General features: G+C 36.0%; 11 protein-coding genes across 24 annotated transcripts in view; 8 read left to right on the top strand and 3 right to left on the bottom strand.

Moving 5' to 3' along the window:
* LOC135596261 (ribonuclease H2 subunit A-like) overlaps positions 1-12,306 on the bottom strand; it is a 16,075-nt gene extending 3,769 nt beyond the window's left edge. The window contains exons 1-2 of one of the 2 annotated variants that reach the window (XM_065088312.1): positions 12,153-12,306; positions 11,832-11,961 (exon numbers count right to left, since the gene is read on the bottom strand). The gene's annotated coding sequence lies outside the window, so the exon portion shown is untranslated. Of the gene's footprint in view, positions 1-86; positions 197-11,831; positions 11,962-12,152 lie in introns of those variants that run through there. The other variant, XM_065088315.1, reaches the window with a different exon arrangement.
* An 8,666-nt stretch (positions 12,307-20,972) lies between these two features.
* On the bottom strand, positions 20,973-24,470 carry LOC104000241 (large ribosomal subunit protein uL1). Its single transcript, XM_009422238.3, has 6 exons — positions 24,370-24,470; positions 24,171-24,208; positions 23,116-23,335; positions 22,358-22,523; positions 21,549-21,754; positions 20,973-21,243 (listed from the first exon to the last, which is right to left on the bottom strand). The coding sequence occupies exons 2-6, from the start codon at positions 24,173-24,175 to the stop codon at positions 21,190-21,192; spliced, it is 651 nt and encodes a 216-aa protein (XP_009420513.1). The 5' UTR covers positions 24,176-24,208; positions 24,370-24,470; the 3' UTR covers positions 20,973-21,189.
* A 12,794-nt stretch (positions 24,471-37,264) lies between these two features.
* On the top strand, positions 37,265-42,649 carry LOC135582711 (transcription factor TGAL5-like). Of its 2 annotated transcripts, XM_065088324.1 has the most exons (13): positions 37,265-37,651; positions 37,751-37,944; positions 38,422-38,513; positions 38,708-38,781; positions 38,905-39,111; positions 39,591-39,644; positions 39,939-39,998; positions 40,090-40,167; positions 40,286-40,334; positions 40,441-40,712; positions 40,834-41,073; positions 41,919-42,061; positions 42,300-42,649. In XM_065088324.1, the coding sequence occupies exons 2-13, from the start codon at positions 37,805-37,807 to the stop codon at positions 42,388-42,390; spliced, it is 1,500 nt and encodes a 499-aa protein (XP_064944396.1). In that variant the 5' UTR covers positions 37,265-37,651; positions 37,751-37,804; the 3' UTR covers positions 42,391-42,649. The 2 variants fall into 2 exon arrangements, with proteins under 2 accessions (XP_064944396.1, XP_018674815.1); XM_018819270.2 differs by lacking the exons at positions 37,265-37,651; positions 37,751-37,944 and having other exon boundaries at positions 38,416-38,513; positions 38,708-38,786; positions 42,300-42,538.
* Positions 42,650-45,605: 2,956 nt separating this feature from the next.
* On the top strand, positions 45,606-46,627 carry LOC104000243 (CEN-like protein 2). The gene is made up of 4 exons (XM_009422241.3): positions 45,606-45,859; positions 45,946-46,007; positions 46,117-46,157; positions 46,233-46,627. The coding sequence occupies exons 1-4, from the start codon at positions 45,659-45,661 to the stop codon at positions 46,451-46,453; spliced, it is 525 nt and encodes a 174-aa protein (XP_009420516.2). The 5' UTR covers positions 45,606-45,658; the 3' UTR covers positions 46,454-46,627.
* Positions 46,628-47,087: 460 nt separating this feature from the next.
* Positions 47,088-53,816, top strand: LOC135596268 (transcription initiation factor TFIID subunit 12-like). Of its 2 annotated transcripts, none has more exons than XR_010480893.1 (8): positions 47,088-47,729; positions 48,208-48,372; positions 49,029-49,589; positions 49,799-49,873; positions 50,787-50,861; positions 50,975-51,039; positions 51,656-51,691; positions 53,323-53,424. XR_010480893.1 is itself a non-coding variant. In XM_065088342.1 (8 exons), exons 1-8 carry the CDS (start codon positions 47,127-47,129, stop codon positions 53,446-53,448), a joined length of 1,710 nt encoding a protein of 569 aa, XP_064944414.1. In that variant the 5' UTR covers positions 47,088-47,126; the 3' UTR covers positions 53,449-53,816. The 2 variants fall into 2 exon arrangements, 1 of the variants encoding a protein (XP_064944414.1); XM_065088342.1 differs by having other exon boundaries at positions 50,787-50,865; positions 53,323-53,816.
* A 901-nt stretch (positions 53,817-54,717) lies between these two features.
* Positions 54,718-60,460, top strand: LOC104000245 (histidine-containing phosphotransfer protein 2). Of its 2 annotated transcripts, XM_009422244.3 has the most exons (6): positions 54,718-55,008; positions 55,629-55,759; positions 55,828-55,896; positions 57,954-58,025; positions 58,268-58,340; positions 60,174-60,460. In XM_009422244.3, the coding sequence occupies exons 1-6, from the start codon at positions 54,949-54,951 to the stop codon at positions 60,216-60,218; spliced, it is 450 nt and encodes a 149-aa protein (XP_009420519.1). In that variant the 5' UTR covers positions 54,718-54,948; the 3' UTR covers positions 60,219-60,460. The 2 variants fall into 2 exon arrangements, with proteins under 2 accessions (XP_009420519.1, XP_009420520.1); XM_009422245.3 differs by lacking the exon at positions 57,954-58,025.
* A 374-nt stretch (positions 60,461-60,834) lies between these two features.
* Positions 60,835-65,901, top strand: LOC135596276 (probable glycosyltransferase 2). Of its 4 annotated transcripts, XR_010480906.1 has the most exons (4): positions 60,835-62,305; positions 64,690-64,840; positions 65,415-65,497; positions 65,846-65,901. XR_010480906.1 is itself a non-coding variant. In XM_065088366.1 (2 exons), the coding sequence occupies exon 1, from the start codon at positions 60,892-60,894 to the stop codon at positions 62,260-62,262; it is 1,371 nt and encodes a 456-aa protein (XP_064944438.1). In that variant the 5' UTR covers positions 60,835-60,891; the 3' UTR covers positions 62,263-62,305; positions 64,690-64,853. The 4 variants fall into 4 exon arrangements, 2 of the variants coding, with proteins under 2 accessions (XP_064944438.1, XP_064944446.1); XR_010480902.1 differs by lacking the exons at positions 65,415-65,497; positions 65,846-65,901 and adding an exon at positions 65,211-65,335; XM_065088366.1 differs by lacking the exons at positions 65,415-65,497; positions 65,846-65,901 and having other exon boundaries at positions 64,690-64,853.
* Positions 65,902-67,268: 1,367 nt separating this feature from the next.
* On the top strand, positions 67,269-70,428 carry LOC135596282 (uncharacterized). Its single transcript, XM_065088380.1, has 6 exons — positions 67,269-67,401; positions 67,478-67,590; positions 67,658-67,793; positions 67,889-67,956; positions 69,395-69,481; positions 69,894-70,428. The coding sequence occupies exons 1-6, from the start codon at positions 67,359-67,361 to the stop codon at positions 69,972-69,974; spliced, it is 528 nt and encodes a 175-aa protein (XP_064944452.1). The 5' UTR covers positions 67,269-67,358; the 3' UTR covers positions 69,975-70,428.
* Positions 70,429-71,887: 1,459 nt separating this feature from the next.
* LOC135594901 (ABC transporter G family member 43-like) lies at positions 71,888-77,221 on the top strand. The gene is made up of 4 exons (XM_065085411.1): positions 71,888-72,234; positions 75,348-75,519; positions 76,603-76,857; positions 76,952-77,221. The coding sequence occupies exons 1-4, from the start codon at positions 71,888-71,890 to the stop codon at positions 77,219-77,221; spliced, it is 1,044 nt and encodes a 347-aa protein (XP_064941483.1).
* A 1,331-nt stretch (positions 77,222-78,552) lies between these two features.
* On the top strand, positions 78,553-87,694 carry LOC104000249 (uncharacterized). 7 transcript variants are annotated; one of them, XM_065088392.1, is made up of 8 exons: positions 78,554-79,095; positions 81,011-81,112; positions 81,260-81,517; positions 82,513-82,638; positions 82,730-83,320; positions 83,779-85,903; positions 86,773-86,863; positions 87,179-87,694. In XM_065088392.1, the coding sequence occupies exons 1-6, from the start codon at positions 78,718-78,720 to the stop codon at positions 85,762-85,764; spliced, it is 3,441 nt and encodes a 1,146-aa protein (XP_064944464.1). In that variant the 5' UTR covers positions 78,554-78,717; the 3' UTR covers positions 85,765-85,903; positions 86,773-86,863; positions 87,179-87,694. The 7 variants fall into 7 exon arrangements, with proteins under 7 accessions (XP_064944485.1, XP_064944464.1, XP_064944483.1 ...); XM_065088411.1 differs by having other exon boundaries at positions 83,779-85,817; XM_065088415.1 differs by lacking the exon at positions 87,179-87,694 and having other exon boundaries at positions 82,730-82,910; positions 83,025-83,320; positions 86,773-87,000.
* Positions 87,695-88,465: 771 nt separating this feature from the next.
* LOC104000250 (nucleobase-ascorbate transporter 12) lies at positions 88,466-102,015 on the bottom strand. The gene is made up of 10 exons (XM_009422253.3): positions 101,187-102,015; positions 101,003-101,100; positions 100,741-100,911; positions 99,481-99,581; positions 98,059-98,194; positions 97,859-97,909; positions 97,458-97,745; positions 92,642-92,876; positions 92,163-92,449; positions 88,466-89,103 (listed from the first exon to the last, which is right to left on the bottom strand). The coding sequence occupies exons 1-10, from the start codon at positions 101,731-101,733 to the stop codon at positions 88,882-88,884; spliced, it is 2,136 nt and encodes a 711-aa protein (XP_009420528.1). The 5' UTR covers positions 101,734-102,015; the 3' UTR covers positions 88,466-88,881.
* Between the last annotated feature and the right edge of the window lie 12,257 nt (positions 102,016-114,272).

A 114,272-nucleotide genomic window follows, 5' to 3' on the forward strand; every position in this document is an offset into this window, starting at 1 on the left:
TTGAAATGTTGTCTAACATCACACCATCACACACCTACGAGATTTCAAAATCGAACGAAAATTTGGACCCAGAGACTAAACAGCACCTTATCAACTATGAAAACCCAATCGGACTACTTCCCCGCGATGATCTATGTGACCGAGACCTCCCTCGAATAGTCATTGCAGGTCACAACTTGCGACGCGTTGTTTCGCAACTCGTCCTCGTTGGACGACCTGCAAGCAAATCGGCACAACAAAAAGAAAGAAAACCACTAAATAAACAAAGAAAGAACTATAAAATCGGCCACAAACTGAAATCACACAGAACACACCACCCAGATCAGCTACCAAATCGTAAACCCTAACCCTTATCTAGCAGACAAGAGGGCAACAAAGGGTGTATCGTTGACGTTGACAACCTTTTCTTTCCCGTGACAATATCCCATCCCTAGAAGATCAGAGCGAGAGAGACAGAGATCAAAGTTTTGTTAATGGCGACGCAAAAAGGGGGAAAAGATGGGAGGGAGCGGCTCGCTTGCTCACTCGTGCTCTCTTAAGAATGGGCGTTCAAAATTTCATCACATGCGATGGAACCCCGAGAACTATCAGTCGTTGGATGCCGCAATCGAGTCAGATTTAACGACTGAGATCAGAGGAGCATCCCAGTTTCATCCTGCCGGTGCGAGCCTAGGATGCCGGGTTGGGCTCCTCTGATTCTATCTGGTAATTCATGACCGTCCGATTAGATATTGACGGTGATCACGAATAGCGAACCCTGTCTCGAGCCAAGTCCGCTCTGACTAGATCCGACCAGATAATGATTTTAGTCATCATTAAACCAACTAATCAAAGTGAGGGTTTGACATATATTTTTTATCCAACTAACTTATGTTAAAAATTTAAAATCTCATCTAATATACTTTTGAAGGTATCAGCTGACTTAGCTGATAAATATTTTAATAGAATATTATGATATCTTAAGCTTCAATCCCCTCTCCATCATTTATCTTTCATAAAATATATATATATATATATATATATATATATATATATATATATATATATTCATAAATTAAATATAAATATTTATTAAATTATTTAAATTAATATATATGAGACAAGCAAAATTAGAAAAGTAGATACTCAAACTAAAAATGATGGGTACTAATACTCAATAAATTAATCAGATTTATATACGAGTACTGTGCATGCGATCACATCTAATTTTATTAAATAATAAATTAAATTAAAATTATTAATTACTAAGTTAGGATTAAATCATGATAAAGCGAGTCAAGTGTATCAGTGACCAAATGATCGTATTATGTTTTTTTTAATTGAGCTTCTAAATAAGTTAAATCATGTTTTAATTATCAATTATTTTTAATAATATTTTGTTGAAGATTTTTTACCCAATTTCTTTTAAGACGAGTGTTTTGCTTATGTGAATGTATGTGTAAGTATACAAATCATGATTATGTTATTATTACATAAAAAAATTAATATTAAAAATTAAAATTAAATAATAATATATTAAATTTATAATATGTACCTTTTTATTCTACTCAGAGAGTCTTTATCTAATCTGCAAGTGTATCGTCATCGGATTCAAAAGTCAAAACAACACTGATTTGCAAGGAAAACTAAATTCGTCTTTTCTTTTCTTTTTTTATCCTTCGTAGGACCACTATCAATGATCGATTAGAGATAAAGGGAAATAAGAGAAGCTATACTAATTTTTTCATCTCTATAAGATTCTGACTTCTTATAGACGAGAACAAAGGGTCTAGGATGATAATTGAGATAGTCTCTCTCATCAAAGTCATATCCTAAATAATCCTATTATAATTAGATTTCCTTTTTAATGGACGATAACCATAATCACAATCCAATTATGTTTATAATATATCTTACATAATCAAATAAGGTTACATAATCTAACATCCTCACACTTCCATTAATTGGTAAGATATATAAAATTAAAATCAAAATGCATAAAATAAAATTTTATTATTTTCTATTTAATTAGATTTTGAAACTTTTAAAAAATATTTTATACATACATATGAATTTTATAAAATAAGCTAATAAATTAAATAAACATAATACTATATTAAGTTTGACTATCAATGTGAGTCATATGATTGTATATCATTAATATCATACTTTCTTCTGTATACCATAATATTGCTAACCCTTCCTAATGCAGTCTAAAATGACCTATATAATTTGTCTTGTCAAGATAATCTTGTTATACATATTTAATCATAATATGTACATACATAAATATGATCAAGATAGTAGAAACAAATAACTTTAATTATGCAATTAAGAATATCAAATATAATATCCACTTAAATATACATTACCATATCTTTTATGGGTTGCTTATGAATCCAATCATAAGAACATGTTTTTTTAAACATTTTAAGTTGTAAGTCATAAGTGAATGAATCATTAATCAATAGAGTGAAACTTAAGTTCTTAATTAGCATTAATTGTTTCTGAACTATTTATTTGACAATCAAGTACTTTATACTATAATATATAGAATAGCTAGGGTAATTATCATTCTTAGAAAAGAAAACTACTATAATATATCAAAAACAATCTTCATCGCCTTGGCAATTGAGTCTAACTATACCAGGCACTGAGATAAAATTTTATAATTATAAAGCTTAGCTTGATTAGTGACCACAAAGCATTTCATAAAATCAGCTTCTATTGTTGATAATGTAATAATATATTGATTTATATTTTTTCTATAAATTATCTAATATAAATATAAAACAAAAGGTGAACTTTATGCTATCGAGGTAATTAACAAAATCAATATATAAAAATACCACAATTTCAAGTTGATTAAATTTCATATATATGAGCATATAACCCTTAATTCATTTCAGATATCTTATTACATTCCTTGTAACCTTTTAGTATTTCATTCTTTGGTAACTCTAATATATACATAGTATTTCGATTATAAAATTTATATTTGGTATAGTATAAGCTTGAGCATATAATAGACTTCCAACTACGCATACATAATAAATATTTTTTTATTTGATTCTTTTCTAAGTTATTTTTAAAATATTTATTTTGATTAAAAAAATTTACTTATATTATTTACTAAATAAATTTTTATATTAAATCTTTTCAAAACTCAATCAATATTTTTTTTTTGAGATAATCCTAGCAATCCTTGAGATCTATCTCTAAATATCTCAATGCTAATAACATAGGATATCTCATTCATATCAATCATCTTAAAATTCTTGATGATAAATTTATTAGTTTCGTACAATAAATCAGGATCACTACTAGCAAGCAAAATAATATCTGAATACAAGACTAATATAACAAACTTACTTTTTCTAATCTTCAAATATAAATACTAATCAATAGTTATTTTTTTAAATATGAAGAAAGTAATTGTATCAAAAAACTTTATATATCATTATATAGATGCTTATTTATAGTCATAAATGGATTTTCTAAATTTGCATAGCAAATTTTATATTTCTTTCATTTTTTATAAATCATTTAAGTTAATCTATATATATATATATATATATATATATATATAAATCCTCATTCAAAAAACTTATTTTCACATCTATATGATATAACTCAAAATCATAATGAATCACTAATGTCATAACGATTCTTAAATAGTTTATTTAAAAAACTAAAAAATAACTCATTATGATTGATATATTTTTTTTAAGTAAAACCTTTGATCATATGTTTGGTCATTATATCAATCGATATTATCCTTTTAGTTACTCTTCGTTTTAAGATTCATTTGCAATTAACTTTTTAACAATTATTAGAAAATTTAATGATCCATTGATTTAAAATCTATTTTTATTATATTATATCATTTTTCAGAATTGTTACTTTCTATATCTTGTAAAAACAATAAGAGATCATTTTGATTCCTATATCATAATTTTATTCTTATATAAATACCACATAATAATCAGAAATGACAAGTCTCCTTTCTTTTTAAAATCTTCTAGAAACTATTAATTATGATTGTTCCATAAGTTTATTAATAATGATATCAATATCATGTGAGAGTTCATCAATATTATTTTGTTGTTCACCCTTATCAATTCTTTCAGTGATTTGAGGAATAATAATTTCTCAAAAATGATAAAAGAATTTTAACTTATATTTCCTCAATATGAAGATTAAACTTTTAGATCTTCACTCTCACTAGTTCACTATTTTCTAGGAATCTTGTATTATTAGATTCAATTATCTTCATACTATGATTAGAGCAATAAAATCTATATCCATTTAAAATTTTCTAGATAAATAATAAAATATCCAAAAAATTCTTAAATTTAATTTCTTTTCATGTGAATTGAAGACCCTTATCTCTATAGGACAATTTAATTTCTTTTCATGTGAATTGAAGGCCCTTATCTCTATAGGGCAATGCTAAATATGTAAATGTCTCAAGTTGTGTTTCTTATTTATCTATAATTTAAAAAAAAATGATGGAATTGAGTTACTAGAAATCCTATTCAAGATATACATAATCATCCTTAAAGATTTTCCTTACATTAATTTGGGTACAGAACAATAACTCATCATACTCCTAACTATATCTATAAAAGTACAATTTCATCTTTTAGTAATCTCATTCTGCTATAGCACACTTTGTAAGATATATTAAATACCATGTTTTAGGAATCCAATAAAAGACTCAAATTATGATTAGGCTCATCATAACCATCATAACATTTATCACCCTTATCAGATCTAATAAATTTAACTTTTCTATCTAATTATCTCTTGACTTCATTTATATATACCTAAAAGTGTTAATAACTTGAGACCTTGGATAATCATATCTCAACGGATAATCTATAAAAGTGATAAAACATCTCTCTCCACTAAGATAGGAAACATAGAGTGAGTCGTAAATGTAAGCATATATAATCTTCCTAAGTCTATGAAACTTTATCTCATTCCAATATTTGATTACAAGATTATTGCAAACTCAAGATTCACATTGATTATGTACAAACCATAATACATAATTTAAAAGTTAACATTTATAAAATCATAAATATACTAAGCTTAAAAGTACCAAAATAGAAACAATATCATGATAATTCTATATAAAGAACTCAAATTTCTAAAATTACATAAACATAACACTAGATGAATCATCTCTATAAACTACTATTATAATTTCTAAAATTATAAGTGACAAGTATAAACTACTATTTCTTTCGCTTTAAGATAATTCTCTATAACAGTAAATATTTCTTACTCTTTTGGTTCTCGTATTAAAATGAATCTTTATTGTTTATAACATGAGTTAAATCGTTAGTATCAACCTACCAAGTATTAGAAAAGAACTTCTATAACATTTGATTCGAAACATACAAATGTCATATTTATATTTTCCTTTCAAACCAAAACCTTGTAGTCCTTCTTCACATGACCTTTCTTGCCATAGAAATAGTATTGTTACTATAAATATTTTCCTTTTATAAGTATATATATAATATTTATAAACTCAATTTATTTATTTGATAAATTATGCTACAACCTTTTATTATTACCCACTGCTCAAGTAGTATCGAAAATATTATGAGTCTTTTTTTTATTTTTAATCTTAATTATTTATAAATATATATATATATATATTAGTCAACTCATTTAAGTTTTATTTATTCTTAATTTTATTATAGTGAATTTTAAATTAATCAAACTAAAAAAAATAAGATTAAGAATAAATTGTACGAGAAAAAACCTAATTATATTCATACGCAATATTCTTAAGCTTACAACCTTGTCAAACATATTGAGGATATAATATTGAATTTCTCAAATACTGTCATACAAAATTTTAGTCAGTATTTTCATTAATATGTTAACTAATGACTTATCAACAAATTTAAATTGATCTTTAAGTACTCTAGAGCACTAGTTGTACACTGTAATAAGGTCTAAATATTATTAGCAATTATCATAAAATTGAGTTTTTTAAACCTTTTTCAATCATTTATCTAAATTATTCGTTTCACAAAACTTTTAGTAGTTTTGTCTGTGTTCCTTTCAACTAGTCCAATCAAGGTTTAACACACTTAGTATAATTACATATGCTCAAGTTATTTATAATAATTTAATCCAAAAAATATAGTGATATTTATAAGAATATAATGAAGGAAGTACCACTATAGTAAAATAATATGATATTAATGCTTTGATTTTTTTTAGTAAATGTTGAACTAATGATATCATCTCTATTTCACCCTTGGGTGAAATATTGACACAACTATTAATATCATCTCTACTTCCACCTTTAAGTATCAAATGGGTCTTTTTGGGTACATGCCCAATTTAGTTTTGTTTTGCTGGGTTCTTATCGAACTCACTCATCTCTTGACATCAAGTTTGTGACAGACTCAGACTTGAACTAAGATTGGCTTCGAACCTCCGCTATGTGTTGGACAATCAAGTTTAGCTTTAATAGAATGTTGTGAAAGGAAGAGCTCAATAAAAGAATGTCACAAACTATATGAGCACAAGAGCTACCATTGGAGGTGATCAACAATATGGAGGGCTGCAATTGCATCATGCTACCCTATTGTCACGGACAAACTTCGGAACAGGGTGTTTGATGTAATGCTTATGTATGTCCGTGTCTTTTGGCATGTTCATGCCTTGTACAACATGTAGAGGGGCGGCCGAAGGCATAATAGTCTCATTTTAGTTGGGTTGATGGCCTCTTTAGGCTTGTAAATAAAGGTTATGTCATGTGGACACGTGCGAGAGCTTTTCGGTCTGTAATGGACCATTTTACCCTTGTTGTGCCACTGTTCAGAGCTTGTAAAGTCTGTTTGTAATTTGCATTGTCTATGAAGTGTTTTTCGGAGATGTTTGCTTGTGGATCCCGATTGAGGCGTTCTCTTTAACCCGTTCTCTCTTTTGGTGGTCCTAAGGGACAATGGGAGGCTTCGGGGAGGCTGACCTTTGCGGACGGACACGCAAGGGTGCCGCACGACTTAGGCAAAACCAGCTAAGTCCGTGTTATATGGTATCAGAGCGGGACAAGCACTCATAGAAACACTTGACATGCAAACGTGGGGGACCTAGCGGAGCTGCGTTGAGGGCAGTCAGCACACGCGCGATCGTTTGAGGGAAAACGGCCATGGAGATGTAGGGAAAAGAGTCGCTCAGAAGAGCGGGCATCTGAGATTGGCATTCAGAGGAATGGCCAACCCTTCGCGCAAGAGGCACCACGAGAACAGGCAAGCTTGGAAGAATTTGGAGCGCACAAAGGTTGGGATGGCTGAGTTTGAGCTACGGCTCAACGTTGACAACTATACTTGATGGTGCTCTACTTGATGGTGGTCTAGGCAAGCGAGGCGCTTGGCAAGAATGAGACCATGCAATGTGGAATGAGTTGCTCAACGACCAAAAAAGTTATGCAAAGCTCACAGAGGTGAGGGGAATTGCTAACTCAAAGAATTTGGTACTCATGCATGAGCTTGTATGCGGACGACGGAATGTTCGTGGCCATCCCAAGGCGACCGAAACTCGACGCCATGGAGCATTGAAACTTTCTCTTCGGCATGTAAAGGATACGTCCGTCGGAGGCTAAAGTGTGCAACGAGTTCAGCATGTTGCTAGGCCTTGAGGGGTGCAGTGGGGGCTGTATTGACATGGGGTCGCAATCTAGCAAGTGCGTTTGCAGGAGGCAGAACAGTGCACAGTTTGTTTAGCAGATCGGAGTAGTCCAAGGGGATGGTGGTCTCCGAAACGAAGAGAGATGTTGCTCCAACGGGATAGTTATCCAGGAGGGATAAGTCCCGGCTCTCCAGAGGGAGAATCATGTGAGACGGACCTCACAAGTTGAGGAGGAGTACCTCAACAAACAACAACTCCACGATGCTCGATGGACTGAGCAAGCGGCGAGGAGTCGTCGCATGATCTCGCTCGGAGAATGCATTGGTGGATGCATTGCGAGATCAAGTGGGGGAGCGACCTGAAGCAACTTAAATGAAGGCACACTTGGAGTCGATGTGGAGATCGGACTCAAGGGAGGGCTGACCCGTGGAATGGTGGGAGCGAGGGCCACCATCGACTCAATGCGAAAACGAGGAGCGGAGCAACTTGGGTGTAACTTGGCGAAGTTCCCAAGCCGCATGAAGGGAGCCAGTAGAGAAGTTGGAACATGGAGCAGAGGCACAGTGCTTTTCTTAGACAGAGGTCAAGGACATGAGCTCTTGCAGAGGCAAGAGCAGGATCATGTTGTTCCATGGGTCCTTCATTCTGACGGAGTGGACTCATCTTGCATGGTGCCAAAGACGAAGGGAGCTTCTGGGCACATGCACCTTATCTCGGAGGAGCATTTGATGGGGGAACTAAGGCGACTCAATTTGCGGAGGCGAAGTTGGGTTCAGAAGGCCTTAGCATGGGGCAAGAGGACGCAGAGGCGAGTACTCTTGAAGAATATGCCACAGTGTTGCCATTCGAGTTGCTAGGAAGGAAGCGGTGCGCAGCGGAGATTGTGCTGGTAGGGGCAGAGGCCCAGGATCCAGACAATGGTGCACAAATTACAGTGAAGTCGGTGGACTTCGGGAGCTACTAGGCGATGGACTGTCCTAGAGCGGTGCTTCATCTAGGTGTGACCCAAGAGTGGGTGGATGAAGGTCGATTGCCAAAGGAGCGAACAAAATCGAAGGTGGAGGAGTCCCTGCGATGTATTGGCAGAGGCCACACACATGGAGGGTTCACAATTCGAGTTTATTCCACAAGGATCAGAATGCAATGGAGATGTCACCAGGAGGCGACATGGTGCAGCGGATCGTGGTGGAACAGTTCGTGGCAATGCGATACACACAAGTTAGTCCCGTGAGGGATGAGATCATATGGAGGTATGATCGGGAGCTACTGGGAGCTCCGCTTTGGTGAACAACACGACGGCAAGAAGGGCTATGGATTCAAGGAGTGAAGGTCATGGTACCGCAAAGGCGGGTCTTCTGGGCGTGCACCGAATTTTGCATCGGATGAAAACCTTGGTCATCAGCATGTGGGGGCTGGGTTCCACCAAGAGAAAAGTTCGAATGCAAGTACCAGTGAGTTCCATGTGAGTGACTTGATCATGCAGAGGTATGATCGAAGCAGCTGGAGAGTTGGACTGCTCCAGAGCTCATATTCGCTTAAGGGAGCCCGACAAGTCAGAGGACAAGGTCGAGTAAGCGAACGTTGCTACCAAGGAAGCAAAGGAGAACAGAATTGGTGCAAACCCTACAACGCGATGGCAGAGGCCATGCATGGGAGTTGCAGTTTGTCTTTCCATCGACCAAACAGACTGCTTGGAGAACACAGAGGTGTTGAAACAGGGGGTCGAAAGGGGCGAGGAAGCGACGACGAGTCCAGAGGGACTTAGCTACCCAAAATCAAGCATCAGTTAGAATGGAGGTGGACTCAGAGGAGTGCCACGGAAACATATCTACTGATCGTGAAGAAAAGGAATGCAGATGCGAGGCGACGGATAGTAGTGCCATGGGCATGGCAGCGCCATGGTACCGCAGAGGCGGGACTTCCGTAAAAGTCATTGATCCCTTGCTCTCATGGAGGGAGAGCGCTTGGTCGTGAAAGGGGCCGAGGAGGTGGAGTATGCAGAGGCAATCTCCAAGTACCGAGACAAGGCTGAAGGGCAGAGGCCAAGAAACTTCGTAAGACCGGTGTCAACAAGTTTATCATCAAGATAGCCGTAAGTGAAGGACTTCGGGTCATGCAAGAGTGCATGACCAAGGAACGAAGCAAGCAATACGCGGTGCTGTACCTTTGCTACTCAGTGGAGTAGGCGGCAGGGTTGATGGAGAAGACGGTACAATCCCAGAGGCGACCTCATCTATCAGAGAATTACTCCAAGTTGGGGTAAAAACTTCTCGCATTCCAGAAGTTCGATGGCATTGAGAAGGTGAATCACAGTAGCTAACTCAACGCAAGGAGTGCAAACACTTCAAGTGCTTCAGAAGTGTGAGCAAAGAGCAGGCGAAGGCCAGTAACCAGCTCGATGCTTGAAGTACAACCTCGAGGAGGCGGGCGAAGTCAAGTAACATTTGCCTTCTCAACTCTTAAGAGAATGGGCGAAACCGAGTACCCCAATTCTCTTATCTATCCAGAAGAGGAGCTCTGCACAAGTTCAAAGACCCTTCGAAGATAATGGAAGACAATAGTTGTCAAATCCTCACCAACGGTGATCAGTGCTACTGAGAGTAGATTGTCCGCTTCATTTCCCAACGAAATGCCAATCGAAAGCGAAAGTGATGCGAACCTACTTGGATGTGACAACTAACTGAAAGAAGAGTCAATGAGCAGATTTTGTGGAGGAAGGACCCAAAACTTCAGAAGTTTGCGAGGCGATGCTCGTTAAAGCTCCAACAAGCATCCACCCAGTTCAAGCAGCATGTGGAAATTTTGAGAGACTGACGCAGTAAGGATGGACTTTTCCTTCATTTGGTGGATCCGCAGGAATCAACGAGGATCAACACAACTCAGCCAACCCCACACCAGAGTCAGAGTCATTGGCGAGTTGAAGCAGCATGGCGGATCAAAGGTTCGACTAATCAAAAACAGCAGCGGAGAGCAGCTGGGAGTCAGGAGGCGCATTGCAGCTGGAGCAGAAGATTGAAGACTCAGCAAAGGTGAAGAGTTGCAGTGTTCACAAAAGCTTCGACGAGGACGTCGAAGGAATAAGTGGGGGAGAATGTCACGGACAAACTTCGAAACAGGGTGTTTGATGTAATGCTTATGTATGTCCGTGTCTTTTGGCATGTTCATGCCTTGTACAACATGTAGAGGGGCGACCGAAGGCATAATAGTCCCATTTTAGTTGGGTCGGTGGCCTCTTTAGGCTTGTAAATAAAGGTTGTGTCATGTGGACACGTGCGAGAGCTTTTCGGTCTGTAATGGACCATTTTACCCTTTTTTGTGCCACTGTTCAGAGCTTGTAAAGTCTGTTTGTAATTTGCATTGTCTATGAAGTGTTTTTCGGAGATGTTTGCTTGTGGATCCCGATTGAGGCGTTCTCTCTAACACGTTCTCTCTTTTGGTGATCCTAAGGGACAATGGGAGGCTTCGGGGAGGCTGACCTTTGCGGACGGACACGCAAGGGTGCCGCACGACTTAGGCAAAACCAGCTAAGTCCGTGTCACTATGGTGGGATAGAGTGATGCTTTGGTATACGTGACCAACAATAACATAACGCCTATGAAGTGGTGATCACGACATCAATATAGTTAAACCCTCCAAAGATGTGGCTCCCTATACCAATATAGTTGAACCCCTTGAATAGATGGTTCCTAACACCAACATAGTCGAACCGCCGAAGAGGTGGCTCTCAACACCGACACGATCGAAGTTTGAACTAAAGAAGTACAATCGTTTTCACATAAAAATTGAAAGCCTTCAATCACCAGAATCACATGAAAAGCAATGGATGACCTATGTATCATGATAAAACTTGAAACAGAAAACAACTAACGGTCATAATTACCTGAGAATCAATTCATATGTGCAGTTAATGGGGCCAGTGAGGAAATGTTTGTCTTACAAGATGAACTTATGTCTATTGCTGATGTTATGATGACTCCAACTGAGGGATCATTTTAGACACCCAATTTGTGCACGATGTCAAATATTGTGACAAGAAATGAAAAAAATCTTAAAGAAAATACGAACAAACGAGCAGATCAACCAAGATTACTTGTGTCACTTCAGAAGTTGAAAGGTCCTCAAATATCACTCCATCACACACCTACGAGATTTCAATATCAGTTGAAAATTTGGAACCAGAGACTATATCGCACCTTATCAAATGTGAAAACGCGATCGAACTGCTTCCCCGCTATGGTCTGCGTGACGGAGACCTCTCGATGATAGTCGTTGCAGGTCACAACCTGCGGCGCGTTGTTCCACGGCTAGTCCTAGTTGAACGGCCTGCAGGCAGATCAGCACGACAAAAAGAACGAAAACCGCTAAACAACCAACGAAAGAACCCTAAAACCACCCACAAGTGAAATCATTCAAGCCATGCCGCCGATGCAGGCCCACAATGGTCACAGAAGCGTAAACCCTAACCCACATTTAGCAGATCGGAGGGCAAAAAAGGGGGGATGTCGCTGTCGTACCTGCAGCGGAGGAGGACCTGAACGTTGACGGCCTTCTATTTGTCGTGGCGAGATCCCATCTCCGGAAGACTACCGAGAGAGAGATCGAAGCGTCGTTAATGGCAACGCGAGATGGGGGAAAGGATGTGAGGGAGCCGCTCGCTCGCTCTCTTTATCGGGGATTAGTATAAGATGGCTTTTGTTATTTGGTTTGGGGGAAGGACGGGATTCAAAATGGCGTTCAAAATTTCATCACTCGATGGAACTCCGAGAAGCATCAGCCGTAGGATCCTGCGATTAAGACAGATCTAATGGCCGAGATCGTGAGAGGAGCGCCACTGTTTGGTCCGGGCGGTTCGAGCTTAACCCTACGCTTCGTGCGGTTTGCGACCTTGAGCAACTCTGGTTCCGTCTGGTTAATCATGACCGTCGGACTATACATGGACGGTGATCACAACTAGTGAATCCGCTCTCGACCCGGATCCGCTCGAACTCGATCCGAACCGATAAGATTTTATTTTGTTTCCCATTTTTCGTTATAAAATATTATTATTAGTTCGAGTAAGAACGACATGCGATTGAGTTTTTGTTCGAGCCAGATTTAACGACTGAGATCATGAGATGAGCATCCCGGTTTCATCCCGCTAGTGCTAGCTTGGGATGCAGGGTTGGGTTCCATTGGTTCTATCTGATAATTCATGACTATTCGATTAGATATTGATGATAATCATGAATAGTGAATCTTATCTCGAACCAAGTCTACTATCCGACCTAATAATGATTTTAGTCGTCATCAAACCAACTAACTAGGGTTTGAAATATACTAACTTATGTTAAAAATTTAAAATCTCATCTAATATACTTTTGAAGGTATCAGTTGACTTAGCTGATAAAGATTTTAATAGAATATTATGATATCTTGAGCTCCAATCCCCTCTCCAACATTTATATTTCACAAAAAAAAAATATTCATAAATTAAATATAAAATATATATTAATTTATTTAAATTAATATATATGAGACAAGCAAGATTAGAAAAGTAAATACTCAAACCAAATATAACGAGTACAAATACCCAAGGAATTAGTCAAATTTTATGTATGAGTACAGTGCACGAGATCACCTCTAATTTTATTAAATAATAAATTAAATTAAAAAAATATTGATTACTAAGTTAGGATTAAATCATGACAAATCTAGTCAACTATTTTATAATTATTAATAAATTTAATAAATTTTTAATTACTATTCGGATCTATTGATTTTAACTCTATTTTTATTATATCGTATCATTTTTTTCAGAATTATTATTTTCTATATCTTGTGAAAAAATAAGATATATTTTATTCCTATATCATAATCTGATTCTTATAGAAATGTCATATAAGAATTAGAAATGACAGGATTTTTTTCTCTTGAAGATCTTATCAAAACTATTTGTTATGGTTATTCTACAAGATTATTTTCGACCATATTAATATCACATGAGAGTTATTGTTTGTTATTCACACGTATCAATTCTTTCGTGATTTGAGGAATAATAATCTCTTGAAAATGATAAAAGAATATCAACTTATATTTTCTCAATTTGAAGATTATATTTTGATATTTTCACTCCCACTAGCTCGTTATTTTTTAAGAATCTTGGATTACTAGATTCAACTAATCTTATACTATAATTAAAATAATAAAATCTATATCCCTTTAAAAAATTTAAATAAATAATAAAATATCTAAAAATAGTCCTTAAATCTATTTTTTTTATGTGAATCGAAGACTCTTATCTTTATAGGACAATCCTAAATATCTCAAGTTAGATTTCTTATTTATTTATAAGTTAAAAAAAATTGATGAAATTGACTTACTAGGAACCCTATTCAAGATATACATAATTGTCTTTAAATATTTTTCTCATATTAATTTGGGTATAAAAAATAATTCAACATGCTTCTAACACTATCTATAAAACTACGATTTCATCTTATAATAATCTCATTCTACTATAATATACTTAGTAAGACATATTAAATACCCTATGTTTTAGGAATCTAACAAATATTCATAATTATGATCGCGCTCATCATAACTATTATAAAATTTATCACTCTTATTAGATCTAAAAAACCTAAATTTTTTTATCTAATTATTTTTTGACTTTATTCGTTTATATCTAAAGATGTCAATAACTTCAGACCTTAGATACTCATATCTCAACGAGTAATCTATCAAGATGTTAAAATGTCTCTTTCCACTAAGATAGAGAACATAGAGTAACCCATAGATCTAAGCATATATAATCTCAAGAAGTTTATAAAACTATATTCCATTCCAATATTTGATTGCAGTTACAAACTCAAGACTTATATTAATTCTATATAAACTATAATACATAATTTAAAATTTAACTTCTATGGTATCATAAATATATGGAGCTTACAACTAGAGAAATAATATCATGATAATTCCTGACAACGATAAATATTTCATACTCTTTTGGTTATCATATTAAAATAAATTTATATTATTAGTAACATGAGTTAAATCGTTAGTATCAACCTATCAAATATTAGAAAATGATTTTTTTTATTCAAAACATACAAAGGTCATATTTATATCTTTCCTTACAAACCAAAACCTTATAGTCCTTTTTAACACGATCTTTCTTGCTACAGAAATAGTAATTTACTATAAATATTTTTCCTTTTATGAGTTTATATAATATTTATAAACTTAATTAATTTATTTGATAAATTATGCTTCAACCTTTTGTTGTTACCCACTCCTTGAGTAGTACTCAAAATATTATAAATCTCAATTCTTTATATATATATATATTAGTTAGCTCATTTAAGCTTTATTTATTTTTAATTTTATTATAGTAAATTTTAAAGTAGCCAAACTAAAAAAAAAATATTAAGAATAAATTATATGAGAAAAAATTAATTACATTCATGCCCAATATTCTTAAACTTATAATCTTATCAAACATATTGAGAATATAATCTTATATTTCTTAAATACTATCATACTAACTTTCATAATTATTATAAAATTTATCACTCTTCTTATTAGATCTAAAAATAATAATTTTTCTATCTAATTATTTCTCGACTTCATTCATTTATAGCTAAAGATGTCAATAACTCCATACCTTAGATACTCATATCTCAACGAGTAATCTATAAAGATGTTAAAATATCTCTTTCAACTAAGATAGAGAACATAGAGTAATCCATAGATCTAAGCATATTTAATCTCAAGAAGTTTATAAAACTATATTAATATATCAACTAACTTTCAATCAGTGTTTTTATTAATATATCAACTAATGACTTAATAATAAATTTAAATTAATATTTAAATACTCTAGTACGCTAGTTATACACTCTAATAAAATCTAAATATTATTAGTAATTATCATAAAACTAAGTTTTTTAGACTTTTTTCGATCATTTATTTAAATTATTCGTTTCACAGAACTTTCAGTAGTTATGTCTGTGATCTTTTCAATTAGTCTAATCAAGATTTAACACACCTAGTATAAATTACATATGCTTAAGTTATTTATAATAATTTAATTCAAAAAATATATAGATATTTATAAGAATGCAATAAAGGAAGTATCATTGTAATAAAATAATATAATATTAATACTTTGAATTTTTTTTTTGTAAATATTGAACTATTGATATAATCTCTATTTCACCCTTGGTAAAATATTGATATAACTATTAATATTATCTTTATTTCACCTTAAAGCATCATATAGGTCTTTTGGGTACACCCCGAATTTAGTTTTGTTTTGCAGGATTCTTGTCAAATTCACTCAACTCTTGATATTAAGTTTATGACTGACGCATACTTGAATTAAGATTGGTTTTGAACCCTCTCAATATGTTGGACAATCAAGCTCTGCTTTAATAGAATGTTGCAAAAGAAAGAACTTAACAAAAGAATGTCACAAATTATCTTAGCACAAGAGCTACCATTGGGTTTGAGCAATAATACGAAGTGCACAATATCATAGGCTATATGAAGTGTTGGTCACGACATCAATATAATTAAACCCTCCAAAGATGTGGCTCCCTATACCAATATAGTTGAACCCCTCGAATAGATGGTTCCTAACATCAATATAGTTGAACCTCCAAAGAAGTAGCTCTTGACACCGATACGATCGAATCACTTGAGGGGAGAACTTCTGACAGCATAGTCGAACCTTCACAATAATGTGATTGAATCGATCAAGAAGCATTCTTCTATAATAATGCAATCGAACCATAGAGTGTGTCATACATCTCCAAACAATATTAATATTATATTATTTTAAAGCATACATGGATGATAACATAATCTACTTGGTCCAAATATATTTTCAAACAACAATGGATGTCAAATGACTCTAGAAGTATCTCTCAATAACAACACAAGCTAAATTGATCGAGAAGTGTTCCCTAAGAACAACAATACTGAATTTGTCAGAAGTCCTCCACTGAACAACAACGTGGTAGAAACGAACCAAAGCACTCCCTTTAATAACAACATGATTGAGCCGACCTAAAGTGCTCCCTTCGACCTAAATAGTCTAAAGCATTCCATTGTTGATAACATAATCAAATCGACCCAAGTGCTTCATTCGATGACAACAAGACCAAAAGCGATCCAAAGCACTCCTTGTGATGACAATTTGATCAAAAAGATCCAAAGCATTCCCTTTAATTGATTACACGATTGAAACAACCCAAATCGCTCCCTTCGATGATAGTATAATCAAAATGACCTAAATCGCTTCACTTAACGACGGTGTGGCTAAAATAGCTCAAAGTGCTTCCTTTGATGATAGCGACCGAAACTGCCCAAAACACTCCATTCGATGATAATATAAAAAAAAGGGAGCCCAAAGTACTTCCTTCGATAACAACATGATTGAAATGACCAAAAGTGTTGCTTACATTAATAACGCAATTGAAACAACTCAACGGCTCCCGTCAATGACAACAAGGTCGTAACGATCGAAAGCACTATGTTAAATGATTATGTAATAAAAATTATCCAAAATGCTCCTTTTGATAACATCGAAGTCGAAATGAACTGAAGCTCTCTATTCGATGATAGTGTATTCAAAATAGTCCAAAATACTTCCTTCGATGATAACATAATCAAAGTGTCATAAAGTGCTATCTTTGACAACATTGCAACTGAAGTAACATGAAGAACTCCATTTGATGATACCACAATCGAAATGACCTAAAACTTTGATGACAAATATGATTGAAATGACCCAAAGCATCACATTCAATGATTTTCCTTTATTGATAGCATGGTCAAAATGATTTAGAGTACTCCCTTCAACATCACGATCGAAACAACTAAAGTGCTCCCTTCGATGATAATGTGACTGAAAATGGTCAAAGCACTCCCTCCAACGTGCGATCAAAACAGCTTAAAGTGCTGCTTCAAGATAGCATGACTAAAATGGCCAACAATGCTTCCTTCAACGATAATATGATCAAAATGTCTTGAAGTGCTTCTATCAATAATAACATGTTGAAACAACTAAAATACTCCCTTCGATGATAACATGATTGAAATGATCCATGCTCTCTCTAATAACAGTGTAACCAAACTAACTCGAAGCACTCTCTTCGATGATGATGCAGTCGAAATAATCAAAAGTGCTCCTTTTGACGACAACGTGATTGAGATGACCTAAGTGCTCATGTTAATAACAATTTACTGAAACAACTCAAAGCACTCCTTTTTGTAATATGATTGTTAAATCATTTTTTTCATTATCAAATAATAAGCTGAAGTCTTATCATACCTCGATTCCACTACACTCAGTCGAGGCATGATGGGGACAATTGATGTGAAAATAATGACATAAAAAAGAATATCAATATCTTAATGTCATATGGTTGACACCTCAACATCATGTGATCGACACTCAATATCATATGACCAACACCTCATAGCTACATGGATGATATCTCATCACCGTATGGTTGATACCTTGATATAGATGGACAATATCATCGGGTGATGTGGCAACCAACTCAGCAGAAACTAGTAGATGGAAATTGACTCAACCATTTATTACCTTATGTCTTTTAGATTCGGTGTTACTTTAACCACAACCACAATCCAATTATCAAATGCTATATTATAAAAAGATCAAGGAGCTCCCCTTCTCTAGTGATTATATCTTTACTACTTTGGCACTTGATCAAATATTTTGAACTACTTACTAATTTAAACATTAGGAAGAGTCTTATTTGATATACCCCTGATATAATTATTTTTTACAAGATTTTTACCCAAACTACCGATCTCCTAATCTCGAGTTTGATAAACTCAGACTTTATTTACCCAAACATTAGTTGCTAAGTGGTACAAAGAGCACAATCTGATATCTGTAACGTGACCATGAGATCCATCTTAAAAATCAGATTGGTTCAACACCAATAATGGATTTACGAGTGTCAAAGTTTAGATACTAACCGGAGTTTACGAGCCTTGGAAGAACTTAACAGCGACCTTTACGTCTTCACTTTTCCTTTTATATCCGTAGTGCCCAACTTTAGAAGCATACAAGCCCAGAGGTACAAAAGCCCGAATCCCTTTCACCGGGAAGAGAGAGGCCGTGTTTCTTTTTCTCTCTCTGTGAAGAGGCATCCATCAAGAAAGAAGAAAGCATTATTATTATCTTTCGATGATCGGATGGTTAATTCGAACCAGACGTGGCTCTTTAGATTTCTAACTGCGTATTCTACGTGAAATTTTACTGCTGACCGGCATTTCATCTCTTTGGTGGCAGTCCTCATCTCATGTCTTTCTCAGTAAAGGGAGCAATTTTAATGAAAACAATTGCAACTTCTATAATGTTCGCCATAACAACTTATACTAATCAAAACTATAACCCACATACATTATTATGGGACATGGTATGAATCAAATATGAGATTATTTGACTTGACGGTCATGATTCGTGCAATGTGATTTCTAGGATTCTGACCTTGTGCTGAGGTCAAACAACTCCAACTCCTTGCAACGCATCCTTTGACTTGACAGAATCCCCTCAGCCCATCTATTGAGACTTTGTGCTTCTAATTCAGATTGCTAATTGATATACTTTATTTTAATTTTTTTATTTTTTCAAAAGATAATTGATAAAGACGAGAACTCTTCCAAAATTTAATAAAGATATACCTAAAAAATTTAAATTTTGCTTGAATTATGTAATTATAGCTCCTGAACTTACCATAAGTTTACTAGGATTATATTTTGTCGTGTTAAAAAAAATTAGGGTCATACGGTTTTTAAAGAATAAAAAGCTGTTTAATTATGCCAAATATTGAAATCATACACACACATATATATATATATATATATATATATATATATATATATATATATATATAATTTTATCAAACAAAAAGTAAAACTACTTTGACTTCTTTAAACCCCTATATCCATTGAATTTGACGGAGAGCGCACCTAATCAAATTAATGATTCCTTGAAGTGGTGCGTGATGCGTGTCCGAGAGGATACGGCCAACGAAGGAGAACGTACCGTGTACGTGCGATGAGTGCAATCTCTCGTCTCCTCTTTTAAGACTCCGTCCCTCCTCCTTCTCGACGACTCGACACCCTCCTCTCTCACTCCTCCCTATCTCGTGCGATGCGCCCAGTAGAGCTGGAGACCCTCCTCTGCGGCGGCGAAACCAAGGTCGCCTGCGGAACTCCACCCGATGGCGATAGAGAGGAGGTGGACGAGGTTTGTCCACTGCCGGCGATCGGTGGGGGTGGGCTCATCTACCACGACTATGGCCGCATGGATTCCACCAGGGGCCTTACAAACCCTAAGTCCGTCAAGGCCAAGCCCAAGTCCCGGTCCGGCTCCGAAAGCCTCTCCGGCGCCATGAACGCCCCATCGAAGCCGCCCATTATCGGCCTCCCCGCCAAGATCCAGACCTCGGGCTACGCCGGGCGGGGATACCGTCGGCCCGCACGAAGCCGGATCTTCCCCAGGAAGCGAAGAGGAGGGAGGAATCCGGTGGGGCCAGAGTCGAAGTCAGAGCCGGCGTCCCCGAAGGTGTCGTGGCTCGGCAAGGTCTTGTCGGATACAGGACCTGAGCGGGAGCAGCAGCGGAGGCCGGTGAAGGATCGGAAGGCAAGAGGTTTTTGGGCCGGCTTGACGGCCATCTTTAGGTGCGGCGGCTGTGGACCGGGGGCGTCCGAGGAGGAGCAGCAGCAGGTGCAAGGGGAGAGGAGATCAACCCCGCCGCCGAGGATGATCCCGGCGAAGACGGTGAGGGGGGTATCAGCCAGAGAGCAACCTCCCGTGGTGCCGGCGCCGGGAGCGATGGCGCGGTTATCGTCCAGGAGGCGAGCATCGTCGTGGGGAGAGGCAGCGGTGGCGGGACAGCTCTCGTTATTTCAGAGTAGATGAGGGGGCAATTTGTACAACAACAATAACAAACAGGTTTCCACTATCTGCGTCAGTTACATGAATCTCTTTAAAATTTTATTTTTAGTATTTATTATTTTTTTAATTTTCTTTTATCTCTTTTCATAACATTTATATGAACTAATTTATCATTCAATTTTTTCAGCACATATTCATATCATTTAATTATTCATAAATAAAAATATTTTTAATAATATAAATTATATTTGTTTTCTTAACTGTTCAACATTTAAATCCATAAAATATTATTGTTCTAACAACCATCTTATAATTTTATCATGAGAATTTGTAATCCCTATTATTTTCCGTATGGGAAAACTAAATAGATGTTATATTTATTATAAAGATATTTTTTATCATTTCATAACGATAAATAAAATCACTGAGGTCAGTCACAATTAACTGCAAAAAGGAAGAGAACAGACGCCACAAGAAGCTCACACCGATGCAATAAAAGCTAAGTATCTCATCGGTGGCTGCACCAAACATGCCTAACTTGATAACCTCAGTCCTTTAATACTGCAAAATAAACAAAAAAACTAGAAATTGGAAAAGAAAGTAGAATTTCCAATTCATCGATCAGCCGATTAGAACACTCGGTATGGCTTCCCCATGGTGCTCTTCAGGTACAAGCATCTCACCTGCAAGAACACACCAGAGTCAGCGATGGAACATGTAATGACACAATATTATTAGTTACGCTACAGTACAGATCAACAAATTCAACCATTAAACAACTCTACAAAATCTATATGCTAGAAATTCTACAAAATCATTGGCAAAATCTACAATGCAGCAGAAGTAATTTGAGTGATCAAAATTAAACAAGTCCACAAAATGCAGATTAAGTTCTATAAGCATCAATAAAAAAATATTTGATTATTTCTAATAACGAAAAAAGTTGCAGCTTTAAAAAATAGACTAACGAGGATGATAAGGAACCCACATTTTGCCAATTCTTCTTCAGCAAAGACACGAGGAAATTTACGCTGAGTTGAACGTTCTGAAAGATCTGCTTCTCCTCCATGGCACAGTTACCCACTGCCACGCCCATGCAAAGAACTTTCTTGAGTTGAAATTTCACCATTGCTTTTGTCTCGTTAACTTTAGCCTCTAGAGATTCTTGGTGAGTAACCAGTGTGGGAAATTTCCCTGCAAAACAAATTCAAATTTGTATTAGGAGACAAAAATAACAAAAAAGTACTCCACACAAGAGCATATATAGGAATAGATTGTCAATCCCAAATAAATTAACACGAGCATATATTTGAGATCATTACAATCAATCCCAAAAACAATCTCTCGGATGACAATGTCAGTCACAAGTCTGTTTTATTTTCACATGTAAACACAAACAAAAATTTCATTCCAACAAGCAACACAATCAAAGTGAATAAGACATCCAAAGGGCCAAAAAGTTATTTAGGGTTTCAACAAAATGAATAATTGCAGTATATCATATTTGCTTTTGTCTAACTTGCCAAATACAGATTATCCAACTAAAACAATGTAATAACTGTTTTTAACTGAGACTTATATTTGTTCTTTATTTAACATTCATTAGCCAGCTAACTCATGGGTGGATACCAATCGATTAGCATATTTAGCTGTGTTAGACGTGACAATAATATTTATTTCTCAAACCAAAATGCAACTAAAAAAATGAAAAAATGGTAAATGAACATTGTTATGATCATCTCATATTGTGCAGCATACACTGATCATGCAGTAAAAGTTAAAACAAATTGTACTTGCCTGCCTTGTTAAGACCAGGGCCAAGAAGACGAGGGATCTGTTTGATGATGGCCTCTGATGCTAGGAAAGCATGGTATTTCTTTGCAAGCTTTTTAACCAGCTTCTTGTTTTTGTTCATCTTTTTCAAACTTTCAACATCCATATAATCAAGGCCAATTTTCTCTGCCTGGAGGTCACAAAAGTAATCATTAATACAACTTACAGCAATCAAATGAGAACACAAGAATCAGAATCAGACAAGCATTTCAGTCTGAGTCCACGAGCTCATAAATGAACTTCTAAAAATTTGCAGGAGAATGAATTCACAAAGGGCCATGTTTCAGTGTCGAGATGATGTGAAAATGGATCTAAAATGTCCTGTTCATGTCATCATCATGTAGATTGTACTAATAGCAGCTACAATCAGACTGAAATACTTGTCCAAATTATTACATGCATATGGCACATAAATATGTAATCAAAATGAATAGTGAAGTAGACATAATACTCCAGATAACTGCCACCTATTTTATCAGCAGACCAGCATTACTAAATTGACAGTTGAACACGAGAGATAGTGGACATGCTCTTCCAGCATTTGAATCTAAGGTGAACTTGGAATTACCTAAATGATCTGTACATTTTTATAGACTCATTTGACGCTCACAGTAATACAAACACTAACTCCAATGGTCAGGACAACTTTACAACAGCACCTTCTGAACAATTCCTGTACCAAAGAAATTGATGAGGGTAACACAAAGTTCTATATGCTTTACCTCCTCAACATGTTGAGCATCTCCGAGCATGCAGACCTTCATTTTCGGACGTGGAATGTGAGGTAGTTTCACGGATCCACTGAATCGCTTGTCCTTTTGAGGATCATAGTTTTTCAGCCCAATTTGCAACTCAACTGTTTCAGTGAATTTTCGTTTCTTCTCCCGAGAATCACCAACAACCTGGGAGATTGCTTCCCTCAAAACATCACTCTGCAATTTGCTGTGCAGCAACAACATATTTGAAAAGGTGCGTTCAACATGATAGAAACATTAAGATGAACTTGTACTACAGAAACTGTAAAGTAATCAGTACATAAACAAATATGGTAATTCAAACCCACTGCCAAAATGAATATATAATTTCAAATAAAGTAACCAACAAATTACATTTCAACACAAATAGAAGGTAAGAAGACAACAAAAGATCATCTTGTTATGCAACACAACAGTATGATTTTATCCTAATATATACTGAAAGAACAACTGATGCAACAAAACAGAGGAGCTTCACATCGAATTTAAAAGATTCAAATAAATGAAAAAAAAGGCCCCTCTAAATAAGGATAAGCAAACATGCAAGGCCAAACTTGTCTTCCTCAATCACAATCAACAGAACATTGATATATGATGCAAACGTCAAGCACAAAGGACTTCTACCAGGCCAAGCATCAACCAACATAGTAAGATTTTATGCAACCATACCTGATAACAACAAACACATTTCTTGTCTCATAAATCAGAACAAACATTATGAACAGCTAGGAAACTACAACATGCAGATAGCCACAAAATGCTAAGAATGTGATAGATATGAACTAGAAAAACCCCATATTGGTTCTGTTCGTAGTTGTTGACACATCTTGATTACGGAATAAAATATTTCAGTGTGACGATCCGTTAAAAAACGCAGATGATTACTTCTCCTAAATTCTCCAGAACATAAACAATAGAATGAACAATTTGCACTACACGTAGAGTCCTTAGAACATCAACAACGACTACTCTTTCGTGCAACATGATATCAATAGAAAAACACTTATGAGAACCCACAATACCTCATTGTTCGGATGTGTATCGGTCCCCTCCTCCGATCCTTCAAGCAAAACACAAAGATAAATGAGCTACGCCATCAAAATCTAAACGGCATGCAAAACAATTCGAACAAAATAGATATGATCGAGGCGACATCAAAGGAAACACGCAGATCTTAATCACGAAGGCGATTTCGGGGGCGGAAAGCAGACGAAGACTCACCGAGACAGCGAGAGTGAGGGGAAGGGCAGACGCGGCGGCGGCTGAGACGGTATATATAAGGGGGAGCTTTTAAACCCTAGAATGCCGAGCGCTACTTTCTGTCCGTCGGATTTGGATCCAACGGACACGATATATGCTTTCAACAGTTTGCAGGAAGGTTTGGGTGGGTTGGTTCGGTTTGAAGTCTTTCAATTTCATAATAATGATTGTAATTTTGGTCGCATTATTTTTTTATAATTAAATTGATTATAAAATAGAAATTAAATTTGTTATAATTAATTAAGATAATTAAATTATTTAATATAATATTGAAATAAATTGCTAAGGAAGAGCTTATAAATTGGGATAGTTATCAAATTTATTGATGTAAATCTTTTCATTTTGATCTAATGATGTAAGAGCTAAGCTGACCAAGCTTCAATATAATTTATAGAGCTAATCTCAGTTCCACATGTCAACTTTTCATTAAATAGATTTATTTTATTGAAAATTACAATGGTTATTGGAATACTACAACATACATGGTTGAATTGTTTCAAATGTATTATTGTCATGATAATAATGATGATAGAAATTATATAACATTGATGATCAAATAATTTTTTAATCATAAAAGAAAATATTGATACATTAAGGTTATCTTAAAAGATAAAAGCATCAAGCATTTCATAATTATATTGAATTGAGTCCTTTGTCCATCCTTCGTAAGGGTATATGGCTACTCATCAAGGTATATAATATATATATATATATATATATATATATATATATATATATATATATATATATATATATATATATATATATATATATATATATATATATATATATATATATCTTTTAAGTTGTATAAGGTATAAACTAGATAGAATATATTATTATTTTTAGTGCATCATTCAAGGAATCAAATATTATTCTTCTAAATCTTATTTTTGAACAACTATGGCTAGAGTAACTTTTATATTTCACTACATATTCAATTTATGAATTATTTTATCAATATATATTTTTGTCTATGAATCTCATTTTAAAAAATAATACGATGATTAATAATATTATGACAATAGAAGAGAGAGAAACATAAGATAATATAATAAAGAATTCTATTGCAATCCACTAAAAATTAAAGAAAAATAAAACCAGAATTTATTAAAAATAAGATAATATAATAACACAAACATTCAAAAAATCTATCCATATATATCATAGTAACAAAAATCTCTGTATATTATTTTTTATGAGATGTTTGTACACTATATTTATATATTAGGACTCATACATGAGTATTTTTTTTTTATTCAAGTCATCCATATATCTAATACTAAATTGATTGATATCAATCTTCAAGTCTTTCATCATGTCTTAATATTATAGTAATTAATATTAATTATCATGATTCAATCTCATAAGACAATTGACAAGTGCATATCATTAACTAAAATATTTGAACCCATATTATTGACAATCTTCATAAATTAATCTTAGCCTTTATCCACCTAGGATACTAAATTTGATGTTACAATAAGGCCTCCAAAAACTAAACTACGTCCATTAGAGTATCAACATTAAAATAATATTATGATGGTGAATATAAATGAGTTGGAACTAACAAACTACAAAGATGATACTAGTGATAGAGAAGTATGGTGGAGAGAGATAGTGGGAAAGTAAAATGGAACCAACTAGAGAGAGAATTGAGTGAAAAAATATAACACATATATTTTTATTGGTTTTAGGGATGATATAAAGATTTTTTTTTTTTTTACACCATATACTTACTAGAGCATCATTTTTCATATTGGACTCACTTTAATTGGACTTGTAATACTATAATAGATCTAACTTGGACCATCATTTGTAATGTGCTAGATATATTTAAGCTCCTTCAGATCTAACTCCTAACTCCTCCCACAGTCCATGGCAACGATGGCAATAGATGATAGAGTACTTGTTGGGGACTTGGAACCGATAGAGATCTAGAAGGTATATTGCCGGTACCCCTTTGAGATTACTAGTAAAGGATTATAAGTATAAATTTAATATTAAGAACTGAAATTAAATAATCATAGATCAATATTATATATGTATATTTGAATGTTATTATGAATGTCTTAATTTGATTTGTAGAACGTACTTAGTAGTTCAGTATATAGAATATATTAACATAGATTTATTAAGAGAATTATAGTTGCATTCATCTCTATATATCATTGATAGGATTATTATAGATAATGAAATAAAAATTAAAGGGAAACAAGAATAGATTAGTAATCTCGATCATGTCATATTATACCATATGTAGTCCTAAAAGGTCTTGTATATTTATAGATGAGAGTAAAGGGTCTATGATTAGTGATTATGAGAGGCTTTTTTATAATCTTCTAAGAAATTCTACTATAAGTAAGCTTTCTTTTTAATAATCAATAATCATAATTAAAATCAAATATGAATTATAATATATCTTACATAATTAAATAGAGCCACATGATTTAACATTCTCATACATTATCAATTAATTAGTAAGATGTAAAATAAAATTAAAATTAAAATAAATATAATAAAATTTTATTTAAAAATTATTTTATCTAATTAGATTTTAAATTTTTTAAAAAATATTTTACACATGATAATAAATTTTAAAATAGACTAATAAGCCAATAAGTACAATAATACTTCATTCGACTACCAATACGAGTCATAACAGTTTTATATCATCAATATTATTTTTTTTTTATGTCTCACGATATTGTTAGTCTTTCTTAATATACTCTATAATTTATCTTGTCAAGATAATCTTATTATCACATTCTACTATTATATATATATATATATATAAGATAAAAAAAAAAGAACTTTAATTAAGTAAATAAAAAAAATATTAATAGTAATATTACTTAAGATTGCATCATCATATCTCTTATGAGTTGTTCACAAGTTCAATTCCAATGCGTACTTCAGACATTTATAGTTAGTATTATAAATGGATCAATAATCATCAAAATGATAATTATTATTTTTGGACTCTTTCTTTAATTACCAGTACTTTATCTCGATATGTTTGGAATCACTAGGGTGTTTGTTATTATTAGACAAAAAATATAATAGTATTATCATAAAAAAAATATTTTTAGTAGTCTAACAATTGAATTAATTACACAAAGACATGATATTAAATTTCGTAATCATAAAGCTTGAATTATAGTTTTATAGTACATCACAAATTTATTTTTGATTATTCATGATACAATAAATGATGACTTTGTATTTTTTCAAGAAATTGTCCATTTAACTAATATGAATATGAATCTTTTAGTGGAGTTCTTATGGTTGAGATAATTTATAGAATCAACATTAAAATATCTCATCACTTCAACTTAATCTAATCTCCTATATGCGAGTGTATAGTATTTCATCTCCTATAGATATCTTATCATTTTATTTATAATTTTCTATATTTTATTCTTGGGTTGCTCTAGTATCTATCCGATATTCAATAAAAAACTAATATTCAATCTCGTATTTAAGTATATAATAGATTTTTAACTATGCATGCATAAATTATAACCTTTATTTAATTCATTTCTGAGTCGTTCTTAGGGAACTAGCTTTGATTGAATTTTTTATCTCCAGTAGTAAGTGTATCATTAGTTGAACAAAGTCATATACTAAATCTCTTAAAGACTCGATCAATATACCTATTATAAAACAATCATAGTAATTTTTGAGATTTATCTCTAAATATCTCAATACCAATAATATAAGTTATTTCATTCATATCAATTATCTTAAAATTCTCATTAAAAAATATCTTAGTTTTATACAATAAACCAAAATCACTGTTGACAAGCAAAATATCATATATATATATATAACCAATATAATAAATTTGGTCTCACTAACTTTTAGATATATACATTGATCAATAATATTTTTTTGAAATATGAAGAAAGTAATGGTATCATGAAATTTTATATATTATTGTTTGAAAGTTTGTTTAAGGTCATAAATGGACTTTCTAAATTTGCAAGCCCAACTTTTTATTAATTTTTCTATGAATCATTTGAGTTATTATATATAGATTATTCCATCTAAATCTCCATTCAAAAATATTATTTTTATGTCTATTTAATGTAACTTAATATCGTAATACACTACTAATGTTACGACAATTCTCAACAAGTCTTTTTAGAAATTAGATAAATTATCATATTATAATCAATGTTTTATTTATAAGAAATTTGTTTTATCATAAGTTTGATTTTATATCATTTGATATTATTGTTTGACTTATATTTTATCTTAAAAGCCAATTTGCAACTGACTTTTTTTATAGTTATTAGACAATTCAATAAGTTCATGGATATCATTATGGTTTATTGATTTTAACTCTTCTTTTATTAGATTATATTATCTTTCAGAATTGTTGCTTTCTTGAAAATGATATAGGTCCTCTTTTAATTTTATATCATATTTTGATTTTTATAAATATATTATATAATCATTAGAAATGATATGTCTCTTTTTTTTAAGTTCTTTTTAAAATTATCGATTATAGTTGTTTAACAAGATTATCAATGATGACATTATATTGGATTCAGTAATGCTATTTTATTGCTCAGTGATTTGATGAACCACGACCACTCGAATAAAAAATAATAAAGGACCATCAACATATATCTCATCTATATCAAAATTAATCTTGAGATTTTTCACTTATATTGATATTTATATATATTTTTAAATCTTATATTATTATATTCTACTATCTTCAAACTATAATTAAGATAATAAAATTTATATCACTTGGATTTTTTTTAAATAACTAATAACATACCCAAAAATAGTTATTGGATTTTTTTTATGTGAATTGAAGACTCTTTATCTCTATAGAACAATCTCAAATATATAAATGTCTTAAATTGAGTTTTCTGTTAATCCATAACTCAAATAGAGTTGATGGAATTGACTTACTAGAAATCCTATTCAAGATATAGATAACTATTATAAGAGTTTCGTCTCACATTGACTCGGATATAAAGAAATAACTCATCATTCTTCTAATTATTTTTATAATAGTATGATTTTATTTTTTAGCAAAATTATTCTATCATGGTATATTGGGTAAGATATAATGAGCGTAAGTATGTCACTTTTCAAGGAATCTCATGATTAAGATTTTAACCTAACTTATTATATATACCATAAACCCTTGTTAGATTTGATAATTTTAATTTTTTTATCTAATTATCTATTGACTTCATTTATATACACATCTAGAGTATCAACTTTGAAACTTTTCATATATTAGATACACATAATCATATCTTAATATATTATCTATGAACATGATTAAATATCTTTTTCCACTGAAACAACGAATATGAAATGGTTTGTAAATATTAGTATGGATACCATCAAAGAGTTCTTTACTTCTTGTGATATTTTTATTTATATATTTACTTTACTTTTTTAATATAATTTATGTAAATATTAAAATCATTATAGTTTAAAACCTCTAAAGTATTATTCTTTACTAATCTTTTAATTCTTTTCTTAAAGATATATCTCGAATATTTGTCTACAAGATAGAAAGATTTCTCATTTTTGAAAGTATGTTTCAATCCAACATTTGATTATAGGGCCACTAATATTGTTGCAAACTTCAATTCAAATGAATTATGTATAAATCATTATATAGAATTCTAAAATAAACTTTTATTAAATCATAAATATACTGAGTTAACCATTACAAAAAGAAAGATAACATTTTAACTAATCAATTCTAGATAGAGAAATTAAATTTTTAGAAATAATATAAATATGATATATGTCCATAAGATCCATCGGAAAAGTTCTCACTATTATAAGTTCCTAAGTTCCTGTTGCTATTACCAATTATAAGTATAAGGTCATAATCATATTTCTATATAGAATAAATTTAATATTAAAATATAAAATCAAGTAACAATATATCAAGATTAGGATGCATAACTTAGGATGTCATTCTGAACTTTATTTGATTTGTAGAATGTACTTCATTGTTTAATCCAAAGAATATAACAATATTAATTTGTAAAGAGAACTAAATTAGTCTTCTCATCTCTTTCTATCATTCATATGATTATTATGAGCGATGAAATATAAATTAAAGGGAGATTAGAATATATGAATAATTTTGATCATGTCATGTCATATCGTATGGTATATAGTCTCTAGAAAATATTGTCTATTTATAGATGAGAGTAGAGGGTTTAGGATAAATAACTAGGAAAGTCCTCCTAGTTAATCTCTTAAGAAATTTTATCATAAGTAAATTTTTTTAATCGATAATTATAATCAAAATTTAATTTAAATTATAATATATCTTATCTAATTAAAGAAGGCACATAATCTAACATAATTTCTAGTTCTTGGGATCCCTTTTTATGCATGGCTCACTATATGATTTAGCTTCTTTCTTTTTATGCATGGTTCAAATTTAGTTAAATATTAATACTTAGATAATCCATATAATGTGAAGGTAATCAAGGTAAGTCCTTTATCGGTTCCACGCTTAAAATTTGTAATACAACTAGTTGAGATTAGCCTTATACTAAGTCAAGTCACTCGTATTATATATGATTTATTTATCATTATGAGCTCAAACAAAATGATGTGGATCATCACTAGTTGTATTACAAATTTTAAGCGTGGAACCGATAAAGGACTTACCTTGATTACCTTTCTGTGATCATGATTTTACATGGGTGCAGTCACATAGTTGTTAATCAAATATGTATCCTAGTAATTCATAGTCATATATGTTTGTTGTTAAATAAAGATTCGAGAATAATTCATGTGATCAAATTATAAGCTACAATTTCTTTTCTACTTATGTGTCTTAAGATCCTTAGAGAATATTTCATTTTATTGTCTTAGGATATAGTTTGATTGGCTAGTTTATACAATAGAAAATTAAAAATTAAAAAATTCTCAATGATTAAAGAATAAAATTTATTAATCATAATTTCAAAATCAAGGAAGATGTTCGATTTTGCTTAAACTAATGGGAGATTAAGCTAGTGAGCTATATTATGGACCTTTCAGAGAGGGTGAATGAACAAAGGCAAAATAGTTTCATGCAATTTTTATTATTATTAAAAAATAATTATACTCAAAGTTTTTATCCATATACAATGACATGGTATATGGATGATAGGTTGAATGAAGTTCTCATTTTAGAATAATAAAAGTTCCTATTAAAAGAGAATCTCTTATCGGAGATGAACTAAGCATAATTAGAATGAAATTTCTTAGTGATAATTGAGTTTTCCAAAGATTGAGTCTAATAATAATTTACTGAGATAAACCTTAAAAATAAAAGTTTTAAACTAAATAGGATCAGCATAGTTAAAATTAATGGATTAAGGGTTTCTGGAATTAAAAGTTCGAAAAAGTTTTGCTATGTTAAATATATAATTCATGGGAAGGGTGAATATACTATATATTTAATTAAAGTACTATGTAAAAAATGAAAAAGTAAGAAACATCACATATTTTATGTGATTATTGTGTGATAGGTTGTCTTGACTGTTATATTGTCAACTTTTCTATGTTCTTAAAACTTATTATAAAGATGATGATATTGAGAGATGCATAGAGTCACTAGAATAGATGAAATAAGAAATTTATATATTTATGAACAATTAGACATATGTACAATTGAAGATAACATAAAAGGATAGCCAATGCTAGGGAGGTTCTACGGTCACACCAATTAGATGAAATGAACAATTATGATTAGTAGAGTAAGATAGATGAAGACATAAGACAACTTTACAAGAGTAGTAAAGTGATTTAAAAAAGCTCTTTAGGTTGCCAAATGGTTTAGGCATATTATTGTCAGTGTTGTATCTCGTTGTATTGGCTCATGTTAGGGCATAGAAGATGGCTTAGAATAATCAATAAATTTTCTTATGCTGCCAATTATATTATATTACAAGGAAGCAAACTTTATGTGAATAAGAGGCACTAACATAAAATCACAATTATTATAAGAGAATTACTCTCGTTATCTTGTTTTATCAATTATAAAATTATAAGTAATAAACCTAATTTTCTAATACTAACCTTATCAAGGAATCTTGCTAATGTCGGTCTTAAGCTCATATGAAAAAAAATAAAGGATTGCGTTAGGTCACTAACAACTAGTGTAGAACTATGTTAGATCTCATGAACATGAATTTTAATTGATTTAAATATGAAGCTAGGTTATTATCTGGAAGTAAAACGAGACACTTTTACTATCTAAGTATCTCAAATTACAAATGATTAGCTAAAAGATTGCATGAAAGCTACTCATCACATCAACGTCCAAATGTGGTGCCTAAGTAGGCAAAAATTCTCTTATTGTTTTGGACCAATGAGAGTAAAAAAGTTAGTCATAGTGTTAGATTAGTAAAGAATACATATTATTTTCTTATCAGAAATTAAGTAGGTAGGGAAAAAGTTGAGAGAGATTGATAATATTGGATTTAAAATTTGATATATTAAAAAAGGTAAACACATAAATTATATAGAAATTATCATTTATAAGGATCTTAAGAATAATATTATAGATGTAAAAAGATTTAAAGATATAATTATAGTTCTATAATTTGTAAAATGATAAGATGCTTTGATTATCATTAATACTTATGTCCTTCAAGTTGAATTAGATGATCAAACAAATAAAAATTTTTATAAAGACTTAAATAATATAATTTAAGGAATGCTCATAATTAAAAAAACTTGTTGTAATACCTCATATTAGTCCCATATTGGAAGTAAAGAAAATTAAAATTAATTTATAAGGGTCTAATAGATATATAAAAATTAATTTTAAATTAAGGCATGATGAGCGGCATAGTAGAAAAATGATTACTTTTGGGTTATATAATTTTTATGATAAGTATGATAAGATATAAAGTTTATGATAATTTTTATAATAAATTAGGTTAGTGAAAAAATATATATCAAATTAATAAAATTAAAAAAAGAAAGTATAAGAATTTAGGTAATATTAAATGCATTAAAGACATAGATTAAATAATACTTGTTAATGATAATGAGATTAATAAAAATAAAAAATATTTTTATAAATTATTTAATGAATATTTCACACATGGCTTAGATTTAATGATAAATAATATTGATAGATTTAATAATTATATATTTATTCATAAAATTAGACCTAATGAAATAAAAGAAGTATTAAATAAGATAAAAATAGTTAAAAGTGTGGGATTGATAGTATCTCTATTGAGGTATGAAAATGTTTAGTTAACACAAGAGTAATTTAGTTAATAAAATTATTTAATAAAATTATAAGATTCAAAATGATACCCGATGAATAGATAAAGAGTTTTGTAGTATCAATCTACAAAAATAAGGATGACATACAAAATTATTCAAATTATAGAGGAATTAAAGTCATGAGTCATACCGTGGAACTTTAGAAAGAGTTATTGAAAGTAAGATAAAGTTTAAAATAAATATCTTTGAAAAAATAATTTGGTTTTGTGCTTGAAAGATGAAACATAAAAGCTATTTATTCATTAAGATAGTTAATAAAAATGTATAGGGAGAAAAAAATTATATATATATTTTTTACTTAAAGAAAGCCTATGTTAGGATTCCTAGAGATTTATTATGATAGGTTTTAGAGAAAAAAATGTATCAACTAATTATATTAATATTATTAAAGATATGTATGATAATATAGCTACTAGTGTTATAATTATGGAAGTTATATAATGAGTATGTTATTAACATAGAATTACACTAAGAATCAACATTACATCTCCATATTTTCATATTGATAATGGATAAATTTATTAGTCACTTATATAATAGATCTCCATAGTGTATGTTATTATAAGCTTGAGCTACAGAGACAAACTCCACAAACTAAAAGTTTTAGACTAAATAGGACTAAAATTGAATATATAAAATATAATTTTAGTGATTATAGAAATAGACAAGAGAATATAGTTAAATTGGATGAACAAAAAGTCTCATTAAATAAAAATAATAGATATCTTGAATCAATTATTCAACAAAATAAGAGATCCATAAAAATATTATTTAGAGTAAAAATATGATGGTTAAAATGCTGAGAGGTGTTAGGAATCTTGTATAATCATTGGATATCTTTGAGATTCAAAAAGATATATATAATACATTTGTGAGATTACCAATGCCTTGTGAATCTGATTGTTGGACAGTTAAGAAAAAATATATACAAAAAAATTATGTTGTCGAGATAAGAATATTGAGATGGATGTATAAAGTTATTAGAAAAAATAAGAAAAAAATACTTTTATTTGTAAATAACTATGTATCACTTAGATAGTGTATAAGATAAGAGAAAATCATTTAAGATGGTATAAACATATGCTAACGAGATATCTGGATGCAGTGATCAAAAGAGGTGAAATAATTAATGTTAGTGGTATGAGAAGAAATAGAGGAAGACTTAAAAAGACCTTAATGAAAACCATAAATAAAGATTTAAGTATCTTAAATGTAACTCAATATATGATTTTTTAATATGTCTATGATGATAAAAGATCCATATAACTGATGACGCTAAATAGTTAGGATTTGTGACTTTGTTGGTGTTGTTGTTGTTGTATCCTTATCAAACAATGATATTTCGCATATTGAACCCCATATTGAGTGTTGATTATATTAATATACACCGATCAATACCAATGCCTTAGAAGAAAGAAGAAGGAGAAAAGAAACTTAAGACAAAGGAAGAAGAAGCAGAAGAAGAAGAAGGAAGGAAGGAGGAAGAAGAAGAAGAGGTGGCGGTAGTGGAGGAAGAAAAAAGTAGGAGGAGAAAGTGAAGACAGTAGAGTTGTGAAGGAAGAAGAGGAGGCGGGAGGTGTACTCGAGAGATAAGAAATATTGAACGATAGCGGCAGGAAGGTAGGCAGCATCGAATGATAGTGGCTCGGGAGCGATTCCATGCTTCTCGCATACGGAGAACTATAATTTTTCTAATGGGTTGGACCAAGCCATCCGAAATAGGAGGTCCGATCCAGACCTAGATGGGTACCTACCGTCTATTTAGCACTTATATGAGTAAAAATAGAGAACCATGATTCATATTATTTTCCCAGTGTAACTTAAAACTAACCATGGTTCATATTATTATCCTTTGCATTATGTTTTGACTTGCCAGCACACTGCTTTGGTATCATCTATTGTTGTCTGAGCACCGACAACAAATTTTTTGCACGTAGTAATAGCCAAAACGTTTTTAAGGTTGTACAGAATTTTTAATAGATTTGTTCGTCATAAAATATAGCAATCGATAGCAACTCCGAATGTTAGAGAAAGACCTTACGCTATAGATCGAGTTGTCTTCTGTAATCAATGATCTGTTCAAGCAGCTTGCCTTTTTATATCATGAGCTCTTCTGTTACATTCCTGTTACTGCTTTGAGCTTTTACAGCTACTCGATCTTTCAAACTCGTTCACTTTTTGTTTAATTCTTTAGTTTGCTTCACTATTGGTTTAGGAACTTGGCAGATCTATTTTCGGATGTTTAATATCTTACATTGTTTCTTTACGTAGAACAGAAGCCTCTAAACCAAAGGATCATTGTCAATGGTAAGCACCATTCTTCTCGGGTTTTCATTAGTTTGTATTTCATTCTTTCTACATCAAACTCAATTTCTGTCAATGGCGTGAGTCATGATGTTATCTCGATTGGGCCACCGAGTTATCGTGCAGGTTTGGACCGAATCCAGTTAGAAAGAGAGAGAGAGAGATGATTTTATGAAGCCTCGGGATGACATAGAATGTGAATATATATATACCTCCCACTTCTCTCTCTCTCTCTCTCTCTCTCTCTCTCTCTGTGTTGGATCTGTTGGCCAGCAGCTTACTGAGGCCCAAATGCGAGGGCTCTATAAGCCTCCATGCAAATGATACACACGTAAAGCATCCGGCCGTGGCCGATTGGAGGTTCCTATTCTCTATAATGGCGTGGATGAATAATGCAATGCCGCCTTGGCGACCATTAGAACAGATAATATATTTACCCTGGCTGACTTCAAAGCTCGGGCCTTATCTTTATCGGAATGGGAGCAACTTAGAAGGATCAGAGATAGATAGATGTGTGCAGTTTCTTGCCCATAGTCGGTCTAATATTTAAGAAACTGATCATTTAATTATAGACGCCTTTAGAAGTCGATGGTCGGAGCGGGTTCAATTATTGGAGGACTATCATTGTGGATGGTGGTTCATCCTACATTTTGGCTTCTTGAACGAATTCCCTGTTTCTTTAATACGCCGTCTACTTGCTGGATATCTAATTAATGCCTGTTTGCCTTCTCGTTTCAGATTCTTTCTGTCCTCTTTCTGCTACAGACATGCTGGTGATGGCTGTCGCACCCATTTCTGCATGAGTTTGCTAATAGGTTTTAGCCGGAATGAATATTCATGCGCATGGAATGATTGCGAGCTCAAAAGGTGGACAGCCATTTGTCTTCTATAATTCGAGCGAGGTCTCCGATGAGTTGCGATGGCTACAGATTCGATTCCCAGCGCTTCGGTTCGAGGAGTCGATACCAAGCTTTCCGCGAAGGGAAAGGAGCAGCAGCGTATTCTGCAGCGCGAGGTGCGGAAAACATGGCGTGTCACCAACTTCAGCCCCTCGAGCTTGACGAGCAAAGACGGGGGGAAGCCCACGGCGTCTGTGTGCGTCCCGTAATGCATTCATAAGTGTTCATATTATTTTTCATGTAAGGAAAAAAAATCTAAAATGTGTTTTCTTGGTCAAAGTAAACTCTGCCTTTCGGAGACGGTATAATAGACGATAAGTTAGAGAACTCGCTGGCAATTATTTATTGGACGGAAGGCTGTCTGTCTCTCATCGATGCGAAATCGCAGACTCTATATTTCCGAAGGGCCAAATAGCGATACAAGGACTGGTGTGGAGACGGTGCCAGAATCCTACCATTATTTGCCCCCTCTCTCCCTCCTCTCTCCTTCTGTGTGCGGGCGCAGAAAATCCACAAGGACAAGATCTTCGAGGAGGTACCATGGATGAACTCGAGAGTCGGACATAATTGCCAGTCACCGGAGCGGAAAAAGAGAACCACACAGCGGCCGTGGTCCATCGGACGAGTCAGCTTCAGCTATATGAAAGCAGTACCACCATCCTGAGGCCATTTTGGAAGGGGAACTAACTCTCTTCTGTTTCTCCGCCTCCCTGCCTGGAAGAGCTCCTCTTATTTTCGAGTGCACGGTAACTTTGCTTCTGTTCAGATTTCTTCTCTCGGAGCCAGCTGCAATTTTCTGTTCCTGAAGCTGTGATCATCTTTTCTCCCGGTGGTGGTCGCTGCAGAAGCGCCGAGCAAGCTTGAGAGATCAGTATACGAAGCAGCTTTGAAGGTTCGGAATGGTGCAAGAGGGAGAAGAAGAAACTCGGATGGCAAATCATAGAGTCGGTGAAACTGGCCTTTCTGATTCTGGACCTTCAACTCGATCAGTCGCTGATGGAATTCATGGCACCACTCCTCAAGCTGCGACTAATTTCTTGTACTGTTCCTAAATTTTTCTTCTTGAAGTCTTTGCTCCTTCTCCTCATCATCATCTTCTTCTTCTTCGAGGCTTATTTTAATGATTTATGCTTATAGTTTCCGGCTGGATCTCATCCTTTGCCCCAATATCTTGCAAGCTTTACACATCGTCGCAGAGTTATCATATTTGCTTTGCTAATCGACCGCCTTTAATTGGAATAGCACCACCTTTTCCAAGCACCTATTTCCCAAGTGGGCTCTTTATTATGTTATATCCCATTCTTATTGTGCTACACCTCTGCACACCAATTTCACAAAGCTTTGGCCTGATCCATACATGTACGCTTCTCAGTTCCTCGTATCTCTACCTCCTCTTTCCTCCGCTCACTGTTTCCTCTTCCCCGTCTGCATAAAAAGTAGCAGCAGTTTCAGTTTGCTTTTCTTCCTGTTCTAAATCGTAATCGATGAGTTAGATGGACTTGTGTTGCCCGAACAGTGATCAGGAAGGAGCTGCCTACTTTGGGGAGTTGGAAAAGGCTCTCATGCAGGGAGTAGACGGCATAAGAGAAACCGAAGAAGACACAAAGGGTGGGCCTTCTTCTCTCTTTCCTTTCTCGTTTGGTTCTCTCCCAACTCTAACCACATCAACCACAGACACGTCTTGGTTGAAGCGTTCTATAACTCTTTGCATTTGCTACCTCTTCAAGAACTAATACCTGCTCCTCTATTTTCTCCTCATACTTGGAGCTTTCTTTAATCTGCCGCATCTCCCGTTCCTGCAGCCTTTTTCGCAACCAGGCCAGCGACACTTGAGATCTTCCCATCATGGCCAATGAGATCCCAGCAAACTCCCAGAGTAAGGTCTTGCCTTCTTGACTTGGGTTTACGGTGTAGAAATACCTTTAAGATAGACCAGAAGAAGAAGGAGCTGGTTGACTGCTCCGTTTAGGCTTTATGGCTCCTGCTTTGTACCCACCAGGGGAAGACACGATCGGCAAACAGCACCGATCTAGGCTCGGCTCAAGACACCACCACATCTCATCTAGGATCAGACTCTACAGCAAGCAGAAGGGCTTCTTCGGACCAGTCTGCTGACCAGGAGCAGGCGATGATGACGATGATGATCGCAGGCGACGGCTCCATCACAGGAACGACACCAACTTCTCAACTCGCATCCCAAGAGAAGGTACCGTTTGATTGCTTTATTAAGCAGTAGCAGTAGCTCGATTCCCGAGATAAGAAACGAACAACCTGGGCCTTTCACCTCCTCAACTGCATCGACTCTAGGTTCTTGCTGAAGCCTCAGATCATTGCATCCGGATGCTTGACCGACGACCATCCTATAACAACAGCATAATGTCAAAACGGATCCCAGCAAGACCTACCAAGCTTGACTTTTTTCACCTTCATAAACTCAGGTCTTCATCCGTTTTTCTCACGGATCATGCGGTTTGAGTTCTGACATGACCTGGCCCATCACCTATACTTCTAGCGTTTGCATCTTTATCAGCTCCAATCATAGAATTATTATATATGTATATATATATATATGTATTTGCCTTTTGAACTTGCACAATGATAAGTATGCTGGTCTCTGTTGTTATCTTATCTTCGCTGCTCTTTTGACTTCAAGCCAAACTACGAATTTTATATTGCATGTTGCAGAGAAAGATGACTGGTTCAGCTGCAGGAAAAGATGGAAAGAAACTTGATGCTAAGGTTCTCTCTCTCTCTCTCTCTCTTTCTCTCTCGCGTATGCGTGCCTGCGCTGATCATGATAACCTGGATTCATGTTCTTAAGAGTGCCAAACATGGAGTGGTTCCTTTAAAGATCATCAATCGAAGTAAAATAACCCTGCAAAGGAAAGAAGCTGTTCATATGTTTTCTTTCTCAAAAAGAAGAAAGAAACACTGTTACAAAAAAGCTGACTTAAATATATCTGAACTCGGAGATTTAAGTGCTTTTCTTTTCTTTAGAGGAATTCGTTTATTAATGATCGACTTGCATATCAGACGTTAAGACGCCTAGCTCAAAATCGAGAGGCAGCAAGAAAGAGCCGGCTGAGGAAAAAGGTGCACTCAAATCTCAAATCTCCCATAGGCGACAATGCCATATGTGTGTATTGTATCGATCTGATGCACCAAACTGCCCTGAATAAAACAGGCTTACGTGCAACAATTAGAGTCCAGTAGAATTAGACTTCAGCAGTTAGAGCACGATCTCCAGCGAGCAAGATCACAGGTTCAATTTTACTCTGATGATTAAAACTTTTAATTGATTCTTCTCTCCTTTGTTTTCCCTTTGTTATTATCTGCCTTTTTCAGACAGTGATTCCATTATGTTGTTTGTTCGGTGTCAGGGTCTCTTCTTAGGAGTGGCAGGCAGCGCAAATGGAGCTGTCACTTCAGGTAATAAGCTATTTGTTTCCTCGCTTGCTGGCTTTCAGAGGTGGTTTTTTGGTGGATCTTATCGTTCTTCTTGTCCTGGCCATAACCGGAGCTTTCCGCGCTGCAGGCGCAGCGATGTTTGACGTGGAATATGCTCGATGGCTGGACGAGAACTGCAAGCACATGTCCGACCTTCGAGGTGCAATGCAGGCTCACCTCCCCGACGGCAATCTTGGTGTAATCGTAGATCAATGCATCGCGAACTACGATGATCTCTTCCGTCTGAAAGAAATTGTTGCGAAATCCGACGTATTCCACCTCTTGAATGGTACATGGATGACTCCAGCGGAGCGCTGTTTCCTGTGGATGGGTGGGTTTAGGCCCTCTGAGCTCCTCGAGGTATGAGATCCACCATTACGTGTTGTGACAGATTTGTCATAGAGTCTTAATATGGAAATGGAGTAGGCTTATCTACGCAACTCTCATTCGACTCTTGTTTGGTTGTTGATGAGCTCGGCAGATACTGATGCCTCATCTTGATCCATTGACGGAGCAACAGCTACTGGTGATCGGCAACCTGCGGCTCTCGTCGCAGCAGGCGGAGGAGGCTCTCTCGCAGGGCCTCGAGCAGCTTCACCGGTCTTTGTCTGACACCGTCACCGGCGATTCTCTCAGCGACGGCGTCGATGTCGGAAATTACATGGGCCACATGGCTCTTGCACTGGGGAAGCTGGCCAACCTCGAAGGATTCGTCCGCCAGGTTTCTACTTCGCATTCTCCGAGTCTTCCTATAAGCAAAGCACATAGCCTACATAAACAACAGCCGAAACACACCGTTGTCTTTTAAGACTTTCTATAAGCACACCAATGAACCAAAATTTCCACCAAAAAAATTAAAATATAATTCTACTAAATCTAATCCAAATAAAAAAAAAAGGACTCATAAATACTCAAAACAAAATACTAAAAGAAGACCTCAACTAGACAAAAAGGTTGTCGTATAAGACTTGCCAAGTCAAGGAAGAATATTGGAGTCCTTAAAGATGTCCCTATCATATATCTTTCTTTTGTTCTCCTACCTCTTGACCCATTATTGTTCATACATCCCTTTTATTTTTATTTGAGCAATGAACAGATTCCCAAACCATCAAAAGAAAACCCTCATAGGAGCTGTTTCGATTACATAATGTGTTTTATGCCCGGCCAAGTATAGTAGTCAGAGAAAGACCAGGCCACAGCTAATTGCAATAGTTTATTCTTCATAGAAAAACCATGTTCTACATGCAAAAGAGTCCTGATCATAGCTCGATTCATTAGGGATGACCAGTTCATGTACCTCAAGCCCCACTTGTTCTTTAATATGACCATGTAGAGTTGTCCTCTAGCAAAAGAAATGGGAAAGTAAACCAAAGACATTAGGTATGAAAGAAGGCTTGAGGAGAAATAATAGTCTTTTCTAATCCGTTCCATTTCTAAAGTTCTGCCAGTTCTATTCCGCCAAGAAAGTAAGGTAGAACGATCGCCATCGTTGCTGGAATCCATGAACGAGAAAGAAATGGTCATTGGTTCCCACATAAAGTCATTCTGAAGTCTGTGATTCTGCAGGCTGATAACCTGAGACAACAAACGTTGCACCAGTTGCGTCGGAACTTGACGATCAAGCAAGCAGCAAGATGTTTCCTAGCGATCGGAGAGTATTATACTCGTCTGCGTGCTCTGAGCTCTCTGTGGGCTTCTCGCCCTCGGCAGTAAGTTCGTCATGCACCATCTGCTATTCATACTCGATACTTTCCCTTGGTTAAAGCAACGGTGTAAGCTTCTCCGGTATGCATGACTATAAACATACAACGCACCTTTCAATATGCATGCAGCTAAACAATCTCTTCCGCAATGCATAAATGCATCAATCAAGTTATGATCATGTTGTTGATTGGTAATATATCCTTTCGCATTTACATGACTATCGCCTGCTTGTCTTCCCCACAGGAGCTTAATCGTTCATGACAGTGTTGTCTCATCAGCGACAGACCTGCAGATTGTTCATCAACCACTGCAGAATCATTTTACTTCCTTCTGAAAAGATTCCCAATCAAGAAATATGCTGTGCATAGTTTCCATTTTGAGCTCATCCATGTTGTACCATGACTGTATTCTTATGGATTAGGAGATTTGTACTTGGCCCAAAAAAAAGAGCTCAAGGGTGCTAAAAGCAAGATTATTCTAATGCATTTCTTGTTGTGGTTGTTGAACAAGAGGAAGAAACTGTTAGTAAAATCTGAATACAAAAGGCTTGTTTCATATGTACCAATAAAAGCAACAGGGAAGCACTTTTCTAAGCCACAGTATGACCTTATCCAACCTAGACCTAACTTCAAATAATTTCCTAAGTTGCATTAGAATAAGACAAATTTGAGTGTATGATTTTAACAAATGCTGCTTTATATAACTAATTGTCTTTTACTGCAATTATATATATATATATATATATATATATATATATTCTTTTTATCAATGTTATAACACATCAAATAATATTGCAATTATTTTTCTATAACTAGTATCTTTAAATAGAATTTTGATATAATATGAGAGAGCTAATTATGTAATTATCTTTTGTAATTAGGTATCTTTAGTATCCCGGCTCCTATACTTTCAAAAGTTATATAGGGATCACTATACTTACGAAAGTGAAACATTTAACTTCGTTTATTCTCATATCATCAATTTTATTAACAAAAATATTGCATGTGTTCAATGGTAAATCAAAGTGAGGCAGAGTCAGCATATACTCAGTGGTAAACATTATAGTATTTTTATTAACAAAATTGACGATATGAAAAGAAATAATGTTAAATGTTTTACTTTCATATATATATATATATATATATATATAAGGATCTTAATATAATTTTTAAAAATATAAGGATCGAGATATTAAACGTAGGTAAAAGAACTGTTTGATATAGCCACATGTATAGCTATGAAGTTTCCAAGAAACTTCCCATGTGAAGAAATAAATTCTTATGTGTCCGCAAGCAAATATGAATGCAGGTTAATTATTGGGGAAAGTGTTTCTTGCTTCAAAACTTCCTTGTTGACAATCTCCAAGAACTCATTACTTTTTGCTTCCCATTCCTCAACAATTTGGTAAACATAAAGTCAATGGAAACAAGTATGCAAAAGCTCTGTGGTATTTTAATTCCCTCCTCCATCTTTACTATAGTAAAGAAAATCCATGTGTTTTGTTGGTAAACACAATCCATGTGTATTCTAAAAGGCCACTTTCCCTAATTTAAGACAGTCTGACAGTTACTGAAAGCTACAGATGACCTAATCCTGGTTACAGTGGTGGAGAGCATTAGAAGAATCAGATATAAAAGGAAGAATGAATAATAATATAAGACCACATAATCTCAAGATAGCTTCAGCCTTTTTATATTTCCAAAGCTAAGCTGACAAGAAATGTAATACCAATAAAAGATTACATTAGTGACAAGATCATGACAAGACCTAATCAACCAATATATGACAATCAAAGATAAGTTAAAGCATGCACGATGTGTCACAGCAAGAAGGAATTGATCATAAATTAGAAATGAAACCGGGTCCAAGATCAGACAAATAATTGCACAGCTGAGGAGATTGATCTACATGAAGCAAACTGGTTTCTGATGACAAGAAGAACTTTGAGACAAAGATGGGAATATGTGAGGAAAAAGTTAAAACTTAATATATCCCAGGTTCAGAAATCTTGCAGCTATTGTGGCCCAAGATCTGTGTCTGTGGACTGTAGACTTACCTTGATACCCATGTATCTCTTGGAAGAGCTGAATTGCCCCTGCTTGCTAGCTATTATACCTCCAAAATATTGCTTATATTGATATTTTTCTAATGAAATAAAATGAGGAGAAGAAGGGCAAAAACTTTACTGCTACAAAAGAAAAGCTTACTAAGTAAACTTCCTTTGCTTTGCACTGCTATGTTTTCTTTGGGTGGTGTGGATCATCATGCTTGAGACATACTTCTAACTGAGACAGACATACTTGACACACAAACCATAAAACTTATCTACATAGTTGATGTTAGTCTATAGGTTTTACTTGGATCCCTCAAGAACCATTTTAATTGATCCTGGTGGATTTGTAGTTGTTGTTCCTGCAGTGGCTTTTGGGATTGAAGTATAATCTGCTTTTGAGGAGCTCAAAGATAAGGCAAGCATCCACTTCATTACCCAATGAACAAAGTTAGCCACCTTCACATTATTCGTTTCTACAACTCGCTAAGATTGATTGAGTGGGCGCATATTATTGTCAGTAACCACAAAGCTCCAAAGTAGGTTTTCAACTTTTTCAAATGGAAACAAAATAATAACCTTTAAACCCTCACATCAATCTTAGGGGTCTATTTCAAACTATATATAATTTACTGAAAATTAGGACTATTGCATTAAGTTCTTATCAGGAGCATCAGTTCCTTATTATATGCCTTTAGTTCCTTTTTTTTGTCTCTCTGATACACAAATGCAAGGAAGAATGCAGAGGTGCAAATCTACAAATTTTAGGTTGAACACCATGAGATTCTGAAAATTTTTTTGGAACTCTAAACTTGTAAGAACAGAAGCTTATAAGTTCCCAAGATCCATGTTGGGTTGAAACCAGGGAACCTTTGACAAGACAGGCTAAGAATCAGAACCATGTTGGGTTGAAATGAGTAGAACGTACCCTCTCATCTCGACTAATAGACGTGATGGACAAATGCTTATTGAGATCTTGCCAGTAGCCATAGTGGACAGTCTGTGACCTGCACATCCTAATCTCTCCACCTCTGTGATCTGATCAACACAATGACAAGATATGCACAAGATATGCATCTTCAATATTCCCAGCCATTTATGTAAACTTATGCCTTCTTTTTCCTGATCAAGAACCATAGGATCTCTTTTTACATGATATGACATGTGAGCACTACCATTTCTTTGTGAAGAGGGAGAGCTTCGCTCTCTTTTTTATTTGTTCCAATTCCTCCAGAGAATATAGGCAATCATAGCAAGTTCCATCCATGGATGTGAAGTTTCAGAAGGTCTAAGCAGCATCCAATCTAAGCTGTTCCTTCTTCTTTGCCTCGAGAGAAAAAAGGTGAGCTCGGCTGCAACCATGGCCAAATCTCCAATCATGGGTATGGCGACTGAAGTAGAATAGCAAAAGGATTCCTTGGGACATCCACATGAGAAAAATGCAGCCCAAAGTATAACAAGTTGTCACTCACTTGAGCACTATAAATAGAGCCATCTCTACTTGCCCTCCCCATCACAGAACAAAGCATTCCCTTCGCTTCTCACGGACGACATGGCGAGGCTGTCGGATCCACTGGCCGTCGGGCGGGTGATCGGAGAAGTCATCGACTCGTTCCACCCGAGCGTGAGGATGACGGTGACCTACAACTCCAGAAAGCTGGTCTGCAATGGCCATGAGTTCTACCCCTCTGCAGTTGTGTCCGAACCCAGAGTGGAGGTCCAATGTGGTGACATGAGGTCCTTCTTTACCCTGGTATCTATGCTACAGCCTCCACAGCTCTCCTCTCCCCGACCCCACTGCTCCATGCATCTTAACCACGGCCGCTGCTGCTGTCGCAGGTGATGACGGACCCAGATGTGCCAGGCCCTAGTGATCCATACCTGAGGGAGCACGTCCACTGGTAAATCACGTGAATCATTGCTACCGTAGAGGAAGATAGAAGAAGTGATACTGATGATTCTGAGTTGCTTTCGACTAACCATTTGCCTTTACTGATCGACGTCATGCAGGATTGTGACGGACATACCCGGCACTCCCGATGCGTCCTTCGGTGGGCTTTCTTTCTCCTCTCTGTCGTGTTGACGTCTCTTGTCTTCGATCTCTTTATGTGACATTTGAGAAGCAGGGAAGGAGGTGGTGGGCTACGAGAGCCCCAGGCCCAACATCGGCATCCATCGCTTCGTCTTTGTACTCTTCCAGCAGAAGCGGAGACAGTCGGTGGTGGCGCCGCCGCCGTCGCGGGACCGCTTCAACACCCGCCGCTTCGCCCAGGAGAACGACCTCGGCCTCCCGGTCGCCGCCGTCTACTTCAACGCTCAGAGGGAGACGGCCGCCCGGCGGCGCTGATGGCCGTCGTCCTCTCTCTCCCAATCCGAAAGCATTGGTGCCCATTCCTCTTCGTCTCCTTTACGTGCTCTACTACGGCGATGACAGCGTCATCGCTTGTCATGAATAACCTGTCGTCGATGTACTGATGTTGTTGTCGTTGTAACTATCTGTCTATGAAGATGATTCTATTTAGTCGGATAGTTATTTTAGTATTGGAACACGCAATATATATAGAATAGATTAGAAAAAAGAAATATAAGCTTATTAAACTAATGAAATTATTCCCAAACTAACAACACCTTAAAAATCTTCATCAATGGTATAATTTATGAGTACATTATTCCCCAACTAAATGGAAAGTGGCTAATTGTACAGTTAATGATCAAAATAGCAATATAATGTGAGGGTAACACTTGCAACTGGATTCGGAGATTAGGGTTCACCTAATTGTACGAGGAAAGGATTCGAGCTCGGTCTAAAATTGAAGTGGATCCAATATAATTAGGGTTCAAGTGAAATAAAATTGAAATCGAATCGGATTTGGGCTTAAACTAATCGAGTGCAAATGGGAGCGAACATGACAACCAAAGAGGTCGAGTGAGACCATGTGCTCGAACCGGTCCATCAATAGACGTGTCCACGTATAAAAGCCCTCGAGCGGCCGAGAACCCGAGGGCACGAGCGGCGCGACATGGAGGCTCCGCCACCGCCACAGCCTGCCGCTTCCGCGGAGCAGCCGGCCCCCGCCGCGGCTTCCTCCCAGCCGCCGGAGCCGACGCAGACGCCATCTCCGTCTCCGTCTCCCTCGCCCGCCCCGGATCCCGCGCAGCCACCGCCCGTCTCAGCCCCTCCTCCCCCATCCGCCGCCCCTTCCGCCGCCCAAAACCCTCCCCAACTCCAGCCCCAGTCGCTTCCTCCGTCTCAGTCTCAGCCGCCACCGCCCCAGCAGCAGTCCCAGCCCCAGCAGCCGATCCAGCAACCGCGGCCGCCTCTCGTGCGGAACCGTCCCCCCGCCCCTTTCCCTCACTTCTCGCACCACCTTCCCTCTTCCGCTCCTCCCTCCTCCTCCGCCTCCGCCTCCGCCTCTTCCGCCGCGCCTGCTCCTTCTCCTTCTCCTACTGCCGCATCGCAGAGAGGAGGGCTCGCCATTGGGGTCCCGGCTCACAGCTCACACCTCCCGAGGGCCCAGCAGCCCGTGGCCACCTATTCCTCGATAGGCGCCTCCCCAGCCTTCAATCAGCCATTCACTCCGTTGCCTCGCATGACGGAGCAGTCCTCGGCGGCCAATGCCCAGGTATCGTTTGAGCTTTACCTGACAATCTAATCTAGGGATCTGCCTCTTTTTTTTGCCGCTACAGTGACATACTTCAATGGTTGTCTCGGTGTCAAAATGGAAGTTTGACGACTAAGTGTCTTGATCGGAAGCCCACTGTAGATACAAGTAGGATGTTGAAGGGAGATGACTTGAACTCATTATTGCATCCTGTTGTTACATAATACACATTCGATCTGAGTTGAGCATTCAAAGGGAAATAATTTGTTAGTTATCAACAGTGGCATTAAAACTTTAAGCTATAAGTTCGGCTTCCTACTTGCATTTTATGCTATTTAAGCTATATGTTTTGCTTTCTTTCCCTACTGATTCGGCTTAAAGAGATTCACTGGCAGTAGAAACTGAGTGATTGATTCCGGAGGATTGAATATAGATCTGGTCGAGTATATTCTATTCGTAGGATGTTAATGGAACTTATCCCTTTCGTCTAATGTTTCAGGTAAGGCAACCCATTCAAGGGATTCAGAATATTGGAATGATTGGCTCTCTTAGCACTACGACACAGATTCGACCAGGTGGGGTGACTGGGCCTCCGCAGCAGAGGTTGGTTCAGCCAACATCAAGAGCAGCATCTCCATCAACTAACCAAACTTTAGGTTCACAGGTAATTTGAGAATTTTTTTTTCATTTCTTGCATTTGGCAAACATTTTAATACATCTTGCACATGGTTGTCATCTCATTTAGAAGAATCAGATGTATACCAGTTTACCTTATAACAAAGAAATTTCTTCTTGATGTTTGAAACAGTAATTGTGTTGGCTGATTGTAGTCATGTCTTCTGCATTGATGATTTAATTAAGTAGGAAATAGAATTAGAAATTTTGTTTATGATCATGTTACTTTCTTTTGGAGGGAATAACTTTGATATTGCTTTTCAGAAAAATGGAGTCTCACCAATCAAATAGATGCAAATGTCCCTTCCTGTGACCACAGATTGGTGCATGTTAATCTAGATACATTTGCATAGTTCTATGCTCGTTTGGTTCCATAAAGTCACTGATTACATTGTCCTCAATTTTGCCAAATAAACAATGGAATTTTTGCTCTTGTCGTGCTGCGTATTGTGTTCTGTTTAGTCATTAGTGCATTCCTTTTGTACTGGCTTTTAGTTTCTTTAAATTTGCAGTTTGCATCAAATGGTGCTTAAATAATACTTTGTTTTACAATTTTCTTCTGGAGAAGAAAGCTTTGGTTTTTTTAATACAATTTTCTTCCTGTTGCCATGTGATATCCTGAGCTTGATTATTACTTTTCTGCAGAAATTCCCAAATTCTGGTTTGATAAGGGGCCCTTCCATGGTTTCATCTGGTTCCATATCGTCTGTGCCACAGCAGTCGTTAGTATCATCGCAAGGAAAGCAAATGCCTGCATCTTCATCATCATTTAGGCCCCAGGCGAAGCCAAATGTTCTGCAGCAAAGGCCACACAGTCTCCAACAAACTCAACAACCGCCTTCAGCAGCTTCTCATCAACAGCAAATACCAACATCCCAGCAGCAGCAACAACAAAAACAACAACAATTTCAGATGCAACTACAACAACAACAGCAACAGCCGCAGTTTCACCAACAACATTCTTCACCACGTCAAACACAAGAGTACTATAATCAACAAAACCTACAGCTAAGGAACCAGCCGCAATTGCTACAACAACAGCCTGCACGACCTCTTGGACCCGCAACTACTAAGCCAAATCCGCCTACATTAGTCCATACTAATGTTGCACAACCAGCAGTTACACATCCAGTTGTTGGTACAGATGCTGCAGAATCTGGAGACCATATTCTTGGCAAGAGAAGCCTTCGTGAGTTGGTTAGCCAGGTAAGTGAATTTGTATTTTAATCTTATTATATACTGTATCAGTGTGCTGAGATTGATGGACTATTTAGATCAAAAGTTGCAGCCTCTTTGATCCCTCATTTCTCATTTGCACTTATATCTAAAATTAGCTTTCACTTGCTTTTATGGAACATGCCTACTGAAAATTATGTGCTGTACAATCTTCATAATTTGGTAATAACTTATTGCAGATTGATCCATCTGAAAAGTTGGATTCTGAAGTTGAAGATGTTCTTGTTGAGATTGCTGAAGATTTTGTAGAATCTGTGAGTTCCTTTGCCCACATGAACATGGTGTATTTACTGCACAGACAATATGTACATTGGTTTGAGTTAGAACCTTCAAACAAAATTGCTTGCTTTTCTTTCTTAAGAATGCATATACTGTGGAGCCTCTTTATCATACCTATTCGGGATCGAATTGTAACTTAAGTTCACATTTATTTTGTTTTATAACCCAAGTTGTGTCCAGGTCAATCACATAAATTTCATAGACCAACTATTGGTTTCTTTGTCAGCTTTCCTGGATGGCCTTACTTTCTTTGAAATTTGCTATACCTAGCAGCAAAAGCACTAAAAGAAGAATATTTATGACAGATGATTAATGAAAGGATGAACCACATTGGTTTTGTTTGTTATTGGACAGTCCTTTTATTTCTAACCCAGATCGGTGTGAAGGATATTCCTTTAAACTATCAATTTTGTTTTTTTTTAATTTCAGTATTCTGGTATGAATCACCTTTTATCCTCTTCTATGACCCGTCAGATGTGAGCCTTTCTCAATTGTACGAGTCCATTATGCAAAGTTTATATTCTAATTTAGGACTTGACATTTTTCTTGGTCTGTATCTTTCCAAAATATTATATGCTTGAAAGATGATTTTAGAAGATGGTGCTCGATGAGCTTAGAAGATGATGCTCTCGTGGTACCTAAAAACATAATTTGTTTAAAATAAAAAGTATGAGTTTTATGTTAACCTATATGTGGTTGAAGTATATATATCTTCAATTTATTTCTACTTGAACCATTAAACTTGCCTGAATTTGACCTTGAGATGTTATGGCCCAAACTGTTGTGCATTTGTACATCAATTAAGTTGCGAACCAAGTTCGATCTTGTCAAACTTTATTGTTTTCCCTTTCAGTGTCAATTTGTTCGTGATATTTTTATCTTAAGCAGGTAGCAACTTTTGCTTGCTCCTTGGCTAAGCATCGAAAATCTACTACATTAGAGGCAAAGGACATACTCCTCCATGTAGGTGAGCAGTTTAATAATTTCTTGTTGTTTTGTTTTCTTTCAACTTTATTATTCTTTGTCCCTTGCATTTTTTTCTATGTTAAATGTTAAATTCAAAATTTCGTGTACAGAGAGAAACTGGAACATGATGCTACCTGGTTATGGTGGAGATGAGATCAAGTGTTATAAGAAGCAGGTACTTGAGAATATGTAATCGGAGAATCTTATATTTTTTGTATGCCATGTAAACAATTCAATCTTGGATATGGATGTGCCGTTATGTTCACAAATTCTTAGTGTTATACCCACAATTACCTGCTTAGGAGGACGAAATGACTGTACTGAGAGCATTTGACTTTCACCAGCTTTCCACCTTGCTACTGTCTGGTCTTCTCTCTACATTCTCTCTCTCCATCCTTATACAGAAACCTTTATGTGCCTAATGACTAATGAGAGACATTTCAAATGTGAGAGAAGGTAATGCTAGTGGTGTCTGAAAGAGGGCAACAAGGAGGTGAGGGAGACAACGTGACAGGAAAAAAATGTTTGGCTAGTCAGAGGTCTAATTCCAATGGTTGACCAAAAAGGGAACATAAGAAAGAATTCCATTGGCAGTTCATTAGGTTTGTAGGGTTATATATGATATTTGGCATATTAGTGTTTATCTATGGCTACTTGCAGGGGTAGCTCATCCAATTATTTTTGGATTGTGAATGAAATTCATGTTACATTTAAATTGCTGTTGCGTCATGTTGTTCCTTTTTCCTTAAGAAACTTATACAAAATATTTGGTTTTGATTTCTTTGGGACAGTTCACAAATGATATTCACAAAGAGAGGCTTGCTGTGGTATGTTTTCCATCTGTGCTTTCTTCTTGTTGCTCCTTATATTTGCAAACTTCATTCTCATGCTACATGTTTCAACTAATTTTCCATTTCCATTCACCGATCATATTTACTTTATGTATTGCACATAATGGACAAGAAAAGATCTGGCTTATTTAGCTGACTACGGTTGGCATCATTCTAAATGATCTTCCTGTTGCAACTTTGAACTGATTGATCTAGGTTTAAAAGCTAAAACAAAAGTTGGAGGATGCTTTTATGAGGGTCTGTATTTCAATGGAGAAACAACAAACTGACATATATGAGTGTTGTGGTGGAGTTTGTTCTAATTACTGCCCATGGTATGATCCATAAACGTGGGTTGCATGCTAAGTAAATTATTGGATTTGTATTTGGCAATATGGAGCATCTTGCCTTATTTGCATTCCATGCTAATGTCATTTTTCTGTCAAAAGCTACTGACTATGTTGACGAAGATAATAATTCCCATGACTTTGGATCCACAGAATGAAACAATAACGAACATGAACCATCATGTAGAATATTATTGTACATGAAATACATGTTTTAGTGTGGAGTTATATGATGACTATCATTCTTTTATTTAGTCTAATGTAAGGATGCCAATGTATAATGTAGAGTAAAATTTATATGTAATATGCAATAAGTATTAGTTGTGGTCTTAGAAGTTAATTCACAAATTATAAATGAATTTTAGATGCAGTGGAAATTTAGAATAATGGACAAAATGATAGGTTAAACAATCATTTGTTTTGGTCCAAATATGAAAATGTTGCATAATAATTGAAACTACAAACTAAAATAAATGTGACAGACTAGCACACGAGACTCTCACCAATGCAAAATCTGGGAAGAATTAGTTGCCAACAATGCAACTAGCCTAGTACATGAGACTCTCACCATTGCTAGCATATTATATTGTTACTTTTTCAAGCAAAGAGATTTTCTCCAAATCTTAGTCATCCAAGTTGCAAAGAAGCAACTTCATCATATGTCAGTGCTGAACCTCTGATTGAAGCTGCAATATGCTAGCATTAAACAGTAGCGGCTTGTCGCATTAGTCTCTTGCTTTGGTCGGGGTTGGGGGCAGTATTCCCTTTAAGCAGAGAGGTTATTTCTTTGACTAGAACATATAAAATCTAGATTAGAAAAAGATCATTCTTATACATATGCTAACTACTTATATATTTGGAATTCAAAAACACATTGGGTGAACTGTTTTTTGTGTTTTGTTCATCTCATTTAAGGGATTTACTTTCAGAGTATTGTAAAGTGAAATTTATCAATGATGACACAAGTATGTTTAAGAAAGAGGAACATACAGGCAGATTACATGACTAATCTGAAAATTCTACGGTTAGTAACCATATGTAATAAGGTCCTTGCTGGTAAAATGAAAAGGTAAGGAATTAAAGTGAAAACTTAGCACGATCTTGTTATATTTTGTGATCTCTGGCGGTAATAGTTGTGTGTCTGGTTGAGAGCAAGAAATAACTTGTAAATTTTGTCTTATAATGGACAATGAATTTGACCTAGTGATGCTTATGTTGTATTTCTTTTTGCAGAGTTCTTTATGCATGTCAAAAATTTAATGCATGTTTCTTTTATTTCAGATTAAGAAGTCAATGGCTGCAACAGGTGATGCAGCAAATCCAAAGAATGCCTCTGGTGGTCCAGCTGCAGCCAGTTCAAAATCTCATGCACAGAAAGCACCTCCCATTGGTTCTCCCAAGGCTTGAGGTACTTACTAGTTAAGGCAAGCCAGCAAGGAAAAAAAGATAGTTGCTGCCATGAGTAGATCTGTCATCTGTGTACATGTGGTTTTAGAGAGAGTCGAGAAGAAGAGTATACCTGATTGGAAATCTATCTTGTTGAATTTGTGGGGTCCAATTGTAATGCCTTTGGTAGGTGCAAATTGTTTTCACAAGCTGAGATGCATCAAATTGGGTATATTTTCTAGCAGAGTGATGTAGAAGAGGTTTTGTTTTCCTTATGCCTTATGAACTAAACTGTTTCCTCTTTGAAGTCCTCTGAATTCAGTATAGTCTTCTGAACTAAACTGTTTCTTTTAAGTGGAAGTGGATGAAACTGTGATATCTTAGGAACATATTTGAGCAGAATGGGGCCCATGGCCTATCCCTCAATCCTGAAATTATCATCAATATATTTTATTTTAGTCACGTGCTTAAGAATCAAGTTTGGGGTTTTAGTTACACTACCAAAAAGAAAAAAAAAAAGTTTGGAATTTGGTTTGAATTGTTGTTAGATTTATACAAAATTAAAATAAAGTATCATATTTCTACAACATCCCAAAACACCCGATGCTTGTTAGCTACATCGTCTTATTTCTAGATGAGTCGCAAAGGGTATAACGAACATACGAGGTGATCAAGAGCGGAATCAGAGGGATTAAAAAGCTGTCAAACCAATTAGGGTTGTATTGCAGAAAGCAATCGATCGGGATCAAAAAGCTATCGAGCCAATTAGGGTCGTAGGTAGAAAGGCAATCGATTGGAATCTTCAATATGATAGGTGATTAAGAGCGGGATCAAAAGAATTAGGGTTGTATGCAGAAAGCAATCGATGGAGATCTTCAACGTCAAGACTAAATTCATGAAAATTTGGAGAGCTTTGAAAACAAAATAGTTAAAAGATGAATGATATGCGATGTTGGCAAAGACAAGAAAGAGATAAAAATATATGCTATATTATATTGTTTGATATGGAGGACTAAATGATTAAAATCACTTTAATTCTTGGATTTCATGTGTGACGTTAACAATATTTAGCATTACTCACACTATAAAAGAAGAAAAGCTCCAACTCATTTTAATGAATATTCTCGTAAATCTGCCACGTCATCGATGGGCCCCAAGAACAAATTTGTCACAATAATTATCGAGGACTGTTAACAGACCGGTCTTTACCATTCTCCACTATTTGGTGGAGCCCCCACCACTACCAATGCCTACCAAATCTAAAAGCATCTTCTCATCCTCGTGTTGGTTGATGTAGGGCAACATTTTGTCAAAAAAGCAAGCAGTTGGTGGCATCAGAACCTTCCTTTTGTGAGCCCGCCACGCTCATTATCTTTTCCATCCGCGCATCAATATCGCTCAATCTATTTCCATTGCCTTCTCTGACGATTCTTGCGTCCTCGATGCTCTCTTCCTCCTCCTCTCGCTAGGGTTGGTTGTACTCCCTACTCTTTCCTGTCTCAGTCGCCCCTTCTGTTGTCGATGTCTCTGATGGCGCTGAGGGAGCAGCTCAACGTGTTGGTGAATTCCATGTTCCTCGAGGTACTCAATCGCTTCGGTAACTTCGATCCCTTTTTCTTGTCGAGGGACAAATGGATTAAACAAAAAAAAAAATCCTTTTTTGGTTGGCTTTTGTGTTTGTGATCGCTGATTTGTCGTAGTAGCGTCGTCTTTTCATCGTTAAGATCTCGTACAAGGGTTTTGTTTTACGACGTGTGTTTTAGGGGGTTTAACATAATCTTTACATTTGTCCTTTTTCTGCATTTATTTTGCGAATTTTTTTTGTTTTTTTTGTTTTTTGTGTGGTTGTAGTCGCTCTTCTGTCGTAAAGAACTCGTCTTTTCGTCGTTAAGATCTCTTATGAGGTTTTAGTTTCATGATGGATTTCAAACTGTTGTTTGAATTCTCTGAATCGAGATCTTGGTGTTCTTCTGGATCAATTTCTTGGTCTCCGCTATTTTAGATCCCCGAACTGACTTGAAGTTGACTTCCCTGTTTGATCAATTTGCTGCTCGTTGTTAAAGGCAAGGCCTTAATTTGGTAGATCGCGTTGCTCTTATGATTCGTGCTTTTACTGATGAATCTGCGAAGCAGATGGCGAATATCTATAATGGCATGGCTTGCGATATCGCTCTAATTTGGTCAACCCTTGTGGCTTGCAGGGTTTGTTGGACCAACAGTTCCGACAGCTTCAGATGCTACAAGATGCAAGTAGTCCTGGTTTCGTTGCTGAGGTGATCACCTTGTTCTGCGAAGATTCGGAGAGGATGCTGACAGAGCTGACAAAACTGCTGTATGTTCTAGCAACACTGTTGTTCAAGCTTCATGTGTATCTTGATCAATCTGACCTATGTTGTGCAGGGATCAAGCTGTTGTTGATTATCAAAAGGTGGATGCTTACGTTCACCAACTGAAAGGAAGCAGTTCAAGGTGTTTGTACATTCTTTTTGCTCCTTTTTTCTAGTATGTTTCTTCAATTGCTTGCATTTCAAAATGATATTATTTTTCCCTGGAAATTTTCCCTTCTTCGGCCACTGACTTGTAATCATTCTACTGAATAATGTCATGATAGACAGAAATATGTTGAGCAGTTGAAGAATAACCATAAAGCAAAATTTCTGTTGGATTTGCTAATTTGACATGCAATTTATTCAAAACCATGGTACAAAACACAATGAAACTTTTTGCCCATTATAACGTCCTTTTCTCTTTCTATTTATTATTAGTTTGTTCTGTGTATATTATTTGAAATTAGGTTTCTACAGTATGATTTCAGAAGTAGAGGTGTCTTCCCAATTAATGTTATGTAGTGTCATAAAATGATGCTGAGAACAGCAGCTACAAGTTACAACCAGGTCGTGATCTTTGAACTATTGTTCACTTCTTGCCAATAGGTTTGCAGTGGGTTTTGGCTAATGCGATACGGTATATGATGAAGCACAGTGCTAACTTGTTCTTGCTCTAATAAAGATCAGGCCCACGAACACCTTTGTTTGTTTTGGATTATCAGTATGTGGCATACTATTCTTGTTCTACTAAAGATTATACAATTAAGATCTGTAGAAAATGAAGATTGAACTCGGGGAGTCTTGGCAGGAGTTTGAGAGATTTTCAGTGGGATACCCATTTTGTGTTTATAGACCCGATGATGCCTTTTCAGATTGAATGCAACCTCTCTTTGCACTTGTGGTGGTCACATTCAATTTTCCATTCTTGGAGAAGTTTAAAACTAACTATCAATTTGAAAGTTTTTTAATTCATTTATCACCTTGTCTATGATGGCAGAAAAAAATAATTCAATTATCTGACTATACACCAATTAATGCAAGTGTGCAATGTGCAATGTGGAATGTGCTAAGTACTTGCACACCAATTAGTGTGCCGTTACTGCCCAAATGGCTGTACATGTCAATTCTCCTCACATGGCATTTAAGAAAAAAACAATAGAAGGAAAATATCCTTAGTAGTAAAGTAGTCATTTTTTTCTTTCCAGTGTGGAACTAGAGTTTCCGTTGCACATATTTACACTGGCTCTTCATTTTCATGGCTTAAAGACAGAAGTATTGAAAGGCCCATTTAGGTAGTGCAAGAAACATTAACATAGAATTGGTTTTTAACCCTCTTTTTCAAGATGGTTTATTGAACTTGAAAAGCTTTCAGAGTCGCAAATTCATACAGATAGTCATAAAAAGAAAGCTTATTATTTGGGAATTGCATTAGAAACATTGCCTATTCCAAGCACTGATGGAAAACACATCTTGAACAAGTAGCTGAACAATTGTAATTTTGTGTCATTGTCATGTCCATTTTGGTCATGCTACTTTATAGCCCTCAAAGCATGTCAAATGCTTCAAAATAAATTGATAAAAAATGTACAATCAGTTTATTTCTATCATCTTATGTGTACAAACATTGGCAACATGTATATTTTGGACTTTTGATGTATTGCGATTGTAAACAACTTCTTAATATTATGGGTAAGCTTTTAAAGTTTTTCTATGAATGGCTATAAATAATGTGAGATTATGTTATGCATTTCATAGGCTACATAAACACTGATTATGGGCTGCCTAAATTGTGCAAAATATATCTTTGCATTTAAGGCTGTATCAATGGGCATATATATAACTAGTGTGTCCACATCCTTTTGTGTCCTACTTTTCTAAGATTTGCCAAGTATTCATGCTCATATTGTGTAGCGTCCATGTCCATGCTTTCTCTTTGGAAAACTTATCTTACAAACAGGTTTCCTTTAAATTAGCTTCTGATTTGCATTTTTGAATGCTAAGGTGGTTTACCTTGTTCTCTTCATGAATAACTCCAAGAAATGTCGAATTTTATTGCACTGCGATAAATCCTTGGAGCTCAGTGTATCTTTAATTGTATTTTAAAACAATTACTATATATAGAAAATCATTCGTGACTATTTGCTGCCTATTTTGAGAACCTCATCCAGTTTTTTCCTATACGGGTCTGTTGTTATGCAGTGTCGGTGCGCAAAATGTAAAATTGGCATGTATTCAGTTCAAGCAGTTTTGCGAGGAGAATAATAAAGAAGGGTTAGTCTTGTTGCTCAAGATATGCAATCACATAAATATATAAAAATTCTTTTTTCTCTTAAAATAAGTTATAAATGTCAAAAATCCTCATTTATCAAAAAAGAATGGAGCAATAATTAATGATTTGATTGCTTTAAGTTCAATCATTGTCTTTGTTACATCTATGATTTAAAGGCTTGGCATCTCATTCTGTGGCTCTTCTTTGACTTCTACCTATAATGAGAAAAGGATCTCTTTATCAGGTGTCTTAGTGCGTTGAACATGGTCAAACATCAATATTATTCTCTGCGGAGCAAATTTGACACTATGTTGCAGGTAATTCTTTTCTTTTTTGACTGAAAATGCTATGAAAATAGCATGGATGTTCCAGATTTAGTTAGTTATTGTTTATTACAACATCTACTCCTACCAGGCAATTGTATGGTGAATCATGTCGAGTGTGATATGCGATTTTTTCTCAAAAAAATTGTTAGATTCTAGCAAGGAAAAACCATTTTTTTCAATCACTAAAAGTGAACATGCTGGAATTTTTGGTAGGCTCCTTTAATTTTATTATGCTAGGTAAAATAGACATACACTCTGATCTTATATGCTGGTTTTATTGTTGTTGGATTACAACAAGTTACTATATACCATGTTGATTGGTTTGGTGTGGACATGGTTTTAATTCATAAAGGCGCTTCAATTTTTTGCCTTTTTGTTGTCAAATTTCCATGCAGATTATCCTGTCAAAAGGTTGAATAAAATAGGATGTCTTTGTAGCAACTCTTTTATATCACCTTTTCTACAGGCACATCTAATTAAGTTTCAAGGATTCAAAAACTGATTTTCAAATTGCAAATTGTTATTTAAATCTTTGAATATCGAGAAACAGTTTTTCCCACTTGAAAAGCGACCTTGAATTGAATGACCTTGGCTATCCTCTAGCTTTTAAATTTTTGTTGGGAAATTATAGGATATATCTTCTCAATCAGACCCATTGGTGGGAGTTTAGTGGACTGGACTGTCCTTTATGTCAATCAGACCCCTTTCGCTTAAGGGTTTTACTTCCGTTTGTCCTCTGTACTCAGTGGGTTTGATTTAGTTCAGTCTCAAGATTTTGTTCATATGCATTTCTATTTTCTAGTAGATAATGTCAGATGAAATACATTTTGGTGATTCGTTCTTTTTTATCATGAGATTCATTCTGAAGTTTCCATTGGTATGCTTTTATGTTTTATAAGACATAACGGCATATGAAGACTCGGGTGGAAGTTCTGCTTGTTTATTCCTTTCAGATATGAAAGTCATACATAACAGAATTTTTCACTTACCTTTTGCTGCTTGTAGCTTCACATTCGTTGGATCTGACTATTTCAAAATCTATCTGATAGTGATAAAGTCTACATGGTTATAGTTCATTTACTACACATGCCAACATCTACTTGAACAAACTACATGATTAAATAATTGAATTAACATTATAGAGATTGCTACCATCTCTTGTTTGTGTGAGCTGTTTGCCATTTTACATAGGAGTAGGTCACTTCCCCTTACTTGAAAGTAAATCATCATAGGTATATTCTTAATTGTGATGATACTTACATTTGAGGGTTTTTGTTTCATTGTTTTGGCATGCCACTTGCTTTTGTCTAGTGATCATGAAATGGTAGCAATCCATAATTGGATTGCTATTAGGGTGGGTCTTGTAGTTGCCATCTTGCTGTCATTCCTTGTATGGGCTCCCATTTCACCACCAAGCTTGATTGAGGCAATGACAAGGTCTTTCTCATAATACAAAGTGGTATCATGAGTTCGCAATCTCAATGAGCCCATCGCTAGAATGTTCAAATGAAGCACAGTTGTTGGTTTCTCGTGTTATCGGTGTTCACTAGATTTCTTTGAGGACATCCCCTTGTGTCAGATAAGGGAATGACCATGACATGTTCATCTGAGTTAACTTGGTTTTATAGCTGCTCTTTTTTTTTGAAATTAGTGCTGCACAAACAAAGCTGCAAAGCCGTAGCAGCATGTTTCATATCGTCAAACCACAGTTGATCCAACACCCCCTTAGATTGTTTGAATTTCCGTCGCAATTAGAATTCGACATAATGCTAATGCATAACCATTCATGAACCCATAAACTAACTTGTGTCTATTCTTATGCAGCTTGAGCAGAGGATCCAAGCATATGGCAGCGAACAACAAAATTAGAAAAAAAGCGACACACACGATATCATATCATCTGCACTTCGTGTTCCTGTAAATTGTACTGTTTGACTTCACACATTGGGTTCAAAACATATCTCTGAGACCAATTGGGAACTTGGTAGGTTAGTGATGGTAACAAGTCTCATGCATGTCACTGGGAATGTAGAACCTCTTCAATCTTTGTGGAGGACTGACGTTGATAACTGATTCAAACTTGATATTAAACATCAATAACTTTAACCCGACTTATTTGTTATCGGGTTGGTCCGATACGACCTGATTAACCCCATTATTGTCATTGCTCGTTGTTGATTAAGCTCAATGATGAATGAGACTTGTTGGGTATAAAACAGATCAAATTTCAAGAATAATTTGACCTATCAAGGTGTGGGTCATATCGGATCAAATGGGTATCCAAACCCGAGTCTGATAGATGGTAAACGGGTCAGGCTGATCCATCCATTTGCAATACAAACCCGTCATGTTGTCATGTTAAGTGTTATATATATATATATATATATATATATATATAACATGACAAGACGGGTTTGTATTGCAAATGGATGGATCAGCCTGACCCGTTTACCCCGTATATATATATATATATATATATATATATATATAAGGCTTCCGACAAAGCCGACTACTCAACCGAACCGATCCGAAGAGTCCCGTGATGGGCCAGGAGGCTACCGGCTACAAGACGCCGCCGGAGAGGGACCGCCTCGACGCCGCCCGCACCCGCGCCCCCCGCCGCCGCCAGATCCGCAAGACCTTCAACAACCTCAAGATCACCGTCCTCTGCGGCGTCGTCACCATCCTCGTCCTCCGTGGCACTATCGGCATCGGTAGCCTTGCCGGCGCTGGCGGCGAGGCCGACGACCAGAAGGTCGTCGAGGACATCGACCGCATCCTCCGCGAGATCCGATCCGACTCTGACCCTGACGACGACGACAAGATCCCTTTCGGCTTCAACTCCACCGCCGCCGCCCTCAACTACACCTCAGCCTCCGTTCTCGCCGCTGCCGCGAACTACACCCTCGGCCCCAGAATCTCCGACTGGGACGAGCAGCGGCGGCGGTGGTTGGGCGAGAACCCGGGTTTCCCGAGCCGGACCTTCGGCTTGAAGCCGCGGATTCTCCTCGTCACGGGATCCCCTCCCAACCCCTGCGACAACCCAATTGGCGACCACTACCTTCTGAAGGGCACCAAGAACAAGATCGATTACTGCCGCCTTCATGGGATTGAGATCGTCTACAACATGGCGCACCTCGACCGGGAACTCGCCGGGTACTGGGCGAAGCTTCCGCTGATCCGGCGGCTAATGCTGTCGCACCCGGAGGTGGAGTGGATCTGGTGGATGGACAGCGATGCGCTCTTCACGGACATGGCCTTCGAGATCCCTCTCGACCGTTACGCCGCGCACAACCTCGTCGTCCATGGCTACCCGGATCTCATTTTCGAGAAGCATTCCTGGATCGGCCTCAACACCGGCAGCTTCCTGCTGCGGAATTGCCAGTGGAGCCTTGATTTGCTTGATGCGTGGGCGCCGATGGGGCCCAAAGGCCCCATTCGCGACGAGGCTGGCAAGATACTGACGGCGAACCTGCAGGGCCGGCCGGCGTTCGAGGCGGATGATCAGTCGGCGCTCATATATTTGGTCTTGTCTCAGCAAGATCGGTGGGGCGACAAGATCTACATTGAGAACTCGTATTATCTGCATGGATACTGGGCTGGGTTAGTGGACAGGTATGAGGAGATGATGGATAAGCATCATCCTGGTTTGGGGGATGAGAGGTGGCCTTTCGTCACCCACTTTGTGGGTTGCAAACCATGTGGTAGCTATGGGGATTATCCTGTGGAGCGCTGCTTAAGCAGCATGGAGAGAGCTTTCAATTTTGCTGATAACCAGGTCCTCAGGATGTATGGATTTGCTCATGGAAAACTGTCTAGTCCTAAGATTAAGAGGACCAGGAAGCAAACAGCAAAGCCACTGGAGTTCTTGGATCATCTTAATCTTGAAGCCAGGATAGAAACCAGAGGATGAGCGAGGCCATTATCTACACAAGCACCGTTCTCAGAAATCTCAGGTCTGCGGTGCCTTTTTGTTGCTTCGTTTGATAATATTTTGCTTTATTGTAGTGCAAACTTGAGCCTCTGGTTAAGTCACTACATCTGAAGGTAAAATTGAAGATCTTTGGGTTTCAGTTTATTTAGGGTATTTTATCTGGGAAGGAACATGGAATGGAAGGAAAAAAATTCTTTTGTAAACACCTTAAATGTTTTCTCATACATTTTTTGTAATGATGATGAAAAACTGTTTCAGTGACTATCTTTTCCTTACATGATTGCTATTTAAGATTGTGTAACTCATTTTTCTTTTGTTCTATGTGTCAGCTATAGATGACACTGAAACACTTGTGGATGATCACATGAGAAATATACAAGAAGTAAAGGAAACCCTTTAAAAAAGAATATATTCATGAAAAAAAGATGATTTACTTATCTGCCATGTTAATATTGCAGTACAATCTTAACTCAATCTTGGTTTCTAGAGTCTATAAAATAATGATAGCTCTTTTAGCATGACTGATTTCAAAAAGGAAATCAACTTTGACGCCAAGAAGTTAATCCTTATGTACACCTTTGAGGTGAACTTTATCTTTTGTCCTCTTTTCATGAGCCTGGACTTCTTTTCTGGAATATTATGTGAAAGATGCTAATCTTTTGATCTTTCTTCTCAAGGTTTGTTCCTTCATGTATGTTCACTATGTGTCTACATTTAAGAGAGAGATTTAATATTGTCCACAGGTTACTCTACCTCTCTCTGTTTGGTAATACTCGAGTCTTGAAGAATCCAACTCATGGACAAAGACTTGTTTGGAGTTCCTGGATTTACCTTGTCATTATCTGATCAAATATGCCTACATTCAATAATTTGGATAGAACAGGATTTTACTTAGATGGTCCAAAATAGTAAAATACTTTGACCAGATTCACTAATGGTGGCACTTATAAGCTAGACCAATCTAATCTAAGCTTGTCTTGTGACTATATAACATGATATTACATACTCATAAATTGTTGGAGTTTCGTTTGTTCTCGCCAAGTCCTAATATATATGATTGCCTTACTAGTTCAAGCATCAAGTAATTTAGATTATAGGATAATATCTATAGAGTACTATATTACTTGTAAATACTAGTAGAAGGTCTAAAAATAAGCTAAATAAGCTAAGTGCATGCAATAAATCACCCACCCAGTATTTAGTGATAGGCTGTTAAATTATTGCATATTTTGATAAAAGCACAGCAGGAAAGGTTTATTTTAGACTGATAAGAGTGACAGTGAATGAAAACTCGAGAAAGCCTGAGAGTTTTGATCAACAGTGACTGAGGACATGTGCAACTTCAGAACATATGTATTTAATCTGTGATATTGTTTTTATGTAACATTACCAGCAAGGAAGATACTAGAATGGCACCTGCATGGTTCCATCTTCCATGTATGCTATGATAATGTTCCAAATAATATGGCCTTTTATTTTTGAGTCTCATGTTCAAATCTGTCTCAAGAATTGCATTTCATACATGGTCTGCGGAGAACTATCAAACTGAAAAAAATCTTTTATTGCTTTTTAATATAATCATTAAAAGAATGCATGAGATGCATAGCTTGGTGCACGAGGCTCCTTGGCCCCCATATCCGTGCTGGTACCTGATGTTAGTTTCTATACCTGGAAGTATTTCAAGCAAATTTGTTGCAAGTGCTAGTTTCCTTGGATGTCATCTGTGGGCCTGTGGCTTCTGTAGAGAAGCTATGTGGCAATAGGCTTTTCCTCCTCTGGAGGGAATGCTTGACAGATCCTGCATTAAGATTTCTTTGTCTCTACTGCAGGAAGTATGAAATTACATCTAAATAAAACTTCTAAGCAGATGCTATTTTTAGAAAGCTACCTACCAACTTAATTAACCTGTTAATCAGAGGTGATAGATGCTTTAGGAACAAATCAAGAAAGCAGTGATAATAACTAGAATTACACTGATATTGAGAAGCGTGGTAATGAAGTAGCAACATTAGCATCATCAGCAAGGAAAACAGCCAGAAGTCTCTTTTACTAAATGCTCCAGGTGCTGTGGTTCAAAATGGTTTAAAATTGATATCTGTTATATCTAATATATAATTACCAAGCATATAGTGTAATCTTTAAATATTTTGCAGAACTCAGGAAATGTTAGTGCTGTTTATTTTGCTGAGGTATGCTGCTGCAGATGCTTGTTTGTGTTTAAAGCCATGAATATTAGATTCTCAGTAAAATAAATATTGAAGTGCAAAGGCTAAGGGAAAATTTTGTATATGCTGGTTCATATAACTAATGATCTTGTGCTAATTAAGAGAGGATTCGTCCATTTTTTATATTGAAGGACTGTGCTCGTTTTGATCTACATATCTGCTGACTCTAGTGAGCTTTCAGGAACTCATAACAATGAATTCTATGTTCATTGTTGATGCTTCATCTGAAACTCTTCCATTTGTTATTTGATGACACGCATCTTTGGCCTTTGTTAGTGATATTCTAGACTGAAGTAGATCAAAAGCCAATTACAGAACTTTCGGAGAAAGAGGTCAGCTCTTCTGCAACTTTATGTACATTTTTTTATTCTTTCTCGTTGGTTCTGTGACAAAATGACTGGCAACTCTTACATCTTTAAGATACTTCTTGCTCAGTTCATTTACATAGTAGATAGATCATTATCTAGAACTTTGTCAGTACTGGTATTCCATCCTAATTTATTGTTCCAGCATGTCCAAGAGATTATACTGTGAATTTGGAAATAAATTGGTAGGATGAATTGATGAATTTCAAATGTTTTCATGATTATTATTTTTTTAAAATTTTTGCGAGTACTAGTTTATGATAAAAAAATTGGTATACATGCTATGAATTCCTTGGATTTGAAGTTAAGGCTGACTAATTGCATCAAGACAGTCCAGGTGCAAAATGTAGCCATAAAACCGAAGCATGTCATTTGTGGTGGTAATGATCGTGCACCCTACAGGAGTTCAAAGTTTAAACCACTTTCCAGGAAGCATTATGTGCAGCTTGACACCATAATTTTGTCAGTATTTGCTTGTATCGCAATATAGTGTTACAGGTTTGATGTTATCCAATTCATGCCTGTATGTTCTTTGCTGCAGAGATCCTCCATGCTGCTGAATACCTGCTTTTGGTGGAAGGTGGAGTATCAGCCTCTAACTGGAATTTGTTCTAGTTTGAAAAGGTGACTGAGGAACACTGTCTGATGATTTCTTTAGAAGCAGATTCAGCCCCGTCATCATTTAATCTAAGATTTATTGAACATTTCAAGATCTCCTATCGCATCAAATGGCTCTTGCTTCAACTATCAATTCGCTATATGCTTAGTTCTCCATCTTGCAGTCCCAACATCCATCTCATCTGCTTAGCAGAATACTGCAACTTGCTTGGGAAACAAATGATAGATTTATAAATATATCATTTTCATGTTTAGAGCACAGTTTTGTTGTAAATTAACTAAATAAAACGTTAGCAATTTTGAATGGAGCTCAACAAACACTGACCATTTGCCCACCGGCATGCTGTTAACCAGGACTAGAAGAGGCTCAACTCATACAGATCAGGTGTAGTGGAGGCAATCAAGTTCAAACTGTTCTCGTAAGTGGAAGTTCAAACTCAGTATTGTGCTTGATCCTATTTACCTAAACTTAGTAGTGATATTAAACTTGTTTTTGGCTATCTTTATCGTTTCTTTTAATGATTAAAACGAGTTCATATATGTGCAAGTTAGGCAATCCAGTTGGTTCTTGGAACCATTGTTTCTTTAGGCTTGTGAGCTCACTGCAGTTCCACAAGTGTCCTTTTTGTTCTATCAGGTACACTTATGCCTGTCATGCTGCTGTTTCACGAGCTTCTTTGCCCACACATCTGAAGGTAAATTTCTCACTATTGTTCTAAATTAGTCCTCAGTTTTAAGTTTTCCTTGCAGAGAACTCCCCCTTTTTAATAATGTAATAGTTAATTTTTCTTTCTCAATTAATTTCTTCAAATAAATCGCCTTAATTCATAAGCAGGTATTTAGTAGACTGGTTTAAAAAATATTGTATTCAATGAATTCTAGAAGAGTTAGCCTAACTAGTAAATATTTTGTCAGATCATCACAAAATTTTAGTATCAAGACTTGTTTTACAAAAAAACGTTATTAATAGATTAAATCAAATAATAATTGTGATGACAGTGATGTGCCAAACAGCAAATAACATTATTACAGGTAGAGTTTGCGAGGGCTAGCTTATTAATGCATCAACTGCATATGAAATGTAGCTTTGCGCGTATATTTTTATTGATGCGAATTGTTTATATTTTAGTGTCAAAATAGTATCCAATTATCATAAAATTTATTTCAATCTTATTTGACCCTCAAATTATCACTCAAAACTTGTGTGTTTTGATTGATTTCTTGATCAATTATATTTTTCGCATTAATTACATTGTCTCATTTTTACCCGTTGAAAATTTTTAAGATTTAATTTAGTAATAATAGTAACTATGAAATTATAGAATATTAAGGTACTATCGGTTCAATTAGAGGAAAAACTGAAACGAAAATAATATGTATTACTTTTAAGGATATTTTTATCATTTAAAAATGAGGTACTCTTGTTAAAAAAAATTCAAGATACTCTATAGGAAAAAAAAAGGAAACTTAAAGTTATGCAAGAAATTCGGATATATATATATATATATATAACAACGTAGAGTTACTTTAGGGTTTTTATTTTTTATATTTTATTACTTCAAATATGTTAAAATTAATCACTTCATAGGGTGGTTAACCTCACTTCGTTTATGGATATTAACACAATAATTAGAGGAATAAGCATGCCATATAAGAATTTATAGGGGTGAATGCGTTATTATCAAACTTTTCAAGGATGAATATGTAAAAGTTCTTACATTATTCCCCTCCTGAACTGTCTAATTTACCAGTTTGCCACCCCATCAAGTCACTCGGCTGCTCCAATCGCCCGCCACATCAACACCTTTCCTCTGTTAAAGTCTCTGCTTCCGCTCTCCGGATCGACCTCGTCTCCGCAATCGCATCCATGGCGGAAACGGAACCCTTCTCTGTCCTTTTCGTTTGCCTCGGTACTCTCTCCGGATTCCCTAAATCGATGTCTTATTCTGGTAGCTGCGACTTCTCACTCGGCTGATCTCTTGTCAGGGAATATCTGCCGCAGCCCCGCCGCGGAGGCCGTGTTCACGGATCTCGTGCGGAAGAGGGGAGCGGAGTCCAAGTTCAAGATCGACTCAGCCGGCACCATCGGTTTCCATGAGGTAGTTTTTCATCTGCAAAACGAGATTTTTCCTTTTGTTCTTTAAAGTGCGTATTGTATCGTGCAAGGGTAATCCTGCGGACCCACGGATGAGGGCCGCTGCGAAGAGGCGTGGGATCGATGTCACCTCGATATCGAGGCCGATAAGACCCTCGGACTTCTGGGAATTTGATCTCATATTGGCCATGGACATGCGAAATAGAGGTGCGTCGTGCGTTTGTCTTCTAATTGTTATAGTACAGAAGTCCGAGTTCTGGTAGCATGATGGTTCGTGAACTGATTCATTACCAATGTTTTAGAGGACATATTGAGTGCTTATGGGAGATGGAGATCTAAGGAACCTCTACCAGAAGATGCTTCCAAAAAGGTTAGTTTCAACTTACTTTTCTCATTCTGTGCATTTGATGTTCCTTGTTCTCTATTTCTTTAATATGGTAGTCAGTACAGTTCGCATACCGTGAACGTTAATTTTGAAAAGCCAAATTATAAGGTGGTCTCATGTCCCAGAAGAATTTTACTTTTTTTTTTTATAGTCAACCTTTCCATTCTGTTTGAACCAAATGAATATTTCTTGTTCTTTTTTCCCATATTAGAAGTAATCTCGCCTTTTGCTCTTCACTTTCTTCTCCGAAGAGTTGGAATGGTGTGTTTGGGTTTATTGTGTGTTGCCTGAACTGATTACACAACCATCACTGCAAGTTCTTTAATAACAAAAGAATCTCATAGTTCTATAAGCTGGAGGCATAATGTAAACCAGATAGTTTATGGCCTTGACTTTTGTGTAAGGATAAGAGCAAAATTATATTTTAAGAGAATCATATTAAGAAATTTAATAGCTTTTTCATGCTCTCTGTAACTGACATGCTTATAACCATGAAGTAGTTACAAAATAATGCAATTTCTTTTATCTCCTAAAGTTTGTCCCACTGCTCTCCCCGACCTTTGTGTAGAAACAAAAAATTCCAAAAATAAATTTTTCTGGCACCATCTAAAATGGTATTATTGGTGGTGTCACTTTCCTTGATTTTTCTTGTTTGTATAATCAAATGCTAATATGTTCCATATCTGAAATGCTGTAAACGCCTACTACGTCTGTCACTTTAGTGCCTTGACTCAAAACTTGAGCTACCATTATTAGAGTTCCTTTCTTTACCTCTTTTGTCTCTATGCACAGGGACTTTCTGCTGTACGTTTTTATTAACATGTCATTGTGAGCCATGGCTATGGTTTCCAATGACAATATTATTTTTAATTTATTAAAAAATATTTTATTACAAACCAATCAATAATAATTGGTTCATGAAAAAGTTATAGACAAACTTACATCTTATTATATTATCCAAATCCATTAACTCTTATGATTCTTAGAATATGATTGGATAGTAGAAAATTTTTCGCAAAGAAATTGAATCTTATAATGTATATGCAATGACGATTAGTAAAAAAATTGATACGTACAAAGCTTCCTTAAGATTGATCTTCGTGGATATAATCTTGACCATTTGAAGTCATTCTGTGTATGAGGCTTTATTTCTAGTCAAAATCTTCATGCAGGTTGGTTCCTCTACTCGTATGACATAAGACAACCCTCTGAAGTAGCATTTATAAATTATACTAGTTGAGAACTTTAGGATTAGGAGTCCTTTCTGAAGATGTATTTTTTCTTTTAGGACTCCTTAATGCATTTTTATGATTAAGTCTTTTATAAGACAATTACTTTTAGGTCCATAAGTACAAAGATGGAGCACTGAAAATTGGTATACTTGTTTGTTTATTTTTGTGATTTTTTTTCTTTTATTTTTCAGGTTAAGCTCATGTGCTCCTTTTGTAAAAAACACAACGAAGCGGAAGTTCCAGATCCTTATTATGGAGGCCTACAAGGTTTTGAAAAGGTAATTAAGAAGAATTGCTGTTGAATCAATGTTTATAAACATCACTTTTGGGTCAATATTTGTAATTTCATATTTATAAAAATTATTATTAAATGTCATTAAACTCTATGGCTGATTTTAGTTGGAAATAGGATACATAAATGCTTCCCCTTGCTTCTTCTTCATCCATGGCTCATTATTATGAGCAGTACAAATATGGTATGGTATTACATCGAGCAGTTTTTTTAATACAAGATAAGTCTCAACTATCCAAGGTGTATAATTATGAGCAATCCAGATACAGTCTTACGCCAAGGTTTTTTCTTTTTTTTAAATTTTTGGGTAGGAATTAAGTCTCAACTCTCCATTCTTTATCATATAACTGATCAACAAATTTGTAAACCACTTGTGCTCTACATTATGTTTTATTCAGGTGCTAGATCTGCTGGAAGATGCCTGTGAATCATTATTTGACAGCATCATGGCAGAGAAGAGTCAAACATCAGTATCATAGTTCCTTGAGGCAGAGCGATAAGGAGAGTCACTGCTCATAATAAACAACTCGTGGCCTGCATGGGTGATCTCGTTTATTTTCTGGCTATTGTGATAAGTGATTCATATTTTGCTTATTGATTGCGATTCTTCAAAGTAGCAGATCAGATATTTGTTAAGCCACTTGATTTTCCGATGGTGAAGTGTTGAAACAAATCACTGGTAGATAAAAGAAGTTCCTAAGAGTTCTCTGTAAACGACACATGGATTAATGTATTGTCTTTTGTTTGGAATATTTCAGATGATGTTGTAGAAACAGTACTTATTTCTAGGTTGCTATGGTTTGCACCTGTTGGCATGTAAACCAAGAATGGCTTCTAGCTATTATCTTCTATGTGCACTGGCCAAATATTGCATCTATTGATGGATTTAAACATTTTGGAAATTCGAACATTATGGATTTTCTGTTGTTACTATGTTTCTATAATCTCTCTCTTTTCTTTTCCTCCTAACTTATAGTCTGTTCCATGTGAACTTATATGTGGAAAATGTGCAAACTCATCTCTTTTATAATACTACTGAATCTAGTTGTCACAGAAATTGATGATGGTTGCTATCGATGGAGAAGATGAAAGGAAATCCATGTTCACTGGCCTTCTATTCAAATGTCCATTTGTTTCTATCCTTCCGAATCCTGCTAGGTAAGTAAAAAACTCCAATTTTATGCAAGCATCAGAAGCAGATAGCTGTTTTCCCAAAGAGTAGATGATTATTGGTTTCCATTTCAACTATTCTCTATATTTTGGATTGAATGAACTAATTTTTACAGGAGAAATGTATCTGATTTCTGAATATAAAATTCAAATATTTTTGGAAATCTGATGAACAACAGGTGGTGACTTTCTTACTTTCTAATTGATGTGAGACTATATTTTACATTAAAGGTGATTAATGATGCATCTACCTCAGGGATTCATTTCATGCACATAGGATAAGCCGGCCTATGCGATGGAGTACGAAGACAGAGTGGGCTCTTTATTTTTCTTCGGTGAATGAGACAAAAAATTGGATCTTGAAAGCTTCTGCATACTATATATCAGAATATAAGTTTCGAGCAATACAAAAATGCTATTTAAATTGGTGGCATTCAAAAGGGTCACTGATCCCCACATCACATCAATCTTGATATAAAAACAAATAGAATAGCATATAATGCTTGAACATTGGGATTTCAGAACTTGGTTGTGCTTTGTTTGCGTGCGGCGGAGTTGAGATATACAAGTGTTCATTCTGGTTTGGAGGCTTCCATCCATGAAGAATCTATATGATAACTATTTAATGTAAGTAAATTGATGCCTTGTCAAATTGCATATATTTCCATATTGACGCCGATAATTTTTTATTTAATTAAATATCGATAATTATTCAACGGTATAATTTCTTGATGAGAGTGTATATGTAGACCCTCCGAAGACTTCTCAATCCAAACATATCACGTGATAATAACACGAGTAAGTATTGCACGTTATACTAATCTATAAACTATCGGTGGAATGCTCAAATTAAACTCATGCGTAAGAGCATATTGTTGCATATACGGATCACGAGACATACTAAGAATGATCCCTTTGAACATCTATCATCGGCGTTAAACAGTTTACTCAGAACACGTTGGAACAAAAGAGATTTAGTTAATATTAAAAATAATAATAATATTTATACTAATTAACTGATTACTTCACACGCCACCAAAGCCAACCGCAAGACACCCGTTAAAGGCTCCCTCTCACCCCGCCTTCCTCCATCCCTCTAGTATATTGCCGCTCACTTCGCCGATTCCGATGTAGTCGATGCTCTATATATAAGCGTATAGAGAAAGAGAGCAAGTAGCGGACACCAACGAGAAAGAGGGAGGAGTTCCGGCGGCCGGTCTCCATGGCGAGTGAGCTGACTCGGAAGAACAGCAGCAGCAGCAGCCGGCGGAACTGGGCCGGCGGCTACCAGGACCCGGCGGACGTGCTCCGGCAAAGGAGCATTGCCGCTGAAGAAGGGGACGAGAGGGAGAGCCTCATGTGGGCGGCGCTGGAGAAGCTGCCGACGTACGACCGCATGCGAAAGGGGATCATCCGACAGACGGTTGACGGCGGAGGCGCCCTCTGCAGCGAGGTCGACATCCACCGGCTTCGTCGCCAGGACCGGAAGCTCCTTCTCGATCGCATCTTCCGGGTGGTGGAGGAGGACAACGAGCGCTTCCTCAAGCGCCTCAGAGACCGAATGGACCGGTTCATTTCTTCCCCCGCACGGGTTCTCTTTTTCTTGAATTCGAGATTTTGTTCAAGAATCGGCAACATTGTGCAATTTAATTTGACCAATTTCATGATATCTATGACTAGTTTTGGACGGGATGTGTTTCAAAAATTCATCTCGTTCTTGAATCATGCATGCTGCAAAAAATTGAGGAAGCGCACCCTTAGATTTTTATCAAGTTTCCCAGCCAGGGCAAGCAAGAGTGTTGTTTTCCCTGAGGCTGGAGGTCCAAGAAGCAATGTCATCCTGAGAGTGGATTAGATTTAAAACAACTGAGATTCTTGTTTTAAACTCAGTCCATAGAGCCCTATAAGTCTAGAAACCCAATTTTCACCTCAATGAAACAACATTGCATGGCATGATTTGATGTATGATTATTTGGACTCTAATTCTTGCAGGAAAACAATTAGAAATTTGCTGTCATTCTTTTTAACTCTTGGTAAGTGAAGTTTGGTTCAAATTTAGTATTGGGCTCACTCCCAATAATTGAAGTTTTGGATTTCCATTTTTCTTTGTCTTTTTATTTTATTTTTGGTTTATATATATATATATATATATATATATATATATATATATATATGGAGATAGATAGATAGATAGATAGATAGATAGATAGATAGATAGATAGATAGATAGAGAGAGAGAGAGAGAGAGAGAGAGAGAGAGAGAGAGAGAGAGAGCTCTTGGATGAATTGGTCACCCAACTAAACTTATAAGATGATTTAGAGCAGGTAATGAGGATGAATCTTGGCTTGCTCAACCATTGTTTTTCTTATATTTATATGTAGGCCTTAATCCTTTTATCAGATTTGTACCGTCAAGGGACATGTTAAAGCTAAAATACATTACCAGGTCCTTTCTCGTTAGTTTAAGCATTTAGGAAACCACATATATAGTCCTTATTCTTTATCTGAAAGTGAATGCTAAGATAGTACCAATATTATGTTTCCAAAGCTACAAGAACATACAAACATGCTACATCTCTTGAAAAGCTCTAGAATTTGTTTCAACCAATTTTCCTAAGATTTTAAAACCAAAACAGGCAGGAATTTGATGTCTGCAGATTTTCATTACTTTACTGAAAAAAATAAAGATATGGATCGTAATTTTTTTTCTTAAGCAATTAAACATTAAACGTATCGCAAGGCATTGATGCCATGACATAGTGTATTGATACATGAAATTGATCCCATGACATAGTGTATTGATACACTGTATGCCATTGATGCATCAATGTGGTGCTGATCGTAGATTGATCATCATGAATCATATTTGTCCGAGACAGCTCTTGAGGCATATATTGGTGAATGTCAGAGCTTCTACTTTCGCTACTGATCTGTTGCTCTGTATCATACTGTTGCTCAGAGAAGGATGACCAACTATCACCATACTGTTATTGCCCGTATGATTCTCCATAATACGATAGCTGTGAATACGATGAGTTTTTTTCTGTGTCTATACGATGGCTACTAATCTTCTACTTTATTCCTCTTAATCTTTCTAAATTAGCCTCGATTGAATTCACAAATCGTTGTTTTGTAGAGTTTAAAAGAGAAAAAAGAGTTTGAGATAGTTTAAGAAAGCATAAGAATATAATGGAGTGAAATAGGAAAGAAGAAGGATTTAAATACTAGACATCTATGGAATCAGACCGTTGAAATTGTCCCGCCTTTCCCTTGTGCCCTGGAAATTGATTAGCATCCACATTGCCTTGAAGCTTAAGCTCGACCTTATCTTATTTCTTATTGTCCAAAATATACCTAAGCACATAAAAGTCAATCGTGCTATGGGATATCTTCCGGTGATAGATAGAGAATCGCGAATGCTTCTCGTCTTCAGCAGTCGGGATAGTTGTAACAGAAGGTAGCTCCATAACCCTATCTTCCAGCCATTTAAGGAAAATCACCCTAACGTTCTCTTATGTGCATGGAAACTTTGGCAACTCAGGTATTTATAGGTCAGTTACTTATTCTATTTCTATTAGAGAACCCCCTTTCGCCAACAAATGTAATTGAACTTTCATCTGTCCTTCACCGGTTTATTACCCTGACTTTATATCTTAGTTAAGCTCTCGAGTTGCGAACTTCTTATTTAGAGCCTAGGAGCTGTGCCAGGAAAGTAGACCAGATCTGATGCAAGCAACGAAGCGGGAAGTGAATGAGTATAATTCTGGAATTCCTGTACTGGGTTGGCAATTCAATAAGTCAACTAGCTTCTGCCCCTATTGGGCTCCAACGGTCAAATTGACCGTTGGAGCACTGTAGCATTGTTACAGTGCGGTAACAGTCGATTTCGACCATTACCGAGTGGTGTCGGGCGGTAATGGTCAAAATTTCGATCGTTACCACCCGATATTACCCCGTATCGTCCGATACGGGGTGCTTTTAAACGTTCCGCCCGGTTGTGGGCGGTCCGCATATCGGTATGCCGTCGACCAGTATGTACCGCCCGTATCGGGCGGTATTATTTGGTATTGCCTACCTTGGATATAAGTACTCTGAACTTAACTAAACATATGACTTTTTATAAATCTCAATAACAGAAAAAGATCCATGTAATCGATCCCAAATAGTTGGAACTTACGACTTTATTATTGTTATTATATCTATGAAATAAACTTACGTTAGGAACATATGCCTTCTTAGTGCTTCCATTTCCTCTTTCTTCTTCTAAAAACTTTTTTTTGGTGTGTTTACAAATGGGAAAAATAATCAAATTTTTTGTTTTCATGTGAGTTCGAAATTATTGTCTTAAAAAGTTATGTCCTGATGGCAGAAATTTGATTAGTAGTGGTGAATCTCTGCCACCAATGAGATCATATGTGCTAATTTTGGCATGTGCAAATCCAATGAAAATTGATGGATAACAATAATAAGCCTTTATTCTCAGATTTTTGGGAAGAGGCTTCCAGGATAAGTAACACAATTTTTTGGATACTTACCCCTAAGGAAAAAATCAAATAGTTTTATTGTAAAACACTGAAAAGCAGGCCAGCTTTTGCTGATAAAGAATGTGTACATTTATAGTTTTATTATAAATGTGTCAAAACAATTTATCACATTTCAAACTCATTTGGTTACATAAACAGAAGCAAACAACAAGACATTTTTGATATACTTGGAGCTATATATGCTGCTATTTTCTTCCTTGGAGCCAGCAATGCTATCGCTGTGCAGCCTATTGTGGGCATTGAGAGAACAGTCTTTTACCGTGAGAGAGCAGCAGGAATGTACTCAGCCCTGGCCTATGCATTGGCTCAAGTAAGTCAAATCTTTCATGTCACTGAACAAAGTGATTGTGATATTGTTGTTTGCCATAAGGGGCAGATCTTATATTTTCTCATTTATAGTTGTTTATGTCGAGATTAAAAAAGGGACACAATATATAGAAGAGAAAAAAGAAAACATGGCTCATCCCTCTCACATTCACATATGTAAAATATTTTGCACACCACATTGTATATATGTGATTAACTTGCAGAAAAACAAATAATGATGATCTCAGTCATTCAGCCATGCCATCCAAGAGCACCTTATGAAACCTTCAAAATGATGAATCGTAGTAACTTGTAAAATGTAGTCAGACATTTTTGCTGCAGTATTGCATTCACATGTCCCTTCCATCATTTTCCAAGTGGTGTGCTGCAAAATATATTGGTTTCTTTCTTTCCTGCACATGATCAATTTGTTTAAAGAATTAGCACATTTCTATGACCTATTTACAACGTACCATTCTTAGCCAGTCAGTTTGCCAATATTAATAATTGGCAAAGAGTGACTTCTTTTTGGTTTTTTTCCTTTTAGTTGAATGGCCAACTCTCTGGATCAGCAGAGTCCAACATTGTATGGATGGTTTGAATGTGCTAAATATACAATAAGGCTATTGAAAATAAGCTAAGCCTAATTTAGAAATTTGTTTCAAATTTAATCACTCTGCAGCACATGATATGGAAATTATTCGCTGAGATTATAATCTGTGCACTTTTTAGTGAAGAATTATTATGCCAAGCAGCTAAGAAAATCAATTCAATATTCCCATTTGTTCATGATGAAGTGTCTCAGACTAAGTTCGTAAATGGTGCTTTCTAACTAGTCTTAGTTGTTTCTTTAAGAAAGAAACTTAGAAGTGCAGTGATCATAAAAAATAATCAAAATTTTGTTATAGAGCCATGCAACATGAATATCATTTTTCTTCAGATTCATGACAACTGATTTAGTTCTTCACATTTTGCCACAAGACTCCTAGTGAAATGGTTATTTAATGGCAGTTGTGTTCAAATTATTTTAAACCATTTGTGTTTGCTAGAACTACAGCCAACATTCTCATATTTCTTGCATTTGCAGGTTAGCATTGAGATGGTATACATTCTAGCGCAGGGACTTCTTTATAGCCTTCTCCTTTTCTCAATGATTGGTTTTATTTGGCAGGCCACCACCTTCTTCTGGTTTTTCTTCTTCATTTTCATGAGCTTTGCCTACTTTGTTCTACATGGCATGATGATTGTAGCGCTCACACCGGATCACCAAGTGGCTAGTATCCTATCAAGTTTCTTCTACACCTTTTGGAACTTGTTCTCAGGCTTCCTGATACCACGACCGGTATGTGATCACAGACTGTAAGTCGCATGATTCTTGGCCAACTTTTCTTCACTTGTAGTGCTGATCTTATGTTAGATTGCTGCTCATTTTGCAGTCAATTCCAGTCTGGTGGAGGTGGTACTACTGGGGTGATCCCGTAGCTTGGACGATATATGGTGTTGTAGCATCACAGCTGGGACAAAAGGAAAACTTGATCGATATCCCTGGAGAATCCAGAATAACAGTTAAGCAATTCTTAGAGGACAACCTGGGCTATGAACACAGCTTCCTCGGTTATGTAGCTCTGGCTCACTTGGGTTTTGCGTTGGTCTTCTTCCTTGTCTTTGGCTATTCCATCAAGTGCCTCAACTTCCAGAAGAGATAGGCAAATTGTTGAAGATAATTACTTGGCAATTGAAACATGTTTTTTTTTTCCTTGGACAAGAAAGAAATGGAGTGACAGAAATGTCAATCTTCTTTAGTGATAAATGGAAGCCATCATCACTAGTTTAGCTGTTTAAAGATCCTGATTTCAGATATGTCCTGCTTCTTCCTTGCTCAATACGTTTCGCCATTAATTTCTTATAAAGTACAATAAATGTAAGGGTGCACATTGATAAAACGATAAAATTACTCTTACTTGATCTTTCTTTCTTATAATTATATTTTTGTTTTTTCTTGTCAAAGGTAAACGACGAAGTTGAGATTAATCTTACAATAAATTATCAAAATTCTTACTAGTTAACTTAGCTGTCACCTTCAATATAATATAATACTATATATTAAATTATAATATTATTATTTTATAATATCTACAATTATATAAATATTAATTATATTTTAAACATTGATCTGATGGTGATATCAAAAATTAAGAATGTAAAATCTCATCCGATATATAATAAAAAAAAATTTACTACCACACATTTGATTGGCATTTCAGCTTGTAAAATGTGACCTACAAGATAATTGTTTTATGCTAGTATTTTCAAAAAAAATTTCCACCAAATAGCGACCTTTGTTTGGTTTCATGAATTCCAAGTTAGTTAGTCTTTATAATTTTATATTTAATAATACTGAAGTTAATTTTTCAACCATATTATATTGACTCATTTTTTACATCAGTATTTATAATTAAAAAATTAAATATGATCCAAAATTTATTTTTTTTCAAAACCATAGGAAAATTAGATTAGAAACGTTCGACTCACCTCAATCTTTCCACATAGGATAGGAGGCAAACATGACATGCATATTTTCTATTTTTAGGTTATTTTTTTAATGTGGTTTTTTAGGCCAAATTTGGCATGTTTTTATATTGACTCTCCTCTCCGATCGATACAAGTCGTTGTTTATTTGTATCTGCCGTGACATAAACAATGATTTCATCAATTTTTCTAATTTTAGGTGATTTTATGGATTCTTTAAGTCGAATTTGGATCGATTCATATTAATCCTTAAAAAGGTAAGGATGTGTGTGTATCATTTTATCATCGTCTTGGCTGTCTGCTATATTTCGAAAATTGCGGCGCTCCCAAGTAAAGGGAAGAACATAAAAAACGGCTTTTTCTGGAATAAATTGGCATATATGTGTTTTAGCTTAATTTTCTTTCCAATAAGTCTTTTTCTTAATACTCTTTATTCCTTATTGCAATTAAACCGCCTCAGGGTTTTGCCGAATTACAAATGCACCCCCCCTTTCACCCGTATGAACCGTATGGCCCTTTCGCCTTCCCTCCTCTCCTCCTCCTAATTTAGGGTTTCCTTCTCCCCGAATTCTCTTGTTCGTCGCTCCATCGATCTGCGAAATTGCCGACCGAGCTGCTCGCAACACATCTAGGGCTTTCGCCATTACGTTAGGGCTGCGGGAATCCCCCGGGAATGGAAATGGAGAGCTCCCGTAGATCCGCCATGGACCGTTCCCGAGAACCGGGCTTGAAGCGGCCTCGATTGGCGGCGGAGGACGCGGCGGAGAGGGATCGCGCTGCCGTCTCCACCAAACGCGACCCTCGGCTCAGGGCCGTCGGCCAGCCGCTGGATCCCAGGGTTCCCAGGCCTCCTCGGGTGGGGGACAGGGAAGGGAGCGACGATGCGCCGAGAGGAGGGTCGCATCAAGAGCTTGTGGCGCAGTACAAGACGGCGCTTGCGGAGCTAACATTCAATTCCAAGCCTATCATCACTAATCTGACTATTATCGCGGGAGAGAGTCTTCATGCCGCTAGGGAAATTGCTGCCGTCGTCTGCGCCAACATCCTCGAGGTGATCCGATCTACTTGAACTCTATTCGATTATGAAGTCTGATCTTGTCTGTGAGGTAGATGAACACTAGTTCTTTCAATTCTATTATATGGCATGTTGTGGTTCTAATCGAGGATGAGCCCTTGCAAGAAGACTTCTGGGGCAAGAGATGTAGTATTCAATAGTTAACTCGACTAGTGGTGCTTGATGATTTCTGATGATTTCCGTATGTGAGATATCATCCTCTGATGTCTCAGAGAAGGCTATTGAACACTTGTGTACATCATTCATTCTCCTTCAACACTGCCGAGTTGATTTAAATGTTTCCTTGAATCAAGTAATTTTTACCAGGTGCAGTTCTAAGTGAGCCCCTCGCATGCTTATCTTTTGGTTCTGAGTTGCCAGTAAACATATTTGAATTTCATTAAAAAGTTATGTGCTTCTTGAATTTGTTGAGGATGTGGTATTGCTTGATATTGGGACACCTTAAAGATTTTGTCCAATGGAAGGGTCCTTCAAATGCCCTCTCCATGACTAAAAGCCGTTGCTTCTTCTGTTAATTAATTTACTAGAATTTCTCATATAGAATAAATAACTCATGCAGCTCTATGATTAAAACTGCAAAAGGAATATTTTAGGTTTAAACACTCGAGATTGATCGTTATCAATCAAATATGACATGATCCTTTCAGGCTGAATTTACATGGAATTCTACCATGACGTACAGCAGATGCCAAATTATGTGAAATGTTGCTGGTGACTTGTTGAGCACATTAATATGATCATTGAAAGTCAATGATGCAACTCTTTGGAATGTCATATCAAGGTTTGTCATCATCAGATTAGTATCTGATCGATAGGAATTTGCTGGGTCTATCAACATCAGGTGAAACCTGGTAGAACTATAAAATTCATATTTGGTTGTAGTTATTTAAAATTGATCAGAATCAACTAGGATCTGTCAGGAAATCTGTTGGCTAGTTCCAAGTGATATTTGAGATAGGATTGATGATTGCTTTGCCTCAAAATTTGATGGTTTGGGATGAGCTTCACTTGATCTTCCCAATCTGGATGGGCTAGGCCGATTTTTTGATCCATAATTGTGCTGGTCACTGGTCACGTTGGACCGGCCAAGGTTCTGAATCCTTTTATGGCTTAAGGCTAATTAATGGCTTAAATATTAGATCTGCCTTGTGCTGGCCAGTTTCAAATCTTTATCAAATTCAACCAAAAGTTTTTTTTTTTTTTGTCAGGGCACTTGCTTTGTCAAATTCATTCAAATCTTGTGCTGCAGGATGTACCACATATTTATTATCAATTAGTACCAAAAAAATTTAACAGCACTGGCTTTGTAACTTTTAAATCTAGGAGCATTATATTGAATGGAAAGGTAAATTAGGAGCATCTTAGGAGGTTGATATGATTATAATTCCATCCATTGCAAAGTTGTACATGTTGTAAAGTGAGTAAATGTAATTAGTTTTCCTGTTGATGGGACCTAGTCCATGTTGTTAAATGATTGATTTTGTCTGTCCAATGGTTGTGAGATTGGGATCGATATTTCATCAGAATACCAAAAGTCTCCCCAAAATTTCCAGAATAGCATGTTGTGCGAAACATAACTACATAAGGTGGCAAACAAAGCATGTCATTCTATACATCTTAAATCATGTTCTTTTTGGTTCTTTCTACCTTATTTTTAGCAAGATTTCAATATATATTAATCCACATTATTCTCTTTAGAATTATTGATTTAAATCAGCAGGTTTCTTTGAAAACTTTTTATTGTTAAGAAGTCCTAATTGCTTGTGAGATGCTTCCCCAACTTTAAGTTTTTTCGATGTTCATACTCATTGGAATTTTTTAATATCCTCTGTCCCTGGCCTCTAGTTTTGAGATAATATTGATGATGTATTGTTGTAATGCTGACCTACAGGTACCCAATGAACAAAAGTTGCCATCCCTGTATCTCCTAGATAGTATTGTGAAGAATATTGGAAGAGATTATATCAAATGTTTTGCTGCAAGGCTACCTGAGGTAGATTCTGCTGTTAAGGTTATGATATCTCAGATTTCATCATTTTGTTTGCTGTTAAGCATATTTTAGCATCGGTCCCTACTTTCTGTTCCTTTCTCACCCCCTTCAGTTCTCCCTCTCATCTGGTGTGATGCTTTTAATTACTAGGTCTTCTGCAAGGCTTATAAACAGGTTGATTCTTCTATTCATTCGAGTATGAGACATCTGTTTGGGACATGGAGAGGAGTCTTCCCCCCTGCCTCACTTCAGATAATTGAAAAAGAACTTGACTTCCCACCAATCACCAATGGTTCATCGAAATCTGAATCATCAAAACTTGATTCCCAACCACAGCGTCCAGCCCACAGCATTCACGTGAATCCAAAGTACCTGGAGGCAAGACAGCGGCTTCAACAATCATCTAGGGTAAGTATGTCAAGTATGATTTTGGAGATCATCTTTATTGGCTTTGTTCTGCTTTGTAGTCTTAACAGTTATTAAACTGTTCTAGTCTGTTAATGTGTTCCTAAATACTTTTGTTGACTGTAGAAGTTTCCCAAACCTTTTCAACAAACATACTAGTGTTGTGGTCAATTAGGTGTGGTTACTTTTACTTTTGTTGGATAAGTGTGTTTGCATTAGGATGTCTAAAAAGTGTAAATTATCATGAGAAATCACTTCAACTAGTAGGATTTATAGAAAATCAAGAATGTGGAAAATGGTGAATGAATCGGTTTCACATCTTGGTCGTAAAGGATACTGTAGTAGAAATAGAATTTGGATGTTTCTTGGATATATAGGCTATTCACCTGTAGTAAATATAAAAAAAATGAATATGCATTAGAATAAGGGAAAAGGTTCCTACATGATTTCTCAGGGTAATGTTGAGTTAGCAAGATGGCCAAAGGGTGGAAAGCTGAGAAAGAAGATTTATTTGTCTAAAATTGTCTTTAAATATACTTGTATATCATCAATCTTTTACATATTTACCAAGAGTTTTGAATATAAGCTCTTGTTGTAATAGTAATGTTTAAAGCTTGGGTTATACTGGTCGATACCGACTAATATTTACCAGTTGGACGGTTCACCATACATGGATCAAACAGTTTCACTTGTACTGGTACAAAACCAAGCTCAACGCCTTGTTACGAACTTAGCTGATTTGCAGTGGGTCAGCCTACTTTTGATTTTGTGCAGTGCCGAAGAGTTTGCAGAGGGTCAGCCTACTTATCTTGTTTTTCACAGTTTACTGTTAGCTAAACGGATGGACAAGCACTAGAATTTTTTTCTCTATCATATGTCAATTGATTATTTTGGTACTTATTTTCTGTTTTTATACTGTCTGTAGAATATTGTTACTTGTCATTCTTAGTACCTCAATATAACCTTGTTATGTTGATTATCTTGTTTGGTTGGTGAAGGCCAAGGACATAAGCAGTGATGATTTCAGTGGTGTGGTTAGTACAATTGATGATGCAAAGAGGTATGACAGAATCACTACGGTAGGAAATTCAAGGCAATGGAAAAATCTACCTGCTAAAATGCCTGTATGTTATTTCTTGCCCGTTGTTTTCATTATTAGTTCCATAAGTAAATTTCTCTTTTTTAATTAAGGTCTATATTTTCCGTTAAATTAAGTTCTATTTGCAGAATGTGCAATGTCCTCAACAGGAATTCATTAACAATGTCATCCATGATAAAAAAAGGCTTAAAGTTATTAGAGATCATGAATATTCTTCTGATCTTTCACAAGAGTTGGACCTTGGAATTGGAAGAGTTGGTGAGAGGCTTAAAGACGGAGATGGGCACAACAATGCTGGTACCAATTTTACTGAAGCACAGCTTAACAGAATGAATGAATTTGATGTAAATCATTTTTATGATAATTATCAAGTCTCTGGATCTAGACGATCTAATACTCTGCTAAGTTCAGTAGATTTAGGTGATAGAGATAGAAGCAAGTTAGAAGCATCTAGAAGCTGGAAGAACTCTGAGGAGGAAGAGTATATGTGGGATGACATGAAAACAGGAACAGAGTATGGAGGTACCAACAACTCACTCAAAGGTGATTGGCATAATGCCGATGCTGATAGGTCTGTTAGAATGCAAAGTGGAAAGTGGATGTCTTTGAAGCCAGAGCATGTGCAATGCAACTTGAACAAAGTCAATGATGCTTTCCCTCGATTAGTGAAGACTAATAAGGGTGAAAGCAAAGTGCTGCCTTATGAGGTATTTATTGTTTTAATATCTTTGATCATTTTCCTTGGTATTTAAGCCCAGTAGTACATGCTTTTATATTCTTTTTTTTTCTTTTTTGCAAAGAGAATTTTGCTCTCAACTTGGTTGGATACAACCAGAAGATTTTACACTATGTATATGTTTTTCTTATTGGAAGCTGATGTAGTATTTTAGATCTCTCATATCAATTCTTGGTAATGTGGCAATTTAGTTTCTGCTAGAACTTGAGTACTGTATTTTTCTGAGCTGGTACAAAGAAGCAGAAGGTCTAGAGTCTTTTGTCATAAATTAGAACTTGCAATCAATGTATTAGCGAAGGCAGGTAAACTTGGAACTTCTTTGCATTCTTGTTCGGAATGGTATATTTACATCATCCAGTTGCTTCCATTTGTCTACTAAGTGCAGCTTCAGGGTTATCAAATAAATGCTTATATCATTGAAATTTACAGGCTAATGATATTCTCAACAAGCAGGATTTTTTTGAGAAGCTTCGACCATCATCTGCTGTTTATGACACTAATTTGGGATTACGTACAGAGGCTTCTTCAGATTCACTATCACAACGGAAGGCTTCATCAGAACACCATTCCTCATCTTTCTGGACCTCCCATGAGTTACCAGCATCTTTGGTTGGATTAGATAAAAATTGCTCAAGGGCTGGTCAACCAGAAGGACAATCGCTCTCTTTCAGTGCTGGTTTATCTACAAGCATTAGTTCATCTTTGCCACTGCCTGGGCTGTGTTCTTCTGTGCCGTCTTCAACTTTGGGCCTTCATGCTAATATCCCAGGGTCAAGCGGAACTTTTGGACAGCAGTGGCAGCAAACTTTGCAGCTTCCATCACTGTCTTCAGATTTAACTCCATCTTCAACATCCATTCAACAACGGAAACCACATAACTCAATTGATCCTGATCGTCTTCGATCTCATTTGTTCTCTCAAACTGGTCATAAGCCTTTGCATCTAGCAGGTTCCGTGGATTTTGTTTCAGGTAAAAGTCATGCTCAACCACTTGGTGCATCCCAATCAGAGATTACTCAGCACCTTGAAGACTTATTTGATCCTACTACCTCAACATCCTATAATCAGCCAAGGGATCGTCCCCCTCTCATACAGCAATCACAATATAATCTATCTCAATGGCAGGCAGCAACACAGTCTCAGCCCTCTCGAACTGAAACCGAGACTCAACCGTCCCTTCGGAGTGAAACAGAGTCTCAACCTTCCTATCAGACTGAGAAACTGTCACCTCTGCCCCCGGGTCTTGGAACTCATCAGGCTGAAAAAGATTCTTGCACAAGCCACTCAAATGATCCTGCTGTAAGACAGCCTCACACAAGTAGTTTATTGGCTGCAATTATGAAAAGTGGTGGTCTGTTACCGAATAATTCAATCAGCAACCTTCAAAAGCCAAGTGTACAGCCTCCTTTGCCTGTTGGACCTCCTCCTATCCACGTTACATCAGCTGCTCCTTCAAACACTCCATCGGTTTTCCCTCCACTTTCCCTTGATGATACACCTGATCTGAAGCCACCCCAATTTGGAGACACGATACCACCCCTACCACCTGGCCCTCCTCCACCTTCCTCATCCTCGGTAGCTGTGAACTCAGACAACTCGAAGACATCTGGAGCCAATGTGAATTCACTTTCAAGTCTTCTGAGTTCATTAGTTGCAAAAGGTTTGATATCCTCATCATCAACTGAGTTGCCAACTACATCTACAGCTAAGCTGGTTGATAAGGCCAAGGATCAGTGTATTGGCTTTCCTAGCATCAGTATGGAGCAAGTTCCTTCATTCTTAACTACCTCATCAGGTATTCCTCCAATTTCTACAGAAGATCCTGCTACATCAAACTCAGTTGCAGGTGCTGCATTATCACAATCCAGTGCTGCTGAGTTGAAGAACCTTGTAGGCTTTGAGTTCAAATCAGAAATTATGCGTCGATTTCATCCTTTGGTGCTTACAAGCCTATTCGATGATCTAAAACATCAATGCAACATATGTGGTCTGAGGTTCAGACTTCAAGAGCAGCTCCAATGTCATCTAGATTGGCATGCGCCAAAGAAGTCTGAAATGAGCAACTTTAACCAAACGTATAGAAAATGGTTCCCAGAGATGAGAGATTGGGTCAATGGTCCTGTTGGACCACAAAGTTCTTTGGAGGCAGCAATATCGCTGGAGGAAGTTGCCCCATATGAAGAGGAATCTGAACCCATGGTTCCTGCAGACGAGAGCCAATGTTTGTGTGCATTATGTGGAGAACCATTTGAAGATATTTTCTCTGAATCAAGAGATGAATGGATGTACAAGGGGACTGTATACTTGGAACTACAAAATAAGCAAGATACTACAAGTAATATGGATGGACCAGCTGACCAACTTCCTATTGTGCATGCTCATTGTATGTCGCAGTGGTCCGCCAGACATTGCTGAGAATGGTAAAGTGGACCAACCGTATGCACCAAGTGGCCTATTTTGAACTGAAGGTGACTATGCATGGCCTTCCCTCCCATGTGCTGCTTTCACTCGGCTACAAGTCTTTTCAGGATTATTTATTAACATTGCCAAAATTGTAAGTAGATAATTGCTCCTCTTAACTTAAAATCAGATTGAAAACTGCCACTTTAAATTTCTCGATTTAATAATTTATTGTTATTTTGCAATTCTTTTCATGCTACTTTTTCCTGTAGTGCATATGAGAAAAGAATTGTCAAATCAAGAAAACATGATTCTGTAGTATATGATAATGTTTTGACATATTTTTGGCTCATTCTTGCCGGAGTGTTTTTGTTCTCTATTCTAAACCATATAACTAGTATGTTTCAAGTTAAAATCATACTTTATGTGGAACTTGAACCAACAGATCAAATATATTTTTAATACTTAACATATGATGCTCAAACAGGCACACTTGCATCATAGATGGTAATGGTTTCAAAATTATCGATGGATCATGCATGAGAGGAATTTGTAGAATTTCTGCTTCTGATCTGTTTATTAGTTGTGCTACTGCATGCATATGCTGAATTATGAAGCTTATGTGTCTGATTGTTGTGTTAAAGACTGTAGCTTAGTAATCAACTACTTTTTACCCCAATTTACGTCTTTTCTACTTTTTTTTTCCCTCTGATTCATAAAATGTCACTGAAATAAGGCCAGTTAAACTAAATTGACTGTTTGTGTTAGTCATGGATTCGTTTTTCTTGATTATTTTGACTTCAGAACCCTCAATGGCTAGAGAGACTAGTAATTTATGAAATTGTCTTGACTTTTTTTAATCAGTGGCTAGAACTGAAAGGCAGGGGTAAGAGATAAGTGGTCAACATATGAAAACATGTATTGAGAAAAAGGAGCTAGAATTTGACCTTTTTGTTGATATCTAGAGTTAGATTTTTTTTTGTTGATCAATCATGTATATTATTGTTTCCTCATCTCTTACAGTACTGGGAGCGCTGTTCAAAAGAAGTTTATTCACCGGCTTTGCTCTTCATCTATAGTCACCGGAATCAGATTGGCTGGCACGCTTTTATGTGTATGCCATCTCTCACATCTGTTGATTTTTGCTGCATGAAAAATGAGAAATAGATGTTTGTCCTTAATTCATCCGTCTATTCAGTCATGCCATATATACTTGCAAAAGAAATGGATAAGAAAAGTTCATTTTGCTCTTTTGGCTGCTGTCTTTCCAAATTAATCTTCACGCAATGTTTTATGCTCGGCCTGAATGAATGTATATTGAAAAGCACGTTCTAATTACTTTTTCACCACGTCTTTTTTTTTCTGTTTAAATATTATTTTCGGCCCATAAGGTTTGTCTGCATGAATTGTAATCATGATTGTTTTGCAGATAATGTGTTACATCTGTTGTTTCGTTTGGGCCGATAGATCTCATTCACCCGCCGAGATGGACCATCACATTAGAGACCGAACTGCGCTGTTAGGCGGCTTGCATGGGGAAATTTCTACTTGGGATAGGGGTGAGATAGGATAATTAGTTCCCTGAGGCGTACCTTATAATTCTTTTCTTATCCTTACATAGCTTTTTGTTCCACTTTGAACCGAACACTTTATTATCGGATATCCGAACCTGAAGTTGGTGAGAGTGATAGATAGGATTCTGTAGTGCGGTTGGAATCCGTCGGTCAAAGCATCTTAATTAGATCCTAGTTTGAGGAATTGGATTATTGACACCCCTATCTCTGGCTATTAGATCCTCAATTTAAAGCCTTGTATTGGCAAATTTCAGTAGTTTGGTGATCGGTACGTGTACGAAGTTGCATGTCCTATTTGATGTGCTGTGCATTAATTATTGTGCTGTGCATCAATAATGGCTTGATTGGTACGTGTACGAAGTTGCATGTCCTATTTGGTGATTGGTACGTGTACGAAGTTGAAGCAAATGGCGCGTCTTAATTCTAATCAAGAATCACACATGTAACGTTCTCATGCTATATATCTTTGGTCATTTATTTAGGTGAGCCACTGATCTATTACCGAGTCCTCGAGTTAGGACATCACTCGAGGATCTATTATTGCGGCCATGAGTTTTATTGGCCAAGGCAAGGGTAGACATCTTCGGTCGTGCAACAAAGGTCTAGATTTTACCCAAACAGCCACAAACACTATATTTGGTCGCACAGATTCCCTATCTGAATTATCCTAAAAACTGATCAATAGATAAATAGATATTTAAACCTAATTTAAATAGATATTTAAGCAAATCAATAGACACGAGTAGATATCTAAGCTATTTAAGAATCCCTGTTGAAGATTCTAAATAAATATTCCTAAATAAATACCCAAGAAAATCGGGCCGGGCAGATAATCTATATCGCAAAGATTGATTGACCTGCAGGGAAGACGTAGACAGATCAGACAGAACCGAGATAAATCAAAAACGACTAGAGGTTACAAGCAGGAACTTATCTGTCATGGCCGCAGACTCTGAGGCGCGCAGTTTGAAAAGTTGAATCAGAACAATAAAATAAAGACAAATGTATGGCGGCTGCCATGATCCAACATTATAATATCTGCATCTTAGTCCTGTATCCACACAAGTTATTCTGTTCTGCAGGTTGAAAGAGCAATACATAATTTGAACACCCATACAACTAATATCAGGCAACAGTACAACTCGAGCAGAAAATATAACAGGCCGTTAACTTTCAGAAGGTCCTCGAGTAGTGCAGGTGCAGTTGCTGTACATGAATTCAGATTCACAAACTCTCAAAACCTAACACTCAGAAGGAAATCAGATCATCCCACTCATGAACTATGCAAAAAATTATAGAACACATGCTGTGAAAGTGAAACACATTACGAGAAATTGGTATCTGGGACGAGATAATCAAACCACACTGCACATGCTCATCGTGATCAAACAGGCAAATGTCATCAGAATTCTCAGACCAAGTTGGAGAAAGAAAGCACAGATCGGGCAACTATTTTCTGTGCTCGATCCACATGAAAGATGCCTTGAGTCTGAGTTGTGATTTATGTTTCTGGGATAGGTCATCCATACGCAACGTGTACCAATCTTTATATGACTTTTCATAGACCAACCCATTTGACCCATCTGAAAACTTTTCCAACTTTGAAAGGAAGCTCATAGTCTCTTGTCACGGATGCTTCCCTTCTTGCCGCCTCTGGTTCAGACCAAACATACACCCCTCGTTCTTGTTTACTACCAGGAACAGTATTATCAAGAATTGCAGCAACAAGAAATGCTATCACCATGTTGAACGACAGCAATGTGTTCAAAACGAAATCTATCTGTAAGGAATACAACAATAGAAACCATCAGTGTATCAGATATCAAAAGTTCTAATAATACAAATATAATCTCGAGTGTCAAGAAATCATGTTTTGTCCAAATCAATAACTATTTTATCTGCACGTGAAATGCTGCATTTCATCATAAAGCACTAGGTTCATTATAGTGCCACGTAGAATTCACCACCCAGTAATAAAGTCATTACACGATATTGTTAAACTGAATCTGTAACCTGATGTTAGTTGTTGGATAAACTAAAAGTACAAGATTTATATATGAAAAAACTTTAGGTGGTTAATGTACTGTGACCTAAGGTATAGTATCCATGATTGCTGTAAGAATTTCTGCACTTCAACTTCCAAGAAAAACTTTAAGAACCAAAATAAAGATGACTAAAATTGTATATGTTTAATGGATGACATAATCTTATGATTACACTATTTGAGATGTCTTTTTTACTTTTGACGATGTAGTGACTATGATCTGCCCTAAACTAAGATCCATCGTTGTCTTTTTATACTTTCTTCACCATAGTGACTTGTGACATGCCCTGTTTCCAGAACCCTTTCTTTTTTAGCACAACCCGACAGATGTTCAGCCCTTCAGCAAGCTCAAATAAATGTACTGCATCTCCTTAATTACTTCAAAGAAACAAAATACATTCGAACATGACGGCACAAATTCTTTTACAAGTGAATATTCAGCAGAGGCCTGAGTTCGGTGCCCCATTCATATGGCACAATTTCATGGCTCATGCAAAGTTTGCAGGATCAGGATAGACTAGGGTCAGGGATTGGGATTTCTGGGGCCATGATCAATTAAAAACTAATTTTTAATTAAAAGTAAAAATAAATAAATAATAACAAAATATAGTGGAAATATCATCTATGTTGAAGAAAAAATAAATCATGCATACCTATAGAAAACTTGGTTATACATTATTTTAGAAAAATGTAACATGACAAAAGGGAAGAGAGAATGAAGAGATGTATTTAAGATCATATCCATATAGTGCATAGGTTCAATAATGAGATGCAGAACTCCACTGCATGGATTCATACTCCCAAACCTTGCTGCCACCCGCGGTCAGTGTTTTGCTGCCACCCATTGACTAAGGACTCCTCTTCATTCTCCCTCCTCTCTCTCTCTACCAACCTCAGAAGAGCAAATAACAACAGTGTTGCCCACCCACATCAACGGTGCAGTAGCAGCAGCATTTTCTACTACTTGAGCTTCTCTCTCCCCATCTCTTTTGTGTTCATCACCAGCACCAGTAGAGACTAGCCACATCTCATTTGATCCAAAAGATAGGGGCAGCACCACACATCCACCAGTCCTGCTATAAGCTATTTTCTTCAAATCTGTTGATTGAGATTTGCCGAGATTGGCAAGGATCAGCTAGTTCAGACCAATTCCCAACTGATCTGAATCAATTTCTCACAAATCCGTCAAATATTCTACGATTTGGTTAAAAACTATTGTGGAATTAAAATGAGACTGTTCCATCCCTAGATTGGGCTCACTGATCCAATGAACCCTGAGTTTACACGCATCGAGAGAAAAGGGAGCAGGGAGGAGGCTTCTTGAGAGTCTTGTCACCAATGAACACTAACTTATTCTAAAAGTAGAAAACATGCACAACAGTATATAGTATTCATAATTGGGATTACGTGTAATTTACTGGCTCTCCCCGCACCAAAACCATTTGATGCATCCTTTTAAATTAAAGATTACCGATCATAATCTGTAGCTATGAGTGCATCATTTTAAATTAAAGATTGCTAATCATAATTTGTAGTCATGAGGTTCTTGTTCCAACAGGCTTTATCAAAGTCATGCTAACACGCAAGATGAACAGTGCTCAGTTTTCGCAGCTCGCATAATAAAAAGATTCCAATGACATCAATGATACTATCTAACATTTACCTTGTGGGCTTTTGAAACTGAAAAGGCAAATACAAATAAAAGGTGCAATTCAATGTATTCAGTATGCAACATATTTAACATTCTAGTTGACTTATATTTATGTCTTCAAAAGCCCATACACATGAAAGATGCAAGTCTATGTACCGCATATGCAACACAAGTTAACTTTTAATTCTAACTGACTTATTTCTGCGTGATTATATATCCAATATTTTAATTGAATCAACTTTCAATCCTAATCATTTCTTTGTGATTATGTATACCATATTTCTTTAAAGAAGTTTCATTCATTGATCAAGAGAGAACAGCCAACAGAGAACTCATAATGCATCTACTTCCCCCTTAACCTCCAATCCTCCCAATTCATTTTATGATTGAAATGTTCTACCCATAATAACACAAATCATTTAACTCAGACAAATCAATTCAAGACACCTACTAATTAATCTATGATTCTACTGCCAGAATCTCCAAGCTCAGCCTGTATCACTTCAGCCTTTCTTGTTTCGTTTTGTGGCTGATATAACATACCACCAAAACAAAATGACAATTTACTGACCACCTAATTGATAGGGACTAGCTTAGTAAATTTAAACTTCTATGCCTGAAACTTCTTAAGAATTAGATTTCTGGTCTCCTAATTTTGTAGGGACTAGCAGCAAAGGGTGTGTGGACATGGGTCATTTAAGCGGGAGACATAGGGTTTTGAAGTTCAAACTAATGATGTAAAAAGGACCAAACGCCCATCATAGACCCAAGGGACCTAAGTCCAACACCGATTAAAATATATTTGGGTTATATACATGGCTTTGAGGCCCTGCTATGAACTGATGGGTCAAGCCTCCTTAATCCTTACCTGACAACCAACCAACAAGTCTGGATGGCATCGTGGACAACTCCAAAACAACCATCTTTGGCTTAAATTTAAAATAAACTTGCAAAATTCATATAGTATGTTAGATGAATGATTATGATTATATGGTAATCATGAAATATGAAACAACCAATGACCATTCACTTGTATTATCTATATCAAAAGAAAACAGTAATATAATTTGAATTTCTCTCTTGAGTTGAAAAAAAATCAATTATACATGTAGAGCTTATATCCATGGTAAAGACTAAGACATACCCCTTTATATCCGGTGTGAAAAGGCCCATGCAATGCCACAATATATGGTTGGAAGTAACTCGGTACAGATGAATTTGCATTGGGAACAAGTCCATATTGCTGGAAGTATGCAGGTACAGATAAGGAGAAAAACAAAGAGAGTCCAACTATGATACTATTTCTGGAGCTTCCTGTCTCACTGTACCGTAGGTTTGACAAGCCCAAAGCAGCAAGCATGGCCCACATAAAGCATAAGAGTCCAGCAACCATGACATCAGGGATAGAAGCAATGAAGCCACCAACTTTACCTGTTTATAGAAGAAAATTGAACACTCAAATGAAAAAAAAAAACATAATTGATGCAATAGAACAGAAATTTCAAAAACCAAAGTAAACAATAAGGTAGAATGTTTATTGTTTTATTATTATATCGTTATCCTTTTCGCAAAGCTTCCAGTACATTTAACTGCTTGAAGAAGGAAAACAGAACTGCTGCTTACCCACAAAAGATAGAAGAATCAGAATGACAGCACCCAGCTCAACTGCTCTGCGACTGCCCATTTTAGTTACAGCAATAGTGTGAACATTTTCTGTAAGAGTTGTTGAACCAACTCCTGTGCCCCAAAGACCAGCAAGAATGCTGGAGATGCCTTCCATACCGATACCCCTGCTAAGAACTCCAGCTGTTGGAGGTCTTGAAGCCACCAACAAAGATGAAGCATGGTATGTACCAACCTTGTAAAGGAACCAAATATCAGAGAAATAGAAAAGGATGGGGAAAAAATTCTCCACTTTCGTGAAAAGAAAGCATCAAGTAAGACATTCAACAGAACAAACTAAAAAAAACAAAAAAAAATCAACAAGTCTGCAATTTAATTGATGTAGAAAGCCTTAATAACCAAAATTAGGCTTTGCACAAGAGTCAAATATGTGATGCCCAAATTGCAGCAAGTTATTTGAACATAATTGCCTGAAGATTCGCAAAAATGATATGAATATCCATTCAAGCAATATGTTCAGCTTAAAGTAAATTAAGATGTCCCTCTTCTGATGCTCTTAGTTAGTGACATGTCATTCGATCAGCATCCTCCAAAGGAAAGGCTTGTCCTAACATACCCATGGGAAACTAGAGAAAACAATAGCCAAAACAAAGCAGGGTTTTTTTTCCCTATTATACACATTTCCCCAAGTCATCATGAGCATACAATAAACTAATACCAAATATATGAAGAAAAAACGTTAATACAAAAGGAAATGGATGAAAGAAGAAAAGGAAAATTGATATCAAAAGTGGCTGTGACCTTTTCCTTATACCAGATGTGACCTAGCTTGTGACCATTACCAGTCCTACTTTGAATATAGGGTAATCAGATAATTGAGAACAGGCGAGATTGTTTTATTGAGTTTTCAGTTCTAGATTGATATCTTAGTTGAATTCTTAGTCAAAGCAAATAATAAAAAGGATGCTGCTGTTTCTATGAAGTTGTATGATAATGTTGATAAATAATTTTGACAAAAACCTTTTTTCGTCCCTAGTGCTTTCTTCTTTTCTTTATCCCATATTTTTTTTCCCCTTTGCTTGTTTTTTCCTTCTCTGAGCACTCTTCTAATTTCAATCTATCCCTTCCCAAATATATGGTCTGGTTTCTAACATTGATTTCAATAGGCGCTCGGGCGCCCGCCTAGGCGCTCGGGCAGGGCGAGGCGAGGCGTGGCAAGGCCCAAGTGCCTCGCTTCATTTCCAGGCGGCGCGTTTCAAAGAAGCGCCACCTGGGCGCTCGCCCGAGCCCAAGCGTCGGGCGCTTCGGGCGAGCGCCCGAGTTAAACCAGGTGACCGAACCAGCGTTTTAGGTCTGGTTCGGTCTCTGGTGCTTTGATTGGTTCAATGGAACCAACTAAAGCACCGATATCAACCTCCCAGCATCCCTCTCGCAACTTCCCCAACTCTAACCCTGCTCGCGATTCTGCCGCCAAGATTTCTTCTCCACTACCGTTGCCTCTCTTCACTGTTGCTGCCACTGTCGCTTCTCGCCGCTACCACTATCGCTATACACCGCTGCCACAATCGTTGCTCGTCATTGCTGCCGCTGTCATTGCTCTCAATCAACAGCCTCGATCTTCCTCTTATTCACACTCTTCTCACATTGATAGTATACTGTTAACAGTATATTAACAGTATACTACTAACTGTATACTAGTAATATTATTTTTATTTATTAGATCAATAATATATTATTTTGATTTTAATACTGTTAATTTTTATTTATTTTAAATTATTGTTAGGTTTCAGGATAAATGACAAGTGTACAGAGCAACTCAATTGATTCTCCAATGACATCAAAAAAAGATCTTGCATGGAAGCATAATTATCTAAAAGATCCGAAGTATAATTGTATTTATTAATTATATTATATATTTTTATATTTTAGCGTCTCGCTTTGCTCAGGTGAGCGCCTAGCGTCTCGAGCGTTTTTGGACCTTGGTGCCTAGCACTTTTTAAATCATTGGTTTCTAAATAACTATTCATCCAAAAGTACCGATTGTCGCTTGGATGTTAGATTTGATAAGGTGATGCATATAGATGTTGTAATCTATACTGAGACAAGTCCTGGACTACAGCTTATATCTGACTTTCACCAGCTGCCACTAAGGTGCTACTTGTTCCATGATATTCATGTAATAATAATAGAAAGATTAGTCTAACTCTGAAAACTATTTCACTGTTGATCACAATACCTCAGCAGCTGATTGATTGTTATCTGACAAACTTCATTATATTAATAAATATAATGTTAATAAAAAATGATAGCGCATTCATGTTGCATTCAGCCTCATGCTGGCTTCGTAATGCATGCTTATTGAGATTATACTCGATGAATCACATTATGTTCATCAATAGCCTTCTACAGATAGTGCATTATCCTGTGTAAACTAATAAAAATATATCAAAGGTTAAGAAATAAAATACCAACCTTTGAATGTTCTTTGTAATTCATCATATCCAATCATTTCAATTCCAATCAAATGTATGCAGCTTTTTGGAATTAACTGTTTCCCACAGTTCACTTCTACTTATAACATATTGATCACAATGTTTTTTTCAATGCTCCAACAACGGCATTAAACTGGACCATCCCCATTGCCAAAAACAATGCATCTCATATCTTTACAGAATTCAAAAATTTATGCACAGACCAGGCACATCCCCTGTTGCAATAATCTAATACTAGTTATGTTTGTCTCACATATATTTCTCCATTGAGGCATATCAACAAAGGTTCACCATTTATAATCCCGGACGCATCTCGGCAATCTATCAAACCGGTATGAACCGATCAATACCGACATACCGACACATAGAATGTCGATGCATACTGGTGTTTCGACAAGGAAGAAATAGAGGGTGAAGAGGAAAGGGCAGTGGAGGAATAGAAGGAAGAAGAAAGAAGAAGAAAAAAGAAGAGGAGAAGCAGAAGCAACGACAGCGTACTTGGGTAGCAACAGCAATGGCAAAGTGGCAACAACAATGGCAAAGAAAAAGTAGCAATGGCGAAGCAAAAGCTGCAGCGGCAAGGGTAACGACATCGTATGCAAGAAAAGGGTTCACGAGTTGGACAGGGGTCTACCACTTTTTTTATTTTTTTATTATTTTAACCGGACCACTTGAAATAGGGTAGTCCGCATATCGGCCTATGCCCAGACCAATACGTACCGACCATACCATACCATTTCGAGCAGTACAGCAATCCCTGATATCAAGCAATATTTTTATTGATGCTCGAACATGGTATTGACTTGGATCATTCCTATTACCAAAAAATTCCCCCAAACAATGCATCTCGCATCTTTGATAGAGTATTTCCTTAAAATATTATGCATAGCTCCCATGACAGCCTAGAGCAGCCCCTATTTCAATCACCCAGTTCTAGTTGTCTATGCCGATCACATGTGTCACCATTCTACTAATGCATGCATGTATGATGTTTTTCCAATCTGGTCTAGCACCATAACCTCTTACTATTAAGATCTTTCTCCAGTACCAATCTAACATTCAGTCACACCCTCTAGAAAATATTAATCGACAGAATATCATTCAACACTAGCATAAATCACAACTCACCAAGAATCTGTTCTTAAGCCTCTGGCTCTCTAGTATCAACTATCAATAAGAGGACACTCCCAACACTACATATCCAAAGTGACAAATTTATCTATAGGCTATAGTATGCCTTAAAAGCAATTACCATTTCAGTGATCTGATTAGATTTTTATATACTAAAATAGCATTTTAAAACCCAATATAGACAACTATGGGTCAAGTTTTGATGGTTACTGGAATATGGTTGATGGTTGGACTGTAGTTCGATCAAGTACCAACAAGTACACCAGAAACAAAATAATAAAATACTTTTAAATTTACACACTTGATAATTCTTTTGATGCAATTTTCCAAATAAGATGCCAGACTAAAATATGAAAAATGATTTGATAGATTTAATATTTTGCTTTTTTACTGTTGAAAACTATATGAATGAATATGAAATCAGGAATAGCAGTATTGATCAAATTGTTCAACCCATGAAAACTGAAGAAACAAGTGGTTCATCAAATAACTGGATTGTTCAAGACATCCAAGTTGATGGTTTTCCCAGTTTTTGCTTATCAGGTTTGAGGTCACCTGAACTGCACAGCCTGTTGTTTCAGAAGTTCACAATGATTTATGGTTCATCCATTTCTCCTTTGTAGTTGTCTTATCATGGAAGATCTCCCTCTCCAATACAAAGGTCCCTCAAATCTAACCAATACCTTGTTTCATCCTTTTGTGTGTTTTCTGCAGCTAAAATGCAATCTCTTTATAATTTATCTCCATAGTTTAATTCCAGGAGCCCACACAATGAACAATATTGACCAGCATCACTCACAGTTGGGAACAATCAAACTGAATATTCCCTAAAATTTAATATCCTCAAATAAAAATTCTGATTATAGGGTAGTAAAATTTGGGGGAAAAAAGTCTAATCAAAATAGAAGGTATAAGCACAAATGCTATTATGGACAAAGTTAATTAATACTTCAACAAATGTATGATAAAATAGAGTTTGTAACCTTTTGCTCTAACTTCCAACAAAAGAACAAAAATATAGAGATGAATTTTCATTCTAAACTTTGATAAAAAAAATATTGATTATACATAAGAAATAAGCTAAGTTGCCAATAAGGACAATGCAAATCAATATCATCATTGGAAAGATATGCAACAAATATTTCAAGAATAACAAAAGTTGAATATTGTTGTAAAGCAAACAAGAAACTCACCGAATCAACTGTTGCAATAATGGATACTACACACATAACAATGGCCATTTTCCAACCGAAAACAGGTGTGCCCCATTGCAATGGATAAGGAAGTCTAAACCATGGTGAAGATTTTATGGCATGAGAAGTATCTGTACGGCAGTGTTTCATCCTTGGCACATGCTTTCTGCAGTATGCTGATAGAGTATTGGAGGCAGGTACATTAATATCACAACCTTTATAGTTATACACTCCAGATTCTGTAAGAAGAAATGCGATAGCCCATGTAACTCCCAGACCCAAAGGGACCTGTAAATGGCACAGCAAGATTCTCACAGGGTGATATGTTGCCAAAATCACTTAGATTCATTTTATGACATGAAAAATAACAATTTTTGTCCATGATTGTTAGTCAAGCTTACCGCATAGATCAAAAATATTCGATGACCAAATATGCGAATCTTCCGAAGATACTGCAGAAGGAACAGCAAAGGCAACTCAGATGAAACAAACACAGAAATAAATCCTAAAAGCTAAGAAACAGAAAGATACTGCAAATTGTAAATGTCATATAGCATAAAACAGCCAAGATGTATCAGATGTAATCATTGCCGAAACTCACAAGTGAGAAAATGATAACCAGCAATATCTGCATCATACCAATCTCCAGACAATTTCCTACTTGAGTGAAGCCATAACTAAAAAAAGAAAGTCCAACAGCTGCAATTGTCGGAGATACAACAACTGGATTAATCAACCTGCAACAAACAATTAAGTCTGAGTGTTGCAATGTGCAAGCACATTATAAGCGCCAGACTTCCAGGAAGAGCACACTGGAATCCAGCACTTCAATATCAATATCATTGAAGCAATATATAAGTTAAAAGTGCAGTATTTAATCATATGGGCAAGCATAGGCAGGTCATGCTCTTACTCCATGCCATGTTCAACTGCAGATATGGTTAACTGCTTAATGCTAAAGTTATATTTGGTCAACAGCAAAGTGATCGAGAACCATCTACGGTTATAAATGATTTCAGAATAGTTTATTTTAGACAAAGAAAGCAACAAAAAATCATCAATTAGTTAGCCTAGAAACTTTAAGAGTTGTGTGAAAAACAAAAAAAATCTTTTGGTAATTCTAGGTGTTAACCTTGGGATTCTACTTTCGTATTAAGTGCACTCTTTTACTTCTCAACTGTTATAGGTATTTTTAAAACTATAGGTATCCTAGAAGTCACATTGTAAGCTTCTAGAAGGCATATAAGTTTCCTAGGATGTTACTCTTGAGAATCACTGTTTTCATTGATTGCACTAAGGCTCCTAAACTCCTGTAAATAGTGGAGCTTTATCAATCGATGAAACACGTTAGATTTGAATGAAAAACACTTGCATCTTCTCTCTTCTAGTCTCTTACTCTCCCCTCTAATCTCACTCCTCTTTTGCTTGCTCTCTCTCTCTCTCTCTCTCTCTCTCTCTCTCTCTCTCTATTTCTCTTTTTGTTCTACACCACAAAGTCTTACCAGCTTTCAATTTGTTATTAGGTTTATTATCTGCTTAATAATTTGCTTCACGTACAAATCAGCTACTCATCTCTAAACATAGTTGCTACTTTGAATATTTATGTCTAAGCATCAAACTAACTTAATTTGTTCAACTTTGAGTTAATACAGGTTCACTGTTTTAGCTTTCCATCACTTGGAAAATCTTTTACAACTTAAACAACACAAGCCAAGCCAAATTTGTTCACATTCAAGCCAAGCATTATATTCAAACTATATGTTACTCAAACAGCACAGGTTCATATTCAAAAAATTTTAAAAAAGTCAACCTGTAAAGCTACAAGCCAAAATACTATTACAAGAAAGAAGCTAAAACAGCACTGCAACCTTAAAATTTTAACTATATGTTACATCAACAAACATCTATTAATATAAATGTTAAACCAATCAAGCAAACGTATAGATATCATGGAGGCTGACACAAAGATGTATTCTCACGACATGGTACATGCATATTGTAATGTAAGCCAGAATGAACACACCTTAAAAGCAATGATGTTGCTCCAGTATACCCCATTATTGCTTGAAATGCAGAAGAGATAATTATAGCTCCCTGTAGCTCCTTCATTATGTGCTTAAAATTCTGCAAAAAATAAAAAGATTCTTCAAGTTCAAAATAAATCTGAACCTAGTTAAGATATAAATGACTGGTAAAGCAGTGAAATTTGTAATAATATCCAAGTCATAAGTGATAAGGGACACAATGAACCATCCAAGGATTGACACATGGGCACCTCCACCTCAGTAAAACAGGCCCCCACTTCCAAAGGTCAATTGTGGCATGTGGCCATATAAGGGGATGACAGTTGTGATGGATTAACCTGTTGTTGCACCACGTCAGCCGACGTCACGCCACTTGGCAGGTTGTTAAGCCACATCAGCGGGTAATACACCACATTGGTGGGTTGTTAAGCAATGCCAGTAGGCGTTAGGCTACCTTAGCAGGTTGTTAAGCCATGTCAGTAGGCGTTACGCCACTTGGCAGGTTGTTAAGCCATGCCAGCCCGCCAAGTGGGCGTTATGCCACATCAACTGCCATCTCGGTGGGCATTTGCACCATGCCCGTAACTGTTTTAACCACTCAAACCACCTATGACCATAAGGACACAGGTATAAATACCCCCTCTTCCATTCTCTAGGGAGAGGGCACCTTTATTTTTCTCGATACTTCGGACACTATTGATTGAAGAATTGGAGGGACCGAGTCGGGTGACCCCGACCTCTGTCTTTTGCAGGATCTTGAGTGGTGCAGTAACCAGATTCGCAGCAGCTTTTTTTCGACCATCCTCAACGTCTCAAGATGGCAACATTGCCAACGTCGGGTCCGAACCGGGTTGGGTCATTCCTCCCTCATCATAAGAAGGCCAACCTCGAAGTAAACGATAAGCACCAAAACAATAAATCAAATTGGAAATATACAATGGCCTGGACTCAGTTCTCTCGACTGGAAAAATTACCTATATGCTTCATTGATTCAAATATGGAAAAGTTAAATTTGATTGAAATTGTGTGCATTCAGCTGACATAGTCATGAGATCATTGTCTGTGGCTCTATCACCTAACATGCTTGCAATTGGTCAAGCACACAGTAAGAAATCATGGTACATAATTCAATGGTTTTTACCAAGTTCCTATACTCTGGCATGTGCTTGCGCATTCACCGTTTTCAAATTTGATTGAATTTAGATATGATAATAAGGAATAAAATCTTAAGCGTTAAATACATATAAAAAAAAACTCACATTCTCATTAAGACCCTGAAAATCTGGAGAATTTATTATTGCTAGTGCTGGAGCCAGATACACAAAAGAAGGGCCCTGTATGAGTGGCAACCTAGTTCCAAAGAGTGTGTGCAACAATGTTGTCACTCCTGAAACAAACAAGACAGTCGACACCAACGCAGAAGTATCTTCCTGCAAATATATGCAATAATCTGTAACAACCCGACTCTTATAATGAATTAAAAGAGAAAAAAAGTGTCACGAGGGGGAGAAGATGTATCACATAATTGCCGCCCATAGCTGGAACTAAAACCAATGGGATCAGAATCAAAGAACCGATTATTGATAAATAGTGCTGGAATCCATAAAAGACTATCGGCACTGAAGATAACAAAAGCAAAAGTTAGGATTATGAAGCCAATAAAAAGATCAATCTTGAGAAGAGTAGATGAATGATGAATCCTCACCAAGACCCGGACTATCCCTCAGCTCATACTTAATATGAACCTGCCTTGACGGGAAGCCTTCCTCGTCCTCTTCTAGCTGAGGCAGCGTGGCCGTCTCCTCCTCCCTCCGATGCCTTGACGGCTCATCAAACCGGACCACCTGTCCATTGGGTCCAGAACCTGCACTCTTGTTTCCACCATCCGAATCCCTGCTCTTCCTCGCCGTCTGATCGGCTGGCAACGGGACTGCTCCACCACCTCCTCCTCCCGCCCTGTTCTCCGGCTCCCCATTGACAGCGACGGCAGCGGCGGCGGCGCCAGGAGGAGGCGGAAGAGGAGTAGCAACATTGTCCCTAGACCCTGCCTCCAGATCGAGGTTGGATCCCGGCTCCTTGGGCCTGGGGAGCGCAATCTGGCCGGAATTACTGGCGTTGGACTCGCCGGAGACCCTTCCCTTAAAACCGGTCCTCTTTGCCCAGGAGAGCGGCGCAGGGGCCGGCGTAGGGTCCGGAGCAGGCGGCCAGGGGCCCTGCCGGGGCCGTCGCGGCGGCTGTCCGTTGTTCGCCATCTGCTACCGCGCCCCGATCTCTCTCGTCTCTCCCTCTCTCTCCTAGGGTTTCGCACGTCGCATCCTCGTCATCCTCCTCGATCTCCGAGAAAAATGGGTTAGGGTTTGAACAGAGAGTTTGCTTCTTTTTGAGCTGCGAGAGGGAGAAGAGGGGTTTGTGCGTTGAGTGGAGTGGGGCGGAGTGGAGTGGAGTGGAGTGAGGGAAACGCCAAAAGAAAGCAACGACTCGAGATGGGGATGCGTCGCTGGGAAACCAAACGGGTTTGGGGCTTTCAAATCGTGTGGGAACGACGTACGACGCGACAGCGAGAGAGGGAGAGAGAGAGACAGATTCATCGGGCCGTTTAATGTATCAGCCCATTCTTTCTTTACGCGATTTCCATTACCCACATGAAGGCAACAATGGGGCCACCGTTTACTCCAATGACAAGGAAGGGACAGAAGTGAGTACGTGTTAACCATGTAGAAATAATATTTATTTAGAGATATATATATATATATATTTGACAATCGCATAAGAAGGACGGAATTAAAGAGAAATGTGTGTTCAATTGATGTGGGTGGCAAATGCTGGTAAGCATATGAGCTTTTTTGGCCACGGCAATGGATTTCCAATTTTGGAGAGATAAGTTTGGAATAAACTATTTCTTTTAATGATCATTCAAGGGCATTTTATCCTTTTTTTTTTTTTTACTGTTCGATTTTTACTAACACCCTTAATTGATTTAACCTGAGAATATGTTTTTTTAATTCAAACTAATAAAAATATTTTTCGTTTTCCATCGACTAGAAGTGTTAATTATTCTCGCAAGTTTGGATAGGCCAGCACAAAGGGATAAAAATAATAAAATAAATAAGAATAAAGATAGAGATGATTGATATTTTTTATTGTCATATATGGTAAGAACAAGTGTCTAATTGGCCACCGCATCTTTATACACATCCCTATCTAATGTTTATTATACTATGGTGTACCATCTGATATGGGTGATTTATACTATGGTGTACCATATGATATGGGTGATTTATATTGGTTCGACGGGGGATCGATACACAGACCATCCTATACTAAATAGTAAATGTTACATGATCTCATATCAAGCGATTCGGGATATGTACTAATCGATAATGATCAAAATTTGATCATTACTGACTTGTACTGATCAATAACGATCAAATTTTCGAACGTCATCGATAATGAACCATATGAAAGGATTTTTAAACACTTTGTTCTCTTTCTTTCAATATATTTCACTCTCTCGATTTTAATTATCTCAAACTCTTTTCACTCACATCTCTCTTTTATTCTCATATTTTTACTCTATTAAACTCAATAAAACTATGATTTGTAAATTTAATCAAAATGTAGACACTCCAGTCAAGAGGTATATATTTTTTTTCTATTTTTTTTATTTTTTATGAGATGGTTAAGCCTATTTTATGTGGTTAATGATTTAATATTGATATATTATTTGACATATTTTTTATAATAAAATATTATTAGTTAGGGAGTATTTGGATTAAATTTACACATTTAATACTTCTTAGGTGTTTGACATATTTATAATGGTAAAATAGAGCTAATTAATATTTAATTAATATTTTTATTACTATAATTAGCATATTTAATGATAATTTTAATGATATTAAGTTAATTCTACTTATTTAGATTGATTAACATGTATATAGTGATAAAATAAGGTTTATTAAGTATAATCATATATATATTTTTTAATTAAGGTTAATCATAACTTATTTATTTGATTCAAGTTTGATAAGAACATAACACTAAAGGAATAAACACAAGATGATGCTAGGAATCATGCTCGGAAGATAGATGAAGTCGTTATCATTAGCAATGTATTTATTATAACTATATTGGTAAGAGTGGAGGAATCATCCGAGTGAAGATACATAGCTGGTGGGTATCTCAATATTGTAAAATAAAAAAAGATTTCGACGGAGGTCCATAAATCTTTTCAGGATGGGTTATAATAGATAATGGAAGATATAATGAAAAAGAAAACAAGAGCTAAGAAAAAAAAATCAATAGGCTAAACAAGAATCAATATATGATAAATATAAGGGTTGCGAGGATGATATCGACCCAAATTTTAAAGCTAGTATTTATGCATCATTAGTGTATCAATACATATGCGACAAAGCAATGAGATATTAACGACCTGACTCATAATGGAAGCATAGTAGTAGTGGGTTTACACTATAAGAAATTCTGAGGTCAACTAGTATTGGACATTCACTTGTCCCACCTCGATTAAGTCAAATTGGTAATATAAGACGAGGTGAAATCTATAGTTTTATAAGAGAACTTGACAAAAGGTTAGCACAATATATTATTAATATTAATCTACAAGCATATCCTCTATAAATAATGAAGCAAGTATAGATTGATGATGCATGTACAAAAGAAAAGAAGTGAAATATTAAGAAAGTGATTATAAAATGATTTAACTTTCACATGGTTTTAACAAACATAGCCCAAGGTCCATATTATCAAAACATAATATTCTCTATTTAAAAGTCTAGCATAATGATTTAACTTCCAACACCGAAGGATATCCACAATATGTATTTAAATGAGAAGGTGACAGAATTAAATGACTGAATCAAATTCTTTAAGAGACAACGGGATGAATATGAGGTGATACTGATATGTGACAATTTGATAGGATTAATAAGAATAAGTATTCTCAATTTTCTTATAAATTACAACATATAGATAATTTTTCATAAATCAATGCTTCTGATAAGATTCAAGATGCAAACTATATTGAAAACCTGATGAACATCGTAGTAGAGAAGATCATACCATAGTACATTATTCAGATAATAATCGACAATAGAGCCAATTTCAAAATGACTGATTTACAATTAACGAAAAATATATATATTATTTTGGACTTCATGTGTAGTTCATTGTATGGATCTAATGTTGAAGTATATTGATACGATATCATTGGTTAACAAGTGTATAGCTTAAGCGAAGTCGATCATAAAGTCTATGCATAATCATTATTAGGTCCACTTTTTAATGAAAAAGTATGTAAATAGTGAGATATTCAGGAGTCACTCGGTTCATTACAAATTTAATTGTCTTAAGGTCAATACTATAAAAGAGATAGAGACTCAAGGCAATGACCACCTAAAAGAAGATAAAAATATTATTTTTTCTTCTGGATTTTAGAATATTATAAATGAAATTATAATAGGAGTTGAACCACTTTACGTTGTCCTCTGCAATATCGATATAAAAAAACATCCTCAAATACTTTATCTTAGATATATTTTTATTATAACAAAAGAAGAGATCAGAAAAACATTCACAAATGATTTTAAGTCTAACCAATATTTATATATCATCGATCACATCACTGAAGTTCATATAAACTAAGATCTCAAGTAATTTAATTCATAATTTTTAATATTTAAAAATTCTTACTAATAAAATTATTTATCTTATATATTATATTATCTAAATCTGATTATTCAATTTCAGTATAATCTTATAATACAACCAGATCGATTATCGATACTCAAAAAATATTATATATCGATTCTTATCGAGTATTACTGATATAATCGATGTTATTATAAAGGGTTAATTAAAAATAATAATTAGTTTATTCTTCGATGTTATAACTATATTATGTCAGTACAATATGAATCGAAAAGTTACGCTCATATTCATTATAAACTATTTTTTATATTAATTATTTGTTATACTAATAAAGTCCTATTTTTATAATTTTTATAATCAAGTAGTGGCTATAATTTGGAGGGGACACGTCAAATTGAAGAAAGTTTAGGATTCGTCTACTTTCGCAAATAATGACATCTACTTGTTGTGAATGTAATATTAGGTTCAGGGTGGCACTAAGAGGGGGGGAGGGTGAATTAGTGTAGCAGATTAAAACTCAGTAAGTTTGAAAGCGATTTCGTAAATACGTAGAGATTTTGATTCGACAATGAATGACTTGGAGAAAGTAGCTCGAGTAAAGTAAAAAGATGAAAACCAAAAGCTTATTGTTATGTAAATAACGGTTTCAGAAAAGTAAATACTCACACATTCAATGAACACACCAATTTAAAGTGGTTCGGTCAAAATAACCTACATCCACTTGCGAAGCCTTCTTCAATGAGGCTCCCAACTTCTACTAGCAAATTACTTTGAAGGGGAAGGACAAATACCCCTCTTATAACCTTTTACAAATGGTTCACACTCTTACAGATTTTTCAAAGAGAAAGAGGGAGGTGAACATTTAAGCTATTGAAAACAAGACTTGCTAAAGACTTTGCTAAGGCTTTTTCTCAATCTCTAACTTCTCAAAAGGTGGTATTCTCTGCTAAGAATTGAGGGATATTTATAGGCCCCAAGAGGATTTAAATTTGGGCTCCAAATTTGAATTGCTTTTGGGTTTCCCGGTGCTGGTGGTGCCATCGCCTGTCAGTAATGGTGCCACTGTCTATCAGTGTATGACACTAACAGTGTACTGGTGGTGCCACCGCCCAGTCCGGTGGTGCCACCGTCGGACCTCTCGGGTGCTGGGCGGTGCCACCGCCTAGACTATTTCAGCTCACTTGTTGGGCTCCAAACTTGGCCCAAACCAGTCCAAACTTGGGCCCAATTGGCCCCTAATCGGGTTATAGGATTAACCCATAATCCTAACCCTAATTACATGCAAACTATGAAATTAAGACATATTCCTAAGCAAGTTTTTAACCGGCAACGTTGAGTTTCCTTCCAACGAGCATTTCGGCGAACTTCTGGCGGACTTCCGATACACCCTCGAATTTCTTCCGGCGGACTCCCAGTAGGCTCCCGGTCTTGTGGCGAGTTCAGCGAGTCTTTGGCAAGTAGCCAAACCTTCTCGATGATCTCCACGAACCTCCGACGATCTCTTCGGTGGACTTTCGAAAACTTCGGCAAGTCTCCGATTTCTTCTCGGTTGGTTCTGGCAGTACTTCCGACGAATCTTCAGACTCTCGACGGACTCTCGAACACCCATCAAACTTGACTCCGGTAGACTTGCTTTATGTCTTCAAGCTATCGTAGTTAATCTTGCACACTTAAAACAAAACTTCGATCGAGACAATTAATCATAAGCAATTAATCAAGTTTTCCGATATGTCATTGGTCCCTCGACGCTTCGTCCGATTCTTCGGCACATTGTTCTCTCTTGCGGCTTATTGCCTAATCGATCAATTGACTTCGCAACTCTGATATCCTTAGCATAATCTTCGCTCTTCTTGGCCGGTGCCCAAATCTACGACCCGAAGCCTTATGTCGATACGTCGACCGATCCATCGGCCCGACGTCGAATCTTCTGACATGTTCCTCCGGCACAATATGATTTTCCTACTTTAATTGTCTCATCCTGATCAAAGCATCCTACGTCACTCAAAAACGTAGATTAAATCATAAACACATATTGATTGGTTTCATCATCAAAATCTGAGATTCAACAATCTCCCCCTTTTTGATGATAACAACCAATCGACGACGGAGTTAACCTTAACTTCCGGAGTTTAAACAAACTCCCCTTATCAATATACTATATTGATAGAAACTCTTGGATTGGATTCAAAAATCCAAGCAACATGTCATGATAAAATCATGACATATAATCAACATACTTCTCCCCCTTTGTCATCAACAAAAAGGAGAAGTACCACAATAAGTGTTTGTGATATACAAGTTTAACTCATTGCATGAAAAACATAATATCCATTTTTATCATCATGTAAGTTGTAAGCTTGAAAATTTAGCAAGTGTTACATCGTGCTTAGAACATTCAAGCTATCAAGTTGTAGATATGAAAATTTTACAATATACAAGCTAGCAAATTTAAAGATGTACAAGTTGGCATATTTGCTTTTCTTTGCAATGTGCAAGATATCATTTCTTTGTAATGTTCAAGATAGCAAGTTCTACATCATGCTAACTAGTAAATTAGAGATGTTCAAGAATGCAACTCTTGCTTCTTGAAATATGCAAGTTGCAAGCTAGCAAATTTTTGCTTCCTTTGCAATGTTTGAGCTAGCAATTTTGCTTTTATTGCAAAGTGCAAGTTAGCATGTTTTGTATCTTGAGATAGACAATATTACACTTTTGGTATGCAAATTTATAGTACGTAAGTTATCAACTTTTATACATAAAAAGTTAGTAAAAACATGTGCAAGATGGGCTATTTTGCCTCTTTTCTAAATGTGTAACTTGATATTGCTTCTTTTGAGATTTGCAAGATAGCAATTTTGCTTTTCTTGAAGTATGCAAGCTAGCAAAATTTGCTCCTCCTATATCATTGTCAAATAGAAGGGAATAACAATACAATCATGTAATTCATTTCTCTTTATTATAATCTTCAAATCATGACAAGGGTAAATAACAAAGATGAAAAATGAATGTCAAAAGACATATATCATTTTTGACAAATTTCTTCTTTACAAAATAGAAAGCATGATAGGAAACAATCTTGATTTAAAGAGAAAACTCAAGTTATAAATTATCAAGATGTCAAGTAGCATATCATGGTTTACAAGAATAAGTTTCTTGTTAGTTAATAGCAAAAAGAATTGTAGGAGAACAAAATCTCAATTCATACATATAAAATCTTATGATTCACATAGAAGATCTCCTCTTTTATAAAACGAGAGAATCATAATGAAGAATCTTGATTTACATAAAGTTTCATAATATAATTATCAAGATCATGAATACTAAAAGACCATGGAATATTTCGACAAATCTCCTTTTAAATAGAAAATAATCTTGATTCATTTAATAGAAAATTTAAATTATAATTACGAGAAATCAAGATCATGATTTCAATAAAACCTATTAAATTCAAATCATTTTCATTATCCATGAGATTCATAAAAACAATACAAATGGATTCATCAAAATCAATAAGATAGAGAAAAATAATTTTCAGGAAAAATGTTCTTCTCTTTTAGTTGTTTCAATTCATGTGATTTATTTCATTCAAGCATGCCCTTTTTATTTATATCAAATAAAAACATGTATCATGTTTAAAGTCAAAAGTGTGAGATTTATTACGACAATGATCAATAAAGCACTTTTATTATGGTAAAAATTGATAATCCGTAAATCACAAGATTCATCATGCATAATTTCGAAAATCTCATACATAGAACAAAATCATCAATCATGATATTAAAACATTTATCATTTAAAGCATTCATGATACACATCATATGCAATACATCACATACATTATCATAATAAAAAACATAAGTATTGCATGCATCATTCCAAATCATAAATATTTCAAATCATGATAGTATTAATTTGTCAAATTGCATCCTACCATGTATGATCATAACTTTTCATTTATATGCATCAAAATAATATCAAGAGCATTTCATGTATAATTTTATATCACCACATAAGGAATATCAAGAAGAAAATAATTGGGTGATGAGATAAACATTTCATGAATATAAGGAATTGCATAAAAATCATGAAAGAGTAGAACATGTGAATACCAAAAGGCATGATTTCTTTTTGAAAAACCTACTCATAAATAATCAAAAGAAAATCTTAGTAGATCGATTAATGAAAAAATCTTGATTCATAATAAATCTTAATTTGTAAATATCACGGAATCAAGATCATGATTTTGGATAAAACTCATTCAAATTCAAATCGTCCAAATCATCAAAATTTCAACATTTCTTTCAAGAGATTCAAAATGGCATAAATAATTTTATTGGTCTCTTAGGTAGAAATCAATAAGATAGAGAAAAAAAAATTTAATAAAAAATTCTTTCCTCCTTTTGTTTCAACTTAATGATTGATTCCATACATGCATGTCCTTTTCTTTCAAATCCATGCATCATCCTTTAAAACAGAAAGATCAAAAAATCATCAAGATAGAAAAAAGTGCAACACATAATTCAAAAAAATAATTTCAACTCATTACTTCAAGTCAAACATGATTTCATTTAATCAAAATCGAATAACTTCAAGACCAATAAATCATGTATAATAATCATCGAGTATGATATAAACTTTTCAAAACATTTATCATGACATATAAGCCAAAGAAACTATTAAACATAAAGCATATTCATCGATGATGGTTTCATTGAGCATAAGTTATTTTCAACCAAAATTATTGTGTTATTTGTTGTAGTCATGCAATTTTTTTTAGACTAATCTATCTTTTTATGCTTAGTTTTCTATACAATAGTCATGCATCATCATTAAGCATGATATTAAATTTCTTAATATTTTCATTAAGACATCAAGCATGGTTTCAATCAAAATCGAAAATCATCAAGATACATATTTTTTCTTCTTAAGAAAAACATACATATGGTCATTAGATTTAAATCTAACATTTTATTCCATTAACATAAAACATGTAATTTTCAAGAAAAATGATTATTAAAAAAAATACATCATGGAAAATATCAAGTAATTTCAAAATAAATTAAGGGGGTTTCGATTACCTCATCATTGAATGTCGTTGAGGCGTAGTTTGCCACCTCGCTTTTCTTGATTTTCTCCTCGTCTTCGAAAGAACTTGATTCATCCCAATTTTTGTTCTTCTTCTTGTGTTCAAAGCAAGTAGTTTCGTTCTTTTTGTTCTTTAATTTTTGTTTCATTTGTAGTTTTAGTTCACCATTACTTGAGCTTATGCTCGAGTAGTCTTCATGTGTTCTATGTCCCAAATCCTTCCTGTCCTTTAGAAAGTTGCTCTCGAGTTTCCTTTTTGTCACATTATTCATTTCGTAGGTCACTAAAGACCCAATTAGTTCTTCAAGTGGAAATGTTTTAAGATCCTTGGCCTCTTGAATGGCCGTAACTTTTGGATCATAACTCTTTGGAAGGGATCTTAGAATTTTAGTTACTAGTTCAAAGTTAAAAAAATCTTTACCAAGAGCTTTGAGTCTATTAATGACAACCGTGAAACAGGTGTATATATCTCCAATTGACTCACTTGGTTTCATCCGGAAAAGTTCGTAAGAATGCACAAGAATGTTAATTTTGGACTCTTTCACTCGGCTAGTGCTTTCATGAGTGACCTCAAGAGTTCTCCAAATATCAAAAGCCAAATCACAAATTGAAACGCGATTAAATTTATTTTTGTCAAGTGCACAATATAAGGCATTCATAGTCTTTGCATTTAGAGAAAACATCTTCTTCTTCAAATCATTCCAATGGTTTATTGGAAGAGAAGACATTTCAAATACATTTTCGACTATGTCCCATAAATTCAAATCCAAAGAAAGAAAGAAAACTCTCATTCGAGTTTTTCAATAAGTGTAGTCTGTCCCATTGAAAAAGGGAGGACGAATAAGAGAGTGCCCCTTTTGAAGGCCGTAAAGAGTCATTTCTCTTAGGTGTTAAACCAACTGAGAAATAACGAGACTCTGATACCAATTGTTAGGATCGGAGCGGCACTAAGAGGGGGAGGGGGGGTGAATTAGTGCAGCGGATTAAAACTCGTAAGTTTGAAAACGATTTCATAAATGCATAGAGATTTCGATTTGACAATGAATGACTTGGAGAAAGTAGCTCGAGTAAAGTGAGAAGATGAAAACCGAAAGCTTGCTGTTATATAAATAACGGTTTCAGAAAAGTAAATACTCACACATTCAAGGAACACACAAATTTAAAGTGGTTCGGTCAAAATGACCTACATCCACTTGCGAAGCCTTCTTCAATGAGGCTCCCAACTTCTACTAGCAAATTACTTTGAAGGGGAAGGACAAATAGCTCTCTTACAACCTTTTACAAATGGTTCACACTCTTACATATTTAAAAAAAAAAAAAAGAGGGAGGTGAACACTTAAGCTATTGAAAATAGGACTTGCTAAAGACTTTGCTAAGGTTTTTTCTCAATCTCTAACTTTTCAAAAGGTTGTATTCTCTGTAGAGAATTGAGGAGTATTTATAGGCACTAAGAGGATTCAAATTTGGGCTCCAAATTTGAATTGCTTTTGGGTTTCCCGGTGCTGGCGGTGCCACCGCCTGTTAGTGTCTGATACTGACAGTGTACTGGCGGTGCCACCACCTAGACTATTTCAACTCACTGGTTGGACTCCAAACTTGGCCCAAACTAGTCCGAACTTGGGCCCAATTGGCCCCTAACCGGGTTATAGGATTAACCCTTAATCCTAACCCTAATTACATACAAACTATAAAATTAAGACATAGTCCTAAGCAAGTTTTTAACTGGCAACGTCGAGTTTCCTTCCGGCGAGCTTTTCGGCGAACTTCCGACGGACTTCCGATACACCCTCGGATTTCTTCTGGCGAACTCCCAGCAGGCTCCCGGTCTTGTGGCGAGTTCAGCAAGTCTTTGGCAAGTAGCCGAACCTTCTCGATGATCTCCATAAACCTCCGACGATCTCTCTGGCGGACTTTCGAAAACTTCAACAAGTCCCTGATTTCTTCTCGGTTGGTTCTGGCAGCACTTCCGACGAATCTTCGGACTCTCGACGGACTCTCGAACGCCCATCAAACTTGACTTCGATAAACTTGCTTTATGTCTTCAAGCTATCATAGTTAATTCTGCACACTTAAAACAAAACTTCGATCGAGACAATTAATCCTAAGCAATTAATCAAGTTGTCCGACATGTCATTGGTCCCTCGACGCTTCGTCTGATTCTTCGGCACATCGTCCTCTCTTGCGGCCTATTGCCTAATCGGTCAATTGACTCTGCAACTCCGATATCCTTGGCATAATCTTCGCTCTTCTTGGCCCGGTGCCCGAATCCACGGCCCGAAGCCTTCTGTTGATACGTCGACCAATCCACCGGCCCGACGTCTAATCTTCTGACATGTTCCTCCGGCACAACATGATTTTCCTACTTTAATTATCTCATCCTGATCGAAGTATCCTACATCACTCAAAAACGCAGATTAAATCATAAACACATATTGATTGGTTTCATCATCAAAATCTGATATTCAACATGTAAATGATCAACGTTCGCATTAATTTACACGAAGATCCATAACAAACTATCATATAGATGGTTTGAGAAATTGGTATATGTCTATTACAACATGCAGCTAAAGTTGACATATGTCGAGTTAGATAACGAGCTAGAGAAAAGAGAGATCAATTTTATTGACCTCCAATACTACAATAAAGATTCAGAATCAATATTAGAGTTGGTTAAAGCAATGAAAAACTAAGAAGATCCTCCACTTGATAAGGTGGGAGATCATTTGCGTCTTTCACATTTTATCACCGAGGCAATAGAAAAAGAGGAAGTACATCTCCAACAGGAAGAAGATCCCCCTTGGTCAAAATGTAGCTTAAGAAAACAAACAACATCGAGCCAAATTGCCCGAGTAACTAGAAATACCCAACCATCATAGTCATCCACCTAATATACAATGGCAAAGACAAAGAGAAAGACGGTAGCACCAGCGACACCATTGGAAAGAATCGAGTCATTCGACGAGAGTAACAACCCTCTCGGTCTAGAGAAATTGTAGTGATGTGGATGACAATGCCTCAATCAATGATGCGACAACATTGTAGAGTCGATAATCTTATCTATATAATTTGAGGGTGGTGCATAGATCGAGGAGTAGTATTTTATACATGTCACCCAATATTCAAATCATGAAACTCGACGAGATACTAATCAAGTTTATATACAAAAGGAAAGAAAAAAGTCAATAGATGATTTTGAATAGATGCGATTGAACCTATACAATATAGACATAGTGCAAATCGCAACGTATTCACAACCATTGTATTACGAAAAATCTTATGACCAACAATAGTATGATAATAGTTTATCATTCTTCTCCCAACAATAATATGGTGATCGATCTTATGATATAGTGCATCACATCAAGGGCGAAGGTAGAAATTCTGACATTCTCCATACTCTGTACCAATACATGTCATAATCGTCCTTATCTCAAAAGTTGCCTCGGACATATATAGTTCATGATAATAAGACTATGACTATCACCATATTGATGCACCAATGACATACGATGTATCAGTATACTATGTCATAAAATTAATTTCAAAATTAGGGCCGACAAATATATCAATTTGATATACATGTACATAGAATCAAAGACCGTGATCCATCGTTTGTCGAGTCACGTTATTCTTTTTGGTGGTAGAATCAAGTTTTATCAATCAATTGATTACTTAATTCATTTGAATCTTAAAGTTTAAGTTATTTAATAAATAATCTAATAAAAAAATTTAATAGATATTTTTATTTTATTTTTAAAGTGTATCTCTAATTTAAAATATCTAAATTACTTCTCAAAACAAATTTCACCTGTTATAGTATTTTGGTCACCACAACAATAACACTAAGTCTGTTCATAAATATTGTAAATGAGTCAAATAGAATCAAAATATGTTAGAAATCATTTGATATATCATTCAAATAGTATTTATAATAATTTAAAAATAATATCACTAAAATAAAATTTAAAAACTTATTATAGTATATTATTCATCATAATAAAAATATTGTGAACCCTACCAAAAAGCATTGTAA

The sequence above is a fragment of the Musa acuminata genome, chromosome BXJ1-2 (assembly GCF_036884655.1).
Source record: "Musa acuminata AAA Group cultivar baxijiao chromosome BXJ1-2, Cavendish_Baxijiao_AAA, whole genome shotgun sequence".
Lineage (NCBI taxonomy): Eukaryota > Viridiplantae > Streptophyta > Magnoliopsida > Zingiberales > Musaceae > Musa > Musa acuminata.

Coding starts and splice junctions, on each gene's coding strand:
- LOC104000245 (XM_009422244.3), top strand. CDS start 54,949: ATGTCTCTGATGGCGCTGAGGGAGCAGCTCAACGTGTTGGTGAATTCC. Junction 55,009..55,628: donor TGAATTCCATGTTCCTCGAG/GTACTCAATCGC, acceptor TGTGGCTTGCAG/GGTTTGTTGGACCAACAGTT. Junction 55,760..55,827: donor ACAGAGCTGACAAAACTGCT/GTATGTTCTAGC, acceptor TATGTTGTGCAG/GGATCAAGCTGTTGTTGATT.
- LOC104000241 (XM_009422238.3), bottom strand. Junction 21,755..22,357: donor CCCTGGTCTTAACAAGGCAG/GCAAGTACAATT, acceptor TTTGTTTTGCAG/GGAAATTTCCCACACTGGTT. Junction 21,244..21,548: donor TGAAGAAGAATTGGCAAAAT/GTGGGTTCCTTA, acceptor GTGTTCTTGCAG/GTGAGATGCTTGTACCTGAA.
- LOC135594901 (XM_065085411.1), top strand. CDS start 71,888: ATGGCGAGTGAGCTGACTCGGAAGAACAGCAGCAGCAGCAGCCGGCGG. Junction 72,235..75,347: donor CTCAGAGACCGAATGGACCG/GTTCATTTCTTC, acceptor TTACATAAACAG/AAGCAAACAACAAGACATTT. Junction 75,520..76,602: donor TGGCCTATGCATTGGCTCAA/GTAAGTCAAATC, acceptor TTGCATTTGCAG/GTTAGCATTGAGATGGTATA.
- LOC104000249 (XM_065088392.1), top strand. CDS start 78,718: ATGGAAATGGAGAGCTCCCGTAGATCCGCCATGGACCGTTCCCGAGAA. Junction 81,113..81,259: donor TTGCTGCAAGGCTACCTGAG/GTAGATTCTGCT, acceptor TTTAATTACTAG/GTCTTCTGCAAGGCTTATAA. Junction 82,639..82,729: donor ATCTACCTGCTAAAATGCCT/GTATGTTATTTC, acceptor CGTTAAATTAAG/TTCTATTTGCAGAATGTGCA.
- LOC104000243 (XM_009422241.3), top strand. CDS start 45,659: ATGGCGAGGCTGTCGGATCCACTGGCCGTCGGGCGGGTGATCGGAGAA. Junction 45,860..45,945: donor TGAGGTCCTTCTTTACCCTG/GTATCTATGCTA, acceptor CTGCTGTCGCAG/GTGATGACGGACCCAGATGT. Junction 46,158..46,232: donor CACTCCCGATGCGTCCTTCG/GTGGGCTTTCTT, acceptor TTTGAGAAGCAG/GGAAGGAGGTGGTGGGCTAC.
- LOC104000250 (XM_009422253.3), bottom strand. CDS start 101,733: ATGGCGAACAACGGACAGCCGCCGCGACGGCCCCGGCAGGGCCCCTGG. Junction 98,195..99,480: donor GCAACATCATTGCTTTTAAG/GTGTGTTCATTC, acceptor TGTTTGTTGCAG/GTTGATTAATCCAGTTGTTG. Junction 92,877..97,457: donor TTATTGCAACAGTTGATTCG/GTGAGTTTCTTG, acceptor TTCCTTTACAAG/GTTGGTACATACCATGCTTC.
- LOC135596282 (XM_065088380.1), top strand. CDS start 67,359: ATGGCGGAAACGGAACCCTTCTCTGTCCTTTTCGTTTGCCTCG. Junction 67,591..67,657: donor GCACCATCGGTTTCCATGAG/GTAGTTTTTCAT, acceptor GTATCGTGCAAG/GGTAATCCTGCGGACCCACG. Junction 69,482..69,893: donor GCCTACAAGGTTTTGAAAAG/GTAATTAAGAAG, acceptor TGTTTTATTCAG/GTGCTAGATCTGCTGGAAGA.
- LOC135582711 (XM_065088324.1), top strand. CDS start 37,805: ATGGTGCAAGAGGGAGAAGAAGAAACTCGGATGGCAAATCATAGAGTC. Junction 39,645..39,938: donor GAAAGAAACTTGATGCTAAG/GTTCTCTCTCTC, acceptor CTTGCATATCAG/ACGTTAAGACGCCTAGCTCA. Junction 42,062..42,299: donor TGGGCTTCTCGCCCTCGGCA/GTAAGTTCGTCA, acceptor TCTTCCCCACAG/GAGCTTAATCGTTCATGACA.
- LOC135596268 (XM_065088342.1), top strand. CDS start 47,127: ATGGAGGCTCCGCCACCGCCACAGCCTGCCGCTTCCGCGGAGCAGCCG. Junction 49,590..49,798: donor TTCGTGAGTTGGTTAGCCAG/GTAAGTGAATTT, acceptor AACTTATTGCAG/ATTGATCCATCTGAAAAGTT. Junction 51,692..53,322: donor ACAAAGAGAGGCTTGCTGTG/GTATGTTTTCCA, acceptor CTTTTATTTCAG/ATTAAGAAGTCAATGGCTGC.
- LOC135596276 (XM_065088366.1), top strand. CDS start 60,892: ATGGGCCAGGAGGCTACCGGCTACAAGACGCCGCCGGAGAGGGACCGC.